The sequence below is a fragment of the Phoenix dactylifera genome, chromosome 3, assembly GCF_051530095.1.
Source record: "Phoenix dactylifera cultivar Ajwa chromosome 3, Ajwa_hap1_PhDact_Kaust_v1.1, whole genome shotgun sequence".
Taxonomy (NCBI): Eukaryota; Viridiplantae; Streptophyta; class Magnoliopsida; order Arecales; family Arecaceae; genus Phoenix; species Phoenix dactylifera.
The window spans coordinates 40,124,993-40,269,171 of NC_143192.1; the positions used below are offsets into that span (position 1 = coordinate 40,124,993).

Below are 144,179 nucleotides of genomic sequence, written 5' to 3' on the forward strand. Positions count from 1 at the left end.
ATAGAGAATTAGATGAAGAAATTTACATGGAACAACCAGAAGGTTATGTTGTTCCTGGTAATGAGCACAAAGTTTGTAAATTAATAAAATCCTTATATGGATTAAAACAAGCACCTAAACAATGGCATGAAAAATTTGATAAAGTACTGATATCTAATGGCTTTCTAATTAATGAGGCTGATAAGTACGTTTATAGTAAGGTTGTTAATAATGTTATTGTGATCATATGTTTGTATGTTGATGATATGCTTATAATGGAAACTGATGTGAATATAGTTATAGATACTAAGAAATTTTTGGCTTCTAATTTTGATATGAAAGATATGGGTGAAGCTGATGTAATTCTTGAAATTAAGATAACAAGAAGTTCTAATGGACTTATGTTATCACAAGAACACTATATTGAGAAAATTTTAAGAAAATTTGAACATTATGATAGTAAAGCCGTATCTACTCCATATGATGCTAGTATACATTTAAAGAAAAATAAAGAAAATGGTATCTTACAAATAGAATATGCTCGCATCATTGGTAGTTTAATGTTTTTAGTTAACTGCACTCGTCCTGATATTGCTTATGCAGCAGGAAGATTGAGTAGGTATACTCATAATTCTAGTAAGGATCATTGGAGTGCAGTTCATAGAGTACTAAGGTACTTAAAAGGAACTATTAATTATAGTTTGTTATATCGTTGATTTCTAACTGTACTAGAAGGGTATAGTGATGCAAATTGGATCTCTGATTCAGATGAGATGAAATCCACGAGTGGATATATCTTTACTCTTGGTGGGGGTACAGTATCTTGGAAATCATCCAAGCAAACATGCATTGCTCGGTCTACGATGGAGTCCGAGTTTATTGCGCAAGTTCTGAAGCTGAATGGCTTAGAAATCTTGTGGGGGATATTCCATTATGGAATAAACCAACACCTTCTGTGTCTATTCTTTGTGATAACCAAGCTGCTATATATCGAGCTAAGAATAAAGTTTATAATGGAAAGAGTAGACACATAAGGTTGAGACATAATATTGTAAGGCAGCTGCTTGATGATGGGATTATATCCCTTGATTTTGTAAAGTCGGAGTTGAATTTGGCCGATCCTCTGATAAAACCACTAGGTAGAAAACTAGTGAGTGAAACATCGAGGGGGATGGGACTAATGCCTATATCGAAGTCAATAACGACAGAAACCCAACATGTGTGATTGGAGATCCCATGAAGCATGTTCATATGGGTAATAACAAGTTACTAGTTGATTGTGAGTACACTATCATATTTAATTTTGAGAATCCCTCCCTATGGTGTAGATAGTGTAAACTGCAGTATATGAAGATGAGGTAAAACTCTTAATAGATACCATAGTCCTTTAGGATGGTGTGTCTACCTGCAGTACACACTTGATGGATCCACCTATATGGGTGTGGGAGTGGGGCCTCTTCCTATGAGAATTAGGCAGTTCTCTAAAGCACTCATGGATATCCAGGTAAGGTGTATAGCCTATTTGCACCAACCCGTTTAGAACAAGCCCAGAACTTGAGAGGTCAATGGGGTCTATGGGTCGCTGATTTACATGAAGGACTTTTGGTTTATAGAAATTTCATATTTCACCAAAGTTTTGTAAGTTATACTTACTAGTCATAAAAATGGTTCATAGTCTCAAAGTCACTATTTTGATGCATTGAACTCTCGCACTCGTTAACTTATTATTGAATTTTAAAATATGTGGGGGATTATTGGAATATTTAAAAATTCCAATTCTGCCCTTCTTGTCTTTTACCTTTTGTCTAGTGTACTTTCTTTAGTCCCACATTGGAAAGAGATAAAACTCTAAAGATCTTTATGTAGTATTAAACCTTTTAACTTGGTGAAGCAAAGAAAGTAAGTAGCCTATGCGCGCACGAGCCCAATGGAGGTCCAAGCCAAAATTGGCGAATCCGATCTGAAAACATTTAACCAGGCGCGTCGCGCTCGATCATCGCTCGCAGGGGGGACCCCTCCTTCTGGTTTCTTTTTGCTGTTTAATTTTTTGAATTTAAATTTTAAAACTGTTTTGTTTTGTCTTTTGGTAAAACGCCGTATCTTTTAAAAAACGCCTCTTCCTTTCTTTTTTAAGCTCTATCAGATCCGAAGATTAAGATGAGAAAAATCTTATCCTTTCTCTGATTTCCCGAGGCCTCTATTCTGTCTTCCCGAGAGCGCGGTTTTGGGCTGTTCGACAGAATCACTGCATCTGTGAAATTATTCTTTTTAAAGAAATTTCAGACATTACAAACTCTTGAATGTATTAGATCTGACTGTGATATATCTTAGCTAAAATTTAACGATCTCGATGTTAATCTCTCTAAGTTATATTATAATGGACATACTTCAGTAAGCAAAAGGTGTATAGAGTTGATCGGCACCGAATCATGAAGGTTTGCATGATGCCATGCACGTAACCTCCTACCTTTTTGAAGGAGGGTTGCATGATGGAGTGCAACTGCCAACCTCAAAATTATTAGTAAAGCTGTGAATCTCCATATTTTTCAAAGATCAGCTGCTAATAATCATTTTATAATCTAATTTTACCGGACAGGGCTTGAGGCCTTGAGCAGGTGCCTGCATCTTCTAAGCAAAAGTAACCAAGTATAGGGAATTCTGCCCTCAGTTAGGGCATCAAAGTTGCTGATTTAATGATTTCTAAATTCTGAGGTGCCACAGACGCTGTTACGTCTTGTTTTATAAGAAAAGCCATATGCTGTCGCTAAGATGCTGCAAATAACAATCCAACTAGCAAAGAAAATGACCACCGCAAAGGGCATTAAGATACGGTAGTCTATAGTCATGGACTCAAGGCAATTTAATTACAGAATATCTCACTAGATTGTACAGTGTAGAGTCATGTTAATATTCTATCGCAATGTGATGTTAACGTCCTGTGGTCGCATAGTTGCAATGCTTCTACTTATAGCAAACTTCAACATTAGAATTGATACTTCTATAGTCACATATGAATTTTTTATGCCATAATTTTCTCCCGTATCTTGTGATGAGTTAGAACCAAACTTTGCCAAGCTTATAAGTTTATTCAACATAGGCTTTTTAATGTCATTCATATGATAGAGCCTCTCTCTCTCTCTCTCTCTCTCTCTCTCTTTTGGATAAGGTAGAGACTCTCTTTCTAAATATAGCAACTGGCCAATTGCATGATGCTAACGTCACAGAGAGGAGATAGCAGATGCTACCTAATGAGTGTTTCAACCAGTTTTCGTCATCTCTTTTCTGCAGGGAAAAAAAAACTGGTCGTTAAATGAAATGAATCAGGAGGAGGAAAAGGAAAATAAGATATTTGAGGAGAAAACATATCTGACTGTAAAATCTTCATGAGCATGAGCTACCCTGCTCTCCTTCATTGCCTCAGCTGAGTTCATAGTTATTCATGCATTTATTAGAAGGGTTTCCAGCTCTATGGTCTCTATTAAGTCAGAATTCCTGCAACCATACCAATAAAAAGCAGAAGCCTAAATAATTCAAAACAATAAGCGACAACATTGATTGAATGAGTTAAAAGAAACTACCATATGAGCCTTCGGTCACGAATTTTGACATCATGAAAACTCTCCCATGCCTTGTCAATCAACTGACAACCTAAAACCAAATTCAAGGAACAGTAAGCAGCCCACCAAACTCACCACAAGAAAATGCCAGTCATTCCCTCTACTAACTGTTGTCATTTAAGTGATTATAAACACATTCTTTCTATAGTGACAGAGTGCATAAACAATTAGGTGGATGTTACACCAAAAACCAAAAGGAAAAGAAGAATTTTATTCCCCAACCTAACAAAGTAACCTTTTTCTAGTGTTCCTTGAGTTCAAAACACAGCAGCATTATTTTGCATCACCCGTTGCATGTCGAGACAAATTTTTGAAGTTGGCAGCGAACCATTTGAGTTTCTTGCTTTATCGAGCCAGGCAATGGTCCTCTCTCCGGCATCCTTTTCAAGAGGCTTCTGCTTCTCTCCTATAGTGTTCCATAAATGATATTGGCATTTACGATAGTCATTCCACATTGTCTTGCATATTATATAAAAAATAAGGCTTCTTTGAAAGAGAGAGAAAAAAAAAAAAAAGCCTGGCTTGCAAATTTCTGCAACCCTGTTTGCACAAGCTCGCCAAAAACTACTATGTCAAGAACAGATGCACAAGCCGCCTCCCCCAGGAGCCATCAGACCAGGAACTACTGCATCTGGATCATCACCCTGGAAATGAACTACCTGAAAATCAAAATATTTGGTGGAAAAGAGTAAATGCCATTATGTACTAAAAACATTTACAAGAAATTCTTCAGGTCAGTTCCATGAGAACTACCTGAAAAACAAAATATTTGGTGGAAAAGAGTAAATGCCCTTATGTACTAAAAGCATTTAGAAGAAATGCCCTTATGTACATAAAAGCATGTTCAATGCAATCACCCCCTGGCAAGCCCCTGAAACATAGCTCATGAAGGACAATCATTTTTATTAACAAAACAAGTATGCAAGATTTTTCTTGATAGTTCTGTCAAGCAGAAAGAAGAAGGTTGAGGCCATAAAACATCGGAAGCAGCCACACTAGTTGCAAGAATAGCAATCATGTATTGTGTGTGTGGATAATTTTACGGAAAGTAATAAACCATTTCACTGCAATCAAACAGCTCTGTGGTCGAACAGCCATATTAACCCTAACAGCAGTTTGTTCATCCCATAAGGGTTCAAGGTACCAAACCATCAGAAATGCAAATTAACAAGTCATATAGCAAGCTAAGATGCAGAGAATCAAGAGGCTACAGAGTGGTTGTAAGACCCCATTTCAGTGGGCTTGGGCCGGCCGTTTGGGCCATACGCCCAACACTTGAGTCAGGGGAGGAAGACTCCCGATGGGAGTCGTCTTCCTCCCTGAGTCCGGTGCGGAGGAGTCCTAGGGCTCACCGGACTCTGGTGAAAGCCCTAGGACTCGGTCTATAAAGGCATCTCCCCTCTTCCCTTGAAACGTTGCTCACAAATTTTGAACAAACCTCGTCGGATTTCCTTCCTTTTCGAGTTCCAATCCCGAACCACTTTTCTTGATTTCTCACCGAAAACCTCGCCAGATCATCGTCGAACTGAGGTAAGACCCAAGCTACTCTTCTCTTTTCTTCTTATCATCCACCCGCATTTTTCTTTGAATTAAGCCGGCAAGTCGCCGGGATCCACCCAAAACAGAGGTGCCCTGTTTCGGCGCCCTTTTCTTTCTTGTTCATTGCCGCCGGCCGCCAGAAAAAGGCTGAGTTACGCTGACCCTGGGATCCTGAGATCATGTTGTGGTGGGTTAGGGAGATAGCCATGTTTCAAACAAATTTTGCTTGGGTCTCTAATGATCTCCTTCTTTCTTTATTCGTGTCGGCCGACCATCGTCGCTGGTGGTGCCGCGGCCGAAGGACTGCCTAAGGCCGTCGTCGCCGGGGGTTGGGCCACCTTGGCTAGCCCCCCTTTTGATCTGAGAAGAGGAAGGGAGAGAACGACTCTCCCCTGTCTTGAGAAGAGCGCCCTCTCTTCTTTCTCTCCTCTCTCCTCTCCTTTTCTCTCCCTCTCTCTTGAGTTTCTCTCTTGTTTCTCAATTTCTCTCTAATGGAACTTTCTCTCTCCATGGATCTTTCTCTCTCTAAGCTTTCTCTCTACTTGGATTGTTTCTCTCTCTAGTTTCTCTCTCTAGTTGGAGTTTTCTCTCTCTAGCTTGATCTAGGGAGATCATGGTTTGAGGACTGTTGGATAGTTTTGGGGTGCTAGATGCTGGTGGACCCTTTAGATGATCAATAGAGGGTTCTGGGTTGTTGGAAACCTCGGATATATTTTTGATGTTGATTTGATTCTATAGGAGAATAATCTATTGGACAAAGAGAGGTTGAGCAGGGTTCTGCGCACCCCAATTCGTAGATCACGGTAGTCTGTCTGGGTTGTCAGTAGAGAGGTAAGAATCCTTATACACCGATTTGCATGATATAAATATTTTTCTACCTATAAATGTATGATATGCTAAGATAAGTAAGAAGCAAAAATAGTTTTATGATAGTTTTGGTATTAAATCATATTTTGATCATGTTTGCTTGCGTATGATGGGTACATATATGAGCATAACTTACACTTGCAAAATCGGACTAATGGATGTAGTGCTCTGGACTAACCATGTTATTATTGGTTGCCCCGTCATGGGCTGGAAACTTGATTGTGGTTAGTCTAAAGTCGGAAATGAATAAAAAGGAATTGATGTGTGGATATGAACTGGATTGAATAAACAATAACTTTTGGCTCATCTCGTTATTATGGCAGGCCCCGTCATAGGCTGGAAATGTGGTATTTTGGTAGGCCCCATCACAGGCTAGATATATGAAACTATAATTGGCAGGCCTTACCACAGGCTGAAAATATGATACTTTGGCAGGCCCCATCATAGGCTAGAAATGTGGAATTGTAATTGGCAGGCCCCACCACAGGCTGAAAATATGATACTTTGGCAGGCCTCATCATAGGCTAGAAATGTGAAACTATAATTGGTAGGCCCCGTCACAGACTGGAAATGTGATACTTTGGCAGCCCCACCACAGGCTGAGAAATGTGACCGAGATTTGGCCCAATATCGATAAGATAATTGATTCGGATCAAATTTAAAAAAATGAAAAGAAAAGCATTAAAAATACTAATGAAGATTTATGAGATATCATATGATATCACAACAAGAACAAAAATACAAACTTCTTTGCGAAGCACTTAATTCATCAAAAAACGAGGGAAAGGGTAAGATGACAGATCACAGAAGTAAAATACATGGACTCTCAAGATGGAGAAATCTTGACTAAATGACTTACTGACACGATATCCAAATTCCCTTATGAACCCAAAACTCTATTTTTGATGCGTTTTCAATCTTAAACTACATAACAAGAAAACTACCATACTCCAACTTATTCAGATTTCTCCTAAATGTTGGAGTTCAAACAACTTTGACTATAAACCAGTGAAAACTTCATTCATGAAACAAGCACAATTCCTAGGGATTAACAAACTAAGTAGATCATCAGTGCACAAAAGACGTATCTAGATAGTCAGACAAGATTTAAAAGATACTATTATCAACTTATGATTTTTGAATTTTATTTTGACTTCTCATTCTGAGTTTTGATAAGTTATATATATGAAAATAAGTATGGAGTCCTTCAAGTAGGATCATTCATAAGTCTTAACTTCATTTTATATGGACGGGTGAGCTCTAATTCAAATAGGATTATGCTAAAATGTTCCCATATCATATACACATAGTGGGCATGATGAATTTAACCAAGATTTGCAGAACAATTTTGAGGTTTTCCTCTCTTCCTTATGTGATTTCATGATGAAGCTACCGGCTCCTTCAACCCTCAGTCCTCTAGTTGTTGAAGACTCCATCATAGTCATACTTCTGCATTCCTAAACTATCAGTTTATTAATTTAAAACAACAATTACTAACATTATTTGAATAATTTCTCCTATTTCTCCCTAAAGCCCCATGTGGAACTAATATTTTGTTAGAATTCTAACACATACTATCATAAATCAAAATCTCTCAAGCAAAGATATTATTATATAATGGCCATAAACGGAATCTTAAGAAACTGAAAATCTTTCTGGAAAGAAGTAAGAAGCTGATTGTAATGGCCAAAAGGTTAAAACGCCGTGCGACTCGGAGGACATAAGACTAGTGATTCAGCTTTAGCTCCCTGAAGAAATCTAAAGTGTGTTACCCCTCCATCGTAGTTCAAAAAAATTGTTAAGCCTAAACAAAAAACAAATCCCTTTTTACAATACCACAAATACCTAGTTTTTGGTCCTTGCATCCAATTAATTTATATTTGTAGGACATCATCATACTATATCAATCTCCAGCCTGATTGGTACTAAGATTGATGCACTACCAAAAAAAACATCAAATCCAATGGACAAATTGTAGCCAAATTGAGACAGACAATCAAGTTACCAAATGAACCACTTCTAGGACAAGTCAACACTCAACTTACCATTGCTATCCATGAGAAGATCCAATGCAAAATATTCCACAAAAAACTGGGTATCATGCTTCATTTCTTGACCATAAAGTGTGTGCAACAATGCATGTGCAGTTCGATCAGCAGCACATGCGCAGCGATATAGGCCTGGCCACATGTAGATGCCAAGCATGTTGAAAAAAAAAAAAAAAAAACTGAAGTGAAAAATGGAGTCTTTCCAATAACATGTGAATGAGAAAAAAAGCAAAGAGCAATGCATGAACCTCAACCTTTTCCAAAGTTCAAACTTTGACCTCCAAAAGCGTGTTGATAAATGTTCCCATCTTCGGTTCATGAGAAATGGTGATGCAAAATTTTCTAGCTCAATAACTACTTTTGGTGCTCCTCTGCTCATATATTGAATGGCATCCTGATCACTTGAAGAATTTAGCAACACATAAGAGACACGAGATGTGTAATGAAACAAATGTTGTGAAAAAGATCAGATCAAGGTTCGCCGTCTCAGTACCGGACCCTGTATCGGTGGCATACTAGTATAGTGTCGGTTCAGTATCGTACGAAATTTTTTTTGCGCACCTAGTGTCGATACACCACCCATTCCGGTATCAAAACGGTATGGTACGGGACGCTTTGTATCATCCAGTTCGGGCTAGTACAACATACCCTGGATCAAATTATTAAAAGTTCAGAATATTTGCTAGAACGAAAAACAGATCATAAAGATAGTAAGTTAGAGTCCCAGCTATATTATGAAAGAGCAGTAGTGCTAATGCTTCAGGTTCCTACTTAAACCAAATATACCAGAAAGAGTCCTCCATTGTGTGCTAAAACATACAATAATCAGATCACAAAGAAAATTAGATTTCCAGCCATATTATGAAAGAGTAACTGTGCTAATGCTTCAGGTTCCTAAATAAATTAAACATACCAGGAAGAACTCCTTCACTCTGTGCCAAAACATTGAACTATGAAATGTAACATGCCCTGAGCAAGTTACCTAACCAATCACTTCCTTTGACCGTATCATACATATGCCACCTCCAGTCATCTTCAGTCATATTTCCAAGTGCTGCACTTATACCATGGTCTCTACAAGCATGGTTAATAGCATATACAAGTACATATAAAATAGTGATCAGACAGTCAATTGAATCATTGATACTGTTTTATGAACAATCTTAAAAAACATCCATAATGAATCTGCATGCCATGGAAAATAATAGTTAGCTATTACAACACATCTTTCGTTTGGACTTTCTTCTCAAAGCATGATATGGCAATTTTTAAACAAGACGCAAGTTCAAGCAGAACTTAATTTCTGCTGGTTAAAATTAACAATCCTATGGATTTTTGTCTGAAACATAATACTGTAATTTGTGAGCATATGATGCATTAATGCATCACCCTAAGCGACAGAAAAACTCCTTTGAAAACAGATCATCCCACTCATCAATCTTTGTCCTTTGCCAAGATTAAAAAGGATCACTCAAGATATCAGCAAATGCAAATATTAGCCAACATGTGAGACATGACACAGCAGATCCACTGCAGGTAAACATGCCCTCTAAGACAGCAGGGAGAGCATGAAGTTCGACTCATCAGTCTGGCATAGTATAATCACGTGCTTACCATAATCATGGACAGTTATTAATGCACAAGTGTATAGCTCTCAGCAGTCAAAAATGGAGATATATAATATCAAGAAGTGTTACGGGCATTTCAAATAATCCTGCTAGATCCCAAGGAATGGAAACAGGATTTCCAATATTACAGAATATAGTCTGGCTCGGCCCACGTCAATTGGACCTCTCCCAGCCCATTCAAGCAGGGAGAAAAAAGACCTGCTGAGGTCTTTTTCCTCCCTGCGATATCCAAACCTCTCCCCCTGCCAACCCCTCACCCTCTCCCTCTCCATCTCTCCCTTCTCCTCCACCCTCTCGTTCTCTTTTGTCTAAATTTAGGTTGCCAATCTCATGAATCCTGCTGGATTGCACAGGATTACCCAAACAGACCCTAAGAGCGACATGAAATTGGTCACATCTTTGATTCCATTATATATCCTTTGCAATATTTATTTGGTACAAATTGTTACTTTCGCCATAGCTATGACACAATCAACAAGGTATGCATGGTGACAAAGAGCAAGTATCGGAAAAAGCAAAAAATTCCAACTTTAGGTCATGGGCACATATGGCCTTCATATCAACACTCAAAAGTTAAGAGACTTACTATTCATAGATCACCCTATTTCAAGACAAAAGGCCATAAAAAGTTGTTCAGTCACACTTAGTATGGCATTTCTCATAGAGAAACAAGTACAATTATTGGTTGGTTAATTGAATTCAGCTTGTGATGTATTTTATCTATTCTACTCTAAATTTCTTAAACAAGTAGGTGTCAACCGGATATTCTCAAGTCATGCAAGTGAAGCCATATTTTATAAAATATGGTATTTAGTTATCTATCTTTTTCCTATATTTGTCTTTTGGCTGTTTGATAAAGGTCCCACATGTTCTTTTGCTTGTAAAAAGTCAAGAAACCACAATTGCAGAAAGAAAGGGCATCCCATACTCTGAACTTCATGGAACAACAGATATCTCATAAATTTCACTTATCACTTGTTGACACTAATACTTATCATTGCATTTAAGAATGTAAAATGCAAACAATTTCATACCATATTAAAAATAAGAGCAGTAATTGTCAAAATTGGAAGGTTCTTTTCACATGCAACAAAAGCCTAGAAGAGAACATGTTATAAAAATTCTTGGTCCTAGCATTACTGCATCAGATCATTCCATGATAGGCCAATTTCAAAGCATTATAAGCTTTCCTTTGTCCAAGAGTTCTGCCTTTCCCAGCTACCCAAATCAAAAATCTATTGTTTGACATTTGTGAATTGCATGCCTTCCTTTACTTTGTCTGAATAGCACCTTGCTCCCATAATCCATAGGTAAATGTAAGTATAACCTTAACTCCAACAAAATACAGGCCCCACAGACAAATCCATTACACCATCACAGCTACTTGATAAAAACCTTTATTAACAAGAGAAAGATAGTACATATGTAATGAACATTTAGTTATCTAAGGTTGAACCACATCTTTAAAAACTAGTCAAATTTTTTAAAAAAAATCAGTACCTGTACAGCAACTGTATGGGAGCGAGTAGGAAAGAGCTTGGTAATGCACGCTGTGTTAAAGCCATGCTCTGCAAGTCTGATGGCCGCTCTGAGCCCAGCACCTATTGCATTGTAGGTGTGATCCACAACAGTGTACTGCCCAACCTTCATCACAAACCCAAAAGGCAAAAACTCAATTTCTTTCTTTCCATAGAGAAAATCAATGAAATTACCATAATTTACGGACTCAAGAAAGGTAAATTAAACAAGAGTTACCGAAAATAAATATTCAAGATAATCTTTGATCTTATCTAAAATATTATAACAAAAGATAAAGGACAGAGAAAACAAGCAGAGTGACCAAAAGCATGCATGCTAAAATGAAAAACCCTAGCTATAAAATCCTATATCATCAGTCTTCAACTCTTCATTCGCAGATATGCAATATTCTACAAACATAAAACCTGATTAGGGATAAAGAGCAGGAAACGAAAAGACAAAAACAATCCTTATATCATGAACAAATTTGAAATATCTAAAGTAAAATATGCTAAAAAGGAAAATTCTAGCTTTTCCGACGGCATTAACAACCACATCCTCGGAAGAACTGAAAAGCATGAATAAATAAGAAATAAAATAGACCAGCATTATCAGGAATTAAACAGATGTTTATCGCGCCCATAGCATGCTGAACCGTTAAAATATTCCCAGAACTGCATCCAAGACTAGAGCTTCAGTTCAGCACACGGACAAAGGGAACCAGAATGAAAGAAAGAAACGCTAGCTATCAGGAAAACTTTAATCATTAAAATTCTAATCAACATTAAAACCACTCGACAACAAAGAAACGTCAACTCCTCACAGAAAACAGTTCAAGAATCATGCAAACAAAGAATCCGGAACATCCTAAAAAAGGAAAAAGAGGAGACTGGACTAATGTGGTGGATTTGTGTTCTCTGATCCATCGGAAGTGAAACAAGAACGGAAAGATCGGTTTCAAGAAGATCGAAGAAAATCAAGTAGATTGAAGGGTTGAACTAATACCGAGTTGGTGGATGGAGGTAGAAGGCGAGGAGCGGATTCATTGGCTTCCGACCGACGCCGACGCCGCCTTCTTGGAGCAGAGGCGAAGGCCTTGGGATGCGCAGCTCCGCCACATCTCTCTCGCTCTCAGTATCGCCGCGTCCGGGGAGAGAGCGTCGGGGGAGCTGTTGGGGCTGGGGGGTAGGCGGTGAGAGGGGCAGAGGGCGGCGAGTGGGGCCGGAGATGGGGAGGTCGTTGTCGACGATGACAGCAGCCCCTAAAGTCGGCATCAAAAAGGCCGACTTAGCTTTCCTTTACGTCTAGGGAAACTTAGCTCGAACTTCTATCTTGAATCTTACCAAAGTCGGCAGGGTTCACCGACTTTATTTTATACAAAATATGTGGAAAAAAAATTATAAACAGACTACTGATTTAAGAATAAATTACATATAATTTCCTAATTTACCAACGAAATGTGTTTAGTCATATAAAATGTAGAATATAATCCTGTTCTGATCATGATAAATATACCCATCTATGTCAGCTCTCTTTATTAATCAACAACAAAATGTTGCTTAATCCAAAGAATGAAACCCATGAAGAGGAAATCCAATGAACATTTGTGACCTTCTTAAGTAATTATATAGAAAGAGATGCATGTGTTGACTGAGAGAATGATAGGACTGTGCTATTTGATCCGATTACACGTCATTGATGAGTTGTGTGGATAAAAGTTTTAGGGGAAAAGATCTGAAAGACCATGCACTGGATAAGGTTGCAGCTCTTACTGCTAAGCTGAAGTTACCATACTATCGCTACAGTGAAAGATCTCCTAAGCTTATATAAATATTGATAGAATTTTAGTATATCCATCAAGTTAGGCAAGTTGAACATGGATGAACGAGAATAGTAGCAAGATGTCCAGAGTTGTTTCGATGCAAGTGATTACGCAAGCAGCTGAGGTGTGGAAACAGATAACTATCGGAGGGCGGAAAAATTTGGGGCTCCTATAATGCAGATTGTGCGACTTCTCAGAAAGTATTTTATCACCGGAGAACCACCACCCTCTAGTTACCTTAAGATTAATTTTGATGATAATGTAAATGATGGAGGAGCAAGAGGAGGAGCTACCTGTGTCATCAGAGGCTCGAACTCTGACTTTGTTGTTGCATGAGACTGTCATGATTCTAGATGCAAAGTTGAGAAGATCCCTGCTCCGAGCAAATTGCATCATTCTTGAAGGAGATTTGGTTATAGTCATTGGGTGGGTGCCAAGGCTAGCAGTCCCCCGAGTCCATCCACTTCTTAAGGACATTTGGAGTATGATTAGAAGACTTGATGACTTCCAAGCGGTCCATGTCTACTATGAGGTGAATAGTATGGCCGACTAAGTTGCTTTCTATGTAGCTGAGCATATTAGAGATATTAGATGGGAGAATCATGGTGCCCTCCGTCTCAGTTTTGAATTATTTTAGTTTCTAATTGTATTGGATGTATTCGTACTAGAATTGTATGATCCATCCAATAAAAAAAAAGGAAGAAGAAGAAGGATAAGAAGAAGAAGAGGAGGAGGATGAACATCAGGTTCAACACATCATTACTATAGTACGACAACACGAAAGAACTGGTTAATCATTTAAGGCCTGGGACAGGCCTTTGACCCACCCCCAAGTGATACTAACATCATAACAGAATTAATGGTTGATACCTTATTATAAAAATCTGATGGTTCAAATTTCATCAAAAAAAAAAAACTAATGGCTCAAACAATCAAACATGCTAGAATGAAGTGCCAAGTCACACAACCATTGCATATGAATCTGGCCAGATCACTGAAGAACCAGTGCTGTCTTGACACCGATCCCATTGTTTAGTGAACACTACTAGATAATACCTTCAAAAAGAAGATTATTCTTTACAAATATTGCAGTCGTAGTTCCTTCACCTGAGCATGGCCACGAATACTCTTATGGATTCACCACCAGCCTGCAAACTAGGTACTCGAACTCATGCGTTGGTTGGAAGAAAATAAAAAGGAAAATAACTATGACTTTGAATTTTTAATGTGGTACTTGATGCATTACACAAGTGCTTGTGCCTCAGAAGCCTATGACAATTTGCAGCTGATTTCTGGAACATATATATATTTGCCCACATGCTTCCCATGACGTGTAAACTATATTCACCTGGCCGAGGAGTCCAAAGCTGAACCCTGTTTAGGGATCAAGAGAGGCTGTAACTACTTGACTTCCTAACAGAGCTGCAAGTATAGCTATTACCAGAGTAGTCCACCTGATTTGCACTAACAAGAGAAAGTTCTTTGATTCAAAATATGCCGTACTGGTCCGAACCGGATAGTATGAAGTGTACCATAACAGTTTGTTATCAGTATTCAATAGAGATCAAAAAAATTTTATACTATACCGTACTAATATTGTGCTAGTATGGCATTGGTATGGGGTTCGGTACCGAGACGATGAATCTTACTCTGATTAGTATTCTGGAAAGTAGTATCATTATGCTTATATATTGTCCAATGCAAAACAAGAGTCGAAATACGCATTAGTTACCTAGTATCTGCCACAATCCAACCTGCTAGTGGGTTTTAGTGATTTGATGCTAGAGAGATCAGCCATTTTCTCTGGGCCCAATTTTTGATCCACCAGTCACGAGCTGACACATGGGATTTAGAGGAAAAAGTATATTTTCTTTAGTTGAACAAGTCTTCTATGGATGGGAAATTAAGAATCTGATTTTCACTTGGATTAGGATCGAGTCCAAAGTCTACCAAAACTTTCGCATCTATAACGCAAAACATACAATACCATATACAATACTTTATACTCTCTTTCTAGATCATCTTCTCCTATGCTATATTCTTCTTTTTTTTTTCTTGACTTAAGCATCGGAAGGCTCCCGATCGAATCAGCTCTAGTAACCTCTTTTCTATCTTCTTCATGCAGGTAGATCGACGCTTCTTTCTCCCACATGCATAGATAGGTGCTCTTTAGATCATTGGATCAGGTTTTAGTGGCAACATCTCCATATATATATATATATATATATATATGCATAATGATCACAAACTTCTTGTTAATCAATTTTACTTTAATAGCTCAGGGCTTACGAAGCTCACAAACTTCTTGTTAATCAATTTTACTTTAATAGCTCAGCACATTGATATATATATATATATATATATATATATATATATATATATATATATATATATATATATATATATATATATATATATATATATATATATATATATATATATATATATATATATATATATATATATAAGTTTTTATTTTTAGTACAGTTAGAAGTTTTAGGAAATAGTTCTGCTTCTAAAATCTCATTAACCAATAAGTTGACAGGCGCAGTGTCCATGATCGAGGCAGACAATCTTTAGCAAATTGTGTGCCTATCTCGATTTTTTTTTTTAAAAAAAAATCATGTTTTCAAGTGAGAAAAAGAACGAGGAAAATAACATGAAACTCAAAAAAGCACAGGTGAGTTAACTATTGCCCCATGCTGCCGCTTGCTGGACTTCCAAGAAGTCCAGTAATTTAAAATATTTAAATACCAACGATTTAGAATCTTCGAAGACAATACCTCTTCTAAGTCCAGGGCTGGACTTCCAAGGAGTCCAGAAATTTAAAATATTTAAATACCAACGATTTAGAATCTTCGAAGGCAATACCTCTTCTAAGTCCAGGGAATACATCTTCCCCCATCGACTAATGTCCAGTGATGTGAAGGAGCTCTCATGAATGTGGCACTGGAAGCTGTATCAATGCTCTAACATAGATGTAGGTAAATAATAACAATAAATAGTATGAGAGTTGGAAGCATATCAGAAGTGCTACAAATTTCATAACTTTATAAAGATTTCAAAATTTTCGGCTATTGTGTGTGGACCGGATTGAGTCAAGTTTGGACTTATCCGGGTTTTGGGTTATGGGTGGCCTTATTGTATCATTAACAGGAACAGCTTTGCTTTCAGGTGGGGCGTTGCAACGCTTGCATGATTGAACAGTAGCACAAGGATCCATCCATTGTAGGAGTACAAGCTGCACGGAGAAGTCTTATTGGAAATCGTTCTTGGAAAACATTAATCCTGCTACCTCGTTTGACGATTCCCATACAACTAATTTTTTTCTTTTAATTTTTAAATTAGTGGTCTGCAGAATCATAAGAAACACTATTTACTGACCAAAGGCTTGGCTCCTTGAATCCATGGAGAGCTCGATATGTTTAATATAGAAGTACCAGAACGACTAAGATTGTGTCCGGTTCTCAAATCATGGTTCACTACGGCATCACATGGATCACGATTTCTGACCCCATGCGGTTTCCCATGCACCCAGCCTGCCAACCAACACCCGAAACTCATTAAAAATTGAAACAGAAGAGCTCGAAAGGATAACCATCGAACACCCAGTTAAAACGACTAGATGGGAAGTGGCCGTACTAGGCCAGATCTATATTTTCTTATTTGAGATGTATATCATTTTCTAGAGAATTTTGATTCATTTAGAGTGGCACATATATTTTGAAAGACGAACGGTGCGGCTGACTGGATTGTCTTCTTTACAGATCATCATATTGGAACTTTTTTATGGAAGAGCACTGTTCCCATTTCACAGGTCATAACTCATGCTTTATACTGTGACTGTTGAGATGCAATATCCCCCCCCTCCCCCCCCCCCCCCCCAAGCAACCCAACACCTCTCTCACCCACCACGCAGAGAGATTCCTGACAAAAGCTAATTACATGCTCACAACACCAGCTTCTCAGCAGAAACCACATATACAAAGTAGGAAAGAGAGAAAAGATAGAAGCCCAAGACTGAAAAGAGGGAGAGAATAAAGGGGATGCACACTTTTTATACAAAGAAGATAAGTGGAGAATAACGTGCAAATATATATTCATACAGGGTGACGCATCATGACCATTTGAGTAGCCATTCAGGCACCCCTTTGTTTTGTAAGTACGCAAGCATCTTTTTTCATGTATCGTGATGATGGGAAGAGGAGAAAAAGGAGTTAAGGTTGATGAGGGTGAGCATGCAGAGACGTCGTAGAACCCAATGATTTGAGCTCCCGGCGTTTCCGTTAGGAATAAGGTGACGTCAGGTCCTTCGGGAGGCGAGGGCGAGAGATGCCGCGACCTCCACGAGGACGCCGTCAAAGATCTCCCGCTCGACCTCCAACGCGATGTCCTCAGCCTCTTCCACCACCGAGGGGTGCACCAGCAGCCGCCGTATCTTGGCCTCCGGCAGGTCCCCCGCCACGAGTGCGTCGATGTCGCCGACCACCTGACAGTCGGCCGCCGGGAAGCTCTGGATCTGCCTCCAGAGCTCCCGTAGCAACAATTCGCTGCCGTCGGCTTTGTCCCCGCGGTCCATATCATGATGCTTGATTAGATGACTCTGATGGGTGGTGGGGGTGGTGAGGTGTGGCCGCCGGAGGAGATCTCCCAAGATTTCCTCCACCAGATGGAACAGGAGCTTCCTGTTCCATCGGTGACGCAGAGGGCCGAGGAGGATCATTTCCCCCTCGACTTTGCTCTGTGGCCGGCCTTCTTCTGCCGGGAAGAAGGGGAGCTCGAGCTCGAGCTGGTGGAAGATGGTGGGGTCTATGGGGAGGGAAGAGGAGTACCATCTTAATGAAGGGATGGCTACTCCCGTGATCCCTGCTACTTCTAGTATGGACCTCATATATCTGTACTCGGGATCCTGCTCCATTGGTACTCGGCGTTGGGGACTACTTTGGCTCTTCAATGGCATTAAAGCACCTTCAACTCCAATATTCACCTGTGGCAAGATAGAAAACAGCATTAATGGAAAACATATGCACACATTGACCAGGAGAAATGGCATCTTGTGAAAATTGAACTATACATACATGCAATATGATAGTAAATGCAAGTTCTTGTAACTATTGGCTCCAGAAAGGAGGATGTCAGTATAGTCATATACCAATTTTTGCTCTTGGACCGAGCAGGAAGGATATTGCTGGATTCGATCGGGTACCGGCCTTGACAGTGGACGAGATGCTTCCTTCCTTTTGATTCTAACAAATGGAGGGATAGAGCTGCACTTCTTTTCTGAGAGGTGCTTCTGGAGCATGGAAGCCGGCTGCGAAGGGGATGATAAGGCATCCGGTCCGGCTGTTTCGGAAGCTGGATGTTGCTTCTTGATCCTCTCGGTGAAGCGCTCGCAGCTTGCTTTCTTGGACTTGCTTGGACCTATCTTAACTGCCTTTCCATCCACATTATCTTTACTTCCAAAGGAATTAGATGATGGCAAAGTAGGCGATGGTGATCTCTGGCGAGTAAATTTTGGCTGTTGCTGGGATTTGGGAATGCGATCGTCCCCCAGTCTGCTCTTCGAGGGCCCCAAGAACCTGATCCGAGGAGGTGAACATGATGCTGGCGGATTCATTGTCGGGGACTTGCGCTGGCTCCATGCATCAACATAGCATGTTCCTTTCTTCTCGGCTGGTTTAGTTCTACTTGATCTGACTGCAAAATCATCAATGCTGTCTCCTCTCCTGCTACTGATGCTTTCCTTGACTTGCTTCACAATCTCCCGACCATAGTAGTGGCTTCTCGGGCTCTTGTTCTCATATTGGTAATCTCTCTTCCTAGACTTTGCCATAGAAGGTGATGATGGCGAAGGTGGGAGCGAGTAGTCCCCAGACACCTCGCACAAGTAGCTGAACTCCTGCATGGCCTTGTTTGTGCTCTCCTTGTGAAGTTGCAAAGATAGCCTTGGGTATGAATCCCATGACCTGGCTGATGACGCTCTCGGAGTGTCCGGCAACGAACGGGACCCCATTTCATATCTTCCTGCAACATTGCAGTTTATACTTTGGAGGGGTTGCCGAGGGGATACCAATTCTCTTCTGCATTCACGTTTGAGTTTCTTCTTCTTGCTCTTCTTTCCATATTGCTTCCGAGATTCCACCAGCGGAGGAGATTTCCGGCATGGTGTAGTTGGACAAGAGAGCTGGTCGGGCAGCACCTCTAAGCCCATGAGACGGGCGACGACGCCGGGTGTCCTTGGCGTCTCAGCCTGCGAGCTCCTTCTCTCCTCCTCAAACAACGTTATCAATGCAGCTGGTTTCAGGACTACTTGTACCCCAACCTGAATAAGTTGCAAAGAATAAAAAGGATAAAAGTTGAGAAATCATGAATAGAAAGCAAACTTGTGAAGATATATACCCTCATAATTACTTACAGGGACATCATCATATTCCTCTGGAATGGCCGAAGCAGATGGTGGTTTCTCCTCGTCCAGCTCCAGGCTATTCCTTGGCGCCTCGACACCTAAAGTACATCATCAAAAAATCATAGCGAGTGAGTCATGAGCGTGTGTGCGAGAGAGAGAGAGAGAGAGAGAGAGAGGGTTGGTTTTCTTTTCTTTATTTTCTTACCTTTGAGCTGAGAAGTGGGGTTGTGGACTTCGGGCGACGAGCCAGGCGGCACGGATCGGCTGCTGCCGGTGAAGAGAAGGTGGTGGAAGTCGAAGTACTGGAACATGCCGCTCATGCATCCAGGGCTCTCCTTATCCCCTTTACCCAAAGAGCGGCTCCAATGCCATTCCCTCCCCATCTCTCTCTCCTCCCTCTCCCCACTCCACTCCTCTGCAGCCACCTGCCTTTCTTCCCAAAGTGAAAGAACCAGAGGAGACGAGGGTGGACGGAGTGCAGGCTAACTAAGAGCAGAGCGAGAAAAACGGATCGGCTGATGGAAGCCGCTGGGGGAACGGATTCGTTTGAAACAAAATATTTTGTTCGTATTTGAAAAGGAATTCCTCATTACAGAAGAAAGTTGTTATCATCCCTCATCCTTTTACTACACCCCAAACAAAAACCGACAACCCCGCCCCACTCAGCGGGTTCTGCCTGGGGAATCGAGAATACTACGGAAGGTGACGATATAACCACGAGGCCCCCAGTTCCTCTTAAAAATGTTACAAGTTGTTGAAACGTCAAGCTACGTTAGTGGAGACCACTGAATCAAGTATCCAGCGGTGAGAGTAATTAATTTTAAATTGCTGTCATTACTAAACTTTTTTAAGAAGTTGTACTTGCACCATAAGCTTTTTTTAATACCAGTGACTCAAACGAAACGTGGAAAGGAACGGGGGGTGATGGGCTCGGCGCAGTGCGCCAGCTCTCTAGTTACTACTGTTTGAAATTTCAAAGAGTGGCCCCCTCTTTTATTCTCTCACTCTCTCTCTTCGCTCCAAAAATTGATGAGACTAGTACTGAGGCCAACGTCACCATAACGCCCGTGACGGGTTGGAGTTTAGGAGTGGACAGTTCGTAAGGCCGACATTGGCCCCAACGCGATGACGAGATAGAAGAGAGGAGTTTTAGGTTTGGAGAGAGAGAGAGAGAGAGAGATAGCGATAGCGCTTCCACTCAAACTTGAGTTCAGATCGGACCACTGGTTGTATAACTGATCCGGCAACTAGGTAGAAGCTTTTGTTTTGCTCTGAGCTTTTCTAATACATTTTGAGTCAAGATTATAAGCTTTTTCACTACCCCGGAGAGAGAGAGAGAGAGAGAGAGGAGCGGTCTGATGGGATTGGGATTTGGTCCGTGCGAACCGTAGTGGTAGGGGCTTCGAGGAGGGCGAGGAGAAGGGGGAGGGAGCTTTCTGTCTTCACGTGGCCAGGAGGAGGAAAGATGGCAAGGAGGGAGGGGCCACGCGCGTGTTTATGTGATGTACAAAATTAGGGATCTCAAACTCGCCGGCTACCGGCCGTCCGCTTATTTTCTCTTATTTTTGTGAAAGAATTTCATCTCTATTTATATCACAATTTAGTACCTCCTCCAAAAAAATTAGTCATAAAATATTATTTAGATTTTTAGTTTTATATAAATATCTAAAATCTTTTCAAAAAATAATAATACAGGACTAAATAATAATGCAGAGGCTCTTGCATATTTTTTTAATTTAAGTCTTGACATTTTCGCCAAGTTAAGAGTTCAAATCTATTCAAATTCAATTATGAATACTATGGTTAGCAAGTAATTGACCTAAATGGGCCCGCACTGTAGTGTTCTCCGGTCCACATAAATCATAGGACGGATTCGTTTTGACATTTTTTATCACAATCCAAAACCTTACCTAAAAAGGCTAGACCAAAAATATTGTTTGAGTTTTTTAGTCCTATAAAAGTATCCAAATCTCTCCGAAAAATAAACATGCGCTCGCGCAAGTTCCTATAATTTAATTTTTATCCAATGTTGAGTTTTGCTTTACTTAGCTTTGCATTGGGAACTTCTGTTATCCTGCAGATTTTGTGATAAACAAGGGACTTTGTAATTAACATGGGTGTGTGATCATTTTTAACAAACAGGAGGTATGATAGAAAGAAAGGAAAATGCTGAAATATGCAAAGATCTCGTGCAAGAGAGTTAAACAGCTGCTATAGTGTTACGCTCCTATTGGCCCAATGATTAGTTGCCTCATAATGTCTTAGCCTTTTTCTTTTGCTTTTTTTTTTGCTAAAATGGATGATTCATATAGTTCTAGTATGGATACATACAAGAAGATCAGAAAACAAGTCTCGGAGTGCTATAGCCAACTTCTTCTTCCTAACCCACAGGGCACCTCCGAAGTGACTAGCCACGTACGAAACCACCCAGTTTGCAACCCCGTTAGCCTCTCTGAACACGTGCTTGGCCTGGAAGGCCATGCAGCTACTGATCATAACCCACATATCTCAAAGCCAGGGGTGGCACCCTCCCACGCTGCCGGTGGCACCCTGGATCCAGCCAATCACCGTAGTTAAATTGCCCTCAAACATAACTGCTCTAGATTGCAATACGTGCCGGGCATGGCCCAGGCCAGTCTGTGCCGCGCTTAGCTCGGCCTCCGAAACTGAGGTGTCGAAGATCTCGCAACCTCCAGCCACCACCATCCTAGAATTTGGGCCTTTGATGACGAAGCCAGCACCTCCCCTCCTACCACCATCTAGCATGCATCTATCAAAATTTACCTTGAGAAAACTTGGGTGGAGGCTCCCAAGTGAAAAACATCGTCCGAGGTGCTACACGAGCAAAGAAATAGCTCTATGTGCCTCAAGCTGTCAAAGATCCATACAACGGGTATGCATGCGTAATCTCTGCCGCCTGTACCTGGGCATGCTCCACAACGAACCTCGGTGAAGGGTTGCTTCCACCAAATGTCCATGCATTCTTAGCCAGCCAGATCTGATAAGTGGTGTAAGTCGTCCCAATGGCCACCTGCCGCATCTCGGAGGCATCGGCCCACCGACAAATCGCGCTATAAGAAGGAACCCAATTTTCTCCATGTATTCGGCAGGATCTCGGCAAGCCTCCAGACCCTCCTAGCTCGCTCACACTGAAGCAAAGCATGGTCCACGATCTCATCTACCTGGCAGTCAGGGCACTCGAGTTGGATGCCTAGTCTCCTCCCACACAGCACCAATCCTGTCAGCAGTCGACCCCAGACCACCTTCCAAAAAAATAATGCCATCCTCGGGTGAAGACCAAACCTCCAGATCCATACACAGTCCAACCCCGACCAGTGCTTACTCTGGAGGATGCGATAGATGTCTCCCACTCTAACACTGGGTCTGCAAAATATACTTCATACCCTCACGTCTGGACCAGCATACCTCGAAACCAAAAGCGACCGAACTCACTCTGCGAGATGCTCTTCAAATAACTGACCGATGCTGATGGTATCCCACTCTGCTCCCTCCGACCGGAGTAGATCACAACCCCGAAGCCCGTCTACAGCTTTGACGTTGATCATGGTCCGCTAGAGTCTCATTAGGAGAGAGTGCACCCAGGGGTCCTCCACCACATCCACACTCCGCCCATTACCGATCAGCCATCTAGAGTTTGCCAAGGTAGTGGTCACATACCTGTAAATCTCCCAGCACAGATAGGAACACCTCTAGCTACTCAAAGCGCTCCACCAGTCTGCACTCGGCCGTCATCACTTGACTCTAGAAGCACTATAGCTCAAGGACAAGTCTCACCGCATGCCGAGCAATCAGTACAAGGGACTGCACCCTTCATCCTCACTCATGGATCGACTTTTAAATCATCTCTCAGGCCAATAGATTCACACCATAGCCGCCACCATGCAAGCCCCAGAGGAAATTCCGAAGGAGTCGAAGATGCCGTCCAACTCTCTAGCCGGTTCTGGACATGCTGCACCAAACTTGAGCACTCCGACAACCACAACCTCCTCCTCGTAATAGGAATGTTCAGGTAGCTCCACGGCCCATCCTGCTCTCTCATCCCAAGGAGCCCCCTAATCTCCTGCCTCACCTGTAACTCCATCTTCGGGCTAAAATAAATGGTAGACTCCCTCATCACAAGTAAGATTTCTGTACAGTTTGGTGCTCCATTTTCGAAAACAATTTTGACTCGGAAAATGCCGTAGAGTCCAACTATCAGACCCGAAAATAACTCCATTCTTCTGCATGCCTGTCGAGACTCACGTGCAAGTCCTGATTGACTCCATGTTACCCCTTCAAAGTTCAGACACGTACCGTTTTGCTCCCATAGCCTCCCGTAATTGTGCGTGCATGTCACGAGCATCATAGATAGAAAGCAATTAATATGGGCCACAAATACTTTCTCCAGATGTATAGCCATTACTGTGTCAAATCAAATTTGTGCCACCAGACGGGCAGATGGACAGTCCTGATCCTTTAAACAATTCTCAAATTTTTTGATATGGCCATTGTTTCCTAGTAACAGAGCAGCATTCATTGAACCTTTTATATATCATTAAAACAGAGACAATGGCCATTTATCTAGCCAGTCGAAACTTTGACTACTCTTTGGACAATGATATGTCTCGGCTGTGATAACAGCCACTGTTATTAGCCTTTATAATTAGAAGCTTAGTAAGATAACAACATTATTCAACTCAGTCACAATTCATTTAATAAGAAACTGTTTCTTCCAAGCAGACTTACATATCTTTAATAGAATCTTTATCTTTGTCATATAAAACTCGTTATGACAAAACAACAGCTAAACAATGGCCATTATCTCTATACGCTTGCTACAATCTACAAAATTACAACAAGATAAGTGCCATTAAACGATGACTCCCTGTTAGCAATAGAGAATAGTAAACAAAACCTGCACTGTTCTTCATGACCCTGTTTCTCCACAGTGCAGCAGAGGACAAGTGGAATAGGAGGATTAAAAACAAGCGAGGGACCACAAAGTCGGCTACCTCCCAGCTCCTGTCTAGGCACAGTAAAGAGGTACCTGAGGGGATTCTGAAGGTTTTATTCGGGGTCGCAATTAAAAACCTGTACTCTTTTATGCAGAAGAGAATGGGGATCATGTGACTCCCCAACTAAAATTCCCTCCCCCTATGATTAATGGCTCTGGAGGAGGGTTGGGAGAGCTATGTTTTTGGACTATTGGATGCGAGTCTAGTTTACCCCAAGCTTCCCTAGATTTTTTTCCAAGTGGCTGGTTTGAAGTTGTGCGCCGTGGCCATGCCATTGTACCACTTTCTTGTGCAACTTGGGGGTTAAATAAGGTCGTATCTATTTGCTCATCATGCTCTAAGGAAGGATGGCATTCTGTTACTTGATATTAATAGGTTGTTTGGTGATTGAATGAAGACTTTAGTTGTTCGTCAAGTCATTAATTTCAATGAGGCCCCTCAACGAATTCATTAGGAACACCTAAATTAGTTAAACACTTTAACAAGCTACAAGAATATTAGCCACCAGATTAATATCAGCTTGTATTTTTTCTTTTTTGTTTTGATAGGATGAGCAAATCATACATATCTAGTATGAATACATCTAATAAAACTAGAAGCGGAATGGATGGCACGTCAATCCACAAAATCTAGTTTGAGTGCCGAGCCACATTAGAAGCAGCCCATTCTCCCACCTTATTAGCTTCTTTCTAAAGATATGCCTGCCTACTAGGGACCCGTACTTCCTAATGCTCCTTCAGATGTCATGTAAAAGTCGGTGGACAACCGTCATCCTTGCCTACCCTTGAATCCACCCAACAATCATCGCCGAGTCATCTTGGACACTAATGCAATCTGCTTTCAGAATCTGCCTTATATAGATGATGCCAACTCAAGCCGCCCATAAAGGTATTAAAGATTGGAATCCACCAAACAAGATATTAATTGGCTGCTTTCTTGCAACAAGAGGTGCACGGGTGTAAATATGGTCTGAACTTTAGGAACTTAGAATGGGCCGTGGGCCATGTTTTGATTAGACACGTTGCCTAGGTTCGAATCAGCCACCAACGGGAGCACATGGATTCGGCAACGACATAATCCCTGGGAAGTAGCGATGTCGCCGATTTTATATTTGAATTTTTTTGGCAGTTTGAGGTGACAGGCCAGAGTGGGCTCTGGAGTGGATCTTCACACGCGTGGGACGGACACAAATTCTGAAGCACGCGCGCCTCTCCTTAGTCCCATCGTTGTCTGATCGTAGCAGGCAAGCGACCTTGCGCGAAACTAACGTACTCGAACCCTGCTCGAGACGCGTGGCTTTGGACGTTTCTTTGGCTGTGAAAGCCTGCGGCTCGACTGCCAGCCCAGCTTCTCGCCTCATCCATTTTGGAAATCCAACAGCTTTTTATACAGGTTTCTGATTGGACTCGGTAATGATGTGACCATGAACATCTTGGCCTCTATAAAATAAATAAATATTGTAAAAAATATTTCAGTGCATCAAAATCTCGTCATTGTAAGGTTTGGAAATTTTTTTTTTGTGGTCATGCGGAGAGAAAAACTATGCTTATAATGTGAAGATATAAACTCCGAAAAAGAAAGAGAATGAATCCGCACTACTTGAAAAATATTTCAAGATTTTTTTAGTGCACAAAATGACGTACATTGAATATATTAGTCTATGCTTTTAAAAATTAAAATTTATAAATAAATAAATGTTAAAAAGGAGGTGAATATTTGATTACGTAATTAACAATTATATGGTAGAAGAAAATTGCTCATACTTGGACGCAATATAAAGGTTAACATTATGTAGTATGGCGTGTAGATGTATGAAACTCTACCTTCGAATTCACTCCATATCTCATACTCTATTATATATATGATAAGTGGCCTAAAATAAAAATTTGGTTTAAACTATCTATGTTATTATTTATGTGCTCGATGCTTTTTTTTTTTTTTGGCTAAAAACGGTGGTATCGTACATAATGTGTACATATACAACTAAGAAAATAAAAAAGCAAAACATCACCAAGGGCACTAAGCAACTCTACCTCACTCACTCATATGTAGACCTCCGAGGGATTAGCAATAAAGAAGATCACCCAATCTGCAGCTCCATTTATCTCATGAAATACATTGCTTGAATGGCCATATCATTACGAACTAAAGACCCGAATGTCCCTCGGTAGGCGGTAGCCACCGACCCTCTCTGGAACTTATAAAATATATCCAATAACCGTAGCGGAGACGCCCCAAAAAAGAGGACCTCCTCTTCTACAGAACACGCCTCGCATAACTCGCTCGGTGCTCCTTTATTTTACGAGTGTTATTATTGCAAAAAAGGGAAGAAAAAAGCGGTTTGAATTCCTTCCAGGCCTTTTGAATCCCACCCTCGGTTCCCTCTCGGCTCCCTTCCTTCCAAAAACTCTCTCTCCCCTCGCCCTCCGGAACTCTGTGGAGAACGATGCCCAACCTCCGACGAGGAAGCTAGGACCCGAATCGCTCTCCAGAGATGCAACGGGCCCTGCCCTCTCATAGCCATATCTGAGCATTCTTCCTCTCAGATCGCCCTCTTTTCCACGGATTATTTCCCTTTCCTCTCGTTCTATCTCGATTGCAGTGGAATGAACCTTTTCATTATGTGGCTCGCGATCTTTGTTCTTCTTTCTTAGGTTTTATGTGGGATTCTTGGATGGAATGTTGTAATTAGAGTTAGAATATGGTCATATGGTGATTATCGGGCTTTCTTGAAATCTGACATCATAAAGGCAACGTTTTGCTGCTTTCTCTTGATGATTTTCTTGGGCTTTTTATTAGGATTCTGGCAGTAATGATTCGTGTAGTGGTAGAATATGATCATCTGTTGATGCCATAAAAGGCAATTCTTTTCCAAGGATTTATTTTTTAATCTCTTGTTCGAAAATGTAGTTCACGTTCTGTTTTCTTGCTTCTTGAAGTTTTGTTGGAACTTTGGCTGGAATCATCTGCTCAGGGCCCCAATATGATCATGTGATGCTTACTTGATTTTCTTGAACCCTAATAATGATGCTTATTCGGTTTCTTGAACCCTAATAATGATGGTTATTTGGCTTTCTGGAATTCTGATAATGATGGTTATTTGGCTTTCCTGAATTCGAGTAATGATGCTTATTTGATCTTCTTGAATTCTGATATTGATGCTAAGATGCTTATTTGGTTTTTTTGGATTCTGATAATTATGTTTATTCTTGTTTTCTTGGATTCTGATGATGTTAAATGGATTCTTGAATTCTGATAATGAAACAGCCATCAGCAAAAAGATAATGAAACAGGCAGCTGCTCTGCTGCTCCAAAATAAGATCAGTTTGGATAGAGCTGAATCAGATGTCTCAGTGGAACAACTGCTTTCTCTTGTTGCTGGAGCATTGATTGATAAGAACAGCAACCATCAGGTCCATTTAAGAATGCAATGATAATTCGATACTTTGAATTTGCTGTGAATGGCAATGTAGCTATGCTGAAATCATATTTTCATAAGGAGACAATCATTTAGACTATTTTAAGAGTGGTTAAATTGTATGACTGATATCTATTTTCCTTATAAGATGGACAAATAAATAGATGACCGAAAAATTTTAAGGTTACATTGGACAAGGGGTAATCATACAATACCATATACTAGTTATTGAAGTTACATGAGGAGCAAAATGCAAACATGAAAGTGTAGAATGCTTGAGAATAATAAGGTGGTGGAACTTGAGTTGAGTGCAGACTATATTTCAAAATATGATTCTTCGAGAGAGAATGATTTGGGTTCCAGCTTGCTTGCTTCCTTGCAAAATTTTTATGAAACTTGATACCTCTTCTCTAGGCCAAATATTTTATGTGGTAAAGAATGCCATGATTTATACCTGTCATGATTCAGGATATGTTTATGCATCATTGAATCATGGAATCATGAACAACAAGACCAGCTAATGGAAGTATTGAAGCATCTAAATCTCTAGGATATCTGAAAACAGCCAAGAAGCTAAATAAGACAGATATTTGATCATGCTTTGCTTAAACAAGACAAATCTGTTATTTCAAAAAAGAAAGAAATAAAAAAAAAGAAGACCAGTCTGTTTTCTGGAAATTGGAGACGAGAAATCTCGCATAGACGTCGTAAATCTTTTATTTCATCTGACTAAACCAGGATAATTGACTCTAGAATCCTTTGTTATCTCTTGCATCAAGATGAAAATGCAGAGGGGTGGAATCCGGCCTAAAATCTCCACCCATGTTCAAAACACTAGGAGGTGTTTTCACTTAAAAAAAAATAAATCCGGAGATACTTTTTTCCTTTTTTTAAGTTGTTTCTCTGGTAAACCATATTCTTAAATCACTCCATGGAGCCATAGTCAAAATGTTCATCGTATGTATGAAAATTCAATTCAAGAAGCAAGCCTAAACTTATCTATCATATTGGAAACCGATTCATTCCTGAGAAGTATTGAGAGAGTGGTAAAAATCCTAGATCAGATAGGGAAAAGACCTTAATGGTGCATATATACTAATAGGCCTATCCACCTACTGGTGTAAGCTTTCGGGCTGAATTTTAATATGGTCCCTCTTGCTCACCAATCTTCCATCACAAAGGATAGGTAAAACATCTTTGTGGTGTTTATACAGTCATGGGTTCATAGGCCTATTCATCAACTAGCTTAAGCTTTTTGGTTGAATTTTAATAGAAAGAAATTAATTACCTATTATGTAGGGGCAATTTGGCATTTTAGAAGACATGCTCTAGCTAACTCTTTCATTTCCCCTTTTTCTGGTTCGGATTGAGACCCTTAACCTGAAGAGATGATCTTGTAGTGACCTTGTATCAATCTTGGTAAAATCTTTAGCCTAAAGGCAAAAACTTCAAAGATGATCTTGCAGGAACCTTGACTATGTCTATGATTCTTGATAGTCTAATTAAATCTTATTCATAACCCATCCATAATAAAAATTTTAAGGAACTGTTTGGATAACAAGAATAGGATTCACAACTAACAATATTCATAGAATTTTTTTTTCAAAGTGGGCTGGCTCGAATCTCATAAAGAGAAAAAGAATGGCATCATCGATGGATGGAAGAGGTCCAATTTATATGGGCTGGACAGGCCTCATATTTTTATAAAACTAGGCACAATCTGTACACATTGTTTAGAAGATATATGCTGAACGGGCTAGACCTGATTTCTGTAGGATTTTCAGCCTAATTCTGTGGAAATATCCAAACAGGTTTTAAATATTTTCTCAAATGCCATAATATTTATCTCCCAAGAAAATTGACAAAGAAAATAGACACCAATTGGTGTTCAATCTGATGGGCTTTTCCAGGTATCCTATGGCATCTTTAACTTAATAGGCATCCTTTTATTGGAACTGTTCATTCCCTACTAATCCTATATGTCATCATCAATGGTAAGTTGAAGACCCTAGTTCTGATTCTGGCAGCCCCTAAAAATTTCTTGATGAAATTCGCTGAAGCCTAACGACTTAAAAGGATGCTCATGATTCCTCGAGCAGGGAAGTGGAACTGTTGCACCTGACAAAGAAGCCTGCTTCAAAGCCATTAAACTGATGTGCGCAATTTTTCAGGCCGCTGCTCAACTCCGCTAGGCTTGGATATAAATTAATCCAATGCGATTAGGCCACAGCATATTCGGTTCTCTATGAACACAAATTGCAATCTTTTAAAATAAAGATCTATTAACTTGCTATATTTCCTTTTTGAGAAATATGGTTTCACCACACCATATAGGCTGAACCTAGAACCTTGGGGTGCCAACAAACTGAGCTAAGGTCTAGTTTTAAAGTTATTGAGGCGACGTTTGGGAGAGATGTTAGAAGTAGAGTTTTTGAAAGTAGAGTTTTCTGAATTAGAATTTTTATAAAAAGCTGTTTATTGTTTGGTAACTAAATTTATAAAGTATTGTGCCACTTTAACATATATTTGATAAACAAATTAAAAAAGTAGTCTTGGTATGATAAGATGATCATAAAAAATATTGAATAATATTATATATTCTTCATCACTGCCAGCATCTGTTATCAGCCATTCCTAATTCACTCACGTTCCAAAATAAGGGTGCCAGTAATTCTGCCATATAAACTTGAACTTGGTATCAAAACCAAGAAATGATAAAATCGTCGCTATTCAGCTGCCAACTTAAAAGAGTTACTTACTAGCTAAGGCAGCCTTCATCAAGAATCATGATCTCTCTTTATTGGATCCCAATCCATGATCATTTGGCAGCACTCCGTTGTTTTTCTCACATGATTCTTTGCTCTGTACTTTCTTCCAAGTACAACTTTAGGGGCCCGGCTCCAGGCACTTCCATTTGGCCTCGAACGCCCCAGTCCCCTTTCACACAAAGATCACCCTGAAGTCAGAAAACTAAGATCCCACCATTGGCGTACTTTTCTTCTTGCTAGTTTCAATTCAAAATGATATAAGATCTCGGATTAGGTATTAATGATACAGAATGCTGCATTACTTATTAGAAGCCAAGAAGTTTTTAATCGGATACAGGCCTCTTAGCAACTTAAAAGATGGGTGCCTGCAACTGTCCAATAGAAAAGTTTCGAGAGCAACAGCAACTTCCTGAAAAAAGCTATTCCGTATCTTGGTATATGAAATTAAATAAAAGCCTGACCTTGTCTCCCATTCCATACACCTTTTTTAGTCCTTTTGGCAGCATGACCGCGCATCACTATTTCCATCTCAATCTCTTCGTGTCGCTTTCGCTTGTCTGGCCTCACCACTTAAAGGTCCTGCAACAATAACGGCGTTAATTAGGCCTAAGTCGTTTTCCTAGACTGATGAGAGCACAAAGTGATTTATGTTTAGTTAAACATTTGCTTTTCTAAAAAAAAAATATATAAAATACTTTTTATGCTTTTAATAAATTTTTTTTATTATATTCTATCTAAAAGTTTAAAGATATTTTTAGAAAAAAATTGTCTCAATTTTTAGTTGGTGAAAATTAAACCTTTTCATGCGGCATATGATAGAAATTTTATTCCAATAAAAAAACTTTTTTTAAAAAAATTCTAACTAAATACAAGATATATTTTTTATTTTTTTTGACTTTTTTTTTTGGAACCAAATGAGCTCTTAATATTTTGCTACAGGATGATGGAATTTGGATTTCATGTCAAAGCAGTCCACATTTATGTGGCATACTTTCAGAAGTTGGGGTGCAATGGAAGGAAGTGGTGGTATTATGATTGCGATGGATCGCTTTTGGGATGCTAGAGATCAGTTACCTGGTCCGTTGCCCGATCGGGTGTCCAAAGAAAAGAAACATCACATGCCTCTCAAGCGGGCTGGAAACCATTTGGAATTCGTGGAAGAGCATAACCGTTGTCCTACGTTCACTTTCAGGCAAGTTCATCTACATGAATTGCCTTCCCCGAGTTATAGTGTGCGGATCTTGCATGAATTAGATGCATGGCTACACTGCAAGTCGGCAGATTGCAATGCTTCTTAGTTTGGTCGGATCGGAAGATATTGGATGTGGATCAAACCCCACCCTAATCTTCTAACCAAAAGTTAGGGCGGCCTTGCTTAAATATTTAACTCGTTTAATTTCATTCAACCAATATTATAAGTTGGATTAGCTTATCTGTCTAATAAAATAGTTAAGTCTGAATTAAGTTGACTGATTTTTGATCTATCCATGTATCCGATCTGATCCAACCTGATTGCTGCCTCTATCAAAAAGAGTGCTTTACTAACGCTTATATTATTACAAACACAATAACACAAGCCAGGAAACAAACATGGATGATAGAATCAAAAAGCAGATTCGCGGGCCAAAACAAGTAGGATGAGAAGATCAATTAATAACCAGAACCCTGATAGGACATGATTTACGGTTCTTAAACAAAGCATGCACAGGAACGTTGACATAAAAAAAATAAATAACAAAAAGGCTCCACTAAGATTTAGTATGATTAAGCAATCACCTAAAGGAACTAAACAAAGTTAAAAAGACAGAAGCCGATGATATTAGAGCCAAAGCCAAAGAATATTCAGGAGAGATACTATAGAATAGTCTACTCATGAGCCTGTTCTGGAATTCTATCTTCACTCTCCTCCTTCCCGTGTCCCATGGCGGCCCCACGCACCTGAAGGTTATGGTTAATACGAAGCTCCCTCTATCATCAAAGTTAGATTAATTACCTCTTAACAAGTCATGAATTTCTGTAATGATACAAGTCAGCTCTAAGTAACCAGGTCCAGGTACTTGGGATGCACCATCTAATAAATAGATTGAATGACTTTCCCTTGAGGAGAGGAGGATGAGGACCTCAACAATTGAGAAAATCACAGCACCACGATCTCCATACAACCTAAAATCTTAAACCATTAAGTATGGGCCTCAGTCATCCATATATATATATATATGGAGAAGAACGGGAGGCAAAGGTATTCTATTCTTTTGCAAAGGTATTCTATTGCTTCTTTCTCTCTAGATGGACCAGCAAATTACAAGAACCTTTTGTCCCATGCAAGTTTTTAAGCTTTGTGATTTTTTTTTTTTAATGTGAACTGTCCAAAGAGAAGATAAAGAAGCGAGTAACCTCAGAATTTATTAATCATTACAAGAGAAATAACAAACGCCAATAAAAAAGACACCATTATTTGATAAAGCACTATGTATTTAACAAAATTTACTTTTAGATGTCACTGAATTCAAATTCAAAAATTATTTTATTTAAATGGACTGTGCAAATCTTAAATAAAAAGCGTTACATATATATATATATATATATATAATTGGTAATTAGTATATATAATGTTAGACGATGCCTTCAAAACCTTTTTCGAATTGACGAGGCGATTGAGTGCAAGTTTTAGTTTACCTGAATAAAAGTACGAAAAATATACGAGTATCCTAAAAGTGCCCAAGATCCCAAAGTACTCTTTGTCCCATAGCTTGCACATTCATACGCATAAATATGCCGGTGTGATGCAGATCGAGTTATATTCGGATCCACTACAATGTCACGAAGTCAATTGCCCACCAAATAAAAAAAAGTAGAATTCAATCACCCACTATTTGTTCATCCATCAATCAAACGAGTGCGATTGATTCATTGGACTACAACATATACCGAAGATGGGCGCCACCATTTATAATTGCCTCGATCAATCACCCATCAACTCTGTCAATTGATTCAGGAATTGCGTGGGGTAATTGAACTCCCCCTACAGTTTGTGACACGATCAAATTGGAGGATTTCAAACCAATCAAAGTCTTAACACACCTATGCCATTTGGTTAATATAAGTGACTCATATGTACCGAAATTAGATCAAGCAGCCTTCCATCAATGAAATAATGCAGGAAGGGAAAAGAAAGACTATCACCTGAAGACATGCATCATTCGCTTAGGAGAGGGAAAGGAAAAATGGGACGGAACTCAAAAATATGAGTACCAAGTGGTGGAACCATGCGACATTATTAGTCCAATAGTTAAAGGTCAAGGGAGCTCAGAAGATTCCTTAGGCCAAAGGGCAGCCCCATCTCCCTCCACAATCTTTTCCTTCCACCCAATCTACTAAGAATCTCATCATCACCTCCTATCTCCTTACACACCACCATACGCCAAAAGCAAAGCAAAGATCCGAGCCTCCTCATCACTTCCCACTCCCAAAACCCAATAAAAAGAAATGCACCCAGTAATCCACCACCCATCTTCACCAACTAATCATAAGGTTATAACACATACGAAGTATGCAAAAGGTGTCCAAAAGGATCACCTCTAGATTCAACTGCAAGTTTGCAACAAACAAAAACTAAAACATATACTGTACTAATCATAAGGTAATTATAATACATACAAAGTTTAATGCAAAAGGTGTACAAAAGGATCAGTCTACATTCAAACACATGCATTTAGCTACACAACAGGTTGAAGAAAGTGCAACTTTGCTGCAAACAAAAACTAAAACAAATACTGTAGACCAGCCATGCACTACTACTACTACTACTCTACTCTCACCATCATCAGACGGTGGTGGAACACTGACTGCCTTGAACCGAGCTGAGCAGCCCGGAGGTGTCCCCAGGCGTAATTGCTACGACGGCGATGCAGTTGACATCGAAGCGGTACCTCCCAGAGACCCATGTCCCGACCTTCCACCGGAGCTGCCCATCGAGCTTGAGGCCGAGGTATAACCTCCCGGCGGTCTGGTCCCGGCCAACTTCATAACCGAAGGAGGGCGCGACCGGCATGCCGGCCCCATGCAAGGAGGCCGACAAGAGGTTGGTGTCCTGGTGGCCTTGGTAGAAGGGCGGGAGCGCGGCGTCGGCGGTGATCTGCTGGCCCTTGTAGGCTGCATAAACTCGGAGCTGGTCGTAGTAGACGCCGACCCGGTCGTTGGGATTCTTGGATACTATGGTCGTTTGGATGGTGGAGTTGAGGAGGTGGGGAGAGGAGAGGCTGAGCTCGTAGACCGAGGTGTCCTTGAGGGAGAATTCTGGCTTGGAGGGGTGGAGGATGAGCCAGATGAGGAAGCCTGCGGAGAGGATGGAGAGGACGAGGGTGGAGAGGGTGTAGAGGAGCTTCTTGTTGAGCTTCTTGATGTGGAAGCCTTTCTGCGAGCAGTCCTTGGGAGAGCTTGTGAGGTAGAGAGACATTTGCCGGGGAAGGCTGGGATAGTGTGGGTGCAGTAGTGTGGGGAGGACGGATTGTGGAGGGAGTTGGAGGTGAAGGCTTTTAATATCAAAAAGGTTGGGTTTCGTAATCATGCACAAAGCTAGCAATTATTTTTGAGACGCCCACAGCTTTTTGACTAGTAGCTATGGCTAGTTGGATCGGTTGGAGACTTGGAGTTGTGGTGATTAGAAGGTTGGTAGATGCTATAATGGTGACCAGCCACATTGGCTAGAACCATGGTATGTATCCTTTCCCATGCATGCATGGTGCCTCTTGCCAACTCCATTGGGAACTATTGCAATCTGGGGCCCATCACTAGATCATGGGATCAAGCTGGCTATTGGGGTGGTTATAAAGTTGAGAGACCAAATTGGATATTGAATATCATTAGTATGAGCTAGGATCCTGCTCTCATCTTGATCTCAGTTGGGCTTCCATCCATCATAGTTCTCAGAAAAAGAGAGTTATCAATCCAAATGTATGCAATTAGATATAGAAATTGTCTAATTCCTTGTTGGTGAAGTTTTTTTCGTTAGAAACGTAGGATCAAATCCTACTTTTGTTACAATCATAGGGGTTTGAGAGCATGGGTAATGGATTTCTCTGGTTTGGACATCATCAACAAAATGGAAAATCAGATGTTTCAATAGGATCTAAAAATGTTTAAATAATTGTAGATGATGAAGAGGTCATTGGATCAATGAATCAAATCACTTGGGGATTCATATGAAGGTTCTTGCTGGGGATATGTTAGATCCATCGAATCTACGGTATCACCTGCTCTTGCTAGGGATACGATTGGACCCATGGAATTTATGGTATCATAATTACAGAGTTACATATGGTCATGCTTACATAGGACGAGATTCGAGCATATCTTGATAGGGCCTCTATAGAATCATTATAATAGAAAGCAAAGCGCAAAAGAACGGCAAGTGGCTTTAGGCTTTTCAATGTCCTTTGATTGGAGGGGATTTAGGGAAAGCGAGAAAGTTAAGCTTGGTGCATAGATGGTGCCTAGTGGGGTATATACATTTTGATTCCATCAGCTATGAGGAACGACAAATTTTTATAGAATCATATAATACATGCATGACTAAAAAATATCCTGAGTGCAAATATTTTATTTTTTAGATACTATTGTTACTTTATTATAAGTTGTAATTGCTCGGGAATCTATATCATATGCAACATGATATTTTTGGATAAGGAAATGACAGGAAAATGACTCGACCTAACTTCTGCAAAATGAGAAAACAAGAGACACATGCTCCAGAAAGTAGGAGAATTCTTTCAGAAATGCGATTAAAATGATTAGAACATAGAAAAAATTACCCTAAGTCACTTTCTTAGTGGTTACCTTGTAACCACTTTCGATTAACATCTAACATACGTATTATTTCCTAATCTGTTTCCTAGGGTGGCAACTATGATCCAAAAAGTGAACAAGTTCTACAATCTATTCGATAATTGAATCAATATATTAGAAGAACTCGGCAACCGGCATGCATGCATGCATGCATGAGCCATTTGGCAACCATATATACTACATATAACACGCAATTGGTACAATAAAAAGTTCTAAGGCATGACCTGTTCTTCTGTACTTACAGTGAAAGGCTAGAGAATCTATAAAAACGCCTTTTTGGAGTGTTCTGGAATCCTTCAAAACCTATGCTTAGGGAGCTCAATGGAGACTCAAAAGCCAATTGCTTTTCCTAAAGAGCTTCCCGGTGGTGCAAAGTAGGAGGCTCGGATGAAGAAACTGGAGGCGCGTGCTCCTTGCCCAAGGGGCACGGGCTCTTGCCGCGGGCCCCACCTTTGGTGGGGGGCAGTCATGAAAATCTTACAGCCATATATGAAACCAAGTAAAAAGCTTGAAGCCCAAGGGTGGGTGTTTTCTTTCAAGGCTCTCTGAATTCACCCAACTTGGTCCATCTATTGTTTTTTGGTAAAAAAATAGGAGGGGATAGGGGAGGGGGAGGGGCAGAACCCCACCCGAATAATAGCCCTCACTGGCCCCTATTCTACCATAGAATGTTCGATGCGAGTCGCAAATTTCTGCATGCCCTCCTCAACCTGTGGGAAACTCTACTAGACCACCACGTGTGAGTACGTCACCCTAGTGCCACCTCAGTACAGATGGAACGAAAGCATATCCACACAGAGCCATACGGACATGGGACATGCGGTCCCTTGATTTAATCGACACCCGTATGTTTTGAATTCGGACAACTCAGGTAGAGTCGAAGCCCCGTTACCACTAAGCTACCACCTTGGTAGCCGGTCCATCTATTGTTCCCCATTCTGAAGATTGCCTTATTTTCCCTTTATTTCCTTTTCTTTGGGTCTCTGTCTACTCGATCTAAGAATGAAAAGATCCACATCTCTTTTCTTTTTTTTAGATCCTTTATTTGATTGATTCTATGGTACTCCATGAAAGAGCCAAAAGATGTGGTCTAAGCTCCATACTTTATGGTGATACGATGATAGTATTGTTATGTGCATTACATGCTACTGGAACTCAAATATGAATAATCCCTAGTGAGTTACTTTGTGGAGGATATTCCCTGTAGTCAATTTATGGATCATAGAAACTGATAAAAAAAAAATGATAGTTTCCAAAGGTCAAGCATGCTCATAGAAATTATGCATGCAGAAACTGCCGTTCACTACATAGGAGAAGACTGGTCGTTGCTGGGGCAGCTTTATCTTTTCCAAAAATCAAATCATCTAGAAGGAATATCAAATATGATATAATATACTTCTTTTCTATCAAAGTTCAATTATTAAAAAAAAAAAATCAAAGAAAGAAGTTATTGGCATAATTCTATTCTTTCATAGTGATAATCTCAACAATTTTTTTACCAGCATAAAACACAGTGCAAGCAAAAAATAAGTGAAATTATGATATAATAGATTACATCTTGGCAGCCACCTTCGTACTAAATCACATGACTCTCTCAGATTAGTCCACAATCAGAAAGGAGCCTCCTCACTCCTCAGAAATTTCATGGATTGTTGGTCTAATAATATGGTCTTGTGACATAGATTTCTGTTATATATATTTCATTCACCATCATTAGTGTGTGAATTTTTCATAGTTAAGTTTGCAATGAAGCAACATCTTGCACATAGTGCAGACTTGCACATGATATCCTTATTTCCCGAAGTGATTCATTTTTCTTTTTTATTTTTTTCTTCTGTGAAAATTGATTCCTACATGTCATCATCACTAACTGCTATCATGTCATGGAACAGCAAATAGAAGATCAAATAAAAAAAAAATCCTTGGTTGACACACTGAAGCTAATCCAAATAAATATGGAGTTCCTAAATGGCAGATTGTAATGAAGACGCATTTTTCACTTGCACAAGTACTACATTTTGAGCTTGATACTCAGCTTCTATAATTGAATGGTTTATCAAACTTTTCTAAGTCATGAGTTTTTGCTGTGCAGCGAAGCATAGTTCAAATGTGAGGAGATTTTCTCGTTCAGAAAATCAAATCTTGGTTTCAAGTGTCTTGAAGCCTGAGGCAGCAAGAACCCATATCACCGTAGGAGTATCAAACAAGCATGGTGACTTGGGTAAACAGTTGGGGAGAATTGAACAAACTATTAAGGGTTTTCACATCAAACAGCTAGTTTCCTTCAACAAAGTGCATTTTTTGGAGAAAAAAAAGGATAAAGTAACAAAAATCCTCTTTAAAGGCTCATTGCATGTAAATAAAATCCACTTTCAGTGGTCCAAGGATTGTAAGAATCCAATACGTAATCAGTCCCCACACTTGCAATCTATCAAAAAATAGCTCCAGCTCCATTGCTGTGAACAAGAATAGAGAAGGAACCGAGGAAAACGGCAAGCGACTGGAAGAAAGGAAAGAAAATTTTATTCATCCTTTTCCCCTGTTACATCAATGTATTTATATTTTTGAAAAGAAGAACTGACTATGCTTTATATATAAAAAAAATAATATGAGGTAAGTGAAAATGTGCATCCTATTACAACTGTACAGAAAACCAACTTAACCAGCCATGTGTCCTTCAACTGTGTGACAATGTTGATTCTTCTAAAATTCCCCCTCAAGATGAATATATCTTGAGGTAAATAAAATCCACTTTCAGTGGTCAAAGGATTGTAAGAATCCAATACGTAATCAGTCCCCACACTTGCAATCCATATCAACAAAGATTGAATCATATGCCATTGACTCAAAAAAGCTATACTTCATGTCACAAACAAGGTAAATGGGTGGTCCATGAAGCTCTTACAACAAATCTTTATGGGCTGTACCCACATCCGACGTGTGTAAGTTGCTGGTGTACCAAAAAAAAAAAAAAACTCCTACAACAAATGAGAAAATTAAAACATATCCATTGTTTTCAACTCCCTACTATTGTCATCTTAAAATCGAATATAACTAGAAAAAAATTTCCATAGGTCAGTACGACACTTAATACTCCCTTCAGGATAAGGCTCATATATTGATCAAATATGAGACAGTAATGGCAGGAGGTTTACCTAGCACAACCGGTGCTCTGGTTACCAACCACCTCAGCTGAGAAGCTTTTGAACTTGTAATTGGTAATGGACAGAAGGAAAATAGAATTGCTTCTCTGCAATTTAGTGCTTGATTTCGGAGTTTCTCAAGAGGTAAGCCTTGTCACCGTTTTACAGAGTTTCTCAAATAGACCCCTCAATGGTGAGAGTCTCATGCACTGGGCTACCTTCTTGTAGGGTTTGTCAAAGAGAGTTGCTTCAGCTTAGTTATCCACTTGCAGTAGCATCATATATTATATATACATTAACTGCTTCAGGTTATTTCAGTTCCTACTATAGACTGCAATGATAGATGCATAAAAATCATGAAAAATAGCTAGTATTGATATTGAGTTGGATGGGGCAAAGTTATTCTTTAAAAGTCATTGAATTATTGTTTACTAGCATAGGACTTATTCAACAATGACTAGTTTTGTTTGATGAGATGGAGAAACAAAGAGTTGATATAACATGACCTGCTCCTATTCCTTCATTGGCAAACAGAACCTCAAAGAAGCTCAGCCAGCACCGATGATGCAAACCTCTCTATCGACTCAGATGCTTTCACATGCTCAGAATCGGAATGACCCTCTGAAACAAACAAGCGGATGCCAACTGGAAGGCACATTTATCCAGAGTAGACCTTTCATGGTTACAATGAAAACTGGATCCTCTTTCAAGACCTGTAACGGAAAAGGATTATCAGGACTAATGCTTTACGATACTGCACAATCCAATATCTTCTTGGCAATAGTGTCATCCATTGGCTTACCCTATTGGCAATAGTGTCAAGAAGCTGCAAGTCACTCCTTGCTGAAACTCCTGATTTTTTTTTTACATTTTAGAAACACAATAAGTGATAAAGGATGGCCAGTGATTGTCAGTCCTGGTACATCTGCCAAGCCTGCACTTCCCCAAGATGAAACAAAAAGGACAGAAGGTTAGATTTAGACTTTGAAGTCCAGCAAGATTTTGTTCAGCATACATCACATATAAAATAGAAGGTGATTCTTCATATTATAATTATTTAGTTTACTATTCTTAGATCCAAATAACTATCAGAATCTTGTATTTTGATCAGACTGGAAAGTCCAGTAGCATTTCCATGAGTGATCAAGCAACAATAAGAAACAGCAATAATTCTCCATAGTAAAGCATGCATTTAGCAGGATATTACTTCACGGATGATAAAGTAAATTTGTAAATAGATTTATTTCTATTGCAACATTCTGCCCTCAATTTACTTTGTTTGCATCAATCAGGGAATCAGGTTGCAAGTTTGTCAGCCATATGATAATGAGAAGGTATATGTTGAAGCCTAATTTCATTCAACTAATTAGTTCACGGTGAAAGTTAAGCAATCTCTTGAGCACCTTCTTTAAAGAAACTACTTAGCTGATTGCTTAAGGGTTGGTGGCATGGGGAATGCGGTGCCAAAAGAGGTGAAAAAACAAGAAAAAGACAAAAAAGGAGGTCAAGATGGCCCTTTTTTTAATTAAAACTAGACTTGATGGATCTTCCGCTGACTTGTGCTAGGTGCTGGCACAAGCGTGGAAAGGGCTGGTACTTGAAACCTTGGTGCTAAATCAGTAGAGTCCAAGCATATAGGGCAATATCCAAATCTATGCTGAATTCTCTGTACACTATATATCCAAATCCATGAAAAGAAGGAATTATGGTGGAAGAGTTGGTTAAAGAAGAGAATGCCGCGATTGCTTTGCTACCTTACATTTTTGTATTACAAACTTTTAGCTCTTAGTAAGCTTCGAACGAGTTTGGTATCCAACAAATTAATAGTTGGTCCATCTTTAAATAGGGCATTGGATTACATCCAAGAAATCAACTTCTACATTGAACACTTGATTGAGTGTTGAATGGATCAAGAACATAGATTTTTTGATGCTTGAGCATGTTCTACAAATATCTTTTTGTAAGCTTATAATGTAGTTTCATCAATGAGCGCAGTGTACATTTCTTACCTTGTAAGATGAAAATACTAAAACCGGTTCTGGTCAATATCAGACTGTATTAAAGAAAGTACATTCTAGTTCAAGAAGAACCAGTCACCAGACAATTTGGGACAGTTGCAGTAGTATGTTCATATGATTCTCCAAAAAATAAACCAGAGGTAGCACTTATATAACTTAGTATCTTGTCTAACAGCTTTTTACACAAGAACACACCTTTCTGTAATAAAGAGATATTGTTTCTGAGTGTTTCAAGGACAGATGGATTCTCCTCCCAGTAATCAACTGTAGTAATTTCTGCACTTGCAAGATAGAGAGGCAAAGATGCAGAAAATACATAACCAGAGCTACTGAGATGCTGCAAGAACAAAACTCTGGATTAGAGCTACGCCTACATGATAGTGTATAACAGAAGTTCAATGCTCCAAAATCACTACAGATTAGCTTCCGGTAACTGATCAAACCATCAATTTAACTTGTTCACACCTCATGATCAACAACTCTGACACTTTCAGTACAAAAGCCTCCATTAGTTGCCCAGGCATTCCCAGAGCAGCAGTTATTTTATCAATTTTCTCAATTTGCATTGATGAACCAGATTCAGAATGCAAAGAAATGGATATGAAGGAAGCAAGACAGATAGGACTGAATCCTAAGACCTACTGGAACCCCACAAAGATTCAGCAAGACCTCTCCCTTATCTTCCAAGCACATCAAAGAAATGGCTTTCATCCACCACAAGCCAGAAGTGGTATTCTCTTTCACCTTCACAATCTCATCCAAGGGTGCAATTTGATCAGAATTCTGCTGTAATTCAAAAGCCCAACATTATCCTTGAAGCAAGAAAAGGGACTCTAACTGGCAAAAATTTTATTATCAATGAATAAATTGTCAAGACTTGCAACTTATGACAGGGAAATGGACAGAATGCCAAACTAAAAATTCTTTACACCCTCTTTATCAAGTTCCGTGCCAAACAGATTTCAGAATTATAAGATAGAAGGGGTAAATATACAGCCTTTGACTGCAACAACTCAGTCTAGTCAGGCACTAGAATTTGCACTTGTAAGGTGAATTGGGGTGGACATTAGTGAATCAAATTCCACAAACCATAAATTCCTTATGTTACAGTACAAATTGTGATCAGTATACATCAATGAACGTTTTAATTTAAAAGAGAAGTCCATATTAACATTTTAGGAAGAGAATGAGTAAAGAAAACAATGATACGCCAGTTAAGCCCAAAAAAAACCTCGAGATGGCATGAAAGAACTATGTCTTTCACTTTGTTACTCAAATTTGTGATGAATAACTATTAATTCTGAGTTGTGGTGGATGTTGAGAGAATCAGGAAACATGGACAAGTTCGAGGACTATTATATTCTGATACATAAATAACAAACAACTTTATTTCTTACATAATTGCCATTAAAAAAAGAGGTGAAGAATATATACTATGAAGCATGGTACGCCGTACTAGCCCGAACTAGGCGGTACAGGACGTGCTGTACCTGGTATAGGTGGCATACCGATACTCGGCACGCCAAAAAAATTTCGTACTATACCGTACCGACACTGTGCTAATGTGGCACCAGTATGGGATACGGTACAGAGACGACGAACCTTGCTATGAAGTATGAGTATATAATGGCATGTGAAGAAAATTTGATTGCCATTGACAAGGCAAAAAGGCTTTAGCCAGATACCAAAGTGGAGTGTCAACAATCTTGCCAGCCCATTACATCAGCCTTGATGGATGGCTGTGACATAGTGCCTACACAAAGACATTTACAGGGCATACAATCTACATAGACAGCTCTCACAACATTCATGTCACCTTCTGTATAAAATAAATGCAATATCTCAACATCGGATATGAAAATGATGGAGAGAATTTTTCTGGTAATACTGAACTAATTCAAACCTTTGTTTAACTGCACACTCTGTACTTCTTATTCATTACAAATATTTAATGCTGATTACAACTTTTTGAATTTTTTACACATAAAAACACCTTTTACTGATTTACTTGGCAACAAGGATGAACTTCATTAAACTATAATTTGCACTTTCTTCAGTTTACACAAATACTTAATATCCCAATATTTACCACAACTAAAGATGGTGAAATTTCAAGTAAACTAATTGAATTGTGCATGTTTAACAACTTTTTGGCCAAGAATGGAGCACAGTCTAAATAATAAGAAGGCTTGATTAATTCACCAGAAGAATAATGAAATCACCATATGCACCTGGTATAAAGAGTCAACAACAATATAGCATTGTATCTTTTCTTCTCACTTATTTCCACGAGTCATTTCATCCAAAGTGCTCTCCAGTGATGCGATATCATTGTGCTTAAAATAAACAAGAGTACTGCTTGATAAGAAAGTCCAATGTTCACTCCCCAGCGAACACCCTCATCACTGTAAAATCAACAATAACATTTTATATGTTGCTTAAGTAAAAATAAGCATTCTTTGAACATTAATATTGTATACATAATTTCTTGTGGCACTATATTGGCTAGCTAGGAAAAAAAGAACTGCTATTAGAACGAAATTCAGATTTTACAAAGCAGGCTAAAATAAGCAGTGCAGCATGCTTCAAAATAACAGAGTATATTCCTAGGAAAAGATTCATCATGTCAGAATTTGTGTAGTCCTAAACATCGGAAAAATAAAGAGGATCATATTTCGTCTGAATGAAAAATATTGTATTACTTTAAATTCTGTACCACTTCAAAATTTGAATCTTAAATTCTGAAAAATCACAAGATCATTTCTCCTAAAATTTTAGAAAGAACCAAAACAATAAATACATTGCAGCAAACCCAGGCATACCATACAAACAACAGAGCATTCACCCATATTGCTGTGCTGAACAACACTAGCAACTGTCAGGGCAATCTAACTCATGAGAAGGGGCAAAATTATGCATCTTTTTTAATTCTTCAACTTTTATTACAGCCTACTTGTCTCCTTCAGCACCATCACAAGAAGGAGGAAAATACAAAACATAGTTATTTCTAAGTCTAAAATAAAATATTATCCCTGCAAGAAAGCAACCTAAAGCTTGTAATCGCCAAGATAAAGGAAGCATGCCTCTCAGAATGCATGTTCTTCTCACTGTTATATCCACTGAATTTTTTGTTAACTAGGAGATGGACCTGAATCCATGAAACCCCTTGTACTAGCGTCTTGGTGTTCCCAGTTGGGTGAGTCCAAATTGTTAAGGTTTGGGTGTGAAATAGGAGCAGAGAATGTCAAATGAATGTTCAACGTAGAGAAGAGCGTAATAAATGGATATTCAGTGCAGCACCAACCAAGGACAACTGAGGGAAACAATATGAGATGGTTTTGATCGATAACATTTCATTATTTTCCACTAATATTAAGCTACAACTGTGACGATTGCAATACGATCCATGATATGGACTCAAGAAAGAAATCGACATCCAACAACGAATGTTCTAAAATTTGCAACCGTAAGCAAATTGATACAAAGGCATCTTGCAGTGGACATTTCAATGACTCAAAAGGAGCAGTTTAAGCATGGTATTAAATCTCAAAGGGGCAAATTTATTCACCTCTCCGAAGTAGGAGGTTGAGCTAGCATTTCCTCTGTGATAGGTGGGTGAAGAGATTGGGACCCATTCTCCTCACAAAGTTCATCCATTTCCTGCAGTTTGTGATATAAGGTTGCTCAAAATTTATTATAATATCAAATTCACAACCAAAGGGGTCAATCCAAAGCCACTTTTTAACAATAGATAGCGACATATTCAAGAGGGAAACTTAAAGGGGAACCAAGAACATACATCAATTTGATTAATTTACACTTACCAAAGTAATAACATATCTTCTCAGTCAGTGGTTTCTCGGGGGCCTTGTAGCTCTTTCTTGTAAGCTGGAACAATATCACTGCACACAGGAGCACTTCAACAACCAGGCGCCGGTGCCCTTCAATCACAAAAACGCCAACATAAACTCAGTTCAGAACGACTTCTTCCCCTCTTAGGATAATTATCAATCACAAGAAAGTCAAAATTCTTCATCATTTTAGAAACTATTGAACCCACCATACAATATGGACCCTGAAAACAACTACCCTGGCAAGCGGAGCATCAAATGCAACTCGAATATACCGAACTGTTCACAATTTTATGCCACCAGGTGGAAACCAAATTACTTGGCTACATCTATCAACACTAAATTAAGCAGCAAGTTCATTAGGAAAGGTATCAATAGACCAACCGTATCCATGATTCCCAAACAGAGTTCTACATTACGACGGAAAAAAAGGCAGCATCTTTATTCCCTAAGAATCACATAAATCTAGCTACCTTTCAAGACCAAATGATTCGAGAGCAAGGACAACGCGATAAGAAGAAACACAAAACCCAAAATTTCAGCAATGGCGAGAGAAAAAAAAAAAGGAATCCGGCTAAAACATAAATTGAAATTCCAAAACTAAAAGACAGGACAAAGACAGGCGGAGAGAGGGCGGAAATGCTCACCTACAAAACCCTGGCCCACACTGAATCGCCTGGGATTTGTCCTCTGAGATCTATACTAAACCAGAACAAGCATATACACGCACATATACACGGAGAGATTCTAACAGAATCCATGGGAAGGGGGTTCGTCGTTTAAGAGCCAGTCGATGCTCAATATTTTTTAATTCAAGGGGTCAATAATTTGGTTGGATATTGCTGATTTCAGGTAACTTACCAATAAAACAAAAGAAAATAAAGGAAAAATTAAGATTCGGAAGAACAATCGTCAGAACTGCACTTGTTGGCGGATACAAGAATGCAATGGGTTTAAGCCAGCCCATCGTACCAAACGAGACCACCCACTAAGGCATGTTTGGCCGAGCCGGTAGAGCTTTTTAGAGTTTTTATAAAAAAATATTTGCTCTTCAGTCACAATATTTATAAAATACTATAAAATTTTAATATATATTTAATAAATAAATTAAAAAATATTTTTGGTATGGCAATTGCATAATATTATACAACAGAAGCATAATAAAATATAATATATATTAAAATATATAATAAAATATAATATAATATTAATGTAATATAATATTGTATACTACAATATAATATAATTTGATATTATATAACATAAGATATCAATATATTATAATATAATATAATTATAATATAATATAATTTTTATAGTATAATATAATAATAAAGATATAAATTATTATAATTGTTCTCATTATATATTAATAAATATATAAAAAAATATTTTTTATAATTATACTATTTCATCGTAGATGTTTTGGTTTAAAAAGAAAAAAAATTTTATAAATCAAAACAGTTTCCAACGAATGCTAAATATGCTTTTCCGAAAGCTCCATTTTGAAGTTTTTCCCAAGAAGTTGTTTTAGCTTTCTGACAAAACTAAAATAATTTTTCGATTTTTTTACCAAATACCTCTATTCTGTCCAAAAGTACTTTTGGAGAGTAGAAAGTACTTTCTAACCCACCAAAAACTCTACCAAACGGATCTAAGTGGTCCGTAAGCTCAATTGAGGCTAGGCCAGGCCCAAACCTAATGTAGGGCCCGATCCGTTTCCTGCACTGATTTCACAGCATAGCCTCCTACCTACCCCTAAGCCTGATTCTTCCAGGCCCGGCCTTATGTCTTCTTGGGCTTACCAGGCCCACCGAAATCCCTACCTGCCACGACGTCCCCACCTCAAACATGCGCCGGGGGTGCATCTTTCTCGAGAAAAGAAGGATTCACGTTCCTTCCCGCGAATCCACCGTTGGATCACCAGCTGCTCGCTTTGAGATCTGTTCCGACGGATGACTGACCGGTTCGGAATGCTTTGAGAGCTGTGCGGCGGGTGATCCAACGGTGGTTTCGCGCAAAGAAAGGTACAACCCGGTCCCACTCAAACATTCAGCAAGTTCCACACGACTCCGTGTCTCCTTATAATCAAAAACCTCTGCGATCTTGCCCTGCTCTCGGAACCACCAGACTTCCACCAGTACAAACGAAGAAGCATTATTCTATGTTGCACCCTTTAGAAGCCATTGAAGCCCTGCTTTCCTTCCTGATCTCACTTTATCTGCGGCATCTGGAACCTATTTTCTCTTGCCTGAAGAAAGAAGCACTATGGCAGCTCTCCTTTCTCTTGAACTAACTTCCCACTTCACTTGCTTTAATGAAAAGTTCTTTTTGTGACCACCACCATAAGCTTATCAAGCTGAAGCCACTGCCAGGCTCATGCAATGACTAGTTATCCAGAATGGCAATGCCTTTAATATGATCACCAGAAATTGCAGTTGTTTTTTTGGGAGAAAGGCTTTCCTCGGAGCTTCACATCAAAGTTTCTTGTTCAAGTAAACCCTCAGAGAAATGGTTTTGCTTAATAGGTTGGCAAAGCAAGTAGTTACTGTGGGGGACAGCATGGTCTCTAGTCAAAGCTATATTCCTCCTTGCTAAGCTTTGAAAAGAGGAGCACGTGATCCTAAGCTAGAGAAGCCGAACTCTTAAAGTAAGAGCCGCATTAATCTAAAGCTGAACTATTTCGAATTTGTTTATACCAAAAGAACATAAGGATTAGAAAGTGTTTTACTTCATACACTTTAATCATTAATACATATGAATCTGATGCCTCTAATCAGGCTTTATGAACCTCCAAATACTTCTCAGCATTGGATTCGATGGCAGCCCTGCACTGAGTGAGCTAAAAGATTCTTTTGGGACCAGTAGTTGCTTAATCACTCTAAAATATAGCAAGCATTTGTTCTCTCCAGTGCATTGGCTGACCAAAGAACAGCAAGGGAAAAAAGGAAAGTTCCTGAGACAACGAGAGATGCTTTCAAATGATAAGCAACGTATGTTTTTTTATGAAATAGAGAAATTTGCCATCAATTGTGCTCTTTATTTTGTTGGCAGATATGCAAAGAGGTGCACCCTAGTTAGATCTATGAAGACCTATGCGAACGTGTGTTTAGTCCCACATCAATTATTCGTTGGGTAGATCTTGGATACTTATACAAAATTAAGAAACCCAAATAATACCTTGTGACTAACTATTTTGGATAAGCTCCTTGGTTGTTACAAATAGTATCAGAGCGAACCCGGCTCATAATCATGTAGACTAGGGAACACTGCAGCACATATCCATTGGGACCGACCACGAGCCGATCGTGGTGTTTGTGATTAGATTTGAATAGATTTAAATCCTTAGCCTAGGACGCCAGAACTTAAATGGGAGGAATATGTGAGGACCCATGCAGACATGTATTTAGTCCCACATCGGTTATTCATTGGGTAGATCTTGCATACTTATATAGGATCAAGAAACCCAAATAATATCTTCCGGCTAGCCATTTTCGGTAAGGTTCTGGGTTGTTACAGGAGCTGGTTAAAATCTTGCCGTTTTATTCAAAATGGTCATTTTGGCCTGGCCCGATTATGATAAGATTGAATTTATAGCATAAACATCCTGCAAGGATACGTTGTCCATGAAATGTGGACCGACTGCTCCACCATTTTTGATTAAAAAAAAAAAAAAACTTTTAAATTGAACCCTTTCTTGTTGCATACAACACCTTTTACTTTATATGTTTTGAAGAATATGCTTTCTTATTTACATTTCCTAAACAACACCAGAAAATCCTGATAGTTTGAACAAAATTCGTTTCTAAATTGGGGAAGAATTTAATTGTAAACAATGGTTAAAACACTTATTATGGATGCAAAATGATAGTTTCATAACTTATGTTAGATTGTACTTTTATAATTTTAATCCATCTATGCAATCATATTAAAGTTTATTCTCATTTCTTCCATATAAAACTAGTAAATAGTTAAAGTGGCAATGCTTCACCATTCAACCCATTTAGCTTGATTCAACCATTATAAATGAGCTTAGTTTACCTTTTTTAATACAATAGTCAGATTTGGTCAAGATTTTTAACCGATCTAATCAGTAGATTGGATTTGGATAGACAATTTTTTTTTTATCCATCTTGTGTCCGATCCAACCCATATCTTATATGATCCGACTCCAATTGCCGCCTCACCAAGGACAGGACTAAAACTATCCTTTTTACACTCGATATAAGTTCAATCTTACCTTATGATTTAGATCCAACATTAAAGAAAGATTTTATTTGAATTATCAATTATTTATGTTGTTTTGTAAATATTAGTAAAGGAAGGTGTTCCTTAGGTATGTGATACTCGTATGCCAAAAAAAAGCAGGCGGCCTGAAGTGCAAACGAAAGTTTTCATTTTATGGGCTGTCTTCATCCTTGCCAATATGGTAGCCACGACCCATGAATTGGCGCAGTACATGGAGATAAAGGTGATGGCAGTCGGGGGACTCGGATATCATTCCCTCGATCATATTCATACGCTTTCACATGGAATTTTTTCCGGTTCGCATGTTATCACGCACACACGTGCCAAGTTGGGTCCGTAACAAAGAGACGAGGTGGTAACCCAGTGAGAAAATTGAAGGGCTCATTTGCTTCGTGAGAAGTATTTTTCCTTCAAAAAATATGATTCATGGAAAGAAAATTCGTAGAAAAAGAATGTTTGGGAGTGTACTTTTGGCATGTTTGGTTAAACATGAGAAAGTGATAGATTTTCAGAGTGCTTATATTTGGTTGACCATCCACTTTCTTTGAAAACTTATATATAATTCCTATTATACTATTAATAAAAATTAAACTTTTAATGCCTCTTTAATGCTGAAGAGCTTTTTTGAAAAAAAGATAAAAATGGAGTAATTTCCGTCTTATAGGAAAATAACTTTTCCATGAAAAAAAAAGACTTTTCATAAAATGTGGAAATAAATCATATTCTCATGTAAATACAACTTTTTCATCTATCTCTTTTAAAAACTTCAATCAAACAAGAGGCATCTGACCATATTTTTTTTCTTCTTTTCTTGCGAACCAAACAAGCCCAAAAGCACAAGAAGGGCGAATGGATTGTCTGCGAAAAGAAGACACCGTTTTTAAGCAAAAAAAAAAAAAAAAAAAAAAAAGAAAAGAAGAAGAAGAAGAAGACACCGCCTCCCCAGCCGCGACGCAGGCCGTTCTTATCCAAAGCCGCGCCTGCGTCCCGGATTCTTCTGGAAGCGGCGGCACAGTCTCCAAGTCTTGGCCACTTGATCTAAATATATTATCCTCAGCCACGTAGGGCTCGTTTGGTTCGCGGGAAGCATTTTCCTTTCTAGGAATATGATTCCTGGGAAACAAATTCCTAGGAAGAGAATGCCTAGGAAAGTATTTTTGGCATGTTTGGTTGACCATGGGAAAGTGACAAATTTCCAAGGTGCTTATGTTTGGTTGGCCATCCACTTTTCTAGGAAAGTTATATATAATTCCTATTATGCCCTTAATAAAAATTAGGTTTTTAATGCCTCTTTAATGCTTCTTTAATGCTGAAGGGACTTTTTGGGAAAAAGTAAAAATGGAGTGATTCCCGCCTCATGGGAAAGTAACTTTCCCATGTTTCTCATGGGAAAGACTTTCCCATAAAATGTGGGAATCACATTCCCATGGGAACATAACTTTTCCTTCTCTCTCCTTTGAAAACTCCAACCAAACAAGAGGCATCTCATTACTTTCCCGTTGACCATACTTTCCCCCCTTCTTTTCCCGCGAACCAAACGAACCAAACGAGCCCGTAGAGTTCATAGGGAGCATCTGTCTTTTGTGAGGAGGGAAGAAAACCTCTATCTGATGGGATACAGGAGAATTAATCCCCCATAATTTAATGCGCCGGAACCATGAAAGAGGAGGCAAGGTTCTCTTGGAAAGAAAAGCAAAAGCTTTAATATAAAGAAATTATATATAGATAGTAGTGGAAACAAGAGAAAGAAATCCACTAATCCACCACCGCCTTCTTCTTCTTCTTCTTTTTCTTTTGTGTGTGTGTGTGTCCTCAAGCGTATTGGTGAAGAATATGATTTGTGAATTCTCTTGAATGAAGACTAAATATTCTTGGCTACACGAGAGACCAAACTCCTCCTATCTTTTTGTCCTGAGGGGCCAGAGAGAAGAAAAGAATACCTGAGAAAATAATACTAGATAAAGTCGAGAGAAGCAAGCAAGAAACTGTAATAAGGCTTCATTTCCATCAAGCCAATGGACAAAGACTACCGAAACCAGCTTGTGTATAAATAAAAAAAAATCTGCATTCAAGTAAATGCAACTTGGGAATTTTCATTGCAGAAAGAGATGATAACGATCTATATTCCCTTTTTCCAGAAAATTACAGGCTGCTCCTGCTGCTTATAGCCCTGTTCTTTTTAAATTCGCAGCTTATTCAAAGTTACAGAACACCTCCATACTATCATGACCAGCTTTTCCTCATCTCCCACCTTCACATTTAGCATGGCTCGACAACCACGTACCAGGACATCATCTACAACGACATGAAATATTAGCACCAAAACGGAGAAAAGAAAATCGAAAACAAGAGAAGAGACCGGCCAAATCCATGCATAAAGGTAACCCTTATTCCCGTCCGGCGATCAGATGTCGACGTCGCAGTCCGGCGTGCCGAGCAGCGGGACCTGCCCGCTGACTCCCTTCTTGGCGCCAAGCAGCATGTCGCACCTTACATACATCCCATACCATGCGCTGTGGAACGGCCCGGACTTGTATCTGAGCCGGCCGAGCATCACCAGCCGCAAGGCCACCACCCCATAGGCCTCATCAGTCATCAGCCCTGCCGCGATGTCCCCCGACACCGGCACGGGCCCCCCACCGAGCACCGGCGACACAGCCACCGCGCTGTCCCTCTCCTGGTACAGCGGCGGCAGCGGGGCCGGCGCGGTGATGGCCTGATCGTGGTAGGTGACGTAGGCCGAGAGGCGGTCGTAGCGAATCGAGGCACGCTCATTTGTGTTGCGGATGAGGACGGTGAACTGCATGGTGGTGGTGATGGCAGTGGCGGGAACGGCGGCGGAGGCTGTGCCGTTGCCAAGCTGGTAGATGGCAGTGCTGAGAACAGAGAAGTGGGGGCGAGAGGGGCGGTAGACGAGGTAGAGGATGAGGGCCGTGATGCCAGCGAGGAGGATGAAGACGAGGATGGCGGAGCAAAGGAGGCGGGCGGGGTTGGCAGCCGAAGGAGACATGGCCGTACTCCGCTTCGTGGTGCCTTGAGGCATACTCACTGGCGGAGTGGTGGAGGCTCCCTAAGCCAGACGGAGCTGCTAAGAACTTTATAGGTAGAAGCTAAAGAGAGAGGATGGAAAGATTTCTGATGGTGGAGGGGCTGAGAGGTGACGGGGAATGGAGTGGTAGTGGGATTCCGATGTGTAAATAGGGCAGGTTCCTTTCCCACTGAAGCTTCCGCTTAGGTTTATGCGGTAGCTTCTTTATTTTTCCTGCTGCCTTTTCTTTTGAGAAAAGGGAGGCGAGGGCGATGATATGAGGAGAAACAAAGGAGTGTAGTAGACTCTTTTCTGCATCACTTTGATAGTTTTCTTATTTTTGATATTTGTCAACAAGTCTACCATCTGCTTGAAGACAAGAGTTATAGATGAAGCAGGTTATTGGGGACTCCTTTGACATGAGAGAGCAGAAGGAGCTATAGAGTTACCTGGGCATCCCCAGGAGACTATAGGTGTCGGAGTGCTTTAGCATGGTGCAACGCATCTAGGAGCGGCTAGAGGGTTGGCGAGCAGCTTCGTTATCCATAATGGATAGGCTGACGCTGGTAAGATTGGTCCTGAACTCTATGCTAGTCTATCTCATGTCCAACACAATCATTCTGAAGACTTTACTAATGAGAATTAAGCATCTTCTCCGGAGCTTTCTGTGGAGCTCACATGGCAGCAAACACAGAGTGCACTTACTGGCGTGGGAGACGGTTTGCTAGCCGACTCATGAGGGAGGGCTAAGTGTCTAGTCTCTTCTCATGAGGAGAGAGGCCATGATTGTTCGACATGCGATGAGACTGGTTCTTAAGTCACAGTGTTTCTGGAGTCAGGTGATGACTATCCGTTATGGACCAATTATAGCAAGCAAGGTAGCTCAGAGTGGCCGATCGTGCTCCTTCCTATGGTGGGAGATCTGTAGGCACGTGCCCACTACCGTGGCTAACACCAGGTGGATGATTGGTGATAGGTGCAATGTGGATGTTGTATAGAACTATTGGGTGAATACTCTTCTGGTGAGGCTTTGATTGACCATGGCCCATGTTGAGGCCATGGACGGTCTACGGATTTGCAATCTCCTCTGCCCTGACGGGATAGGGTGGGATACTAGCCGGATCAGCCATCTGTTTGGTGAGCACCTCACGGAGAGAGTCCAATTGCTGGAGATTCTGAAGAGTACTGGTCCGGATGTGAAGATTTGATGTAGGTCGTGCAGTCTTAGGGTCAAAATGAGAGACATATACACCCTTCTTCAATATAAGCAGCACTCGAGGCAAAATTACGCCTAAATTGGAGGTTCGGTTTTCACCCGAGGGTTGGCCTGTTCCTCTAGAACGTGTTTGGGATCGGCTACCGATGAGATTTGTGCTGAGCAGGCGTGGACTGGACATCCAACCGCACTACCTTGGATGCCAGGTGGGGAGACCGTGGACCACGTTCTATTTTAGTGCGAGCGAGCTATGAGAGTTTGGAGGCTCGTCGATATCCTGTCGGATGCTCGGTGCTAGTCAGCCCTTTCACCCAAGCGCTCAGACAGTGGGCTACCACTCCTCAGACCTGGAATGCGGCCATTGGGGCGACTTACATCGCTTATCATATTTGGCTGGCCAAGACGCCTGAACCTTTGAAGAAAGCAGTCCTATACCTAGGTTTGTTATAAAGCAGGCCCATGTATAGACTGCAGAGATTACCCATGCAGGTCCATCGGACATGCTTTTGACAGCTTGGGGCATTTGAGGCCCTACATCTGCTCTTGTAGCACCACGAACAGTGTTTTTCACCTAAGAGCCCTCACCTCTAAATTTCCTTAAGGTCAACTTTGACGGATCCCTGTTGGATGGTGACAGAAAGGGTGATACGGGCTTCGTGATTATAGGCCCGAATTCTAGAATAGTTGTAGCTGGTGGGTGTCAGATTTTTGACATTTATGTTCCTAGGGCAGAGCTGAGGACAACTTGGGTTGGTCTGTGTCAAGCCCGACGTGTTCTACGAGTCAGCATAGTCCTACTTGAGGGTGACTTAGCTACGGTGATCGGCTAGATCCAGATGTGCACTAGTGGTATGGATGGCTACCACCCATTGCTCCGAGATATTTGAGCCATGATAGATGGAGACATTGCCTCCAGACCAAGTATGTCTACAGAGAGGCCAATAGAGTTGTGGATTGGGTCGCCTTATACGTGACCGATCACTTTGGGGAAGCTCTGTGGATTGTGAAAAGGAGCTACCTAAAGTGCTTCAAGATTTATTACTCTTTGACTTTTTTAAGATGTATTTCCAGTAAAAATGTATGAGCCATCCTGTCACGACCCCCGCCCCGTTCCCGGCGGGCCGCCGCGACGGTCCTAGGGTGCGGGTAGGCATAAGGCCACCAGCCACCGCGTAGAACCCTACTACCTATCAATCATCAATAGATCTTGAAAAATTTGGCATGATACATGCACAAAATGATCACTTTTCCTATAGTGACCTGTCAGGATTATCTCAATACATACAACACACTACCTGTCAGAGCAGCAATCACATAATCCGTCACATAATGAACCTGGACAATATATATTAATACATTATCTCAGGCATATAACTCATCTGCACACATATATATATATACCTGCTTCCTAATCCAGCCATGGTCAAACCCATATCCACAACAGGATCTATGACTGTAACTATGCACTATATACAATAGAAGGTTTATAATACACCAAAAGGTATAAACCTCTATCTACATTATATTATACTATACTATACTATCGAGCGGCACAGCTAGCAGGCAACCACTAATCTTGCTCTTCTCTATACAATACCTGCCCTGCAATCAAAAACACCAAACTGGGGAGTGAGTATATAAATACTCAGTGAGTGGAGTAGAGAGTACTATGCACATGAGACAAGATATAATCATGGCTCGAGGTAAAATCTCAAGATCAATAACAAGATGAACATGAACTCAACATAAAGAATATGGAGTAAATCATCAATATCACCACAATCAATATCAACTCATCTGAAGCATATATGGAATAATCAAGTCAACATATATGCTACTCATGAATATGTTCAACAGGTCATAGTACTGAATCATATAAATCAGGTGTCAATAGGCTGAATCATCAACAAGACAGCTATCGGGAGGTGGGTTTTACGCCCCAGGCGAACCAGCAACAACTCCCTACTGCCATATGCATACATCGAATATGACACCACACCAATATGTAAATCATCACTAGACAGCTGTCGGAAGGTGGGTTTTACGCCCCAGGCGAACCAGCAACAACTTCCTACTGTCACATGCATATGCAGGATAAGACACCATACCGATAACATAAATGCTAGACAGCTATCGGGAGGTGGGTTTTACGCCCCAGGCGAACCAGCAACAACTCCCTACTGTCACATGCATATGCAGGATAAGACACCACACTGATCATATAAATGCCGGCCAGTATCCAGAACAGAAATCCATCTCACATCTACATACTAAACGGCACCTCGCGGGAATTCTACATCCGCGGAAAGCCATACTGCACCTCGCGGGGTCTTACTATGCCCGGCGGCAAGCAGAATATAAGTCGTAGGACCGGCCGATCCTACGCCTAGGGCCGTGTCCCCCCCTAGGAAGGGACTGGGCTCCGCCCACCCAGAAGGCAAATATGTGCACAAAGGCCGATGTTCAACCCCATCGACTATAGGTGTCCTGCAGATACTGTCAAGCCATGCATGAATGCCATAATGCACCTTCCCAATACTCTACTAAAAGGAGCATAATTAAGACTACCACTCACTCGACTCCGACCCAATCATAAACTAACATCAGGTTTGGGAGTGAGGGGTCAAGGGTGTGCAATGCAACTCAATATACCACTGAAATGGGCTCTACAAATCTTTGAAATAGAGGAAATAAAATCAATTTACAAAAGAAGTCATTTCACAATTCAGATCCAATTTAATTACTCATAAAGAGTATAATCAAGGTTACCACTTACAAGTTTTTGAAATAGAGGAAATGAAATCAATTTACAAAAGAAGTCATTTCACAATTCCGATCCAATTTAATTACTCATAAAAGAGTATAATCAAGGCTATCACTTACAAGTCTTTGAAATAGAGGAAATGAAATCAATTTACAAAAGAAGTCATTTCACAATTCAGATCCAATTTGATTACTCATCAACCCCTCGTAATTCCTCTCAATGTTTCCTCAAATGCATGTACAGAATAATCAAGCATGGAGAATCAAGATTATAGAGGAATCTACTACAATATCAATCAATATGCTCAAGTGGAATCAATTCACACTTGGCGACATTCATGAAAATGAATTAAGAAAGCTCATGGTGCAAAGTACATGACTCCCACTCACCTGTCAATCCGGCACAGCCCTGATACGCCTCCAAAAATCTACAGCAGGCAGTGGAAAACTTCTTCCTCTTGTTTCCTAGCTTCTTGCCCAACTGTGACATGCATTTACAATACATTTAGTTTTGTATCAAGGGCTATAATCTACGTGCCAATTATAATATAGGGGACTTTAATTAATTCAACTCCCCCGTTCCCTAAATCTTTTCTTTTCTTTCTTCTTTTTCTTTTTAATTAATTAACTTACCATTTATGTGTATTAGGGACTCCTTTGTATGAGTACAAGGTCCCTTTTAGCTTGATCTAGGCTTAATACTCTATTATAGCATGAAATCCCCTATTTTCCACCCGGATGAACAGTAACCCGAACTGACAGTAGGTTACTTCATCCCGGTTTTGATCCACTTTTAGGACTCCAAATTTGATGAAATTTTTACCTAACATTCTACACTCACAGAGGATTCCAAAGAGATAACATGTATCATCATCGGAGGCCGTTTGACCCCCTAAATAATTTGCCGAAGTTAGGACTTCGACACAGTTTTTCCGTAGTGCCGGAAAAATTTGTCAAAATCCGATTCTTCTTCTTTTAACCACCTCTACAACCCTTATCCGACCCCTCTAGACTATATCCACCCTTTGTATAGCCTAATGTCATCAAAAGACTAGATAGGGATGGATATTTACCTTTTTCTTTTTGAAAATCGAGGTCCTTGCGTAGAGGGGAAGGAGATCTACGTTTTTTCCTTCAGCTGGAAGTGCAACCGGGATCCCTTTCCTCCTTGAATCCCCTTCCTCTTCTTCTTTCTTCTTCTTCTTCTTCTCTTTTTCTTTCTTTCTTTCCTCTGTTTCACGCCTGAGAACCCCCTCCCTCTTTCTCTCGGTTTCACCAGCTCAAACCCTCCAATTAAATCACATCAAAACACTATTCACCCTTTGTTTAATATTATTAAATTCCCATTTTGCCCCTAACACTTCAACATATCTACCGTTATGCCATTAACTTTTGATTCCTTCCAATTTTACCCTTACCACTTCAATGCATCTACAACTATGCCATTATCTTTTGATTCCTTCCAATTTTACCCCTTATATCAATTTTAAAGGACTATTCTATCCCTTTTTATATATAAAAAAAAAAATTTGGGGTTATTACATCCTCCCCCCCTTATATAAAATTCGTCCTCGAATTTAAAAGAGTAAATTACCTGTCATAGCTGCATTCGATGTCTGTGCCTCCTGTGGATTTACCGTGAACACCCTTCCTTGCCCTCTGCCTACTGGAGCTGACAGTTGAGATGGTCCAGCACTCTGCTGTGATGTTTGTGCTTGACCTCTACCTCTGCCTACAGGCTCCCTACTACTAGGCTTGTCCATCTGCACAGAAGGATAGGATGCCAAAGGCACAAACTGCTGGGTGGCACCCTGCGGGCATTTTCTGACAAAATGACCCGGCTGTCCACATCTGTAGCACACTCCCTGACCCATTCTGCATCTGCCAGGGTGCTGCTTCCCACATATGCCACATACTGGCCATGATTGGAACCTAGATTCAGTTCTGGCCATAGTGACTGGAGGACGAGGTACTGATGGTAGAAAAGTATCTTGTGATTGACCTCTTTCCCTCCATTTCCTCTTACGTGGGGCAGGTGGAGCTGAGCGTACAGACTGCTCTGTCGGGCCCTCCGAGAGATCTACTCCCTCAGATCTATCTTTACTGCTTTGCTCCTTCCCCACACTCATTTTTCTCTGTTCTCTTTCAGCTCTTTCTTCTTTGTTTCTGGTCTCCCACTGTTTTGCTTTATCAATCAGCCTAGACAAGGTGGGGACCTCTACTGCCAATACTGCATTATAAAGCGGAAAAATCAGACCCCGCCTGAATCTTTCTATCCTGGCAGCTTCAGTGGGGATGATGTAAGGAGCATACTTCCCCCTTAAACTCTGGGGTTCTGAGCCTCAGAAATTCCTGTACAGTAATCCCCTCATCATCTAGAGCTCGCCTGGCCAAACTTCTTGGCACAGGTACAGGAGGTGGGATGGATACTACTGACGGGGCAGGAGATTTCCCCCGAGCAATCTGCTCCCTCAGAGCCTGATTCTCCGCCAGTAACTGTTCCATCAATGCATCTCTACTTCCTACCTCTCCTTGATCATCAACCCTCCGTCTATCAGCAGGAGGAGATTTTTCTCTTTGGGGCTCGACATGTGCAGAACCCGCATCCAATGCTATATCTGGCTCCATCCTCCTTCCAGGACGAGCAGATCCTCTCCTTGGAGGTATTCTTTATATGTCTCTAAAAGAGTTAAAAAGAGAGGGCGGTCGTTACACACTGAGTCATAATATATTTTACTGAACTGTAAATGACTCATAAATTAACATACAGAAAAACCCTATGCTCCATAGTATAATCCTATACTTAATCCTGACTCACCCTATTGCTCTGACAGGACTCTTCTTAACCTTTGCTCTGATACCAAGCTTTGTCACGACCCCCGCCCCGTTCCCGGCGGGCCGCCGCGACGGTCCTAGGGTGCGGGTAGGCATAAGGCCACCAGCCACCGCGTAGAACCCTACTACCTATCAATCATCAATAGATCTTGAAAAATTTGGCATGATACATGCACAAAATGATCACTTTTCCTATAGTGACCTGTCAGGATTATCTCAATACATACAACACACTACCTGTCAGAGCAGCAATCACATAATCCGTCACATAATGAACCTGGACAATATATATTAATACATTATCTCAGGCATATAACTCATCTGCACACATATATATATATACCTGCTTCCTAATCCAGCCATGGTCAAACCCATATCCACAACAGGATCTATGACTGTAACTATGCACTATATACAATAGAAGGTTTATAATACACCAAAAGGTATAAACCTCTATCTACATTATATTATACTATACTATACTATGGAGCGGCACAGCTAGCAGGCAACTACTAATCTTGCTCTTCTCTATACAATACCTGCCCTGCAATCAAAAACACCAAACTGGGGAGTGAGTATATAAATACTCAGTGAGTGGAGTAGAGAGTACTATGCACATGAGACAAGATATAATCATGGCTCGAGGTAAAATCTCAAGATCAATAACAAGATGAACATGAACTCAACATAAAGAATATGGAGTAAATCATCAATATCACCACAATCAATATCAACTCATCTGAAGCATATATGGAATAATCAAGTCAACATATATGCTACTCATGAATATGTTCAACAGGTCATAGTACTGAATCATATAAATCAAGTGTCAATAGGCTGAATCATCAACAAGACAGCTATCGGGAGGTGGGTTTTACGCCCCAGGCGAACCAGCAACAACTCCCTACTGCCATATGCATACATCGAATATGACACCACACCAATATGTAAATCATCACTAGACAGCTGTCGGAAGGTGGGTTTTACGCCCCAGGCGAACCAGCAACAACTTCCTACTGTCACATGCATATGCAGGATAAGACACCATACCGATAACATAAATGCTAGACAGCTATCGGGAGGTGGGTTTTACGCCCCAGGCGAACCAGCAACAACTCCCTACTGTCACATGCATATGCAGGATAAGACACCACACTGATCATATAAATGCCGGCCAGTATCCAGAACAGAAATCCATCTCACATCTACATACTAAACGGCACCTCGCGGGAATTCTACATCCGCGGAAAGCCATACTGCACCTCGCGGGGTCTTACTATGCCCGGCGGCAAGCAGAATATAAGTCGTAGGACCGGCCGATCCTACGCCTAGGGCCGTGTCCCCCCTAGGAAGGGACTGGGCTCCGCCCACCCAGAAGGCAAATATGTGCACAAAGGCCGATGTTCAACCCCATCGACTATAGGTGTCCTGCAGATACTGTCAAGCCATGCATGAATGCCATAATGCACCTTCCCAATACTCTACTAAAAGGAGCATAATTAAGACTACCACTCACTCGACTCCGACCCAATCATAAACTAACATCAGGTTTGGGAGTGAGGGGTCAAGGGTGTGCAATGCAACTCAATATACCACTGAAATGGGCTCTACAAATCTTTGAAATAGAGGAAATAAAATCAATTTACAAAAGAAGTCATTTCACAATTCAGATCCAATTTAATTACTCATAAAGAGTATAATCAAGGTTACCACTTACAAGTTTTTGAAATAGAGGAAATGAAATCAATTTACAAAAGAAGTCATTTCATAATTCCGATCCAATTTAATTACTCATAAAAGAGTATAATCAAGGCTATCACTTACAAGTCTTTGAAATAGAGGAAATGAAATCAATTTACAAAAGAAGTCATTTCACAATTCAGATCCAATTTGATTACTCATCAACCCCTCGTAATTCCTCTCAATGTTTCCTCAAATGCATGTACAGAATAATCAAGCATGGAGAATCAAGATTATAGAGGAATCTACTACAATATCAATCAATATGCTCAAGTGGAATCAATTCACACTTGGCGACATTCATGAAAATGAATTAAGAAAGCTCATGGTGCAAAGTACATGACTCCCACTCACCTGTCAATCCGGCACAGCCCTGATACGCCTCCAAAAATCTACAGCAGGCAGTGGAAAACTTCTTCCTCTTGTTTCCTAGCTTCTTGCCCAACTGTGACATGCATTTACAATACATTTAGTTTTGTATCAAGGGCTATAATCTACGTGCCAATTATAATATAGGGGACTTTAATTAATTCAACTCCCCCGTTCCCTAAATCTTTTCTTTTCTTTCTTCTTTTTCTTTTTAATTAATTAACTTACCATTTATGTGTATTAGGGACTCCTTTGTATGAGTACAAGGTCCCTTTTAGCTTGATCTAGGCTTAATACTCTATTATAGCATGAAATCCCCTATTTTCCACCCGGATGAACAGTAACCCGAACTGACAGTAGGTTACTTCATCCCGGTTTTGATCCACTTTTAGGACTCCAAATTTGATGAAATTTTTACCTAACATTCTACACTCACAGAGGATTCCAAAGAGATAACATGTATCATCATCGGAGGCCGTTTGACCCCCTAAATAATTTGCCGAAGTTAGGACTTCGACACAGTTTTTCCGTAGTGCCGGAAAAATTTGTCAAAATCCGATTCTTCTTCTTTTAACCACCTCTACAACCCTTATCCGACCCCTCTAGACTATATCCACCCTTTGTATAGCCTAATGTCATCAAAAGACTAGATAGGGATGGATATTTACCTTTTTCTTTTTGGAAATCGAGGTCCTTGCGTAGAGGGGAAGGAGATCTACGTTTTTTCCTTCAGCTGGAAGTGCAACCGGGATCCCTTTCCTCCTTGAATCCCCTTCCTCTTCTTCTTTCTTCTTCTTCTTCTTCTCTTTTTCTTTCTTTCTTTCCTCTGTTTCACGCCTGAGAACCCCCTCCCTCTTTCTCTCGGTTTCACCAGCTCAAACCCTCCAATTAAATCACATCAAAACACTATTCACCCTTTGTTTAATATTATTAAATTCCCATTTTGCCCCTAACACTTCAACATATCTACCGTTATGCCATTAACTTTTGATTCCTTCCAATTTTACCCTTACCACTTCAATGCATCTACAACTATGCCATTATCTTTTGATTCCTTCCAATTTTACCCCTTATATCAATTTTAAAGGACTATTCTATCCCTTTTTATATATAAAAAAAAAATTTGGGGTTATTACACATCCATTGTAGCAAACAAATATATATATATATATATATATATATATATATATATATATATATATATATATATATATATATATATATATATATATATATATATATATATATTACAAAACCAAGTAAATTTGAAGAAATGGTTACAGTTATTCTACCATAAATAGTATCTGATTTTACAATTTATTTTTTTATACACATTTCCAGGTTTCATTACAGGTCATCCCTATCATATTATTATTGAAGATGCCAAGGAAAGAGAATAAAGAGCTACTTAACCCCAAAGGGATTGAAAAGGACTGTCACATTGACTCCAGTTTATGCAAGCACACCTTTTCCCCGGCGCAGCATTCGAAAAGGAAAAGGCTGACTAAGTAAGGAATATAAAAGGTAATATTAATGCGATAAATGCTCTTTTGGCGTAACGAAATTAATTAGCAATCCCATATGCCCAACATAGTGTTAAGGAACAGGTTCTTTTGTCAAATATTCACAATTGTTTCATGTCTACTGATCGATAATTTTAATAAATTAATGTAAAATTAATGTAAAATATTCACGAAAAGTGTCAGTTTTTACAAATATAGCACAAGTCTTTGTTTTTATTTTATTCATTTTTTTTAGCACATGCATGCTTGGGGAAAGAAAAAGAAGCAAGAGTAGATGAACAGATTAGTGCGAGAAATTTCTGCAGTAAATCAAATACTTATAAGTGATGTTGTAAGTGGTTATATAATGAATGGAAGGATGTATACATATGAGAGGGTACATCTTGGCCATCATCTGGTGATGGAAATGCAATGAGAGCATGGAACACATACTTTAGCAAGAGTATCTAGTTATCTTCAAGGAGGGATTCCATGTCAGATAAGGCTAGTAACCTCATGATGGGAGCCTGAGGGGCAGAAGTAGGTTTCAAAAAGTTGGTAAGCACAGGAAGGAAGGATGACTTGGGAAATTGATCAAACTGTGAGGACAGAAAATGTGAATTTCTGGTTCAGCACCTAGCTTCAAAAGTCAATAAGCAAAACACATGGACTCGAAATAAAAAACATAGAAGCAAGTTCATTGTGTAAATGCAACGAATGGTAGTATCACAAGGGCGATACCTCAATATAGACCAAATGTCATACCACAATCCCTACTCCAAGTTTATATTATAATAAGTGAAACTATTCTATCTGCAGAATCATATGCTACGAAACCAAGTGATGATAAAAACATTATCAACAAGCAACATTGCAATGGAAAAACAACTTGCCTTCTTGCCAGAAGACACAAGAAACATAGACAACACATCGACACAGAAACGGGTACTAACAGAGTTGTTAAGATTTATATATCAATGGAAGATAGGATAAAAAAACTTTCTAGTAAACTCTTGTATGCTCTAGTATATTCTCTTAGAGATTTATATACCAACAAAAAAAAGATAGCAAGCTCTCTAGTATAGTCCAGTATGTTCTATGATAGTTATACCGTGCCCTAGCACGGTTGTGTGCTAAGCACTTGGACATAACTGGTATAGTGCATACCATTGCCAGTCATACGGCACTTCAGTCCAAGCATTGACAATGCAGATGAACATGGATGTGAAGCTAAAAGAAAGACATATACAACAGACCTTGAGAGCAAAAGGATGAACATTAAGATAGGAAATTGATATCTTAGCTTTTTTTTTTTTTTTTTGGAGAGAGAAGAGCCAAGAAGTATGGGCAAGACAATACAACATTCAGATACAATTTACAGCAAATAAAAGAAACTGGCTGTTAAAAATTAAATGGTGAAGAAAATAATTAACACCACTTGCCTTGAGTCACAGAATGGATTGCACTTGATGAACAAATTGTGGCTTCACCCAGGGATGCAGTTCTGCAAGTCTCTTCCTGCGCTGATATTTAACTATTGAGGAGATCTAATTCTATGACAAGTACATATGCCTTAATAGAAAGTTAATATCTTGATATTTAACAATCATGGCTAATCCTGCTGCTTCCTTTACAGTCAAGTTCACCTCGTATTCTTCCTGATATAAGTGTTTTTCTCTGTCCGTGCCTCATCCTAGTTTTCCTGTAGGAGCTCTGTTGAGCATCAGGACCGACATAAACTAATTTTATAAATTAGTATGGAATAGTTGTAGACATTCTTTACCTAGAATCTGTCCTTTGTCTTCAACAGGAATTTGATCAAGGCCACTTCTCTTTGGCTGCAAAAAATTTGGCTTGATTTCTTCATGAGCTAACCGTCCCCCATTATTTCCACCATCTGCAACTTCAATGGCCTTCAGCATGTCATCTGACATGATATTCTGTTTTCTTTCATTGCAAATGCGCCCACATCTAAGAAGGTTCCCACTGACTGTGTGTATAATATTACTTCCACTGTCCCACATGGCAAGTAAAATAGGTCTCTGATTATTCACCAGCTCCATTTTTTCATTTGTGTGTTTAATCAGTAAAGTAGGCTGGCTTTTTGACACTTCAATCATTGCAATGGTGAGTTTCCTTGGTTTTGTGATTTTCAGTCTTGGATAGTGATTTGCTTCCTGCCACATGGTTTGTTCTGGACTCCACAATGGATGAGTTGACTGTGGTGCATACCCAGCACATAAATTTCAATAGTATTGCCCTCAATAACATGGCATAGAACCCAGAGGAAAGTGTTGAACTGCATGCCATCTAGACTGACAAAAGCAACATGTAGGGACTTGGTATCTTCATAATTCACGTTTGGTCCTGCTACATTATGTAGTGAGACGCTGATAGCATTTCCTGACACTTGGTCTGAGTTGAGGTTTGCAGGAAGGGCACAGATAAAGACATTTTGTCCAGTTACAAAATCACATGGTGATAGCAAATTTGGCTCTGCTGCTGTTCTATTACCTGCAGAAGGAGAAAAAAGGTTATCCAGCAACAGATGAAAAATATGGAAGTGTTCATGTAAATCAAAGATCAAAAATGATTGAAATCACTTGGTGATTTTTACTTTCTTGCGGGAGGTATTGGAACTCATCTGGAGAAAATAAACATTATAACATAATTGCATCATTATATGCAGTAACTAACATCTTCTACACCCCCTTTCCTATTATTACAGTTATACAAATCCACCATTTACGGAATATATCCCATTACGGCTCCGTATATCTCAGCCACCATGGATAAATCTACCATTACTATATATCCCATATCTCAACCACTATTTAAGGGATATATTACAGCTATACAAATCTCACAACTCATCAAATTGTTGACCTCTCCTAATTCTCTCTCCATATAAATTTATCATTACTGTATATTCCATATCTTAGCCACCATTCAAGGGATCCTTATTCCCTAGAGTTGTGTATATATATGTTGTACGCTTCGATTTATAAAAATAAAGAAAACATTTCTCCTCAATTTTCTGTCTATGTCATAGTTTCTCTAACATGGTATCAGAGCATTAAACGATCCAGTTTTTTTGCCCTTCATCTCTTCATGTCGACATCCAACCATGAAGCCTCCTTCCACTCATATGAAACCTCTCTCCCCAATTCTTTCGGTGATATTGCTTCACCTTTCTTCTTGCACTCATCTGACCATCCAGGCACAATCCTTGTTTCCACGCCGCGCTCACAGGTGACAATTATTCGACGTGGAAGCGCGCCATGCGGATGGCCCTCAATGCCAAGAATAAACTTGATTTTATCGATGGATCTCTTTCCAAACCAACTTCTAATACTGCAGAAATTCAAGTCTGGGAGCGTTGCAAGGATATGGTGCTTTCATGGTTGCTAAACTCGATTGATAAATCTCTCATCAACACCATCATCTACTGCAACAGTCCAAGAGAAGTCTGGCTTGATTTGGAAGAACGACTCTTTCACAGCAATAACCCACGGGTTTTCAAGCTTAAACGTGATATCTGTACTCTCAATCAAGGTAACCTCTCACTTATGGCTTATTATAATGCCATTAAAGGATACTGGGATGAACTGGCAGCACTTCAAACAAATTCGATCTGTTCTTGTGGTGGTCTGAAAGAGCTCCATTCGATCCAAAAAAATCGAGAAGGTGTTCCAGTTTTTGATGGGGCTCAACGAGTCTTACACTTCTATCTGCAGCCAGATTCTTGCCATGGAACCTTTACCCATTGTTGGCAAGGTGTACTCCATCCTTCATCAGGAAGAGAAACAGCGGCTATTACACTTACCTTCAATCTCTACAGATTCTATTGCTATGTCTGCAGGTCGCCAGAATTTCGGTTCACGCCAATCTAATTCTAAAGGTAGAGGAAGAGGACGACCACAATGTGACCATTGTGGAAAAGCTGGTCATTGGAAGGATTCATGTTACAAAATCATAGGGTATTCAGCAAATTGGGACCACTCAAGAGAGAATTTACGTTCTAATGGTAGCAAACAGAACACACAATATGCTGCCCATCATGCAACCAGGGGACAAAATCCATCCACAACAACTGAAAGTGCAATACCAGACCTCACGACAGAGCAATATAGGCAATTGATGGACCTTCTCTCACCTTCTTGAAACCCAACAACAATTTTTTCTGGTATTGCTTCTTTGTCTAGTTGTCATATGGTTTCTTCTTCACATAAATCAGACTGGGTCTTAGACAGTGGTGCATCTGACCACATGTCTCCTAATAAGTCCTTATTTAAAACTTGTCATCCTATTACACATGAAAATCCTATTGTTCTTCCCACAGGTGAGACTGTTCCCATTGCTAGCTTTGGCACCATTCGATTATCCTCCACTCTCTCTTTATCTAATGTCCTCCATGTTCCTACTTTTAAATTCAATCTTTTGTCCATAAATAAAATCACCAAAGCTCTTAATTGTGTAGCCCTTTTATTTCCTACCTTTTGTGTTTTTCAGGACCTGCGCACGAGGAAGCTGATTGGAATGGGTGAAGTTCGTGATGGCATCTATTATCTAAAATCCTCTGGCAATTTTTCTTCCCACTTAGCATCTACCATTTCCCGCACCATTGCTCCATCTTTATGGCACCAGCGTCTTGGACATCCTGCTTCTAGTTTATGTAAAAATCTTTCTTTTGCTAATATATCTTCACATTATGATGTTTGTATTCGGGCTAAACATACTCGAATATCCTTTTCTTTGAATCACAATAAAAGTACAACCATTTTTAATAGAATATATTGTGATATTTGGGGAGGATATCCCACTCCATCTTTTACCGACGCTCATTATTTTCTAACAATTGTTGATGATTTTTCACGCCATACATGGGTTTACCTTATGCGTTTCAAATCTGAAGCATTCACATGTCTCAAACATTTTTTTCTCTTATAAAAATCAACTTCAGTCCACCATTCACCATATCCGCACCGATAATGGTCAAGAGTTTTTATCTCATTCTATTCAAAATTTATTCCATGACCATGGCATTCTTTATGAACGCACCTGTGTTGAGACCCCCCAACAAAATGGTGTTGCAGAACGTAAACATTGACACCTTCTTAATGTTGCTCGAGCTTTACGTTTTCAAGCCAACCTCCCTCTCATTTTTTGGGGTGAATGCATTTTAACTGCCACTCATCTTATAAATCGCATTCCATCTCCCAATCTTGAGAACAAATCCCCTCATGAGTTGCTTTTTAATATCCTCCCTCAATATGATCACTTGCGTGTTTTTGGATGTCTTTGCTATGCGCACACACTTCATTCTTCTCGTGATAAATTTTCACCTAGAGCCTTACGATGTATTTTCCTTGGTTACCCTCGTGCTCACAAAGCTTATAGAGTTTATGATCTAGAGTCCAAGAAAGTTTTCATTTCCCGTGATGTTACATTCATTGAAGACCAATTTCCATTTCAATCTACTCAACCCAATCCCTTCACCACAATCATTCCCAACCTTGTGTCTCCGATTGACCACCCATCTTCGATGTCCCCTCTCCCTAACTCTTCCCCATCCCTTTTTCCTGATCCTCCTCTTAACCTGTCTCTACCACCTCCTCGCCCAAAACGCTCCATCACTCGTCCTTCTTATCTTCGTGATTATGTATGCCCCACCTTGCCCCATAGATCCATCACACCTTCCTCATCCAATCAGTCCTCGGCAGGTAATCCCCATTCTCTTCATTGTTTTCTCTCTTACTCTTGCTTTACCACCAAACACCTTGTTTTTCTCTCCTCCTTGTCTGCACAGGATGAACCCAGGTCATATTCTGAAGCTGCTTGCTACTCCCATTGGCGTGATGCCATGGCATCCGAGATTCAAGCATTAGACAACAACCACACTTGATCCCTCCAATCTCTTCCTCCTGGAAAGAAACCCATTGGCTGCAAATGGGTCTTCAAGACCAAACTTAAAGCGGATGGTTCTATTGAACGCTATAAAGCTCGCCTTGTTGCCAAAGGTTACACTCAAGTTGAAGGGTTGGACTATCATGACACTTTTGCTCCCGTTGCAAAGTTGGTTACTGTCCGTTGTGTCCTTGCTGTTGCCACTGCCAAAAATTGGTCCTTACATCAACTTGATGTTCATAATGCATTCCTCCATGGAGATCTTGATGAGGAAATTTACATGACTCCGCCACCGGGTTATTGTCGTAAGGGGGAAACTTGAGTCTGTCGACTCCATAAATCTCTATATGGTCTCAAGCAAGCTTCCTGCAATTGGTTCTCCAAGCTTTCTTCTGCCCTTCTTATTGCTGGTTTTCACCAGTCGCAAGCTGATCACTCTCTTTTTACTCTTTCTGATCATCATTCTATTACTGTTATTCTTGTCTATGTGGATGATATTCTTGTAGCAGGTAATGACCTTCAGGTTATCACCAAGACTAAGGACTTTCTTACCACACATTTCAAAATCAAAGATCTTGGCACTCTCAAATATTTTCTTGGCCTTGAAATTGCTCGCTCTCCCACCGGCATTTTCCTCAACCAGCGAAAATATGCCTTGGATATTCTTGCTGACAGTGGCCACCTTGGTGCTTGCCCAGCCACCTTCCCCATGGAGCAGAATCTGAAGCTTACTGATCATGATGGTGACCCTCTCGCTGATCCAAGCTCTTACCGTCGTCTCATCGGCCGTCTCATCTATCTCACTATTACCAGACCAGATATCGTCTTCTCTGTCAACCTTTTGAGCCAGTTTATGCATCAACCTCGCCAACCTCATTATGAAGCCGCTCTTCGCATTCTCAGATATATCAAGTCTTCACCAGGCAAAGGCTTATTTTTTCCTTCACGATCCGATCTTCAGATTTATGGCTACACCGACTCTGATTGGGCCAGTTGTCCTATTACTAGCCGCTCCACTACTGGCTATTTTATTCTACTCGGTTCTAGTCCCATTTCATGGCGCACGAAGAAACAAGCTACTGTCTCTCGCTCCTCTGCCGAAGCTGAATATCGTGCCATGGCCACCACAACTTGTGAACTTGTTTGGTTAAAGCAATTGTTCCACGATCTTGCCATTCCTCATCCGCAACCCATGCGGCTTTACTGTGACAACCAAGCTGCCCTCCACATTGCTGCCAATCCTGTTCTTCACGAACGAACGAAACACATTGAAATTGATTGCCACCTTGTTCGTGAAAAACTTCGTGCAAAGTTGATCTCCACTACCCATGTGTCTGTTGATTCACAGCTGGCAGATATCTTTGCAAAGGCCTTAGGTCTAGACTTGGGCATCGGGCCGTGCCGGGCCGGCCCGGCCCAGGCCCACCGGGCCCGAGGTCTAAACGGGCCGTGCCGGGCACGGCCCGTTCAGCACAGAACGGAAGCCCGGCCCGGCCCCAGGCCCGTCTATTGGCGGGCCGGGCCGGGCACGGCACGAGACGGGCCGTGCCCGGCACGGTCCGTCTCGGGCGCAAACGGCCCAGCGCCAAAGTTAAAATTCTCTCCCCTCCTCACCCCACTGCCGGAGAAACGAGAGGGAAATCACCAGCTTCCGGCGATGGCACACCGAACGGACGGACTACCGGTGGACCCTCGGAGCGGCTTCTGCCCCTCCAACTCCATCTTCTACAGCAAGCGCAAGCCCGTCCCCCTCCCCTCCGACCCCCACCTCGACGTCACCACCTTCCTCTCCTCCCTCCGCCACTCCGGCACCACCGCCTTCATCGAAGCCGCCTCCGGCCGCCGCGTCTCCTACCCCGCCCTCTGGCGCTCCGTCGCCGCCCTCGCCTCCCGCCTCTCCGTCCGCAACGGCCACGTCGTCCTCCTCCTCTCCCCCAACTCCATCCACTTCCCCGTCGTCTCCCTCGCCGTCATGTCCCTCGGCGCCGTCCTCACCACCACCAACCCCCTAAACACCCCGCAAGAAATCGCCAAGCAAATCTCCGACTGCGACCCGATCCTGGCTTTCGCCACCCGCCCCCTCGTCGGAAAACTCCCCCGCGACCGCGATTTCCCCATCGTCCTCCTCGAGGACCGCCGGATCGCCGGCGACGATGGCCGCATCCGCTACACGATCGAGGAACTGAAGGCGATCGAGCCCGATCTCCGGCACCGGCGGGAGCTGGTGAGCCAGGACGACACGGCGACGCTCCTGTACTCCTCCGGGACCACCGAGACCAGCAAAGGCGTGGTAGCGACCCACCGGGACCAGGCCCTTATGGGCCGTGCCGGGCTGGCCCGCGGGCCAAGAGCGGGCCGTGCCGGCCCAGGCCCGAAGCGGGCCGTGCCGGGCTCGGCCCGCGGGCCAGAAACCCGTGACCCAGCACGGCCCCCTTAAATGGGCCGTGCCAGGCACGGCCCGGTACTGTAGCTAGCGGGCCGTGCCGGGCCGTGGGCGGCCCGGCCCAGTGCCCAACTCTACTTAGGTCGTGACTATTTCCACCACATTCTATGCAAGTTGGGCATTACGGACCTCCATGCTCCAACTTGAGGGGGAGTATTACAACTATACAAATCCACCATTTACGGAATATATCCCATTACGGCTCGGTATATCTCAGCCACCATGGATAAATCTACCATTACTATATATCCCATATCTCAACCACTATTTAAGGGATATATTACAGCTATACAAATCTCACAACTCATCAAATTGTTGACCTCTCCTAATTCTCTCTCCATTTAAATTTATCATTATTGTATATTCCATATCTTAGCCACCATTCAAGGGATCCTTATTCCCTAGAGTTGTGTATATATAGGTTGTACGCTTCTGTTTATAAAAATAAAGAAAACATTTCTCCTCAATTTTCTGTCTATGTCATAGTTTCTCTAACACCTATCTTCTAAAACCCAAGGTAGATAATCAACCAAGCGCTTGACACAAAACTGATGAACTGACCATGAAGTAAACCTGTCAATGGGACAGGAAGAAGACCAAGTAGATAATTTAGTTGTTAGGTCAGAGCATATCAGCATAAGATGGAGGAATTTGCTGGGCAAGCTGTGGAGATGCTCAAAGAAGCATGATCACAAAGGAAGATAAGCATAAGAAAAGGCATCATGGCAGTTGATAAGTAAAAATGGTGCAATATTGGTGATGAAAGAGTTTCATAGGCACATTGAGATGCATATTTAGAGAAGGAATAAAAAGTCAAAATGGTAAATATGAAGCAGCTTACAATGAGGTTCAACAATGTCAAATGGTAACTATGAAGCACATTGCAATGAGGTTCAACCAAGGAAAAATGTTTCAATTGCACGACTGGAGGCCAGGAAAGTCTCACTGTTGATGCTTTTAGCTAGTGATAGCAGAATTGTCTTGAACCACGCAATTCAGGCATACTGAATTGAACAAGAGCAGGATGGTTTAGATTTTCGAAATGACATAAGGTGAACCAAGCTATACAGGTCCAAAATGGGCCGAACCGATCAGTTCTGCCCAGTTTTGGGTGGCATTGTCCCAGTTTGCCCTGGCCAGACAGCCCCACTTCTCTAAATCTCTCTCTCTCTCTCTCTCTCTCTCTCTCTCTCTCTCTCTCTCTCTCTCATTTCTCTCCTTGCCTCTCTCACTCTTCAATTTCCCATGATGGTTACCGCTGGTCACCCTTGACCACCACCATGCTCCCCATACCACTCTCCCTCCCTCCTCAACTCCACAAGGCCCTCGAACCCTTTGTCACTTCGAGTGCCTCATGCTCCCCGTACCACTCTCCCTCCCTCCTCAACCCCACAAGGCCCTCAAACCCTCTGTCAGTTCGCTTGCTGCCATCCACGACCTCGGCACCTTTGCCACTGCCGCCTCCTCTAGTATTGCCTCCCCAGCATCCCCTGCCAGGTCACTACCTACAAGTACCCCATGCCTTCTTCCCTCCTTTCCCATCTCTATCCCACTATTTATACAGCTTGAGTTATGGTACCATACTACCAATCTTGCTTTTATCAGTTGAAATAGATAATGCTAGCTCTTAGTAAGTTGGTACCAAAATCATTGATGCCAAAGGGTTACATAATGCACTGCTAAGGAAAGAACACATAAAGATAGTATGCACATAACAAATGATCCAGGCAAGTCTGAATGCAGGGAAAAGTTGTGGATAAAAAGATAGAGAGGATGGAAACAATTGATGCTATGGAAAGAGAAAATGCTAAGCCATGATGTCATAGGTTGATATTAAAACTAGATGGCTGGGTAGAGCGACAATATCAAGGAATGAAAAGAAGAAAAGAAGTTAGAAGTAGTTCATGATACTAAAAAGTCGAATTAGATCAAGGCAATGTAGATCAGAGCTTGAGGGCTAAGGGACTGAAACCCTAAAAAAGAAGTGTTCAAAACAAGAAATCAAGCTACACATGCTCTGTAGGCAATGATCATAAAATGGCCAACCTAAGACATGTGAGTGCTGAAACTTGAAGAAACCCAACAAAATTCTTAAATACATAGCTCAGAGTTAGTATTCAAAAGTTCTTGAATTCAAAAATACATGGCTCGCAGTTAGGATTGGACCGATAATGCTTAAAAAAGATGTTCCACGCTCACAAGCAAATCACGAGGGAAATTGTGAAGCTAGTGGTAAAAATGGCACACCATGGATAAAAGGGAAGATCAAGAAAACTAGAAGGTGGATGAAGCAAGTCGGACAAAGTGACAAGTATCTACAAACTATTGGAGACATATGGATAATAGATTACCTGAGACAAATGTTGGCAGATTAATTCCAAAAGCTTGTCAAGGTATAGATGCCATAAAATGAATTTAACTTGGCTTAAAATTTTAAAGTGATTGAATAGGCTATATAAGTCCAAGAAGTTACGGATAACATCTAGCTTCTGACAACCTGTAATCACACTATAAGTGAGCTCTGTCTATCCCATGAAAAATGAGGCACGATGCAGTCTGCTATGTTATAGCAAACACTGAACTCTAGGATTATATGCTTCAGTAGAAAGTATTAATCATGCTAGTAGAAAACTTAAACCAAATAACACTTATAAAAGGATTATGTCGAACAGATGAGCAAGTAAACTGAGCTGTACCTAATTATTACCTTAGGACCTGTATAATTTAAAATATGGTAGAAAGCATTAAGATATCTATCTATTCCTTTTAATTATGTAAAAATAAAAATGATAACGAAACCATACAAAGAGGTAGTCATAGTCAAGCACCTGAAGAAGTTGAATAGTTTGATATATTTAATTCAATAGGTTCTTACTTGTGCGAGCTCGTAGAAGTATTTGTCAAAGGAAATTCCAGTAAAAGCATATAATTTGACTTGCATCTCCCATCCTTCCAATAAGCAAGAATTTCCGAAGCATTAGAAAGACCATCATAGGAAGAAGAATCTTCTCATTGCAAAATTACATTGTTGCCAATCAGATCAATAACTTCTACATAGGGTTTCACCTGTTTATAATCACATACACACTTCCTTACAAGGAGTAACTTCTGGACCAATCATAATTAACTTAACTTCAAGAAGTATTCGTCCTATCATATATAAATGCACGAACACATAAACATACATAGGCATATAAATTGTTGCATATGGACCCATGCATCAAACATGCACATTCATATATCCATCTGTGTGTATTATATATATATATATATATATATAGCAGAAAACAAAATTATATATATACTTCGAAAAAAGATAGGTTTGCTGTTTACATAATGGATGGTTAATTAAGATCTTGCAAATAAGTTAAAAATAATTTTTGAAAAGATAGGTTTATCGGTTACATAATGGATGGATGGTTAAGATCATATAAATATAAATACAAATATGTATTTGGCTCTCAGCTTAAATTCATGCATATGTTGCACATATAAGCTCTCAGCTTCCATGTCTGGCGTTGTACAAGAGCTCTGCAGAAGAGGTGGAAAAATTTTCTCTAATAGCCCGCATGACAACGATATTTGGTACATCTAGAAGTAAAAGTTGAAACAATTTAATCTAACGAGGGAGGAACGTTGATCACTCTTCTAAGGTGCACCAGCTACTATCACTATCGCAGCATTTAACCAAGGGCGCATAAACAAGACCTTCGTGCACAGGCCACTAGAATGAAACCAACAATCCTATTTACATCTGGGTGATCTTAGTATCACATAAGCTAACTCAGAACATGAAACGGATCGAAGGTGTGGATATTTGAAAATTGATCAATAATATGAAGAAAGCTGCAGTCTGCAAACTAATTCACGAAACCAGCACAAACTACAGCGACGAACCCTCGAATCTCATATGCTAGTACTGAAATAACCAAATCTGATACTATTCGGGCTCCAACCTCATTATTACGTAAGGAGATCGAAGATAATCAAATATAAAATAGGTAAAGAAATTTTCACCTCGCTTATAACTGCATTTCCGGAGGAGAGGAGTGATGAACCTCTTCGGTCTCACAAGTGCCATACCTCCCCCCCCCCCCCCCCCCCCCCTCTCTCTCTCTCCCTCCCTCCCTCCCCTCTTTGTTCTTCCCCAGTCTCCACCGCCTTCCATTGCCTCTCAAAACCCTGGCCTTTCTCTTTCTGCTTTGGTCGACGGCGGGCGCCATGGGGAAGACCGACGCGTGCGTCCCGCTCGGCTCCGGCCACCACTACAGGCTTCGTGCGGCCCGGATCTAATGATCCGCAAGCGGGCCGGCAGTGGCCTGGCGGGGACGTATGATATCTGACGCGGGCTAATAAGCTGGGGCGGCTCCACTTGGGATCGGATACGGCCCGGATCCACCTCATTTGGGGCCCAAGAACTAGTGGACCTGCGTGCCATCTGGATCCTCTTGCTTCCACCATTTGCAATATTTGGGCCTTAATTGGTCCCATAGCTGATTGACCACAGAGCAAACTGCAGCAAATGAAGCCCTCGCTTTTTTTTTTTTTTTTTTTTTTTATGTACAACGGCGCCTCACACATGACGGGTATGAGTGCAGTCAACAAAATCAAAAAAAAGAAGTTGGTAAAAAGGAGGAACAGACACACAGTTCTCCCAGAGGAAGCCTCTGGAGTGATGAACCGCATAGGAGGTAGCCCAATCAGCAGCATTATTCGCCTTCCGGTAGACATGAGTAGCCCGAAAGGAGTCACACTCTTTCAAGAGTTTGTACATGTCGTGGAACAGCGTCATCCCGCCCGCCAGCAGCACTGCGCCAACCTCAAATCCACTTGATCACCATAGCCAAGTCCTCCTCGAGGAGGATGTTGTCCGTACCTAGAATAAGCCTCGCATAGGTGATGCCCTCCCATGCAGCTCTAAGTTTGACACCATAAGGCCTCCGTATGACCTCCATCCACTACATTAGTTCCGTATTATTATTACTGCAATTATAGTTTCTGATCGCAGATATACTACAATTATACAAATAATAGGAAGTAGGTTGCTGCATTTTGGAGTTCCTGCAAACCAAATACCGGAATCAAATCCATTAATTTCACTATTTCAGCACCATGTAAGCCTAGCTACATATTAATGAGAGTTTTAGGTATCTGGATAGTACTATAATTGCAATCGCTATTGCAGGGGATCCTCTTGCATCAAAGTGCATGTCTAATTAATTATCAAAAATTTTATTGCATATATTTATTTTGAAAACATTTACTAATTATGTGCCGAAGTCATGACACACCCGCTCCCTTTCCATTGCATGGTAAAACGAACATGCGTAACACTGGCATCATGGCTAACTGCATTGCTTATTTCCTTTCCATTAACAAGTGAATGATGGGTTAAAAGTATCACAAGTTACTTACGTTTTGTACATAGATTGGTGATACATGAACAAGCGTGCATTGCTTCTCGCTAACCAACTCTATAATTCATCCGTTACCACTTATAGTTTCGTACATTAAATGACTCCATGTACATTAAATTTATAAGTTCATTGGAATTAATATAAAGTCTTGAGACATAGCATAGCATTTGGGTTGCTTGCACCTCGGATTCTTTAGCCAGACAACAAATTCATAAGATTGATGATATGCTACGATATGTTCGATGGCAATTTATGCCATCTATTTGTTAATTCACATTCTTGGACGTTTTTACATGTCTGAATATGAATCAAATAAGATAGCACGAACAGCTACAGGGCTTCTGACAACATGCACACCATCAGTCCACGTCAGGCTTCCAAATCGGTAATCCGAGTGCACCTTTCGGCTAGGAGAAGCGAAAGTTACTGTGAATGAGATGCTGGTGGTGGTAGAATTGAACTCAAGAATCAGAGGCATCACCTGCATTTTAATGCCACGAGGGGGATGGACTAGAGCTTCATACACTGAATTAGCTGGACCGACATTTGTCATGGTTCGTGAGATCGTTGCGGTCCCTTTAAGATTCGGGATGACGATCGATGGCAGGTTGAGATCCAATTCTGAGGTAGTAATTGGGCAGGTGATTTGCTGATCCATTAGATTACTAATGGCAGGATCATTGTAACTCAATGAGCACAGAAATGGAACGTAGTCGACCGTGCTCATATTGTAAACTAGCCCTGGATCTGCTGCTCTATTTGGATCAACATGGCCACCTCCATAGTCAAAAGGGTCAGCTGGCTTTCGGCTACCATCTTGTGCTACTATCAGCCCTCCATCCGTGCCAGTTTGAGTGGCTGCAAGTTCGACACTTCCGGTGAAAAAATCTTAATGATGTGCATTATTTGATAAAGAGTAGCAGTGCATGCAAAGGGAAAGCTTGTGACCTGTGGTTACGAGAGCAGATCTTATGGCCGCAGGGGACCAGTCCCGGTGGATGGATTTGATGAGTGCAACTATTCCAGTTACGTGAGGACAGGCCATTGAGGTTCCCGACATAAAGGCAAAGGCGTCATCAGCATTTGCTGGATTCCTGTGGGCTGCTAAAATGCTGACTCCAGGTGCTGCGATGTCAGGCTGCATCAATTGAATAATTGGATGCTCATCGAAGTTTTAGGCAAACGGATATATAAACCAAAATTCTTACACATCTGTGCTCCGTTTAGGAAGATTAAGCTACGAGAAAACAAAATTCTAGTAGCACCATTGCAGCTAGATGGATAAATAGGTATTCCATTTTATGGAAGCAATAGCATTGCATATGTGGCAATAAATCTCATCAATGCACGACATAGTAACAGTGGTATAATGGATGAATGATAAGTTTTTGGAGAAAGGAAACACAGACAGCAGAAAGCGCTGCTGAAATTTTCACTAAAAGTGACTTCTGAATAACCTGTAGAGAACAATAAATATGCTTCCTCAGCAACTGGAAGTCTTGTAATGTGCAGGCAAAATTATCAAAGAACTTAAAGTCAGTGTAATCTTGGCATGTACCTTCAAGAAAGCAGGAGACAGGGAGCTGGGCCCTCTAGATGAGAAATGAGCTATTCTTGGGGATGCTAACCTCCCAGTGAGAGTCTTCGGATGGCTCAACTTCACAACTGGAAACCTTTTCGGAAGAAAGACTCGCACAAATTAGTCTCCACACTTGTTCAGGCTTCTCTTTTCTTACACAAACTTGCTATGTACTTACTTCGCTTGCCTGATGTAGGAAAGTATTTGGGTGCCCACCTCGTAATTTACTTTAATGCAAGGGACCCCATCGCAGGGGTCAAGCTCACTATCTTGTGTTTGTGCAAAGATGAGACCGATGCCTCCTGCTCTTGAGACAGACTGAGCTGCTTCAGATATATATGCATCTTCTGCCAATGATGAGAAGCAGAGAATGACCTTGCCTTTTGCTAGTGTTGCATTGAGAGTTCCGATATAACAGCTCCGGCTATCAAAAAAGATGCCTCAGATTATATATATATATATATTGGGAAGAAATATATCTAAACTAATTAATTATAACAAGAAGGTATGAGGAGAAAGGGAGTAAAAAAGAAGGAACACCATACCTATATTCGGCATCCGCTTTTTCCTTCTTGACAAATTCTGAGTACCGCAGCTCATGGAACCCTCCTTTATACCCTCGGGTATTTAAGGTTTGGCCCTGCACAGATTTATGGAACAAAATGTGTGCTATCACTTACGTTTTACAGATAAACTAATGTCATCTGATGCTGGCTTCGGCGAACAGCCATCGTTATGATATAGCTGCGCTAATACGCGCGCTTGGCAATTCATGTTAAGCTAAAACTTCTCATGCCTAATGTTCCATCAAGCTTAAGATTTTTCTTCATCATTGAGTGGTCTTAATTTGATGCCTCGTTGAGGGTCTTATGTGAATGTTTGTGCAGATCAAAGGCTTCTTAGTTTTCCAATTCTTCCAGGTCTTCTGTATTTGATAAGCGGAAGATCGATTCCTGGTGGCTCGTTGGAAAGTAGAAACCCTTTGATTGGCCAATCTTTTAGCTAGCAAATGTTGCAGTTCGGACCGACGGTGGCCTGATACTTTTAATTGTCTAATTAAAATATTATATGCAGAGTTCATTTTAAGTACCAAGACTGTGTGATTGTTTCCAAGTATAATGGCGGTCGGGAAAGCCCTGTCAATAGAGGCGGCTGCAACTGTTGTAACCCAAGGTGCGGTGTTTGTGACGGTCTGAGAGAATGGGCCATCATTTCCCGCAGAGCACACGACACTGATCCCCCTCGCTGCTGCATGGAAGGAGCCTATGGAAATCGAGTCATCTTCAACATACGATAAGAGGGGGACATGGTTGCCGAGAGACACAGATATGACATCAACCCCATCATGTATTGCCTCATCGAACGCCTTCAGTATATCAGCATCACTGCACTCTCCCGGATGTGTATCCCAGCATGCCTTATAAACTGCTAATCGAGCGAAAGGTGCTCCACCTCGAGCAGTTCCTGCGGCCAAGCCTCTATAACTTGCGTTCTTTATTAATCGACCAGCTGCTGTGGAAGCGGTATGCGTTCCATGACCCGTTGCGTCTCTCGGAGACAGGTACTCCGAAGGTGCAGCGGTTTTAATCGGCCTTTCCTTCTCAGCAATTAATCCTTTCCCGAACCAGCGGGCTCCGATCAGTTTCTTGTTGCAGTTTGTGAAGTTGAAGAGCTCTCCATGCTCGCAAGCTCCCTTCCAACGAGATGGGACTGGACCCATGCCTCTGTCGTTGAAGCTTTCCGACTCCGGCCAGATCCCTGTGCAGTTCGTAGGTTGGTGAGAGTGCTTTCCAAGAGCTCAAGGGAAGAAACATGGTTATCGAACTAAGCTATATTTACCTGAATCTATAACACCGATAATCATCTCTCGACCCATTCTGCTTTCAGATAGAAGGCTACGACCGGAACTACGATGGAGCCCAATAAAATCCCAGCTTCGGGTTGTATGGAGTTTGCGTACTCGATTGGGGATCACTTGTATAATGCCAGGGAACTCTGCAGTCTCATATACGTTATGACAAAAAGTTGGGGCAGCGTTGATCGTTGTCAAAGAAACAGTAGGGAGCCAAAGCTTTCATACAATTTACCTGCAACTCTATCTGCCTGAGACTTGGTCAGCTTAGCTGCAAAGCCTGAGAAGCCATGCTTGTAGCTGTATAAGATGGAATCCTGAGCTGCTTCCTTGCTGCAATATGGATTTAAGCAATCCAGTTTGTGTAAAAAATGTAGAGAAACCATAATGAACATTCTATTGTTTAATATCAAGGTTATGGCATGATCTAACCTTCCAAGCAGGGTGGTCAACACTTCATGGTGGGAACTTTCGACAGTGGTTGAATCTTCATGATGTCTCGCTCCCATATAGACGATATGTACCTGGGGTTAACCGTGCACCTTCTAAGCAACTGATATATATTGATTAGAAGGAAAAAAAAGAGAAATCTTAGTGAGTACTCACATTGCTAGCTTCTGCAAGAAATATGAAACTGGTCAGGTAGAAGTTCAGGAAAAGAAAGGCAACGCACACAAGCAGCACACATAGAATTCTGTCTGTCCAGTAGGATAGAGCAGAAGCCATCGAATTCTGTCTGCTTAGTCTTGAAGAAGGCATGGCAAGGTTGAATACTATGCTGAAGTTATTACAAACTTTCCAAGGGTTAAATAGTTTTTTTAACTGGCAGGATTGTCATGGTCTAGGGTAGTTATATTGAGCCTTGGACTCAATAGACTTATGTTAGTGGTTGTGTCCAGTGATGGCTGAGTAGCTTTAGAGTGGGACTTTGTCTAACGCTTGGAAACCGGTCGTTGATATCCTTTTCTTAGTGGTTTTCAAATTTTGGTGGGAACCAAAACACTTGGTCGGCTCTTTTCTTTAGCGATCCTTATAGTGTGACGTATGTGAGAGAGTGTGTGCTTGCATATGAGAGAGTGAGTTTGAATCTCGGCTTACAATTTTTATTTTTTTAATAAAATATTTTTCTCATCTCTCCTTTTTTTTATTTTTTATTTATTTTCGATTTACATTAAGTAACGGGTTGCTCTACAGAGCCGTAAGCTTTGAGATTGGTGGTTCGTGCATTCGTAACTCGGCGTAGTTGAAGAGCTTTAAGTAATTTGCTGTGTGGAGATGCAAGTATGTGGACTCTTATTTTGATTTTTTAAAAGTAAATTATCATGGTTAATGCTACCATCTCTCTCATTGGATCAAAAAGTTGAACAACACCAATTATGCGTATTGAAAGTCCTATATCAAGTTTTATTTGATTGGGCAAAATTTATGGAAGATTGTATATGGAATAGATACAGTGATGCCACTAGAAACACTTGACAATGTACAAATAAGAAAAGAGTGGAAGACCAAAGCTGAAAGATTATGCATATTCTCAAAACTAATGTGGATGAAGATAGTCATCAGTATATTCAAAATATAGAGAAGCCGAAGAAAGTATGAGATATTCTTGTTGCTCTCCACTCAAATTCTAATGAGGCTTGGCTTCAATTTTTGGAGAATGAGATTGATGCTTTCAAACAAGGTAATCTTACAATCTCTAATATTTTCTTAAAGAAAAAAAATGTTTGATGAGCTAGGCATAGTTGAGCCAAATCTCATTGTGATGAAAATTAATAAATTGCATAGATTGCTTATGAAAATACTTCGAACGGATTTGATCCTCTTTGAATATAGGGTATAGTGTTTATATGCTTGTTATTTTTCAGATGGCCCAAACAACATATATTAGCATAATTAGAAAATATACTTGTTAATCAAGAAGCACTTAATTCTCAAATGTTTTAATTTGACTAGATCCTTTTAAAAAGAAAAGATCTTATTTTTAGATAGTAAAATTAAAATAAGAAGTGGAATAATAAATTTAAAAATTAAAAAAAGGACCAATTAGAGAATTTGAGGACAAAAATTCTAATCCGAGAAAAATTATAAATTTTAAAAAATTATTATTGATTTAGAAAATTTGGCCATAAAATTCAAGACTGCAAGGTAAAGCTCAAATAGTCTAATGTTGCACCCTCTATTTCAGAGCATGGGAAAAAGAAGAAAACTGATAATTGAACTCTCACTTCTTCAATTGTTGATGTCAGCTATCTTAATAACCAACATGCACGTGTTTCCACTTCTTCTCATATATCAGACATTGGTTTTATTCATGATTGGGATTGTTGATCCCGTATGTTCTAATCATCTTATTGGTCATAAAGAGTTATTTGATTCGATACATGATTATATTAGTTTTGATGCTATTGCTACTCCCAACGATTCATATTACCTTATCAAAAGTATTGATGTTTTATCTCTCACATCATCTACCATTTTTTTTATTTCTATAAATAATATTTATTATATGCCTGCATAAAGAAAATTTTGATTTCTATCTCACAAATCACGGATAAAAGTGTTTTGTTTTATTTGGGCCCGATACCGTGCAAATTTATACTAATGTTAAAGCTTATGAAAAGTTTATTTCTCCAAGCAGAAAAGTGCATAAGTTTTATGCTATTTCTGCTGGTAATTCTTATATGAATCAGACTCCTAAGCGTAATACAACTGATTTATGGCATACTAGATTGGCTCATGTGAATTATGGCAGACTTCAAGATAAGCAGAGCGGAGGATTAGTTAATGGACTTATGTGTCAACCATCTAGCCGATCATATGGTGTTTCTAATCCAGCATCATGAATTTTTACATTCTGCAATAAGGAAAGATGAAAGGAAAGCATTAACTAGTTCTTGGATGAGATACATACACTGCTGCAAAAGTTTCTCGTAGCTCTCTTCGTAGACAGAAAGTCTGACCGACACTTTCACTTTTCTGAAGAACAGTTGTCCTGCTAGATTAAAAGCCAAGGACCACAGCCACAGGTTCTTGTATTGTGCAACTCATGGGATGCTCAAAGCCTCCTGCATTATATGAACTCTCACACATTGATGGATGCATGTGAGTCTTACAATTTCTGAAGGTCAAGCAACTTCTTAAAAGGATGATTAAACTTATTATCTTTGTAGCTTTGGTTTTAGTAGGTAAACCAAACATGGTGAGAGGGTGGAACTTGGGTGATCAGCTAGGGGAAAGAACCATTATGGAAAATCTTCATGGGAGAACCATTGTGGGGAAACTAGATACGTATTGGATCGGCTGTCATGATGGTGCCTAAGTGGGACATCTGTCACAGGCTTTACCGTTGGCATTTTTGAAAGTGCTGCATCATGGTGGAAGGCCCCTCGATTTTAATTGGATATCTGTTTCTTTCTGCCTTTTTCCGATCCCTCCATTAATTCGAAAGCATCAGCTAAGCAAGACTTGAAATCAACGGCAACTTTTGCACTCACAAGAAGGCTTTCACTAAAGCCTGCGTTTATCAAGAGGTTGAACCCCACCAAAGCGAAAGGCTGGTAAAAAGAGAGAGCCAAGTCAAAGGGAAGGGACCACTTAACATTGAAAGATTGAAGCCAAGTTTTTTTTTTCTCTAATATGATGACAAGGGAGACCAGCAAAAGTGCCACCCAGATTTTATTTAGGAAAGGAAAGATCTAAGCTGAGAATTGGCATCATTAGTGGAGCATATGATGACGTTGCGTGCACGGTGTGTGATGGAGACTAGGATTTCCTCTACAGCGTAAAGAGGGGTTGCTCCAGTCTGATGTTCTCACCTCTGAAAGCAGTGACCTCCACCATACAAGGTGAAATGGGGGGCACGCTGATAATATGGACATTGAGTTGAGCTGCCACTTTGGCCACTGACTTTATCCATCATCTTTTCTCTTTATATTGGCTTTGTGGTCTCGACATTGTTGACTTCCAGGCCTACTCTCCTGCATCAGGAATCTTGTATGTTCACCGAAAGACAACATCTTTAACCTTATGAGATGATTCCTCTTTTTAAACCCTGTTGGGTGGTTGCAGTGGGCTCTTCTCTCTTTGCTGTTTCTCGTTTAAAATCAGTTCCATGACTGTATTTGATAGGTAACCACTGGCTCAATGCCCTTCAAACAAAGTGGAAGCATGGATAAAGAAGATAGCCTTTCATTTTCCTCTGAGAGAATACAGGGATCTTAATGTAGTAAATCAAGATCTCACCAAAAAAAAAAAGCTAATCGGAAGTTATTATTTAGATCATTCGGCTTTGTATAAACATCCAAGATCTATCCAATGTATAGCCGATGTAAAACTAAATGCACGTCTCACGAGTCCTCACATACTCCCTCTGTTTAAGCCCTGGTATTCTTATCAAGATAAGGATCCAAATCCATTCAAATCTAACCACAGGCACCATGAGCTGTCCGTGGTAAATCCTAATGGACTCATGCTAGAGTATCCCCTAGTCCATATAGGCCATGAGCCCGATCTAATTTGATACTATTTGTAACAATCTATGACCTCACCTAAAAAGACTAAGCTAATATGGGACTAACACAAACCCGCATGGGTCCTCGCACTTAAGGATTCGAATAAAATTTGATAATTGATTAGTTTCCTCTCGTGCATCTATAGTCATGTAGCATATCTATAATGATAATCCACCTTTTAGTCCAGAGAACAAATGTTCTAGCTAGCTTTCCTTTTCCAAGTGGTTGATGGTTTTGGAACTTACCAAAATTGTTAGTTATCTTAGATAAATAGAAGGAAAGTTTATTAAAACAGCATTTCCTCAGCCGAAACTTGGAGGTCGCATTAATCTCGAACAGCCAAGGTAAGACAACTTGCAATGAAGTCAAATTCTATATCACAAGAGAACCAAAATCAGACCATGATTTATGGCAGTTGGTATTTGCTTTTTCGGAGAAAAGGCAGTTTGCATTTACTTGATTCTACGACGATCCTTTTGAAGCTCCGAGAGCGGCAGACCATGTCTCATGGTGCTTCCCTGAACCTTGTGTCTTCCCTTCTCAGAGAATCATCAAGAAAATGAAGAGAAAAGGCTCATCAACAGAAAACAAAGGGGGAAACAAGAAGCTTTCCCAAGGTAATGACAAGGACGTAAATAAATATTCAAATGAAAACATGATAAATAGGGAGGTTTTTTCCCATAACATTTGCAGAGTATATTGTTGCTGCCAAATTTTGGTATGGTGATCTCGAGACGAGGAGGGTGCTGATCTGCCGGACGAAATACCGATATGCCATGGAGAGATATTGATCTACACCAAAAAAAAAAAAAAAAGCTGGCTAAATTAAGCTTTGGCTGAGCTTTCCGGTATCTAAGTCAGGTAGAATATTAGGAACAACGACGACATGCTGTAGAATAATATATATCTTTTGCATACCTAGTGTTTTGAGCATTTTTTATAGAGGAAGAGTTCCTATTCCATCCGAGTTGAGACTTTTTAGAATTCTAGTTAAGTGGAAGACTACTTCTTAACTTTTCTTACCTAGATCAGCTCGGGAATAAAAGACTCATAGAAATTAGCCCTCATAGTGGGCTATGTATCAGCCCATGATAGCTAGGAAGGTTAGTTTTAGGCCACATCGCATATGATCTTTAATTTCTTACTATCAGCATATCTGCACCCTGTCTCTCACAACATCAGCAGGGATTCTATACAATACTAGCAACCCCTTCGAGGTTCGCTGTAAATAATCACAAACTGATCTTGCTTCATTAAGAAAAGACCGAATCTTCTGAAGCCTGCGCTACGTTCAAATGTTTGGTCCTCATTTACTCGTACATGCCTTCTGATGTTGCTCAGCTTTTTGAATCTTTCCTCGTAACTTGAGGGGCGAAAAGTCAAAAAAAAACAACTTGCTTACGTGGTTTCAGAAGCAACCCAATTATACTGCAGATTTTTCTGATCACCAGAGGTTCTCCTTACTTTTTTGCTTTTAGTTTGATATAGTGGATAGGTCAGAGTTCTGACCCTTTCACCTGCCTCGGCAATATCCAAGCGAGTTTTTAATGTTTATACAAACCTTTCACCTGCCTCGGCAATATCCAAGCGAGTTTTTAATGTTTATACAATATTTTGTATGGAATATCAGGCCCAATAGCCCCACATCGAAAAGATTCGTTTCAGAGTCTGAACATATGATGCGGGTATCTCCAAATTTTATAGACCACAAAAGAGTCTGAATGGCGCGTGTGCGCGCGTGCGGGCTCCGGAACTGGACAATATCTGACAGGAGAGTCTCGTATTTTTCTCTTATGTAGCCCCCACGTGGGCACTAGATGCCTCACATGCCCCACGGAGGCGGAGGCGTGACATTTGGTATCAGAGCCGAGGACGGTTTTTATCCGATGGTGAGAAGGGTATGAGGCTCAATAGTTCCACATCGGAAAGGCTCGTTCCAGAGTCTGGGCATATGAGGCGAGTATCTCCAAATCTTGCAGATGTACGAGAGCCCCATGTTCCTCCCTCATGTGGCCCTCACATAGTCCGTAGGTGCCTCACGTGCCCCGCAGAGGCAGGGGCGTGACATGGAGCGCCTTCAAATATTTGGTTTATATTAGTCCTATAGTATAGGGCACCATAGTAACAGTAATCTCTTTAATATTCAGAACTCTTTGTATATTGTTTCCTAGTTGGCAAATGATTATTAACATAACCATGCTAATGAACAATTATTAGTACTCAATTTAGTTGTGCTATCTATGCAGTAGTAATATTTTTTTTTTCTGTGGTCTATCGTTATTGCCTCATCATGGGAAGCAGCCAATTTAAATCAACTTAAGACACTCAACAAGAAGACTCAAACCAAGTTTCATCCGGTGCGGCTGGTCTCGACCATGCCCAACTATATAAAACGACAGATTGGACTTGGTCTGGCTTATATGTAGCTTGAAACCAGACCTGCATCTTCGCTCGATTCAATTAATGGTTAATCTAAATCCTATCCTGATCTCCATTTGAAGGCAACTACCGCAAATCAGCTAAGAGCACACTCAATCTTAATGAAAAATTAACTACTGCTAATTAATAAAGTTTTTTTTTATGACAACATCTCTTAATATTTCTAAGTGATGTCTCATCTTGTAGAGTTCTAGATGAGTTAATAGTTGTAAAATTTGGATTGCTTGATGTATTTTATGAAGAGTCCTCATGTAACCATATAAAGGCGGTGGCAAGAAAAAATTAGTATACTAATTATCATCAAATCAGTCCTCTTGCAAGCTCGTCTTGTTTAATTAAAAATTGAGTAATTGTGGGCTTCTTCAAACTTTGTTTGTAGTCTTAAATGCCTAGGTATACTTTGAGAATATTTTAACTCTTTGCTTCAGCTCTCTCAGGCCTCTATTTTACCAGCTAATTTCTACCCTTTCAGTGGACGTTTGAGCCACGACCGTTGATGTCCATTAGAGTTTCCAGCTGAAAAATTCTTCAGGATAGCAATAGGAAGATGACGCGATTCTTGTAGGATATTTTCGGTCAAATCTATCGTAGAACTTGTTCGGATAATCTAGTAAAATTGGATTGGATTTTCCACTGGATTCGTGGATTGGGAAGCCCATTTGAATGTGGCCTATGTCAACCCCATACTCTCCCCAGCCCGAATCTTGTAAGGGGAATAAAACGATTTTTATGAGTCTTTTTCTTCTTTCTGCAGGCTACCAAGCATGGAGGCTGGATATTAGGTTGTAATCTGGGCAGGCCCGTAGAAGATTATGGGATGAATAGACTAATACTTCCCAATCCTGTAGGAATATTCAAACAAGCTCTTAGGAATGCAAAGAGACACTAAGGATAAAACTAGAATCTAGATTATCAGAATATTGCTCAAGGATTTTAACATTCTCGCCTAGGTTCACTAAACATACAAGTCAAAATACGTGGCATGGCCAATTTTGGTGATTTGACAGCCCTAGGCTCATTAAACCAACCTCACCGTTCAATTGATGAACGGGAAAGCTCATATGTTCCTTAGGTCACTTAATTAACCTAAAAATTTTGTCAAATTATGATAAAGACAGCTTGAAAACTTGGCAAAACCATTTCTAGTTATGAATTATACTACTAGTTCCAATAAATTGTGGTTTGTGATAAGTAGAAACACAGCCAAGATTTATAATAGAGGAGAGTAGTGCACCCCCGGCTTTGTTTTACCTAACAGGCTCAGTCAATTATTTTTGGATCAAACATATGATATATAGGTTTGGCCCACGCACATGTAGATAGCCCACTAAAGCCATAAAGGGACTTCATTGAATGCTCCCTATTTGATGGCTTTAATTCCTAGAGCTCTTTACATATCTCATCCAAGATTCTATCGAGATTACACATAACATCTCTCTTTATAGCTATTCACAAAGCAACCAAGATAATGTCAATCTAATTTGCAAACAATCCCTTCTATTATGTCATCATCTCAATGAGCAATGGTTCGTCATTAAGTTAATCAGCAATGGTAAATAAACATTCTACCAGGTTACTCTCAACCAGAAGTCCACGAATTATGAAACAAATTCTCTTCTCAAATGAGAGGAAATGCCTTGTCCATCTAAAATTTGACATTAGCCTTCTTTCTCACTACCCTCGCCATTATTATTGGGGTTTGCCATCGGCCTTATTTCTTGCCACCTAAAATTAAAAGTAGTATTGTTGTAAAAATGGAATAATTAAATGGGTAATATGTAAAAAGTCATTTTCTAGGGTAATTATGCAAGGGCCTATATTTGCAAGGTACGTATACAAGAATTTCTAAGGTGGTGTTTAGTTACAGAATCAGTGGTATGAAGGATATTCGATGAATTGTTAAACGAATAGGTCTAATCTGCAAAATAGATGTGTCTTTGTGCAAAAAATACATAGAGAGAATAAGCTATAGTTTTTGAATTTATCGCAAAGATCAAATTGACCTTTCACTTTTTGAGTATTTATAGTGTAGATAAAGGCGAAACGATAATCGAAGGAATAGGGACAAGCCTATTCCATGGTACAAATCTGTTCCATCATTTGTAGAGCCATGGGAGGGGATATATCCTACCGCGACATGAGCCACAGTTCCCTAGTGTTAAGCAAGAATTTTGGGGGATATTCCTCACTTATTTCGCAACTAAGCACCACCTAAAAGTAAATAGCTTGGTCAACTTATCCTCTATAAGCAATCTAGGTACATTGTATCAACTACTAATTATGGAGCATTATCATGCATGCATCAACAGATCCTAGTTATACTATGTTGCCCAGATAGACAACCCAAGAGGGGGGGTGAATTGGGTTTTAAAATAATTTGGCTATTAAAACTTTTGTGGATAACTAATTAATGCTTTTGCGAGATGATTAATTAGTTTCTATGTGCGGTGAATAAAATGCGAGAGATAGAGAGAGACAAACAATCACAAACACAATGTTTTATAGTGGTTCGGAGCTAACCCTTGCTCCTACGTCCACTCCCCAAGTCTCACTTGGGAATTCACTATAACCCCTAGGATTACAGCCGGTTGTTTTACAAGCTCACAACCAAACTTGTTGTTTTACGAGCTCACAACGAACTCGGTCGGTTTTCCCTGGCTCACCGACTAGAACCGCCCCGATTGTTTTTCCGGGATCACAATCGAACCCTTACACGTTGGTTTTACACTCGGCTCACCAACCAACCTCAATACCCTTGATTCAATCCCCCGATTGAACCAAGCAAAAACAAGATGGAAGTAAAAAGGAGTAACAGAAAAACAGAGCTTCTCAAAAGCAGATAAATAACAATATAAACAAAAGAGAAGTTAGAAGCCCTCAAACACGTTTGAGTTGGAGTTGAGTAGGGCTTCTCGAACTTCGGGTCTCCTCTTGAATGTGTGGTCGACTTGAATGCAGGAGGAGGCTCTTTCAATGTTGGGAAGAAGTAGTTGGATGCAGTTAATGCCGCTCTTCCCTCTTTTCCGTTGAAGAACAGGTTGCAGAGATTGAAAGCTTGATTTCTTTGAGTGAAATAGTTGTTCTCTCTGTCTTGCTACAGTCCTCTGTGGCTATTTAAACCATCCCCCACGGAAACTAGCCGTTAGAGACCTTTTTCTGCCCGTTCTGCACACTCTGCACAGCCTGACAATATGTCCGTTGGTGGGTTGGAGTCGACTCGCGCGATCGGGAGTCGACTCGGCTGTAGCGGGAGTCGACTCATGCTTTTCTGGAGTAGACTCGGCAACTGTTCCGGATTTGAATTAAAGTCGTCTCTTCGACTGGGAGTCGACTCGACTTGACCCGGAGTCGACTCGCCAACTTCTGGAGCTGACTTGGCATTTTCGGAGTCGGCTCATCCCATGGAGTCCGTGGATCTATTTTTGAACTTGGTCCACTCGAGTTGACTCGTTAATCCTGGGAGTCGACTCGGCGCTCAGAGCCCGAACTCCCGATCTTCTGTCTTTTGGCTCGTCCAGTCTTGGAGTCGACTCGAAATTCTCTGGAGTCGACTCGGCTCTCAGTTTCCGAAACTTGGCCTTCTGTCTTTTTGATGGAGCGCTGCCTCGGAGTCGACTCGTGTATTTCGGGAGTCGACTCGAATCTCAGAGTCCGAAAACTCCTCTCTGACTTTTTCTTTGTGTGCCACTGAGAGTCGACTCTCGCTTTCTTTGGAATCGACCTGCCAACCATCGGAGTCGACTCGCGTTCAACAGGAGTCGACTCGAATCTCAGGGTCGAAATAACGCTCTCTGACTTTTCTGACTGTAACTCCTTGGAGTCGACTCATACTACCCCGGAGTCGACTCGGTGAACATCGGAGTCGACTCGCGCATTTCAGGAGTCGACTCGTTGACAGGTTTTGAGTTGATGCTTTCTGTTTATCTGTCTGTTCTCAGTTGGAGTCGACTCGTAATGGTCAGGAGTCGACTCGAGCCCGTGCCAGTGATCCTGAAACGCTTGGAGTCGACTCGTAATACTCTGGAGTCGACTCGAGTCTCAGACTTTGGTTCAAACTGACTTCTTAACTTATCCAAAATATTATGATCCAAGTCTAGAACCACTTAAACAAGATTTTCACTGAAACACTCAATTCAATTCATTAGTAAACAATAGATATACTCAATTGCTTTGATCTCATCAAAATCAAATAGGGTTATGATCAATCACTCCACAATCTCCCCCTTTTTGATGATGACAAAACATTGAGTATATGTATAGTAAATTGCTCAATAACCAAGTAAATAAAATCTATAAATGAATTCAAATGTCTGGTAATTTAATTTATCCAAGTTTGAAAGGTGTGAAACAATAAATTTTGGAGTTAAAGCTCCCCCTTTCAATTGGAATTATATAAGCCTTCATATCATGCAATCAATTGTTTGGCTTATATATATATATTTAATGATTTAGTTTTCTTAAAAAAAATTCAGATTCTCCCCCTCAACATATGCATTCTACTATGTTTTGATTCTCTGAATTTTCTTTTAAGGTATTGAATTTTTTGACTTTAAAGTTTTGGTTTTTAGAGGGAAAATCTGTCAATTTGTTCTTGAGTTGGATTCAGCTAATCTCCGAATATCCCTTGAATAGATTCTGGAGATTACTCCATTAGGAGCCCCAACAGAGAGATAATGAGCCTCGAGGTACCAAATCCTCTAAGAACAAATTATATTTTAATTTTCTTTAATTTTCATTTGATTCCTTTTATGTTGATTCCATTTACATATCTATTCAATATTTCTCCCCCTTTTTGTCATCGTATCAAAAAGGAGGTAAGCAGAACACACAATCAATCATAGATCAAATGGCACATAATTGACGAAAATATGGCTACTCATTGTATTGATTTGTATGTAAATACATTTGAGAATACAATAAGTAGAGCAAAACAATACATGTCAAAATAAAAACAGCTAAGGTCTCCTCGAGGATGTAGCTCCTCCTCTCGAGGATGTATCTCCTCCTCTCGAGGATGTGGCTCCTCCTCTCAATCTGTTCTGCTCCATGAGGAGGGTGACCGCATCTGTAACATGCCCGAGCTGAGTGATAATGGATGAGGTGGCCCTGCTATGTGTAGTGGAGAGGTCAGTCACCGACTTCTGAAGTGCGTCCAGCTTGTCGATGAGCACATTCGACAAGCGCTCGGCCCCCTGAGTAGTGGTGCTCATGTCCTTCCGGATGTCATCGCGCATCTTCCGAGTGATGCCCGTGACCTCACTCATACTGGAGGACTGAGCCTGGACCAAACTCCGGACATTGTAGATCTCTTTCCGTACATGGGCCGTCATGTCAGTCACGGCTGTCAAGGAAGGGACCAACTCAGAAGATGTGGGTGCAGGAGTGGGAGCAGGCACTGAACCTCGGAGCTCCCGAAGTAGATCCTCCCGCAGGTCTCTGACAATCTCCTGTCGCAACTCCAGGAGCTGCTCAGGAGCGATCCGGACCTCCATGGGCTGAGTAGGTGGTGCTGAGGAGGAGGGTCCGGCTGAGGTGGTAGGAGCAGAGGTGGAGGGAAAGTCAGGATAGTCAGAATCTGGCTCAGGACTAGGAGAGTGTCTGGTGGTACGTGTGGAGGTAGAAGACTTCCTAACCCATGTCCCCTCTACCTTTCGAAACCCCATCCTGTGTAGGGTCCCCGGACGCATGCGATCAGTCCATCGCAATGCGCGAGAGGGTTCCCCCTCAGGAATAGAAATCTCGTACTCCCTAAACAACAAAGTGAACTGAAAGAGTAGATGCCCTATAAGCCAATCATTTGATGGGTTTCTCTTTGTAATCCTCCAAATCATGTACTTTGACACTCGATATATATCAATAAAGGCATTGTGTTTCATCATTTGCTGCTTATCTATTTTATTATTGGATGATGAACCCCATAAATTAGGACATTGGTTTTAGGGTTATGATGAGATCATACCAGTGAGACCTAAAATCCTAAAATCCTAATTTAGAATATTCCCAGTCAAATTGGTATATTGAGTCGGGGATCAATATTACCGGAAAGACTGGCACATCTTATGTATGCTCAATGTAGAGGGTGATTGATCTCACAATCACTTGTGTGAGACACTAATACAAAGATGTGGGTGCTCATTAGAGGAATGAGTTCACTGAAATGACCAGCCATGAGAACATCTTATGGATTCTTACTTAATTATCAAAAGATGGTTCTCATAGTGGGAGTTGTGCAAGTGATCCTTAGACCTGAGATCACCATGGTACCTTGTGCACTTGAAGCTATGTTTTGGTTTACCCTCATTCACGACATTGCGTTGTGTACGGGGTATTCTGGATATGGTGGATTTTGTACGAAGGTTGTGAGTAGGTCAACAAGGAATCAGTCACTTCTAGTAAGAGAAGGTAACATCCTACTTACTCTAATCTTATGATGATTCAAGAAGCCTTTGATCAAAGCAAAATGAATATTAGAAAGAGTTTCTAATGTTTCATTGTTTGAATTATCATATAAAAGATTGAGAGAGACATGAATAAGTGATTGAGTTTGATATTGATCCATACTCGAGCACTTATTCAGGATGTAGTATGACTGAGGGATTGAATTGCACAGTAACTTTCCACTGAAGGGTATGTTTGGATTTGTCCAATACATTCCTCATCTTCCGGGTAGACATGATACGTTGCTAGACGTCAATCATGTCTTGTGGGTTGATCGGATCAAAGAGTTTGATTAGATCAAAGCATCAGAAAGGTTCTGATTGCTAAGTCAGGTTTAGCACTAAATTGAACCTAAATTGGATTAGAGGTATTCTAATCAGGTTAGGTCAACTTGCACCTGCACCTACTGCTGGCTAAGATAAGGAACCCAATGGGTCACACACAAGGGAATTGATCAAGGGTCTAATTGGATTAGATCATGTTTGCAAGATGAACATGCTAGCACGTGTTGCAAACCCTAGCTCCTGATTCGAATTAAATTCGAATATGATTCTTAGATTAGGTTGATCTAATATGATTAGATCATGACCTAATATGGGTTAGCCAAGAGTTGAAACCCATTTGGCTTTAATTAGACCTGATTTGATTAGGTTTAATGTTTTCTTTAAGTTGGTTAAACCCAATTGGATTGGGTTTGATAGGGCCTTCACTTCTGGACCATTGGATCGCTTCCTGGATGAAGGATCTGGTCCACTGGTTGGCGCCTTCATCTGGACCATTGGATGGCTTCCTGGATGAAGGATCTGGTCCACTGGTTAGCGCCTGAAACTGGACCACTGGATGGCTCTCTGGATGAAAGATCTGGACCGTTGCTCAGCGCCTGAATCTGGACCACTGGATGGCTCTCTGGATGAAAGATCTGGACCGTTGCTCAGCGCCTGAATCTGGACCACTGGATGGCACCCTGGATGATGATGCCCTGATCTGGACCATTAGATGGCGCCTAGATCTGGACCATTGGCTTTGGTTCACTGCATTTGGGCCCTTGGATCATCAGGATTTAAGAGGAAGATGTGAGAAAGAAGTTGATACACCCTTCTTCTTAGCACCCCATCATGATGGGATGCATCTCTTGGCACATGCCTCATCATGATGAGGTGTGTGGATGGGATGCATCCCTTTATGATGCATCCCTCCATCTCTTATAAATAAGGAGGTGCCTTGGGGTTCTAAAGATTATCCAAGAAAAAGCCTCTCCTTCTCTCTCCCTTATCCCTTCTTTCTTACAAGCCTCTCTCTTTTGTCCTAACCCAAGACAAGAGGGTCTTCTTTAGGACAAAAAGGCTAGTGAATGTTTTAGAGGTAGAAAGGAAGAAGGAAGTGAAGGAAAATCAGCCAATTAAATCCTTTGGAAGGATTGAACAATTAGAATCAAGTTTTGGTGGAGCTAGAGTCTTGAACCCATTCCTGTGTGGATCAACATCGGAGGGTGAACATTTGGGCACCTTAGGACATCTTCAGATATATTGGATATAGCGTGATAGGTATTCTTCTATACCAAGATTATATTTTCTATATTATTTGGTTATACTATTAAGGCGATCTTGGCTTATTAGGGTTTCATATAATGGGTTTTATAAGAAAATTTTATAATCCCGTATCTTCCGCTGCGCCCTAGGGCACTGGAAAACCCTAACAGTGGTATCAGAGCCACCCTTAATCAGTTTAACCAAATGATAATACATGCTATTATCTTGATGCTATGAGATAGCTAGGTTGTTTGTATGCATGATTAGTTTATGCTATGAGATAGTGTTATATTCATGTTGTAGCACAGTATAATTGCTAGTACTAAATTATAGAATGTGCAATGAGACCAATATAGTAGTATGAAAATTTTGGGCTGACCCATTCTGGAACAATCGACTCAGTTGGTGTCTAGGAAGGAAGCCACAGGTGGTTACTTAATTAGGACCTCACTCTCTGAGTGAGGGGTGCCTCCCACCTGCTTTCCTGGCCAATTATTTGATTGTCTTTTATGGTTGAGCTTAATGTTAGTAAGATACTACTATTTGAAAGCCCTCACTAAATTCATAATTAAGTCGTAGTGTTAATTGCTTTAAGCTGAGCCATTCTGAATCAATTGACTAAGTTGGTGTCTAGGAAAGAGGCTACAGGTGGTTATTTAATTAGGACCTTACTAAGTAAGGAGAGCCTCCCATCTGCTTACCTGGCCAACTATTTGATTGACCTCCATGGAAAAGCTAATTGCTGATATAACACTATAAAGGTCCTTCCTTCATGCTTAGATATTATTATGTCAATATCTACGCTAGCTTGTTGTGATTCCCACAAGGCTAGTATTAGGGATTGATATTGTAATATCTTGGTGCATATGATGCATATGGCATATTTTAATATGTTGCCTTGTTGTGATTCCCACAAGGGCAGCATTATTCAAATATGACTGTATAAAAATAAAGGGTTTGACTTAACTAGACACAATAGTTTGTTGTGATTCCCACAAGACTATATGTGTGCTAGAGGACAGAATAAAGTTGGGAATTGCATGGGATGCAATTGGAAAGAGTTTCCTACCTTTGAACTTATAAGGGCTTGTTGTGATTCCCACAAGGTCTTTTATAAGAAATTTGGATCTCAACCCCACTAAGAAAATTAGTATTTTCTCGTTCATCATACTTGAGGGTTATGATATTCGATAAAAATAGTGGGAGTAACAATTAGATAAAAGTCCTTGTCTGATTGAATACATGTCATCATGATTGGTCTGCTTATATTAGTGTTCTTTGTAATTATAGATTAATTCTGCAAAAATGGCATCTTCACTCTCACTTAGAGGTATCTTAGATACAAACAAATTGACTGGTCCCAACTATGTGGATTGGTTGAGGAATTTAAAGATTGTTCTCACACAAGAAAAACTTTCCTACATTCTTGAAACCCCTGACCTAGGGTCAGCAGGGAAAGATGCAACTGAGGAGGAATTGGCCACATATCGTATGTGGAAAAATGACAGTTTGACTGTCAAATGTATCATGCTTGCTTCTATGAATAATGAATTGCAGAGGCAGCATGATAGCATGGATACTCACTCCATACTCCTTAACTTAAAGGAGCTATATGGTGAGCAGAGCAGAACTGCTAGATATGAGATATCTAAACAGTTGTTCCGTGCTAGAATGATCGAGGGATCGTCTGTGCAAGACCACTGTTTAAAGGTTATAGACTTAATCACTCGATTAAGTCAACTTGGTTTTGCTATGGACAGTGAGCTCAGTCAGAATTTGATCCTGCAATCACTACCCGACTCATTCTCGCAGTTTGTCGTGAATTATCACATGAACAAACTGAATTCCTCCCTGCCTGAGCTTCTAAATATGCTGAAAACAGCAGAGTCTCACATCAAGAAGGACAAGGGTCCGATCCTTCTTGTTGGTGAGAGCTCAAAGAAGAAGTCGGGCAACAAGGGTTCAAAGAAAAAACTAAACCCTAAGAGTCGCATCAAAAAGAAGAAGGGAAAGAAAATCTCTGGACCCGGTACCTGTTTCCACTGTGGCAAGACGGGGCATTGGAAAAGGAACTGCAAGAGCTTTCTTGCAAGTGTGAAGCCTGATGCAAGTGTTGCATCAAAAGGTATGTTTTTATTACATGCCAATATGACATTAAGTTCTTCTGATTCTAATTCATGGGTATTGGATACCGGTTGTGGTTCTCACATATGCAAATCTTTGCATGGACTGCAGAAAATTAGAAGACTGAAGAAAGGTGACTTCGAGCTATATGGCGCTGGAGGAGAATCCATCCAGGCTGAAGCTGTTGGCACCTACATACTGGAGCTACCCTCCGGAAAGTTTTTGAAGCTAGAAGACTGTTATTTTATGCCAAAAATCATTAGAAATGTAATTTCAATTCCTTTGTTGCTTAAGAAAGAATTCGAAATAAATGGAAAGAGCAATGGTTGCTCTATTTCTTTATCTAATGAGTATTATTGTCATGGCATTATGGAAAATGGTCTTTTAGTATTATGTCTTAATAATGTTATGTTTCATATTGGCAAAGATAATAAAAGAAAAAGAGAAAATATTAATAATACCCTCCTCTGGCATTACCGATTAGGTCATATTAGTGAGACAAGGTTACATAAGTTGTATAAAGATAAATTCTTTGACCCTTATGATTTTGAATCATTAGGAACTTGTGAATCTTGTCTTATGGGTAAAATGACCAAGTCTCCATTCTCGGGACATGGAGAAAGGGCAAGTGAGTTGTTAGAACTCGTACACACTGATGTGTGCGGTCCTATGTCAACTCAAGCTAGAGATGGATACTCTTACTTCATCACATTTACTGATGACTTATCAAGGTTCGGTTTTGTGTATCTAATGAAACATAAATCCGAAGCCTTTGATAAATTTAAAGAGTATCAAAGTATGGTCGAAAAACAAACTGGAAAGTGTATTAAAATCCTTCGATCTGATCGAGGAGGAGAATACCTTTCTAGTGAATTTTTAGACTATCTTAAATTAAAGGGTATACTCTCTGAATGGACACCTCCATATACGCCACAATTAAATGGTGTAGCTGAAAGAAGGAATCGTACCTTATTAGATATGGTACGGTCCATGATGTGCTTCACAAATCTTCCAATTTCCTTCTGGGGACATGCCCTAGAAACTGCTGCATTAGTATTAAATAGAGTACCATCTAAGTCTGTATCTAGCACTCCATATGAGATATGGAAAGGAAAAAAACCTAATCTTAAGTATCTTAAGATATGGGGTTGTCATGCTTATGTCAAAAGAAATTTTGGACATAAGCTAAGTGCTAGATCGGACAAATGTATATTTGTAGGTTATCCTAAAGACAGTTTAGGATATATCTTCTATAATCCTACCGAACAAAAGGTATTTGTTGCTAGGCATGCCACTTTCTTGGAAAAAGAGTTTTTTTTAGAAAAGGGCAAGGATAGAAGAATTGAACTTGATGAAGTTCAAGACCTACAAGGTGAGACACATAATAATCCTCAACCAGATGTACCCATGGAAGAGGTACAGCCACTACACACTACTCCTTTTCGAAGGTCAGAAAGAGTGCGAAATGCACCTGAGAGGTATGGATTTATCATTGAGAATGATGAAGCCCACATCGTTGATAACGATGACCCTCTGACCTATTCGGAAGCTGTCAAGAGTAGGGACTCTGACAGATGGTTGGACGCCATGAAATCCGAGATAGATTCTATGTATACAAACCAAGTGTGGACTTTGGTTGATGCACCTGAGGGAGTGATTCCAATAGGGTGCAAATGGGTATACAAGAAGAAGATAGGAGCTGATGGCCAAGTAGAAACCTACAAGGCCAGGCTAGTGGCAAAAGGTTTCAGGCAAAAACAAGGCATTGATTATGATGAAACTTTTTCGCCAGTAGCTATGCTCAAATCTATTCGGATTATGCTTGCTATAGCTGCATACTATGATTATGAGATCTGGCAGATGGATGTCAAAACCGCCTTCCTTAATGGTCACCTTGAGGAAGAGGTCTATATGACACAGCCAGAGGGATTTGTCTCAAGAGGGAGAGCAAATCAAGTATGTAGGCTTAAGAAATCCATTTATGGATTAAAGCAGGCATCTAGCAGTTGGAACATCCATTTTGACATGATAGTCAAAGAGTTTGGCTTCATTAAAAATATAGATGAACCTTGTGTGTACAAGAAGACTAGTGGGAGTGCTATTGTCTTCTTGATATTATATGTGGACGATATATTGGTCATTGGAAATGATGTTCCAATGATGCAATCGGTCAAGACTTGGCTATCAAAGAAATTTTCCATGAAAGACTTGGGTGAAGCATCCTATATACTTGGTATAAGGATCTATAGAGATAGATCTAAAAGGATGCTAGGTTTGTCCCAGTCTAGGTACATTGATAATGTGCTGAAGAGGTTCAACATGGATGGAAGTAAGAAAGGTTTCTTACCCATAGGACATGGCATACAACTCTCTAGGAAGATGTCTCCTAAGACATCTGAAGAGAGGAATAGAATGAGTTCTATTCCCTATGCTTCGGCAGTAGGGTCGATCATGTATGCTATGTTATGTACCAGGCCTGATGTAGCTTATGCCTTGGGTATGGTAAGTAGATTTCAGGCAGATCCCGGGGAGGATCATTGGAAAATTGTGAAAAGCATTCTCAAATACTTGAGAAGGACTAGAGATGTTTTTCTGATTTATGGAGGATCAGAATTGAAACTAGAAGGCTATTCAGATTCTAGCTTTCAATCTGATCCAGATGATAGCAAGTCAATCTCTGGATATATCTTCACTTTGAATGGTGGAGCTGTGAGTTGGAAAAGTTCCAAACAGCAAACTGTAGCTGACTCAACTACTGAGGCAGAATACATAGCTGTTAGTGAAGCTGCTAAGGAAGCAGTCTGGATGAAGAAGTTCATCACAGAGCTGGGTGTAGTTCCTGAGATTGCCGGACCAGTCCCAGTTTATTGCGATAACACTGGAGCAGTTGCACAAGCTAAGGAACCAAGGTCTCATCATAGATCCAAGCACATTTTGAGACGCTTCCACCTTGTTCGAGAGATAATCGAAAGACAAGACGTCAAGATTGAACGAGTAGACACAAAGAACAATATAGCAGACCCATTTACTAAAGCTCTACCACAGCAGCAATTCAATCGTCACCTCGATTGTATGGGGTTAAAATATAAGGGCGATTGGCTTTAGTGCAAGTGGGAGATTGAAAGAGTAGATGCCCTATAAGCCAATCATTTGATGGGTTTCTCTTTGTAATCCTCCAAATCATGTACTTTGACACTCGATATATATCAATAAAGGCATTGTGTTTCATCATTTGCTGCTTATCTATTTTATTATTGGATGATGAACCCCATAAATTAGGACATTGGTTTTAGGGTTATGATGAGATCATACCAGTGAGACCTAAAATCCTAAAATCCTAATTTAGAATATTCCCAGTCAAATTGGTATATTGAGTCGGGGATCAATATTACCGAAAAGACTGGCACATCTTATGTATGCTCAATGTAGAGGGTGATTGATCTCACAATCACTTGTGTGAGACACTAATACAAAGATGTGGGTGCTCATTAGAGGAATGAGTTCACTGAAATGACCAGCCATGAGAACATCTTATGGATTCTTACTTAATTATCAAAAGATGGTTCTCATAGTGGGAGTTGTGCAAGTGATCCTTAGACCTGAGATCACCATGGTACCTTGTGCACTTGAAGCTATGTTTTGGTTTACCCTCATTCACGACATTGCGTTGTGTACGGGGTATTCTGGATATGGTGGATTTTGTACGAAGGTTGTGAGTAGGTCAACAAGGAATCAGTCACTTCTAGTAAGAGAAGGTAACATCCTACTTACTCTAATCTTATGATGATTCAAGAAGCCTTTGATCAAAGCAAAATGAATATTAGAAAGAGTTTCTAATGTTTCATTGTTTGAATTATCATATAAAAGATTGAGAGAGACATGAATAAGTGATTGAGTTTGATATTGATCCATACTCGAGCACTTATTCAGGATGTAGTATGACTGAGGGATTGAATTGCACAGTAACTTTCCACTGAAGGGTATGTTTGGATTTGTCCAATACATTCCTCATCTTCCGGGTAGACATGATACGTTGCTAGACGTCAATCATGTCTTGTGGGTTGATCGGATCAAAGAGTTTGATTAGATCAAAGCATCAGAAAGGTTCTGATTGCTAAGTCAGGTTTAGCACTAAATTGAACCTAAATTGGATTAGAGGTATTCTAATCAGGTTAGGTCAACTTGCACCTGCACCTACTGCTGGCTAAGATAAGGAACCCAATGGGTCACACACAAGGGAATTGATCAAGGGTCTAATTGGATTAGATCATGTTTGCAAGATGAACATGCTAGCACGTGTTGCAAACCCTAGCTCCTGATTCGAATTAAATTCGAATATGATTCTTAGATTAGGTTGATCTAATATGATTAGATCATGACCTAATATGGGTTAGCCAAGAGTTGAAACCCATTTGGCTTTAATTAGACCTGATTTGATTAGGTTTAATGTTTTCTTTAAGTTGGTTAAACCCAATTGGATTGGGTTTGATAGGGCCTTCACTTCTGGACCATTGGATCGCTTCCTGGATGAAGGATCTGGTCCACTGGTTGGCGCCTTCATCTGGACCATTGGATGGTTTCCTGGATGAAGGATCTAGTCCACTGGTTAGCGCCTGAAACTGGACCACTGGATGGCTCTCTGGATGAAAGATCTGGACCGTTGCTCAGCGCCTGAATCTGGACCACTGGATGGCTCTCTGGATGAAAGATCTGGACCGTTGCTCAGCGCCTGAATCTGGACCACTGGATGGCACCCTGGATGATGATGCCCTGATCTGGACCATTAGATGGCGCCTAGATCTGGACCATTGGCTTTGGTTCACTGCATTTGGGCCCTTGGATCATCAGGATTTAAGAGGGAGATGTGAGAAAGAAGTTGATACACCCTTCTCCTTAGCACCCCATCATGATGGGATGCATCTCTTGGCACATGCCTCATCATGATGAGGTGTGTGGATGGGATGCATCCCTTTATGATGCATCCCTCCATCTCTTATAAATAAGGAGGTGCCTTGGGGTTCTAAAGATCATCCAAGAAAAAGCCTCTCCTTCTCTCTCCCTTATCCCTTCTTTCTTACAAGCCTCTCTCTTTTGTCCTAACCCAAGACAAGAGGGTCTTCTTTAGGACAAAAAGGCTAGTGAATGTTTTAGAGGTAGAAAGGAAGAAGGAAGTGAAGGAAAATCAGCCAATTAAATCCTTTGGAAGGATTGAACAATTAGAATCAAGTTTTGGTGGAGCTAGAGTCTTGAACCCATTCCTGTGTGGATCAACATCGGAGGGTGAACATTTGGGCACCTTAGGACATCTTCAGATATATTGGATATAGCGTGATAGGTATTCTTCTATACCAAGATTATATTTTCTATATTATTTGGTTATACTATTAAGGCGATCTTGGCTTATTAGGGTTTCATATAATGGGTTTTATAAGAAAATTTTATAATCCCGTATCTTCCGCTGCGCCCTAGGGCACTGGAAAACCCTAACATGAACATCATACCGTAGGGTAGGGTGAGCCTAGGTCTATCTAGTGGCTCACACAGGTATCGATAAATGAGTTTGGGAAAGTTGATTGGGGTGTCCTGGAGCATGTAGAACATGAGAGCTAGGTCTCTCTCAGATACAAAATCAAATCTTCCGGTCTTAGGGAAGATGGACCTAGACAAGATACTCAGGAGGATCCGCACCTCAACTGGAAGTGAGCTAGCGGATACCTCGTCTAAGGGGGACTGAGGAGGATAACCTAGTATGGCCGTAAGGGCCTCAGTCCTATCCTCGGGGTGTGTGGGAGCCACCCCTACTAGTGGTAGATGGAGGATGTGGGCAATGATATCCTCCGAAATGAACAAAGGGACACCGGCTACCGTGCCCTCGATACCCCCATCTCCCCGATGGACGGTACCGTAAAACTCTCTAATAAGGCCTGGATATGTGGGGAGATCTAAGGTGAGGAAATACTCTAAGCCCTGGGCCTTAAGTCTATCTCCTATAGTGAACCCTTCCCGGGAGAGATAGTCGAAATCGACATATCTTCCGGTGGTGACCGCCTTCCCGGCACACGACCTTGCGGGAACCGCCCTTGGCGGGGAACGAGCCGGAGGTTGTGACCTCGCGGGATCGTGCCGAGCCTTGGAACGCCTCTCGGGACCGGCCTCGGGTCGGGACCTCTTCCGGACAACGGCTTTACGAGGCATAGTGACCTAGAATGGGGAAAAGCCCTAATGGACGGTGAAAGATCGATGGAAAAGGCTTGGGGACGACCGGGGACGACCTAGGAGTCGGCTCTAGGGCCTGTGAACAGTGGCGGCGGAGAATAGAAATGTTTTCGAAACGACGAAGTTAGGGTTAAAAAGTCGGATCCCGACTGCGAGTCGACTCCTCTGAATTGCGAGTCGACTCGACCTCGAGTCGACTCTAAGGTATGCGCGAGTCGACTCTTCTTATGCGCCTATTGACCGCGAGTCGACTCCCCCTCTGCTGCCATCGTTCTCGAGTCGACTCCCGTGAATGCGCGAGTCGACTCCCCCTTAGGAGCCGACTCTGAAACTTACTAGAGTCGTCTCTAACTTTGGCACGCACCTATAAATCATGCTATGTTCGTGCCGAATGCGGGAAAATCACTAAATTATGATCTGATTTGATGATTATTGAAAAGAAACTCTATTTTAACCACAATCTAATCATCAAAATCAATGAATCTAGTGGAAACTACCACTAGGATGGATCAATCACTCCTAATCCCCTCCTAAGCACACTAAACCTCTCTTCACTTAGGGGTTTTGTAAAAATATCAGCTAATTGATCATCAGTGCAAACAAATTGTAATATCACATCACCATTCAGTACATGATCTCTTATGAAGTGATGTCTTATCTCAATGTGTTTAGTTCTTGAATGCTGAATTGGATTTTTAGTTAGATTTATGGCACTTGTATTGTCATAATTAATGGGTATTTTATCTTGTTTAATGTCATAATCTTCTAATTATTGTTTGATCCATAAGATTTGAGCACAACAACTTCCGGCTGCAACATATTCAGCTTCAGTAGTAGATAATGCAACCGAGTTTTGTTTCTTGCTAAACCATGAGATCAAGTTTTCTCCTAGGAATTGACATGACCCGCTGGTGCTTTTTCTATCAAGTTTACATCCAGCAAAGTCTGAATCTGTGTATCCTATTAAGTTTAAACTAGATTCTTTAGAATACCATAACCCTATATTCTTTGTTCCTATTAGGTATTTAAAGATTCTCTTTACTGCAATTAGATGTGATTCCTTAGGATTAGCCTGATATCTAGCACACACGCAAACACTAAACATGATATCAGGTCTACTTGCAGTAAGATACAATAAAGATCCTATCATACCTCTATATAGTTTCTGATCTACAGATTTACCTGATTCATCTTGGTCTAATTTGCATGATGAGCTCATGGGGGTGCTGATTGACTTGTTTCCCTCCATATCAAACTTCTTGAGCATCTCCTTGATATATTTGGCTTGATTGATGAAGATGCCTCCTTCAGACTGTTTGATTTGAAGCCCGAGGAAGTAGTTTAGCTCTCCCATCATGCTCATCTCAAATTCACTCTGCATCAAATCAGCAAATTCTTCGCAGAGGCGATTGTTAGTAGCACCGAAAATGATATCATCAACATAAATCTGTACTAATAGCATATCTTGGTTTTTCTTCTTTAGAAACAGTGTTGTATCTACATTTCCCCTAGAAAACTCATGTTCTAATAGGAATTTGCTAAGCCTCTCATACCATGCTCTAGGTGCTTGTTTCAAACCGTAAAGTGCTTTGTTCAATTTATAAACATGATTAGGGTATTGATGATTTTCAAAACCAGGAGGTTGTTCTACATATACCTCCTCATTAATATACCCATTTAAAAATACACTTTTTACATCCATTTGAAATAATTTGAAGTCCTTAGAGCATGCAAATGCTAGCAAAAGTCTAATTGCTTCAAGTCTAGCTACAGGAGCAAAGGTTTCATCAAAGTCTATACCTTCTTCTTGATTATAACCCTTTGCTACTAGTCTAGCCTTATTCCTTACTACAATTCCATTTTCATCAAGTTTATTTTTATAAATCCATTTGGTACCTATAATTAGATATTCAGAAGGTCTTTCAACTAGATTCCAAACTTTGTTTCTAGTAAATTGGTTTAATTCTTCTTGCATTGCATTTATCCAATTTACATCATTTTCGGCTTCCTCTATGTGTTTGGGTTCAAAGTGTGAAACAAAAGCTAGATGGTTATTTAAATTTCTAAGGGATGCTCTAGTCCTAACCGGTTGAGATGGATCATCTTGAATTAGTTCCTTAGGATGCCCGTGAGCAAACCTCCAAGCTTTAGTTAGCCCATGATCCACAATAGCCTCTTGACTTGATGATGCACCTTCAATTGATTTCTGATTATCATCTTGTAATGTCATCTCATCTATCTTTTCTTCAAGAATTTCAGCATCATCATCAAGATTAACTCTCTTGCTAGAAGAGATGTCACTAGAATCATCAAAGACAACATGTATGGATTCTTCTATAACTAGGGTTCTTTTATTAAAGACTCTATAGGCTTTACTAGTTGTAGAATATCCTAAGAATATGCCCTCATCAGATTTAGAATCAAATTTACCTAGATTATCTTTCCTATTATTATGGACAAAATACCTACATCCAAAAACATGAAAGTAATTTACCTTTGGTTTTCTGTTTTTCCAAAGTTCATAAGGTGTTTTCTTTATAATGGGTCTCAATAAAACTCTATTTAATATATGACAAGAAGTATTAATGGCTTCTCCCCAAAAGTACTTAGGGAGGTTACTTTTACATAACATAGTTCTAGCCATTTCTTCTAGAGTTCTATTTTTCCTCTCCACAACTCCATTTTGTTGTGGTGTCCTAGGTGCAGAAAAATTGTGTGTTATTCCCTTCTTACTACAAAACTCATCAAATAAATAATTTTCAAATTCGGTACCATGGTCACTTCTAATAGCTATTACTGAGGTATCTCTAGCATTGGTTACTTCTTTATGGAATTTTTTTAAAAACAGAAAATGCTTGATCCTTATGAGCTAAGAACATGACCCATGTGTACCTAGAATATTCATCTACAATAACTAGACCATATTTATTTTCACCTAGGCTTGTTGTTCTAGTTGGTCCGAATAGGTCCATGTGTAATAATTCTAGAGGTCTAGAGGTAGAGACACATTTTATGGATTTAAAGGAGTTCCTAGATTGTTTGCCGTATTGACATGCTTCACATATTTTATTCTTTTCAAATCTTAGTTTTGGCAAACCTATCACAGAATCTCTTTTAACTAGTTTAGATATTGTGTCCATGCTTGCATGACCTAACTTACGGTGCCATAGCCAACTAGCATCATTGTCCTTAGTTTCATTGACAACTAAGCATGGGTTGTGTTTGGCAAGATCCTCAAGATCTACAACATACACATTCCCACGTCTTATTCCTTTAAAAACTAAACTATTGTCGTTTGGGTTTGTTATGATGCATAGTGATGGTTTAAACATAACATTATAGCCTCTATCACATAATTGACTAATGCTTAATAAATTATGCTTAAGACCATCAACATATCTAACATTATCAATAAAAGTAGAAGGGATAATTTGAACTTTACCAATACCAATGATGTGACCTTGGTTGTTGTCTCCAAAAGTCACAGCACCTCCCTTCTTAGCTTCAAGGGTGAAGAATTGATCCTTGTCACCCGTCATGTGTCTTGAGCAGCCACTATCCAAGTACCAGCAGTTTTTGTTGACCTTGGCTGCAAGACACTCCTCATTTTCATTGGCCATGAAGCAGAAATTGGCCTTTTCTTCTTGTTCATCATCCGATGATGATGATGATGAATCGGAGTCGGATAGTGTCGTGACAAGAGCCTTCTTCTTCTTGTACTTGCTCCCTTTCTTCAGTAAAGGGCACTCAGCTCTTATGTGACCCGGCTTTTTGCACTCATAACACCCAATCCCCTCATTTTTCCTTTCCTTACCTTTATCCTTGCGATAGGAATTTGAGGGGCCTCTCCTTTGATGAAAGGACTTTTTGTTGTTGATGAATTTTCTGAACTTGCGCACTAGTAGAGCCTCATCATCATCATCCTCATGATCCTCTTCTTCACTGCTGCTACTGCAAGACAGGTCCTTGTTAGATGAAGTGGATTTAAGAGCTATTACCTTTTTCTTATGGGAGGACTCTTCTTCGCTGTGCTGCTTCATTGTGAGCTCGTGAGTCATTAGGGATCCAAGGAGCTCTTCAAGTGGAAGCTTGTTCAAGTCCTTAGCTTCTTGGATTGCCGTCACCTTGGCTTCCCATGACCTTGGTAGACAGCGAAGAATTTTCCTGACAAGCTCACTGTTAGTATAGTTTTTGCCAAGGCTTTTTAGGCCATTGACAATGTCAGTGAATCTAGTGAACATGCAAGTGATTGTTTCATTAGAATCCATTTTAAATAATTCATACTTATGAACCAATATATTTATTTTGGATTCTTTAACTTGATTCGTGCCCTCATGGGTCACTTCAAGTCTATCCCAAATCTCTTTTGTAGAGTTGCAAGTAGAGACCCTATTGAATTCATTCCTATCTAAGGCACAGTAAAGCACATTCATAGCTTTAGAATTTAGTTGTGCCTTTCTCATGTCATGTTCATCCCAATCCTTTTCTAGTTTGGGTACCGTGACACCCTCTACATATATGGATGGGATATATGGCCCATTTACTACAATGGTCCACATCTCATAGTCTTGGGCTTGGATGAATATTCTCATCCTAGCCTTCCAATATGAGTAGTCGGATCCATTAAAGAATGGGGGTCTTTGGGTGGACTGACCCTCAATGTGGGAGGATCCAAATGGGGTTGTCATTTTGATCTTTTACTCTTAGGGTAGAAGAGTTTTGGCTCTGATACCACTTGTTGCCCAGATAGACAACCCAAGAGGGGGGGTGAATTGGGTTTTAAAATAATTTGGCTATTAAAACTTTTGTGGATAACTAATTAATGCTTTTGCGAGATGATTAATTAGTTTCTATGTGCGGTGAATAAAATGCGAGAGATAGAGAGAGACAAACAATCACAAACACAATGTTTTATAGTGGTTCGGAGCTAACCCTTGCTCCTACGTCCACTCCCCAAGTCTCACTTGGGAATTCACTATAACCCCTAGGATTACAGCCGGTTGTTTTACAAGCTCACAACCAAACTTGTTGTTTTACGAGCTCACAACGAACTCGGTCGGTTTTTCCTGGCTCACCGACTAGAACCGCCCCGATTGTTTTCTCGGGATCACAATCGAACCCTTACATGTTGGTTTTACACTCGGCTCACCAACCAACCTCAATACCCTTGATTCAATCCCCCGATTGAACCAAGCAAAAACAAGATGGAAGTAAAAAGGAGTAACAGAAAAACAGAGCTTCTCAAAAGCAGATAAATAACAATATAAACAAAAGAGAAGTTAGAAGCCCTCAAACACGTTTGAGTTGGAGTTGAGTAGGGCTTCTCGAACTTCGGGTCTCCTCTTGAATGTGTGGTCGACTTGAATGCAGGAGGAGGCTCTTTCAATGTTGGGAAGAAGTAGTTGGATGCAGTTAATGCCGCTCTTCCCTCTTTTCCGTTGAAGAACAGGTTGCAGAGATTGAAAGCTTGATTTCTTTGAGTGGAATAGTTGTTCTCTCTGTCTTGCTACAGTCCTCTGTGGCTATTTAAACCATCCCCCACGGAAACTAGCCGTTAGAGACCTTTTTCTGCCCGTTCTGCACACTCTGCACAGCCTGACAATATGTCCGTTGGTGGGTTGGAGTCGACTCGCGCGATCAGGAGTCGACTCGGTTGTAGCGGGAGTCGACTCATGCTTTTCTGGAGTCGACTCGGCAACTGTTCCGGATTTGAATTAAAGTCGCCTCTTCGACTGGGAGTCGACTCGCCAACTTCTGGAGCTGACTTGGCATTTTCGGAGTCGGCTCATCCCATGGAGTCCGTGGATCTATTTTTGAACTTGGTCCACTCGAGTCGACTCGTTAATCCTGGGAGTCGACTCGGCGCTCAGAGCCCGAACTTCCGATCTTCTGTCTTTTGGCTCGTCCAGTCTTGGAGTCGACTCGAAATTCTCTGGAGTCGACTCGGCTCTCAGTTTCCGAAACTTGGCCTTCTGTCTTTTTGGTGGAGCGCTGCCTCGGAGTCGACTCGTGTATTTCGGGAGTCGACTCGAATCTCAGAGTCCGAAAACTCCTCTCTGACTTTTTCTTTGTGTGCCACTGAGAGTCGACTCTCACTTTCTTTGGAGTCGACCTGCCAACCATCGGAGTCGACTCGCGTTCAACAGGAGTCGACTCGAATCTCAGGGTCGAAATAACGCTCTCTGACTTTTCTAACTGTAACTCCTTGGAGTCGACTCATACTACCCCGGAGTCGACTCGGTGAACATCGGAGTCGACTCGCGCATTTCAGGAGTCGACTCGTTGACAGATTTTGAGTTGATGCTTTCTGTTTGTCTGTCTGTTCTCAGTTGGAGTCGACTCGTAATGGTCAGGAGTCGACTCGAGCCCGTGCCAGTGATCCTGAAACGCTTGGAGTCGACTCGTAATACTCTGGAGTCGACTCGAGTCTCAGACTTTGGTTCAAACTGACTTCTTAACTTATCCAAAATATTATTGTTGCTGGTGGTCCAAACCGAGAACGATTGACACGACGGTGTGAACGGGGTTCCGCCTGAGTTGTCTTGGTTGGTGCTGGTTGCGCTCCACCTTCCGCCAAGGAACCTGCAAACAAGCCTTGCACCACCACCAGGGTGGTGATGGCCCTCCGACGGTCAAGTCAGAGGAGATTGGAGGAGGAGAGATGATAATCACAAGTGGGAGAGAGTGCTCTGGGAGGTATTGCTTACCCCCCCCCTTCTCCCCCCAGCCGCATATATACCTGGCTGGGAGGTCTCTCAGGGGGGTTTGTCGTCGTGGGGCACGATAGAATGGCCACTGACATGGCCGTTACGGGGCGTCGTGGAGCAGCGCTGGGTACGGTCATGGCAGGGCGTAGTGGAGCTCCGCTTTGTACGGTTGATACAGGAGATCGTGGGCAGCATCGGGTACAGCCGTTGCAGGGAGTAGTGGAGCAGGAGGCCGCGGCGTGCCTCTGGAGAATAGCCTGTCGTTATCAAAAGATCTCCGACTCGGGGTCGGAATGCTGGATCATAGGGCAGCCGACCCGGGGTCGGGCTGCGAAGCCGAGGAGGTCCGACTCGGGGTCGGAGTGCTGGATCATAGGGCAGCCGACCCGGGGTCGGGCTGCGGAGCCGAGGAGGTCCGACTCGGGGTCGGAGTGCTGGATCATAGGGCAGCCGACCCGGGGTCGGGCTGCGGAGCCGAGGAGGTCCGACTCGGGGTCGGAGTGCTGGATCATAGGGCAGCCGACCCGGGGTCGGGCTGCGGAGCCGAGGAGGTCCGACTCGGGGTCGGAGTGCTGGATCATAGGGCAGCTGTAGCTTTCCTGGATACGCGTGCCGATCACGTGGGGCATGGCGGCTCAATTCCCCCATAACAGTAGCCCCCCGCTTCCGAGCCTGGAACCAGAAGGGGAACAGGTGAAGGGAGTGATGTTTCGAGATTGCCGCCATCCTTCGGAGAGGCGCGCGCGCTTCAAGCTTCCCGCCTTCTTTATGGCGTATGGCGGTTGCTGCTGACCTGGCAACCTGAGGATTTCGGTGGACATCCTTCCTTAATGGTGTCGATTCGCCTTTGGGGTGCGAGCGACCCTTCGGCGGCCAGGCGTCTTCTGGCGTCATCGAGGTGTCACTTGCCCTTTCGCCTATTTAATCGGGGGCCCTCCCCCGTCCGTCTTCTTCTTTACGGACATTTTCGAGTTTCTCCTTTGCGCTACCATTGTTGCCGCCGAAACGTTCGCTTGCTTTTCCTTTGACGCTCTCGGAGCCGTTCTTCCTCCTCTTCAAGTGAGTTTCCCACTCTTCTACTTTGAGCTCTTCATACTTTTTCTTTTTGTACTAGTGCACCCCAGTCGTTCCGGCCTTTCCCTCCTTCTTGACCCCGTCCTGACCGTAAATTGGCCATTAGGGATGGGCGAAGTGGGAGCAGATAGCATCAAGTCAAAACTGGTCGCCGAGGACTTAGACGGATTTGTGGCTCGGTACCACCTTCCCGAGGCCTGCAATGTCACGCTCCCAGGGCCTGAGGAGAGGATGTCTCATCCTCCTCGAGGGAAGATCGCCATCAATGAGGGCATCCTCCAGGCCGGGTTCCGCTTTCCCCCTTCAGACCTAGTCTTACAGGTGCTCCGGGGTTTAGGAATGGCACCGACGCAACTGGTGCCGAACTCGTGGCGTGCTCTGACGGTCTTCCAGGTTCTCTGTCGCTTGCATGCGATTCCCGCCACCTTGAACGTTTTCTGGGAGCTCTACGGCCTGAGCGGCCACCCCCAGGACAAAGGGTGGTGGTGCTTCGCAGCGCGGCGAGGGTGCGGCCTTGTCAAGGAGGGTCCTACCTCCATTCACCACTGGAAGGAGCGCTTCTTTTTCGTTGATGCAGACCCCTCCTGGGAAATCAGGGCAATCTGGGGGACGCCGGTGAAGTCCCCAATTGGCCTGTCGAAGTTGTCGAGGGAGGAATCCGAGGGCGTCGCCGCCTTGAAGGGGTTGGTCGCCGAGGGCCAGCTTCCCCCGGTGGGCCGCCTTATTTCTGAGGATACCTTGGTGAACGTCGGTTTGAGCTCGGTCCCCACCGACCGTGAGTCCGCCATCGTTTCTTTAGCTCTTTTCTTCTCTTTCGTTCCTTCTTCCTTTCGGTTTCTCAGTCCCTGACCATCCCGTCCTTCTTGCAGAGGTCGACGACGTCATGCGGTCGGTGAAGTCGAAGGCTGTTGGTAGGGCGTCCCTGCTGGAAGCAGTCCGGAGGAGGAAACGAGCTCTTCCGAGCGGGGCCCCACCGGCGAAGAAGTCCCGTAAGGAGATACCTCCGATGCCGACCGACGAGTCCGGGCCCACCGGTCAGGGAGATGTCGTGGGCACCGACCGGCAGCTGACGCTGTATCAGCCCTCCGGTGGTAAGGTTGCCGCTACTCCGGAGGTGCCACCTGAGCCTGCTCAAGACGGACGGGTCGGACGTGATCGGTCCCCGACCCGGCCTTCGACTCGGTCGGCTCCTGATGACTCGAGGAGGGACGCGCCGAGGCCCCGGCCGAGCGGGACCCTATCAATTCCTGGGGCGACCCCCGCCCCGAGCGCGATCAGCCGGACTCTTCCCCAGGCGATGGATAAGGGTAAGGCTGCAGAACCACCATCCGGCTTCGGGGAGAAATCGGGGTCTGCCTTCACTACCGATGGCGCCCGAAATCTCATCGAAACAGTGTTGCTGGAGAAGGACCGTCGGCGGGTCCGGGAGTTGGATGTCTCTGACGTTGGGGCCGCCAGCTGCGTCTGTCTCATGTCGGTGAGTGTTCTTCTGGCCGTCTTTCACCATTTATTGGCTCTGTTGTTCTCCGCCTGACTCCCTTATTTTTTCTATTTCTTAGCTCGCCCAGTACATGATCCGTCTGGAGGAGTGCTACAAGGAACAGGCGGGGCTTTTGGCGAAGGCCGAGGACCGGCTGAAAGCAATGGAAGAGAGAGGCCGGGCTGCGGCAGGCAGGACGACCGGGGACCTCGAGGCGAGGCTCCGGGAGGCCGAAGAGCGGGCACTCGGCTTCGCCGCCCTGGAGGAGCAACTGTCAGAGGCTCGGGAGCAACTCAAAGCTGCCTCGGGCCTCGAAAGCAGGGTCAAGAAGGCGGAGGAACGGGCTGAAAAGCAGTCCCGGAAGATCGCGGACTATCGAGAGCGGTGGGAGAAGGCCCAGCGGTCTGCCGACAACGCCTGCGACCGAATCCGCTCTTTTGAAGCCAAACTAGGCGAACTGGAGTCGGCCCTGGAGAAGTCATGCACGGACGTCCAAGAGCTCCGTTCGCGCCTGAAGGAAGCCGAGGCCGCTCGGGTTGCTACCGAGGCGAAGCATAAAGAGGCTCAGGCTGATCTGCTGAGGGTCTCCTCTGAGGCCGAAGGCCGGATTGTGGCGAAGGTCTTGGAGGCCAAGGCTCAGATTATGGAGCGAGCTGAGGCGGAGCTGGCCGAGAAGAGGGCAGAAATCGGGCGTCAGGCGGTAGAGGCTTATCGCCAGTCCGCCGAGTTCGCCCATGATATGTCGGAGGCAGTGCGGACCTATCGCCAGTCTGACGAGTTTGTCCATGACGCGTCGGACGCGGGGGCCGAAGCCTTCACCTTGGGCTTCGAGGAGGGCCTGGCAAGGGTGTCGGCTAAGTATCCCGAAGTTGACCTGAGCGAGATCTCCCTCCTGGACTCCTCTCCGGCGCCATCGCCTGCTGGTTCTCCTGCTGCTTCCCTACCTCCCGCGGACGAGCCCGGCGTTCCCGACCCGGGAGTTCCTCCAAGCTGACCTCTTGTACCTTTCATTGTCTTTTTTATTTTTGTATGTCGGCGTTTTGCCCAATTGTATGGGCCTCGGCCCTGAAAATTAATGCACGTTGAATATTTCTTCATCTCGCCCTCGTCCTCTTTTTTTTTTTTTTTTTTTTTTTTTTTAGCTCTTGGTTGCTTCTTGCTGACTTTTGATTCCCGAAGTTCTTCCGGCGCTAGGCCAGGCATCCGAGGGTTAAACCTCAGGAAACTCTTCCGGCGCTAAGCCAGGCATCCGAGGGTTAGGCCTCAGGAAATTCTTCCGGCGCTAAGCCAGGCATCCGAGGGTTAGGCCTCAGGAAATTCTTCCGGCGCTAAGCCAGGCATCCGAGGGTTAGGCCTCAGGAAACTCTTCCGGCGCTGAGCCAGGCATCCGAGGGTTAGGCCTCAGGAAACTCTTCCGGCGCTAGGCCAGGCATCCGAGGGTTAGTCCTCAGGAAATTCTTCCGGCGCTAAGCCAGGCATCCGAGGGTTAGGCCTCAGGAAATTCTTCCGGCGCTAAGCCAGGCATCCGAGGGTTAGGCCTCAGGAAATTCTTCCGGCGCTAAGCCAGGCATCCGAGGGTTAGGCCTCAGGAAATTCTTCCGCTCGCTGGTCGGCCAAGGCTGGCGCAAGCCGAAGCGACCGGTCGGGGCTTCCGGCTAGTCTGCTCCCGGGATGATCATCGGGTTAGCCAGGCATCCGAGGGCCGAGCCTCGGGAGATTCCACTCGTTGGTCGGCCTAGGCTGGCGCAAGCCGAGGCGACCGGTCGGGGCTTCCGGCTAGTCTGCTCCCGGGATGATCATCGGGTTAGCCAGGCATCCGAGGGCCGAGCCTCGGGAGATTCCACTCGTTGGTCGGCCTAGGCTGGCGCAAGCCGAGGCGACCGGTCGGGGCTTCCGGCTAGTCTGCTCCCGGGATGATCATCGGGTTAGCCAGGCATCTGAGGGTTGTCAAGCCTCAGGGAAATTCCGCTCGTTGGTCGGCCAAGGCTGGCGCAAGCCGAGGCGACCGGTCGGGGCTTCCGGCTAGTCTGCTCCCGGGATGATCATCGGGTTAGCCAGGCATCTGAGGGTTGTCAAGCCTCAGGGAAATTCCGCTCGTTGGTCGGCCAAGGCTGGCGCAAGCCGAGGCGACCGGTCGGGGCTTCCGGCTAGTCTGCTCCCGGGATGATCATCGGGTTAGCCAGGCATCCGAGGGCCGAGCCTCAGGGAAATTCCGCTCGTTGGTCGGCCAAGGCTGGCGCAAGCCGAGGCGACCGGTCGGGGCTTCCGGCTAGTCTGCTCCCGGGATGATCATCGGGTTAGCCAGGCATCTGAGGGTTGTCAAGCCTCAGGGAAATTCCGCTCGTTGGTCGGCCAAGGCTGGCGCAAGCCGAGGCGACCGGTCGGGGCTTCCAGCTAGTCTGCTCCCGGGATGATCATCGGGTTAGCCAGGCATCCGAGGGCCGAGCCTCGGGAGATTCCACTCGTTGGTCGGCCTAGGCTGGCGCAAGCCGAGGCGACCGGTCGGGGCTTCCGGCTAGTCTGCTCCCGGGATGATCATCGGGTTAGCCAGGCATCTGAGGGTTGTCAAGCCTCAGGGAAATTCCGCTCGTTGGTCGGCCAAGGCTGGCGCAAGCCGAGGCGACCGGTCGGGGCTTCCGGCTAGTCTGCTCCCGGGATGATCATCGGGTTAGCCAGGCATCTGAGGGTTGTCAAGCCTCAGGGAAATTCCGCTCGTTGGTCGGCCACTTGTCGCTCGCCGCCCATCGGGGTTTCTCTGTGCCCAGCCGCGACCGTGTTTCTCCTCTCCTCCAAGCGTTGCCTGGGGGGAACACGAGAAGGGTATTAAACGCTAATTAATGCGTTACCTGGGAAATCGGATCGCCAGTTGCTGCTGGTGAGGAGTGTTAGTTGAGCGGCCGCGATACGCGGGTTCTTCGAGGAGGATGCGGCCTGGGCGCGAGCGGAGACACGTGGACCTAGGGGTATACGTCACCCGGATCGTCCTGCACAAAGAATGCGATTTAAGGAGAATGACGCTTAGGAAATCACGGGGAGATACGCCTCGGGAGCCGGAACGGCTCCGGATTCAGTGCGCCTGCATTTATTGGAGCCACCCGTATCGGAACTACCAGGGGGCCGCAGCTTGGCTATAAATACAGGTGCAGGTACGATGGAATTTGCCAAGCCGGAGCTGCAGGTTGCCATGGATCGCGGACCTCCTCCTTGGCATATGACTGAGAGACTCCTGTCGAAGGAAAGGGGAGGCGCTCCCCTTACAACTTCAGCCAACTAGCCGTTTCATCTGGGATCAACAAGGAGGGTCTCCCCGGCGGAACTCCGCTCTAGGCGTTTCATCCGGGATCACATCTCCCCTCCTTGAAGTTCAGCCTCCCGGTTGAGCTCTGCGCCGGACGCTCAATCCGGGACCGCGCCTCCATATACTCTTCCCCCTTGAATCCCTTCTCTTCCCTACCACTGGGGAAGATGGGAATATCCTTTGGAGGCGGCGTTCCCCTCGGGGCAGCGGGAGCTTCTTCTGCGGCGGCTCCTCCTCTTTTTGGTGAGGTGCTGGATGGCGCCTCCGGTTAGAAGCACCCACTTCTGGTGGGACTGCAGCCGCCCTGGGTTGAGGGTTTGGGTCCCCACCTCTTCTTTACTTTCTTTACTCCCTAATTCCCCTCTGGGAATTCCTTGTAATCACACGAGCACGCCACTGTAACCAGAAATTATTGAAATGAAAAGTATTGCACCTTTTTAAATTGTCTTTCTGGCCTTGTTGTTCTACTGGTAATACATCCGCAGGTTAGCGGAATTCCAGCCCCTTGGAATTTCTCGGCCATCTAGGGCTTCCAACTGGTAGGAGCCAGGTCGGTTTACCCAACGAACTTTATACGGGCCTTCCCAATTTGGCACTAGCTTCCCACCTTCCGTAGGTTGAGATGCCTTAGCTCGCCTCAGCACCAGATCTCCAATTCTGAAAAGCTTCGGTCGGACTTTGGAGTTGTAATATCGGGCCACCCTCTGCTGATACATTGCCATCCGTACCTGAGCCATTTTCCTTGCCTCTTCCAAGAGATCCAAGTTCCCTCCGAGTTGCTCTGAATTGGCCTCGGGTCGGTGCGCGGCCACCCGAGGCGAGGGGAGTCCGAGCTCCACGGGGGCAACGGCTTCCGTGCCATAGGTTAGGCTGAAAGGCGTCTCTCCAGTAGGAGTCCGTTGTGTGGTCCGATACGCCCAAAGGACATTCTCGAGTTCCTCGACCCAAGCTTGCCCCGTCCGGCCGATCCGCGCTTTGATACCTTGGAGGATTGTCCGATTTGTGACCTCGGCCTCGCCGTTGGTTTGGGGATGCGACACGGATGTGAACCGATGCTCGATCCCGAATTCCTTGCAGAAGTCCCGGAAGTGCTTGTTATCAAACTGTCGACCGTTATCCGAGATGAGGACCCGAGGTACTCCAAATCGGACAATGATGTTCTTCTTCACGAACTTCCGGACTTGTGCCTCCGTGATGGTGGCCAGTGGCTCTGCCTCCACCCACTTGGTGAAGTAGTCGATGGCGACAATCAAAAATTTCCGCTGGGCCGAAGCGACGGGGAATGGTCCGAGGATATCCATTCCCCACTGTGCGAAGGGCCAGGGCGCGGTGATTGGCGCCAAGGGGACAGAGGGGACTCTCTGGACGTTGGCGTGGCGCTGGCAGGCGTCGCATTTCCGCACGTGGTCCTTCGAGTCCTCCAACAAGGTCGGCCAATAGTAGCCTTGCCTCATGATCTTATGCGCCAAGGACCTAGCCCCCAAGTGCGATCCGCAGATGCCTTCGTGGACTTCGCCGAGGGCGTAGGCCGCTTCCGCGGGGCGGAGGCACCTTAAGAGGGGGGCGGTAAACGAGGTCCGATACAGCCTCCCTTCATAAAGTACGTAGTGGGCGGACTTCTTTACAAGCCGCCGGGCCTGATCTTCGTCTTCAGGGAGGATTCCTTCGGCGAGGTAGGCGACGAGCGGGTCCATCCAAGATGGCTCCGGATCAATTGCCATCACCGCTCCAGCCCCGTCAATGCTCGGGGCATCCAGGGTCTCCAGGTAGATTGCCCTCGACAAGTTGTGCGCGTCTGCGTCCACTAGGCGGGACAACCTGTCGGCCCTGGCATTTTCGCTCCTCGGGACCTGCTGAATGTCAACACTGCCGAGGTCGGGAATGAGTGTTTGCACCTTCCGGACGTAGCTCTGCATGGTCGGGCTCCGCGCCTCGAACTCCCCTCGAACCTGCCCGACCACCAGCTGGGAGTCGGTGAAGACTTTCAGACGCCGGATGCCGAGCTCCTTGGCGAGTTTGAGTCCCGCGACTAGGGCCTCGTACTCCGCCTCATTGTTGGTCACTGGAAATCCGAACCTCAAGGCATACTCGGCTATCACTCCATCGGGATTGGTGAGGACCAGCCCAGCCCCTCCACCTTCAGGGTTCGACGACCCGTCAATGTGGAGCGTCCAGATCGGGAGATCGAGGCTGGGTGTCTCCGGCGGCTTAGGTTCCGCCTCCTGCACAGTGCACTCAGCGAGAAAGTCCGCGAGCACCTGGGCCTTGATGGCTGGTCGGGGCTGGTAGCGGATGTCGAACTCACCAAGTTCTACTGCCCACTTCACCAGCCGTCCCGCATTCTCTGGATTGCTGAGAATCTGCCGCAGTGGTTGATCGGTCAAAAGGGTGACAGAATGAGCCTGGAAATAGGGGCGAAGCCTCCTGGTCGCAGTCAGCAGCGCGAAGGCGATCTTCTCAGCCTTCGTGTACCGCGTCTCGGCATCCCGGAGGACTCGGCTGATGTAGTATACAGGCTTCTGAAGTCTTGCCTCTTTCCGAACCAGTACTGCGCTGACTGCGGTTGGGGAGACCGCCAGGTAAAGGTAGAGCATCTCCCCCTCTTGCGGCTTGGACAGCAGGGGAGGAGACGCCATGTACTCCTTGAGCTGGTCGAACGCCGCATGACATTCGGCCGTCCAGAGGAAGTCTTTTGGGCGCTTCAACACCTTGAAGAATGGTTGGCAGCGTTCGGCCGACTTTGCCACAAATCGTCCGAGCGCGGCGACCCTTCCAGCGAGCTCCTGAACCTCCTTCACTTTGGTCGGAGGGGACATATCTTGGATGGCTTTGATCTTGTCCGGGTTGGCCTCGATCCCGCGCTGGTTGACAATGAAACCGAGGAACCTCCCGGCCGAAGCACCAAAAGCGCACTTCGCTGGGTTTAGCTTCATGCGAAACTTTCGCAAGGTGGTGAAAGTCTCCTCCAGATCTGCAATGTGCTGGTCTGCATGGCGGCTTTTTACCAGCATATCGTCCACGTACACCTCCATATTCCGGCCGATCTGCTCCTTGAAGATTTTATTGACGAGGCGCTGGTAAGTGGCGCCAGCGTTCTTCAGACCGAAGGGCATTACCTTGTAACAGTACAGCCCCCGGTCTGTTATGAAGGCAGTTTTCTCCTCGTCCTGTGGAGCCATCATTATTTGGTTGTAGCCGGAGAAGGCGTCCATAAAAGACAGTAGCTGATATCCGGAAGTCGCGTCGACCAGTTGGTCTATCCGTGGAAGCGGAAAGCTATCCTTGGGGCACGCCTTGTTCAGGTCGGTGTAGTCGACGCACATCCTCCACTTCCCGCTCGCCTTCCGGACAAGTACGACGTTTGCCAGCCACTCGGGGTAGCTCACCTCTCTTATGAAACCTGCCTCCAAGAGTTTGTCTACCTCCTGGTCGACCACCCGGATCCGATCCGGGGCACAGTGTCTCTTCTTTTGCTTTACTGGTCGGTGGGTCGGGTCGACGTTGAGGGCGTGAGAAACGACCTCCGGGTCGATCCCAGGTACATCGGCCGCCGACCAGGCAAACACATCTGCATTGGCTCGGAGGAATTCCACTAACCGGAGCCGAGCTTCCAAGTCGAGGTTGGCACCGACCCGGACCGTGCGGTCCGGGCGGCCTTCTTCGAGGGGAACTTCGATTACGCCCTCGGCCGGCTCCCCGTGCCGCAAGGCCACTTCGTCTCTGGCGTCAAGTGACTCGACGCTTAGGGCCTCCATGGGCTTCTTCCCTTTGAGAGTTGCTAGGAAACACTGCCGTGCGGTCGGCTGGTCACCTCGGACCTCTCCAATCCCGGCCGCTGTGGGGAACCGCATGAGCAAATGGTAGGTAGAAACCACCGCGCGAAGGGCGTTCAGTCCGGGTCGTCCGAGGATAGCGTTGTAGGCCGAGGGGACACGGACGACCAAGAACCCGAGCCGCACCGTGGCTTCTGCGGGTGCAATGCCCGCAGTCACAGGCAGCTCGATGACACCTTCGGCCGAGATAGCGTCTCCAGTGAATCCTATGAGGGGGGTGGATGTTTTGTGCAACAATTGTCGGGAAAAGCCCATCTTTTGGAAGGCCTCGTAATACAAAATATCAGCTGAGCTTCCACTATCCACAAGAACACGCCTTACATCATAGTCCGCCATAGTGAGAGAGATCACCATGGCGTCATCGTGGGGAGTCTGAACCCCCTTTACATCTTCATCACAAAAAGTGATTACATTTCCGACCCGCTGCCTCTTCGCGACGGCCACTCCTGATACTTCCGCCGAGCCCCCTGCGTTCCTCACGGGCCGAGAGCAGCCCCCAGTGATGGTGTGGATCACTCCCGCAACGGGTCGATTCTGCTCCCGAGGCTCCTGAGGGGCCGGGTCGGCTGGACGCGGGTCTGCGGGGGGACGTCGGTCGTTTACATATCGACCGAGACGCCCTCGGCGAATGAGAGCCTCGATCTCGTCCCGAAGCTGGAAGCAGTCTTCGGTATCGTGGCCGTGGTCTCGGTGGTACTCACAGTACGCCCGAGAAGGCTTCCTCCCAGGGATCTTCTTCATCTGCCTCGGGACCGGGAGGTCCTCCCGCCCCTTGACCTCCATGAGGATCTGGGCCCGGGGGGCCAGGAGTGGGGTGTACCGGTTGAAGCGTCGGTGCGGAGAACGAGGGCGTGTGGCGCCGTGGTTCCTTGCTGGTGACGGGCTTCTGCGCCGGCGTTGAGGCGTCGGGCTCCTCCTCTGGGGTGCCTCTTTTCGCCTTTTCTTCCCGGGCTTTAGAGGGGCCTCGGCGGCCTCCTTGTTCCGGTGGGAGGCTGCCTCCTCGGCGTCTGCATACTGGTTTGCCCGAGACAACAGCTCCGGGAAGCTCCGCGGCAGGCGTTTGTCCAGGGAGAAGGTGAGTCTGCCCTTCCGGAAGCCTCGCTTCAGGGCTGAGAGAGCCACCTCCTGGCTCAAATTCCGGACCTCCAGTGTTGCCTTGTTGAAGCGGGTGAGATAATCCCGCAGGCTCTCTCCCTCGTTCTGCCGGACATCGAAGAGGGAGTCGGAGACCAGTCTTCGCCGGCTACTGACGGCGAAATGGCTGATGAAGAGACGGGTGAACTGGTGGAAGGACTGGATGGAATTAGCCTCCAGGCCGGCGAACCACGCCCTTGCCGGGCCGCGGAGGGTCGCCGGGAAGGCCTTGCAGAGGAGAGGATCCGATGCTCCATGGAGGAGCATAAGAGTCCTGAAACTCTCCACGTGGTCCCGTGGGTCCGCCGCCCCGTCGTAGGGTTCGATCGCCGGCATTTTGAACCCCGGCGGGTTTAGGGTTCGCAGGATCCTTGAGGCAAGCGCCGGCTGGGAGGAGATTTCCAAGTCGGCGAAGGGATCTTTGGAGTGGCCCTTCAGGACCTGGAGCTGTCTGTGGAGATCGTCCACCCGCCGGTCCAGGGAGCGCGACCGGTGGGTGGGAGACAAGGAGCGGCGCGAGGGGGACCGACTGGAGTGCGGGCCCCTCGAGGACTGGGGTGTCTGAGAACGCGCCCGGGTCCGCCTCTCGTACCCCGCGCAGCTCCGATGAGAAGGTCCTGGCAGAATGGACCGCACTCGAGAATCCTCTCCGCGCCGGCGCTCCTCTCCATGGGAGAGGAAGGAGCGCGGGTTGTGAGGAAGAGGCGAGTGCTCGGGGAGCAGCGGCTCCTGAGCCCGCTGCGGCACCCGAGAGATCACACCCTGCAGATTCTGCACTGCCTCCGCGAGGGTGCGAACCTGCTGGGCTAGCTGGTCGAACTGAGCAGGTTCGACCGTCTGAATGGGAGGAGAAGCGGTGGAATGCTGCTGAGAGTGTGTTGGGGACGCAGCAGCCTCCCGGCCAGAGGCGCGAGAGGCTCCGCGACCGGAAGCATTGGAAGCTCCGCGACCACCTCGCCGTGCCATTACGATCGTTCTGAGATTCGTGCCCTTCCTCTAGCGCCAACTGTTGCTGGTGGTCCAAACCGAGAACGATTGACACGACGGTGTGAACGGGGTTCCGCCTGAGTTGTCTTGGTTGGTGCTGGTTGCGCTCCACCTTCCGCCAAGGAACCTGCAAACAAGCCTTGCACCACCACCAGGGTGGTGATGGCCCTCCGACGGTCAAGTCAGAGGAGATTGGAGGAGGAGAGATGATAATCACAAGTGGGAGAGAGTGCTCTGGGAGGTATTGCTTACCCCCCCTTCTCCCCCCAGCCGCATATATACCTGGCTGGGAGGTCTCTCAGGGGGGTTTGTCGTCGTGGGGCACGATAGAATGGCCACTGACATGGCCGTTACGGGGCGTCGTGGAGCAGCGCTGGGTACGGTCATGGCAGGGCGTAGTGGAGCTCCGCTTTGTACGGTTGATACAGGAGATCGTGGGCAGCATCGGGTACAGCCGTTGCAGGGAGTAGTGGAGCAGGAGGCCGCGGCGTGCCTCTGGAGAATAGCCTGTCGTTATCAAAAGATCTCCGACTCGGGGTCGGAATGCTGGATCATAGGGCAGCCGACCCGGGGTCGGGCTGCGAAGCCGAGGAGGTCCGACTCGGGGTCGGAGTGCTGGATCATAGGGCAGCCGACCCGGGGTCGGGCTGCGGAGCCGAGGAGGTCCGACTCGGGGTCGGAGTGCTGGATCATAGGGCAGCCGACCCGGGGTCGGGCTGCGGAGCCGAGGAGGTCCGACTCGGGGTCGGAGTGCTGGATCATAGGGCAGCCGACCCGGGGTCGGGCTGCGGAGCCGAGGAGGTCCGACTCGGGGTCGGAGTGCTGGATCATAGGGCAGCTGTAGCTTTCCTGGATACGCGTGCCGATCACGTGGGGCATGGCGGCTCAATTCCCCCATAACAATTATGAACCAAGTCTAGAACCACTTAAACAAGATTTTCACTGAAACACTCAATTGAATTCATTAGTAAACAATAGATATACTCAATTGCTTTAATCTCATCAAAATCAAATAGGATTATGATCAATCACTCCACATACTATATCGACCATGCAATTAAAAATGAGATAGATAAGTACTTACAAGATTGGACCCAACACTTGTGGTACATAATCTAATATTCCTTGGAATTACCATATAGACCAAGTGCAAAGATTTGGGAAATATATACATGGAAAGATTAACTTTCTTGTGCTGCCAAACTGAATAACTTCACCAGATATCATTCCATTGGTACAAGCTGACAACCACAGCAAATTAGATGCCAGAATACATCCCAATTATTAGATGGAATCAGTACTCTAACTTCCAGATAATAGTCTTTTTATTAACATATATCCTACAAGCACTTAGAATATTCTAGCGGCAAATGAATGAACTGAAATTTGGTAGGCAATCAACCTCAGAGAGGACATATATAAACATCAAAGAAGCACTTTCTCATTTTGTAATTACTCGGATTTCTATGAAACAAGGCATGAAGCCAACCAAGATATATTTTTTTCGATTTGGCAGTCTCAATTTAGACTTATTCTATAGCATCCAAAAAAGAGAGGAAAAAACTAGCCGCAAGTTGGCGGACACCCATGAGGAATGATTAGAAGGTTTCAGTTGGAGGAATCTTTCCATGTCAAATAATTCACGTACCTGGGCCTTGTTCCATGTGATTGTTCCTTTTGGTTGCAAGGATAATCTCTTCTCAGATCTATATGTCTTCTTCGCAGATCTTATATTTTAAATATTTTCTTCTTCTTCTTCTTCTTTTAGCCCATGGTAATGGCATGAGGTTGCTACAAGCAGTGTCCATGGCAAGTAAAAAATGTGAGCCAATGGGAATGGCATGCATGGTTTCATTTTGGAAGTAGGTTATTTATGAGTCCCCCGACATGGACACGTTATGGCTCCTCCACCCACCGATCTCTTGCTCTTTTTCTAGACTCAATTCAGAGGCTCTCTTGGTGGGTTAGCAGACAAGCTGCACCCCATTTGCATCATGCCTGCACCCAAACCCAAACGGTAGGAAGGCCTTTGGTGAGAAATTATTAATATGTTGGGCTTGCAATGAAGATCTATAAATCCTCTCTCTCTCTCTCTCTCTACACACACACCACGGGGATATAATAGGCAAGCTCATATGATTGGAAGGTCACCTTTGGATGATTGAGTGTCGTGAATTAATTACTAGAGATATGAATGTGAGACAATGTGGGAATGTTTCATTTCTTTTCTGTTGAGTAATCTAGTGGGGCATAAAAAGACTCAACGGAGAGGTAGTTCACGGTCCCCATTAGCGCTCGAGAGCAAGAGCAGGAGCAATGAATGGCGAGCAAAGAGAAGAAAGAACAAGTGATGGATTCGTTGCATTTATGTAACTCCGCAAAGGTGAAAAGTTGAAGTTTTTTTTCCTTCCCACGTTTAAACAATCAGGGATCACATTCGATTCAGTCGGCTGGTCCAAACTTTTCAGGTTTTCATTGCCCAGCTACTCATATTAATTAAGAAGGTCTCAAAATCAGTCCAAACCATTTTTTAGCCAGCAGCCACTTAAATGCTCCTATTCTCGAGCTGGTCTGATCTCACACACGATCGGATGTGGGTGCAGCCAATAAAATTTTTAAAAAAAGTACAAAGAAAAAAAGAACAGACACGTGTCCTCTAAAAAAAATGTCAAAATAATGAATTACATAGGAGGCAACCCAACCAGTTGTACTATTCATCTTGGTGTAGACATGAGTAGCTCGAAAGAAGTCATACTCTTTCAAAAATTTGCATATATTATGCAGACATCTTACTGGCAATGCAGCCCGATCCTAAATTTACTCTCGCTATAGTCGAGTTCCTATCGAGGAGGATGCAGTCCGCACCCAAAATAAGTCTTGCATTGATAATGTCCTTCCATGTGGCTCTAATCTACGCATTTGATTTGTTTACTAGCTGAACATAAACATAGATCCTAACTTGTTTGCTGGTCAAAGGAGCTTGTTATAAAAGCCGATTAGCAAGTCAAGCCCTACCAACTCATGAATGGTCTTATTTGTTTGCCTTGGTTAATGACCATGGGAGAAAAATCTTGGGAAAGCACTTGATGGACAGTTAAATAAAAAGTCCAGGTTATTGCGTGAAATGGTTTTGCTTTCTTGCCCCAGTGGAGTAGTTGGTCCGGCGAGCGGGTTGGAAGGCTGGAAGATTATAATTGCAGACATGATTGATGGAGACGGATTGGTTCAGCGTGAGGACGGCATCCATCGCCACAGACTTAGGATTTGATGCTTCCACACCATCGTTTTACGGTCCAAATCCTCGTGACCACTTGCCAATTGCCATCCGGGTCTGAAGACCCAAGACGGGTGATGAAGATGTTAAATAAAGGAAGATGGGAATATATCTGGTGCGATTAAATTTCGCTGGACCCCACCATGCTGCCCACGTGGCAGACAGCATCGTGCTTTGGTCCGCATGGGTCCCGCCTTTGGCGTTCAGCTTTCATGTTCTCCGTTTGACTCGCCTCTCGTTGGTTATCGGCTCCCACCATTAGCGACGGCCCGAAGAAACGGTACTGGAAAATAATGAAATGGAAAATATTAGTTTCTTTAGGTAGCCGCTCCTTCCCACCTAGCTTTGCAAGTCAAAATTCAGGTACGTATTCTCTTTTTTTTTTTTTTTTTTTTTGATCTTATGGCTGCACCCATACTTGTTATGTGTGAGCACTATTATAATAATAAAAAAAAAAAATTCAGGTACATAGATGATCTCGTTTCATTAGCCAATAAGATTTTTTTTCACTTGTCCCTGATGTAACCTAGAAGGTGATTCTTGTGATTCATGCATTTTGGGGTTATGAAAGCATACTTCTCAAGTCATGCCTACAACTAGACACATTGAAAATAGCATCCAAAAGCAATGGAAACTATTTGTTTATTCCCCAGCGGAGCTAACTTATGTAATAAAGCTACTTGCATGATCTGGTCAACCATTATTAAAGAAATACAACAATTAAAACTTTTACTAGTTTCATACACTTAATTCATTAATCATAATATTATTATTATGATTCTTCTTAAAATTGTTTTGGGCTAGTAAGTTATAGTGATGATTCATCTACAGCCAGGTCAAGTTGAAAATCAAAATGTTTAACCTATCTCAATCTCGAAGCACCCCTAAAATTACTCCACTTTGCAATTTTTGGATGCGAAGGAAATAGGTTAGGCGTGCCTAGTCACATTGTTTTTACTCTTCTTTAGCTACAACTGTTTATTATGTCCATTCTATTAACACAAAACAAAACATGCCTATTAGCGTAGGGGAGCCGTCGCTCGTCTTAAACTAAAGTCCTATTACAAATGCACAATATAACTTCACAAAGTCGGCATCAAGTGAAAAAGTTGGCATGCATGCAATAACTCTAAGCCCCATGCCATTAATTATGCAACCATCAAAAAGTTACGTTGGGCATAAGTTTAAGTCTCCGCGTGTTACCATCAGAAGGCTAGTCCCATGCTCATCACGACCGTTGCCCAGAATGAAGATCAATGCACCGGATATAAATGTGTTCCATCTTTCCATGGACCCCACATCAAGTGGCTCCAACGATGAAGGACCTCAACGATGTGTCAGTGTCCCAAAGATACGTAACTCTCCGCTGTCATTAGAATGCGAGGAAATTTAGTGGGAATCAGTGCACCACCTGGTAATTTTGCCATTATACTCTGCACCGTGATTGGACCCTGGTAAACAGTAACAAAATAATAAAAGATCGCATACTTTTTAACCCAGCACTGGCTTAATTGTTTATAATAAATGGTTTGAAATAAATAGCCGAGGTCGGCGTCTTGTCCCTGTCGGCTATGTCGGCTCTAGGCAACTTTTGCTCAGGTCAGCGTAGGGTGTAGGAAAACGCACACCATGATCTGGCGGGACTCCAGTTCCGAGATGTATCCTCGTAGTAGGAGCCGCAGCTTAGCCGTTGGATTAGGATCGGTCGTCAAGCATAGGCCGCTGTTGTGGACCGTCCGATGGGATGGAAGGTTCGTTGCATTGGGATTATAACGGACGGCCACGCTCCCCACGCGGGATTTTCCACTGGGGGAGGGGGTTTCCCGCCAACGTCAGAACGGCCGGAGTCTCAAGAAGGAAAGAACCGGTCGTCGCGTGGCTGCGTGACAATGACAACAGAAATAGCTTGCTGATCTTTATTTTTACCTTTAAGAAAACAAAGCCTCTATTTTTTCCCCCTTTTAGAAAATTTGTCTCCAGTGCCATGAGTGAAATTTGTGAAAAGCAGAGCTACCGATGACTCATCCGTTCATCTCTCATTTCACGGATGAGAGATTAGTGCGGCATAAAAAGAATAGGTGGTACCTATCAGCCCGTTTGTACCAATTAGTCGCAACCTTTTATAATGCCCCAAATTCAAAATCGTAAATTAAAAATATACCAGCATGCACATCGTAAATTAAATTTATCAAAAAATATAAAAATATCTAAAAATATTACATTAAATTTTAGAAAATTCTAATCTGTTATAAAAAATCGAAACTATGCTTTTAATCACTCTACCAAAATATATCCTCATGCTAGTTTAGTTCTTAGAATCTTTAAAAATGATAAAATATCAAATAATATGCTAGTTTAGTTTAGTTTAGCCTCACTTGTCGGCGAAATCTCAGATTGCTCGCTCTTTGATCAGTGATTCACCGGCGAAAAGCTTCATGAGGCAGAGGGAGAATGGCATAAGGCATTTTAACTAGATAAATAGTAATTTTACTGAAAATAAGTGTATAAAAGTATATCAGTTCAAAAAACAAAACTAGATATGTAGCATTATTAAAATATTATATATATGAATTTGATCTTTCTTAAAATTCAATTTCATTGATAAATCTAATTTTATCTTGTTAGCTATGAACTATAACTGCACTTGTACGTTATGATTGGCCCAAATAATAAGTTAAGAAATAATCAAAATACCATTGCATAACTCTCACTAGTAAGGTATCGAAATGTTAACGTATAACTCCTACTAGTAGAGTATCGAAGTGCCAATATATAAGTCCCACTGGCAATGTATCAAAGTGCCAATGTATAACCCTCTCTGACAAAATATCAAAGTACCAATATATAACTCTCACTGATAGAGTATCGAAATACCAATATATAACTTCCGCTAGTAGGGTATAAAAATGCCAACATATAACCTTCATTGACAAGGTCTCAAAATGGCAATGTATAATTCAATTTGCCACGATATCGAAGTTGGACTGCGAATCCAAATCTATCTCAAATCAAAAAAAGAAAATTCAAAAATATAATTCATATTCCACAATAAAACATACATATAACCATACAATGTAGAAATTAATCGAGCAAAATTTATATCAAAATCAATAAGTTCGATCATGAGTCATAACAATATTCTAGAAAAAGGTATATTCGCTAATAAAATACTATGCATCAAGTTTATAAATCATGAATCTTTTGATTCAAAAAATATTTTATAATTTATCGATAAATATAAAAAAAGAGTTTTTTTTTACTTACCCTACCAACAGAATCACTGACAAATTCGATTAACCCCAAAAACTTTCTCAAGTCTTAATATTTGAAAATTATATTTTTCAAAAAATAGCTATAATTAATTTGAGAATAAAAATTCTTAGTCTCAACTCTCTTACAAGGTTCGCCAAGTAGTAGTTCCTGACATTCCGGTAGGTCTGATCAAAGTAATTTTATTTGATCAAAGTCAGACTAAAATACATATAGCTCAATAGAGATTGAAAATAATCAAATCTAATAGTGTCTAGCAAGAACAAAAGTGGAGGCCGATACGTCGTCCCTTGGTCAGAGGTCAGGATCCCTCCATCAAGATTGATCAAGGTTATTGAGAAGAGGCCCTCTTCTAGGATCCAACAAATTCTAGGGATAGTAGAGAGATATAGTGGAAAGAGAGAAAAGGTGGGAAGAGAGAGAAAGAAAGAAAAATAAAGCCTCTCTCTATCTAATAGAGGAAGGAAAGAGTTGTGTGTTGAGACTGCCAACTAGATGACCAATGGTCGGGCCACCATGAATGGCGGTCAACAATAGCAAGTGGTCAATGGTAAGAACTACTCTAGAACCATCATCCATACTAGGGTTTTGGCAAGATATCTATGACATCTGGTGCTTAGGACTCCGACCATGGCCACATAACGACTTGAGAGACCAGACAAAGCCTCATGACAGGCGCGAGTGGCAAAGAAGCCTGGAAAAGGAAGAAGTAAGGCTAGAGCTTCAAAAATAGAGGAAACATGCATGGTAGCCCTTTTTAAATAAAAATCCAGCGAGTTGCCGGCCAAAAATTGTGATCGTAGGGCCAAATAAAATGAAAAGAAAGATTAATTAGAAGATTAGAGGTACATTACCTTGTTTCGGTGATGATCTAATGGCTTTCTCCAATGAACACAATAATTACCGACCACGGCGAATTCCGAACAGAATGGTGGACGGCTCAACCACAAGAGAGAGAGAGATGGGATAGGTTGCCCCTCACAAGGGTGGTGGGGTGCTTAATAGGCATTAGGGCTTGCTGGTGTTTAAGGTCAAGAAGGAGACATCTTCCACTCCCTCTCGATTTCGAATAGGGGCTCTACCCCGTTTTCTCTTTCAAATAGGCCTTCTGGTCTCCTTCTTCGCACCATGCTTGGCCTTATATCTTTCACATAAGGCTGATGAATTCAGAAGCAAAATCAACGGTGATCTCTAGCATTTTGCATTCGTAAACAAGCATGATTGATGTCTTGATGGAGCTACTAAATCCATCTTAGAGAGATTATATTTAACCTAAAATTTTCTCAAAATTGTTTTTCTTTTTGGAATGAACAGCTAAAACTCTTGCAATGAGACATCAAGATGCTAGTTTTTAAAATGGGAGAATTTTACACTAAAATTTCTCATCATAGGTTTTTTTTTTTTATTTCAACAACTTTCTTGAAACGAAGAACTAATTATATGCCTAACAAGTGCGGCATGCGGTTCCCATTAGCGAACAAGGTGCTCAGCTTCCTAGATTTAATTGAATTCATGCAACTTCATTATATTATTGCTTTAAAGACATTGAGTGATTATATGTGAAATATATAATCAAATTTAAATAAGGTTTTCGTAGCCTCCAACAAAAAAGTGCGATGATTATCAGCTAATAGATTTTGTACTGGGCAAGATCGTCAAGAATCCGTATTGAAGAATTCGTGGCTTGTAAAGTCACATCTGCTATCAGATGCAATGTATTTTTATTTGTAAAGGCAAAATAAAACCAAACTTGTCAAGTCAAGGCCCCATTATCCTTATGATGTAGTCGATACGATCGTCTCAAAATCTAGAATGTGCATGGCATTACTCATATGTTAATATTACAAAATTGAGGTACAGCTCGCTAACATAATTAACTTCATTATAGGTCAGTAATTGAGTTTTCACTTCTCGTGAAAAAAAAAAGATATTTTATTTATTGAAGTCAATTTCAAATTCAAATCACATCTATATGCATAAAGTTAACATAGTTTATAAAACTCCTGCTCATTATTGAAATAATGGACAACAGGTAGAATGGTGTTTGTAGTTATCAAAATTTTGGATATGATAGTAAGGAGATGATATACGTTTGTGTTGATTAGTTGCGTTTGTTAATTCATTGAAGTACTCATTGATCCCTTAGGTGGGCTTTTTACTTGAATATCCTACAAAGTCCACATTGCATATGAACCAGCAAATAAAAAGAAAAAAAAATGAGCAGGCAATATTTATATAATTTGGTCTATTGACCTATATCCACTAGTTGGGTTAATGCAAAAGTTTCACAATAAAAAATTAGAAATTACATAGTACAATTTTTTTTGCAAATCTTAGGTCTCAATATATCCGATCTCTAGAATACTAAATTGCCATATTCTTTTAAAATTACAAAAGATATATATAATAGAATAAGTTTATTTGAATTCGAACTAGTGTTCTACAATAATTAAGTTAGTTCGGCCCATCAAACTTCCACCCTTACACCCCCAGCCAACTATTCATGCTGTCCAAATAAAACAATTATGCCAGTCGGAGGATCTTTTTCCTCCACTCCGGAAAAAAGTTTTTTTTTAGCTCTCTAGGGTTTGTAAGATCAAGATATACTCAACACTAATGGATGTGATCATATGGCTCATAGGGTCAAAAAACCAGAAACTAACATTTTGTTAAAGTTAATCATTTATCTAAAAGAACATGTTTTTAAAATCTCAATCCACTCGTTCCTTTTGCCATACTGACTCTTGAAGTTTGATATCATGGGGCTAGAGCATTGATGGGCAACAACACGATTGTGATGTACTACATGACCAAAATCATTTTCAGTTATATGGTGCCCATTTGCTCATGGCTTCATCAAGCACTAATTCTATAGATGACATGATCTGAGGAGTAGGATTTAGCAAGGGTGATACGGCCTCATGAAACCGTAACCGCACCCTACTGCATGTGACAATAATGTAGTTTCTAGAATATTGATATCCTGGGGGTAAAAGCCCAGTAGCTAACCATGGGAGCTCCTCTAATAACTTCAATACAAACATTTACACTCCCTTGTCATCTTGCAAACAGTAATAAGCTTCATATATATGTAAAAATGTTCATGAACAACGGCTGCCTAACAGTAAGTTCACACATGCATCATTCACGCATGGACTACGTGATCGTAGTCAAATTAATATTAAAGAATTTCAGCTTTAACAATTATATTTTTTTACCTTTAAAGTAAAAGAAGGTAAAGGAGTGAGAGAAACAAGAAGATATCATTGGTCATTCAATAGCTTTGCCCAGAAATGCAGCACCCTGATGGAGACCTGAAATTAGATCACCCTCCCGAGGCATGTTATATGAATATCTTTATGATAGCCTTCACAAAGAGTAATGGTTCAAAAAAAAAAAAAGGAAAAAGAAAAGAAAAGGGTAAAAGAATAGGAAAAGAGAGAGAAAGTGCAAAACAAAGTCTCGGCATCTAGCGTCCTCGTCGGGGATCTTTCAACACTGAGCTGGTGACAGAAATGTCGGGATTTCATAAGGAATTTACGGAAATACCACGTACGTAATCCGGAGTTAGATAAACCACCGCCACCTAGCCCTTGCCTCGTGCGACCACCTTCTCTTCACCCTTCCCTCGCATCTCCCGACACTAATTTAACTCCCCACCCTCCCTCGTTCCTCACTCTTTCTCCCTCTCTTATTTTTAATGCATTTAAACGTACCCCCCATGAGATAAGGCGAGGTGGGTGAACCCGAAGCAAACCCTCCCCCTCCCCACCCTTCTTTTAAAGCTCATAGCCATCTCCACATCTCTCTGTAGTCCAGTGAGTCTTGGATAGCTAAAAATGGCATCTGTGGAAGAAGATAGTCCAACTTTCTTCCCTTCGGATGCGTCCGACATAGACCACAGCTTTACGAGCTCCGCCTCCTCTACCTCCTTCGCCACTACCGTCAGTGGCCGGAGCAGCCTCAGCCTACCCTCCTTCTCCTCCTCCTCCGCCCTCCGCGCCCTCCCCCACCGCAGCTCCGACCCCCACTGGTCCGCCGTCCGCGCCGCCTCCAACCTCTCCCCCGACGGCGCCCTCCACCTCCGCCACCTCCGCCTCCTCCGCCACCTCGGCTCCGGCAACCTCGCCCGCGTCTTCCACTGCCGCCTCCGCGGCTTCGACGCCTCCTCCTCCTCAGCCGCGGACTTCGCCCTCAAGGTTGTCGACCTGGACGCGGTCGCCCGCGCCGGCGGCGAGCCCACCAAGGACGCCGTTGACGGCGGGAGGCTCTCGCACGTGCGGACGGAGGCCCGCGTGCTGGCGGAGCTGGACCACCCGTTCCTCCCCACCCTCTATGCCCGCCTCGACGCCTCCCACTACGCGTGCTTCCTTATTGACTATTGCCCCGGCGGCGACCTCCATTCCGTCCTCCGCCGCTCCCCCGGCCACCGCCTGCCTCCTAACGCTGTCCGCTTCTACGCTGCCGAGGTCCTCCTTGCCCTCGAGTACCTCCACGCCCTCGGCTTCGTCTACCGCGATCTCAAGCCCGAGAACGTCCTCCTCCGCGCTGACGGCCATGTCATGCTCTCCGACTTCGACCTCTGCTTCCAGTCCAACGTCACCCCCGCCCTCCTCCGGCAACGTAGCCTCCGCCGCCGCCAGAAGCGGCCCAGCACACCCTCCCGCCGCACCTGCTGTTTCGGCGGGGCCCAAACTTCAGGCGACAGCGACGAGGAGGAAGACGAGGAGGTGGAGTTCGTGGCGGAGCCGGAGGCGGCATACTCGCGGGCGTGCGTTGGGACCCACGAGTACCTAGCTCCAGAGGTGGTCAACGGTAACGGCCACGGCAACGGCGTCGACTGGTGGGCCTTCGGGGTCTTCGTCTACGAGCTGCTCTACGGGCGGACGCCGTTTAAGGGCGGGAGCAAGGAGGCGACTTTAAGGAACATCTTGACCCAGGAGCTGAGGTTCCCTAACGTCGTGCCCGCTGCCGGCGACGACGTGGCGGCGGCGAAGGACCTGATCTCGAGGCTATTAGTGCGGGACCCGCAGCGGAGGATGGGTTGCGCGCGGGGCGCGGCGGAGATCAAACGGCACCCGTTCTTCGAGGGGATTCAGTGGCCGCTGATCCGGTGCGCCCGGCCGCCCGTGGTGTTCAGCCCGGCGGGCGGGGCCCAGGGGAGAGCGGCCATGGAGGGACGTGGAAAGCGGCAGCGGTGGTGGGGCAAGTGGAAGTGGAGCAGTTGGAGTCGTACTACCAAAAGTATCGCTGCTAATAGTAATAGGGGAATTAAGTTGGTTTTGGGATTGAAGAAGAAGACAAAGGAGAAGGATGGGAAGTGATCATTACAGGAAGAGATTGTCTTGTGTGATGAGAGAGAGAGAGTCGTGTGGACTCGTGTACAAAAAAAAAGCCCATATAGTTTGTGTTCTGTATTTTTGATTTAAGTGACAGTAAGTACATAGTTTTCTGAGGAATCTTATGCTTGCAAGATTTATTTACAAAGTCTTCAGGAGATATATAGGTTCATTTTACCTCGCTAATCTCTCTAGACTTCCAAAATCCAAGTAAACTTTGATATTGTTTGGAAGCTACTACTTCAATTCATTTGCGAAGTAGTCACTTATGTGCACGAAAAGCTTGGAAATTGTGATATGGTCTCCCCAATGACTATATGATTTGTGGGGATTTCAATCTATTCCTTATCTGGCATCTTTGTGTTTGCAACCAGTTAAGGTTTAAATCTGTTATCTTTTTTTTCGATCTTGTTATTTTCGAGAAACATTCCATATGCTCGCACTTGCTTCTCATAGTCTAGCTTGCATCCTGCCATTAACCATGAGGGACACCTCATGTGCTCCTTCACATTGCAACTGGTGGTCATAAATTTTGGTGTCGCATAAGCTGTTTCCTTCCGTTTGTATTAGAAGGGAAAAGGATTGAAAGATTAAATTTAGCCTGTAGACCCCACTTTTCTCATTTATAGCGACATCATTCCAAACTAACAAGATGTGATATCTTGTTTCTAGATGGTGAAAGTTCCGGGAGATAGTAGCTAGAACCGGGCATTGTCTAGATAGTGAAAGCTTTGATCGTTGTGCCCAAAGCTTGCAAGTGAATCAAGCGAACAAAGAAGTGGTATAATGTGTAAATAGTAGTTCGATATTGCTTTCTTAATGTGATTGTCACAACCTATGATCTCATCCAAAAAGATTAATTGAAAGATATTATTTAGATAATTTCTTAGTCTAATATAAGTGCCTAAAGTCTACTCAATGCTAGTTGATGTAGAACTAAACACATGCCTGTACGGATATTTACATACTCCTCCATTTAAGCCCAATATTCTTGATAGGCTAAAGATTCAAATCTATCCAAATTTAATCACAAACACTACAACTAATTTATGATCAGCCTCCTTGAATCTATGCTACAGTGTCCCTGGTCCACATAGGCAATTGGCCGGCTTCGCTTTGATATCATTTGATGCAATCCAGAGCCTCACCTATAAAAACTAACTGAAAGGTATTATTTAGATTTTTTAGCCCTATATGCGTTCCCAAGATCTATCTAGTGCATTGCCAATATTGGACTAAACACACGTCCGTGCAGATCTTTATAGTAATATAGGGTAGTTCCCGTTAAGGAACTTAATCTCTTGTGTACCAAGCAAGATGCGTTTTTGTTAGCCCTTTCTTTCTCCCTCTTTAAGGAGTAACAATTTTGGCGTATGATCGACTGTAACATATATGAAACCATTAGTTTCTTCATCATCTAGGGATAATTTTTCACAATAGTAAACTCTTACCAGCTTAACAAGGAGTTAAATGTATATGGTTCTTTTAGCTTTTAGATCAACATGATGTGCGAGAAACAGGAAAATAGCCGAGCAGAAGAACAAACAAGTTGGGGGAAGAACCCACCATGGAACTATAAAAGATCCAAGGAGATGCAGTGTACATTAGAGAGGGACCGGAAAGAGATCCGATACCTAGCCAGAAGGGTGTCTCTTAACGTGGTCTGCACACTTTCTCCTTGTCCCTGGGGCCAAATCTCTAGATCTAAAAAAAATCTCTCCGTGTAAAGCATTGTAAGGTTCAGTGTATTCCAGACTTGCCAATAGACGTTGGGCACCTTAGCTTTCCTCAAGCTGGACTGAAAGACAGTCGAATTTTTGGCACCATTTTTTGATGCCAAAATCCTTCTCTTCCAAAGAGGGTGAATCCAATTACATTGCGAAGGAGGAGTTCTGATTCACTTTGCACCCCGCTTAGAGCACACATGAGGTAGAAGCCTGATAACTTTAAGAGAATTTTTGTTTAATTTAGTGTCCAATCTCCTTGGTTCACATCAGGATGAATGACTTTGCCCTTCATTCCACATTTCTGAGAAATCAAGTAAATTCTTGGTGAGCTTAAATATGGCGATCTCATTCCAAGCCTTGAGTTGTGCTAGTGAATTTTTTGGGGGTACTTCGAGAGGTATGGATTTTAAGTGAAAACCATCCATATAAGAATCAGATTGGATTTGGTCAGGTAGTAGCAGATGAGGATCGGGTTGGGTATAGTATTGACTCAAATATTGTTCGGATTGGATTAGGTTCATAAAATTAAAAACCTCATAGCTTGTGCATCATATAATCAGGTAGGCTATTGGTCCCAATCCGAAGAGTTATATGGATATCTTTGAGCCCATGTTTAACCCAAAGGCCTATGAGTCTGAATCAGATCAAGGCATCGCCTAGATTGGATATATGAATCTGCGCACGTGTAAGTGACAGACTATTTTCTTTGTTCAGTCATAATGATTTGCCCACACCACATAGCTATATAACCTGTGAAGCCAATTCTCACTCATCAACAATCAAATCAAATCCCAAGATTGTTCTCACATCATCATGTCTGATTGAGTTTGTCGATTGGAATTTGGGGTCGGGTCGGGTTAGATTAGATTCTAGTCCAATATTGAATGGCCTCTCTTTGCCCTTTCAGCTTGCTTAGGTGCCTCTGTTATCCCTACTCCTGCAGACATCAACATATAAGTTTACTGTTGTAAATCGTCATTCTTTTCCATACAAAATCATAATATTCACATCTTAAATCACCCTACTCCTGCCTATTCCTGTCCATCATTACCCCCTCATGTCACCTTACATTTTTTTTCTCCTTTGTTTGTTGTTTTGGAGAAACATGGTTGAGCCAATTGTAGCTTATAAAGAACTGTGTTATAAGAGTGTGGAAATAATTAACTCCAAGCACGACAAGATTAAAAGAAACAAACCCTGAAATGAGGATAAAACGAGCAACTTTGCTCACGTCAGCCTACTCTATTTTGTCTGAGAAGGCATTTATTCACATAGCTAACTATTTCTGTGCATTAATTATTATTATTATTATTATTATTATTATTATTATTATTATTATTATTATTGGCATTTATTCACATTGCTCGCTATTTTTGTGCATTAGTAGTAGTAGTAGTAGTTGTTGTTGTTGTTGAATATTCATCTCACTATGAAGAGTAATATAATCATATTCTTTTGAAAAAAAGGATGATTTTAACATTTTTGTCAAATTTTAATGAAAATATAGCTTTGACAATTAATTATTTTGTTTGGCTCTTTATGTAACAACTCATAATCTCATCCGAAAAGACTAGTAGGAAGATATTATTTGAATTTTTTGGTCGTGTATAAGTAACCAAGATCTGCTCAATGCATAGCCAATATAGGACTAAACAAACACATCTACACAAGTTCTCACACTACAGCTCATCCCTCATTTGACAATATAAACATGAAAACAATCACTTTTCATCTTGATATTTGTCCATGCATTGGGGAAGTTTTGCGGACAGCAGTTGCATATTGACCTTAAAGTTATGAAAAATGAAGGCATAAACCTTTATGTTGCTATGCGAGATTGAATGGATAGAGGTTTGGACTTTCAGAGCTTTCCACTTAGCATGAGGAGACAAGATGGAGACAAGAGACGTGTTGCAATTACTATGATGTTTAGATGAAGCTTTCATCTATTACCTTTTAATAAATGCACCACTTATTAATCGATTTTTATACTTCTAGCCCTTGTTCTAATCTCAACTAGTGACCATTAAACCAGAACTTCCAAAGGGATGATAAGTAAAGCACAATTTTTGTTTGCTGGGGCAAGTTATCAACTGTCATTAGGCATCATATAGAATAAAAAAAGAGTCAGATGATTGTCCCATCAAAGGATAAAAAAAAAGCCAATGTGCCTCAGTATGCAACAAAAGAGAACAAAGGCATCAAAGACGGAGTATGTTAGCTCCATATAGGTTCAATCAAAAGAAGCAGGAGCTTGAAAGACGAAATACGCTCGCCCATTCACCCCATCATGGATAGAATCCTAATGTTGAAACCTTTTTTTGCAGAATTCTTCCCCTCACAGATGCACGGTGTAGGCTAAGACCATAGCATGTCACTGAGAAAGAGCATAAGTGGGATTGCTCAACATATAGGTTTCCATATCTACTGATTGAGGTTCCATGTTAGTTATTATAAAGAAAGCACAGGATCAAGTAACGGTCTGTATCTCACCATGCTACTAGGATGTTGGGTATATACCGCAGAAAATTGGCCTAGGACCATACCATAGTATTTAGATACATATGAGCCAAAATTTAGATACATTGGTATGAATGGGACTAGTACAAGAATGTCAGACCAAAAGATACAAGCATATGCAGAGTGATTCCCTTCAGGAATCCAAAAGGAATTCTGCCACCTTATCTTCTTCGAGAAAATGTGTACATGAGTTATTGCTCCACTAAGGATGGTGATCTGAAATGTTAATTTATAATATATTCTCCATGATGAAATCTGATCACATAAAGAAGAGATGATATTTTTTTTTCCTGTGAAGTAAGTGAGTGAGTATTACATAAAATCATCAAGAGATGAAGTTGCAAGTTATATATTATATCTGCTGCACAATTTACTTGCAGAATACTTTTCTAAGCCTGTTTGTTTAGCCAGTTTAATTTTTGCTGTACCATAAGCATAAATTTTCATCTGACAGGCTTTGTGCTCATGATACAATGAACATTTTCATTGTCATCTCTATTAATTATTGGCTTCACATGATGTTTTTTTATTTCCATAAATCTTTTTGATTTTACAAACTACTAGTCATGCCATGGTGAAAAAAGGGGAGGTTCTATAGGCTCAAGGATGGATGAATCATGTCCATATCCTTGTTCATCTGGACGGCACTCCATCAGCCCTAATGCGAGAGTAGAAGGAGACTGGGAACAGTGTGTTCTTGGTTCGGAAAGCCACTCTATGAAATCTCATGCATCATTTAACGATGTCCCTGATATGAAGGTTGGAGAGGTGATTTCCTGTCGCTCAAAGACGCATCTCTGCAGAGATAAGCAGTGACCGGAAAAGTCAAAAGAGAAGAGAAGACAAGTGATCCAGGGATCATCACAAGAGCAGAGCAATTAGGAGAGTTGTTGGATGAAATGCTGCTTGAATTGTTGTTTTTCAAGTGCTAATTCTGCAACCAGATTAACCCTTCACTACAAGCAAAGAACCACTTTTCTCATGCTATAAGCAGTGCATGATCATTTGTTCATGCATGAGCACCAAACCTGTATTTTTGTTATTTTTTTTTAAATTTTTGATGAATGAATAAAAAGGTTGCACCACAATCTGGAATTGCCACTGTTGAAATGTCACTAAATCCAAAAAAGAAGACAAGCTTCAGTTCATAGATTCTTTTCGGCAAAGCTCTAGTTCTTACATGGGTCGCTGGAATTAGTCCTCGGAAAACAATGATCTGTGACGTTTGCGCTAACTTCGCATGTCATTAGTCGAAAGACTTTGGTTGACTCATTATTTTTTATTAATATAATCTTGCGTCTCATTTTTACCACCAGAAAAGCTATTAGCAAGTACTTATTGGCAATATTGGTATTGGCAGTAAACATATGCTAACGGACGGCTGATGGAAGCCCCCCAAAACCACACAGTCATGGCACTCAGCCAAGCGAGGTCCAAGCACCACTCAAGGACCGAATCGGGCAACTGATGAGCCTGAGGCTGACCATGCCTTAGACGACCGAAAGGGGCAAAAAAAAATCAGGCATATGCGTCAGGCAAGACTAGTGTATGTGCGCAACAACACCGACAGCAGCGCGCAGGACCAGCCCGCACACCAGAATTCCCCCATCAATACTATGGGCGCCAACTGAACAACACAAAGGCCAAGCGCGCCACGCAGCAGTGCCTGCGCGCCCAGCCAACCGAGCGCGCCAGCCAAACAATGCAACTGCTGCGCGTGCTGCGCACAAGTGCTTGCGCGCCCAGCCAGCCACGCGCGTCAACCAACCGGGCGCGCCCTTGCGCGCGAGGCAACGGCCGAGCACGCAACTCATGAGCTTCTGCACGCTAATTGTTGCATTTGTACTTTGTATTCTTTATTTTAGTTCAAATGAATAGCCACTGTGCAATCACTTTCCAACCATCCGAGTTGTCTTTCAATTAACTTAGGCTGCCAATTCCAATTCCGACGGGCAAATCTTTGGCGCTACCTTCCAATCGGTCTACGGTAGCATTGCAACGCGGCTAGAAGTCAAGCAGCAAAAAAAGGCTTGGTGTGGGCCTTGGGACCGAGGGCACCCCTCCATCAACGGCCCCTGGAGAAAAGTTCATTGCCCATCCGTGGTTAAATTTCCAATGTCTGCATTGATGAAGATGCTTATTCTCAAACAACTAGCTCTGGCTGCTGCTAAAAATTTCTGAATGGGTCCATCATGCGGAACGTACTTCATGTAGCAGCAATGTAAAGGCACACAGCCGGCACTGCATCCATCAATACTTTTTGATGATTGCTTAAGATTATAGATACGTGTATTAACATGGGATCAACTGAGTTTAGCCGTATATTGAAATTTATGGAGCATGATTTGTTGTATCAGTCCGAACCGGGCGCTACGAGCATACTGTATCATACTAATCAGTACTGGTATATGGTATGGAAGGTATACCGATATTCGGTACGTCGAAAAAATTTTATACCATACTGTACTGATATAGTGCTAGTATGGCACTGGTATGAAATCCGGTAATGACGAATCTTACTGTAGAGAGAGGGTGACAATAGCATTTTCCTTCATAAGACAAGAATTCCAGGAGCTGACCTTGCTGGTTTGCATATAAAATTCCTCTCTTTTTCAGCTAATAGAAGGATGTATAAGATGATTTTTTTCTGGTTCTTCAAAAGAAAATTCTCTTTTATTTTATATGCAAATTGATTGTGTATATAGTAGCATTGTAAAAAGCATCAGTTACACAATTAGAAAAAATTGTTAACGAGGTCAAAGGAGAATTGGCTAATGACATTAAGAGACTCCAAAAACATCTAAAGGTCCCTTTCCTATAGCATCATAAGCGTATCAGTTTATCATGAACCAACTTGAAAAGGATACAGGAATTTGTGAGAATTTTTAACTCAAAGAAAATTGTGTCCATATTTTTAAAAAAATGAGATTGAAAAGTTTCAGGTTGCATATTAGATCAATTATGAAATTATTTGTTTCTGTAAATACGAGACATGAATGAAAGATTGAACTACCTTCATTTCTTTAATTTACTAGCTTGAAATTTTCATGGCACCCATCTTCATCATCATGCAGCTCATTGAAAGTTAAGAAATGGACTTTGGAGAAGGTTTAAGGAGACAACTACTGATCTGGAACAAGTTATAAGTCCACAAAAAAGATAGAGAATTTTTGCGGCAGAGCAAAGAAGTTTTAATGTAGCCTCCAAGATCAAATTGACAAATTTAGTTTCCTTGTGCGCTGCAACCTATATTTATTATATCCTAAAAGAAAAAAAAATCAACACTAGCAAAAATTATGGAAATTAAGAGCTTAGGTTATATTTGGTAATTGAAAAGCCAGAGAAATCATAGTTTTTCCAGGGCAGGTGAAGGATTGTCACCCCAATTTCCATAATTTTTTTGCTAAGTTCCATAATGTTGAAAATTTATTTGGATTTTCAGTTCTCATGGACAATGAAATTGTAAAATAGCCACATGCAAGACATTACAAATCGGCTTCAGAGGTATATGCAGATCTTCTTGAGAGAATCTTGGGATCGTGAGCTAGCAGTCCTCAATCTTCATCCTACCAAACAGCATTATAGTTCACTATTATCTTGATTACTTCTGTACTTTAGCACATGAAAGAAGAGAGCAAGCAACTAAAGGAGGACACCTTATACTACACCATAATAGTGTATATGAAGATCCAAAGCCTAATTTCTTGTTATTGCAAATAAACCAGGGGAAAAAGTGGCTTAAAAAAATTACTGGATATTTGATTTTGCAGAAATAGGCCAGTGTTTTATTTATGTATTATTTATTTATTTATGTATATATGCATGCATGTATACATCTACTCATTCATTCCTTCGTTCATTTAACACCGACAATTTTCGCATTTTTGTGAACCATTTATGCCTAGAGGTACAAATGGGTCTGGTCGACTAGGATCATGAGTGATTCCAACTTGACCTGGTTCCTTATTCGGGTCCTAATGTTGGACCCAGACCCAACCCAATAGAAGATCGGGTCAGGTCGAGTTGGATCTACAGTTAAACCTTTAGACCCAACAAGTCATTCAAATTGGATCGGTTTCACATATAACTCATTCCCAACATGAAAAATTCAAATTCAGATCAGGTTTAGGTCGGGTTGGATCAAATTCGGATTACACATATAGAGTTCTAAAATGAAAGAGTAAAATTTGGACAAAAGAAAATCCTAGTATTATAGTAAGATATGATTATTTCTTTGGAAGCATGATATGACACATTTAACATGATAATTTTTTCTAACAAGACTTATAAAACATTACCAAAAGTTGTGCATTCTCTATGGATCATACGAATTATTATGTTTAAAGATATCTAAAAGCCTGCAACAGAATATGAATGGAATACCAAGTCAGTCACAATATCAATCTACAATCTAAAAGTCAAACATCTTATCTATGGATATCATGTAGCTATCTAGTTTGCCACAATATCTCCTATGTCATGTGAATAAAATTAAGAAACTTGGATTGGTGGGATGATGATACCATTTATTTCGAACCAATTAATAAGTGATGGACGCTACCTTTATATGGGACTAATCTCTAATTGGGACTTTAGGAGAGTAGAATGTAGATGGTAGGCCAACTTAATACCACCCCCAACACCCCCATGAACAACCTCCCCCCACCTCTGGTTAACGATATTATCGATTTTAGGTTGGACAGATAGGATGGTAGGTTAGAAGATCAAAATTAGACCTATATAATAATTGGGGCGAGTTAGGTTGGTTCCGAAGTCAATAAACCCAAACCCAATTTGAAATGTGCAATGGATCTAAGTTTGAAACCCGACCAAGCCCCATGAATTCTTAAATCATGGTCCAAATCGGGTCTAAGCATGTCAGGTCGGATCATGGGTCCATCCCCCATTTGCAGCCTTTATTTATGCCTCTTATCTTCAACGAAAGCACATATTTAATGCACATCATAGTTACTGCTCACATGTTGACAACAAACGAACATGAAATACAGTAATCATCATATCTATGTCCTTTATCTATGCATGTATATGTAATCATTGGTTCATTCATTTAGGGTTAATGATTTTTGGTGCTTTAGTGAACCATTATGCTTCTTATGCTCCAATGAAAACACACATCTAATGCAAATTATAATCGTTGCCCACATGTTGACAACAAACAAATATAGAATACAGGTAAATGCACACAAATGTTGATGATGATATTTCACTTTGAGATAGTATCAAATTATTGGATTAATTGAGATGCAACAGAAGAGGTCTTTTCTTTGTTTTAATCAAAACTTGCTGAATAATCTTAATAAATTTACCTTCTCATGTTTTACAAGTTTTTTGAACCAATGAACTTTGATCCACCTGGTTCAAGGTGTGAATCATTATCATTAGCCTGAATTCTCAGACAAGAACTTTTGGTGTCACATACAATCTTAGAGCATTAATAGCGAGAATAATTAACACAAGAGGACTCCTTTTGGTAGATGGGAGCACTAAACACATCAATTCTGGCAACAGATCATGGAACTAAAGAATAATGAGGAGCATTGCCATGATTTCAGTAATACAAGGGGCAGTAAATGAACTCCCCAGTTGCCATCTTCCCCAAAAATTCATTGTCCCGTAAACTCACGAGGCTGTGAAGATTGTACATTATCTATTATATCTCTTGCTCTTTCTGACTCCACGACCACCTGACATCCATCCAACTCTCCAAGTCAAATCCATCTTGTGAAACTGGAGTGGCTTCACCACAAGCATTGCCTGAGTTCTGAAGCTAAAGCACCGAAACACCACAGAGCAGAAAGCCAACATCGAGGCTTCCATTTGCAACTTCATATGGTGCTTGAAATGGGCAGAACCTAAAGGCCAATTTCTTTAAGAAGGC

The 144,179-nt window shown here is 42.2% G+C and overlaps 6 protein-coding genes, 2 long non-coding RNA genes and 1 pseudogene across 26 annotated transcripts in view; 1 reads left to right on the plus strand and 8 right to left on the minus strand.

Annotated features, from left to right (window-relative positions):
* Positions 1-2,975: 2,975 nt before the first annotated feature.
* On the minus strand, positions 2,976-9,118 carry LOC103695961 (uncharacterized). 12 transcript variants are annotated; one of them, XR_015976341.2, is made up of 7 exons: positions 8,964-9,118; positions 8,544-8,699; positions 8,305-8,444; positions 8,048-8,182; positions 3,832-4,255; positions 3,558-3,627; positions 2,976-3,471 (listed from the first exon to the last, which is right to left on the minus strand). It is a non-coding gene; the product is annotated as an uncharacterized LOC103695961 (long non-coding RNA). The 12 variants fall into 12 exon arrangements; XR_015976340.2 differs by having other exon boundaries at positions 3,819-4,255; positions 4,350-8,182; XR_005510469.3 differs by adding an exon at positions 4,350-4,467 and having other exon boundaries at positions 3,819-4,255; positions 8,544-9,118.
* Positions 9,119-17,039: 7,921 nt separating this feature from the next.
* LOC103695962 (uncharacterized) lies at positions 17,040-20,003 on the minus strand. The gene is made up of 4 exons (XM_039123411.3): positions 19,630-20,003; positions 19,434-19,522; positions 18,171-19,340; positions 17,040-18,005 (listed from the first exon to the last, which is right to left on the minus strand). Exons 1-4 carry the CDS (start codon positions 19,805-19,807, stop codon positions 17,322-17,324), a joined length of 2,121 nt encoding a protein of 706 aa, XP_038979339.3. The 5' UTR covers positions 19,808-20,003; the 3' UTR covers positions 17,040-17,321.
* Positions 20,004-28,540: 8,537 nt separating this feature from the next.
* Positions 28,541-35,187, minus strand: LOC103695958 (Late embryogenesis abundant (LEA) hydroxyproline-rich glycoprotein family). The gene is made up of 2 exons (XM_088718379.2): positions 34,444-35,187; positions 28,541-31,204 (listed from the first exon to the last, which is right to left on the minus strand). The coding sequence occupies exon 1, from the start codon at positions 35,079-35,081 to the stop codon at positions 34,449-34,451; it is 633 nt and encodes a 210-aa protein (XP_088574505.2). The 5' UTR covers positions 35,082-35,187; the 3' UTR covers positions 28,541-31,204; positions 34,444-34,448.
* A 3,897-nt stretch (positions 35,188-39,084) lies between these two features.
* Positions 39,085-42,196, minus strand: LOC103695959 (long chain base biosynthesis protein 1b-like; annotated as a pseudogene). Its single transcript, XR_016400056.1, has 4 exons — positions 42,074-42,196; positions 41,826-41,967; positions 40,415-40,546; positions 39,085-40,325 (listed from the first exon to the last, which is right to left on the minus strand). The product of XR_016400056.1 is annotated as a long chain base biosynthesis protein 1b-like (transcript).
* A 9,600-nt stretch (positions 42,197-51,796) lies between these two features.
* Positions 51,797-53,020, minus strand: LOC103695960 (NDR1/HIN1-like protein 12). Its single transcript, XM_008777418.6, has one exon. The coding sequence runs from the start codon at positions 52,770-52,772 to the stop codon at positions 52,134-52,136; it is 639 nt and encodes a 212-aa protein (XP_008775640.3). The 5' UTR covers positions 52,773-53,020; the 3' UTR covers positions 51,797-52,133.
* An 11,419-nt stretch (positions 53,021-64,439) lies between these two features.
* Positions 64,440-76,204, minus strand: LOC148714385 (uncharacterized). The gene is made up of 4 exons (XR_015976347.2): positions 75,550-76,204; positions 74,408-74,598; positions 64,966-65,696; positions 64,440-64,884 (listed from the first exon to the last, which is right to left on the minus strand). It is a non-coding gene; the product is annotated as an uncharacterized LOC148714385 (long non-coding RNA).
* Positions 76,205-77,061: 857 nt separating this feature from the next.
* On the minus strand, positions 77,062-81,185 carry LOC103695963 (subtilisin-like protease SBT3.9). Of its 3 annotated transcripts, XM_088718381.2 has the most exons (11): positions 80,987-81,185; positions 80,813-80,904; positions 80,616-80,713; positions 80,368-80,523; positions 79,619-80,286; positions 79,074-79,168; positions 78,707-78,952; positions 78,508-78,622; positions 77,898-78,087; positions 77,431-77,807; positions 77,062-77,356 (listed from the first exon to the last, which is right to left on the minus strand). In XM_088718381.2, the coding sequence occupies exons 1-11, from the start codon at positions 81,137-81,139 to the stop codon at positions 77,309-77,311; spliced, it is 2,238 nt and encodes a 745-aa protein (XP_088574507.2). In that variant the 5' UTR covers positions 81,140-81,185; the 3' UTR covers positions 77,062-77,308. The 3 variants fall into 3 exon arrangements, with proteins under 3 accessions (XP_088574507.2, XP_088574506.2, XP_089785787.1); XM_088718380.2 differs by having other exon boundaries at positions 77,062-77,807; XM_089929661.1 differs by lacking the exons at positions 77,062-77,356; positions 77,431-77,807; positions 77,898-78,087 and adding an exon at positions 78,100-78,406 and having other exon boundaries at positions 80,987-81,183.
* Positions 81,186-132,310: 51,125 nt separating this feature from the next.
* LOC120109727 (serine/threonine-protein kinase WAG2-like) lies at positions 132,311-134,153 on the plus strand. Its single transcript, XM_039123441.3, has one exon. The coding sequence runs from the start codon at positions 132,534-132,536 to the stop codon at positions 134,016-134,018; it is 1,485 nt and encodes a 494-aa protein (XP_038979369.2). The 5' UTR covers positions 132,311-132,533; the 3' UTR covers positions 134,019-134,153.
* Positions 134,154-143,559: 9,406 nt separating this feature from the next.
* The window catches only part of LOC103698068 (Zincin-like metalloproteases family protein), a 21,668-nt gene continuing 21,048 nt past the window's right edge, over positions 143,560-144,179 (minus strand). For all 5 annotated transcript variants that reach the window (XM_008780032.6, XM_088718382.2, XM_088718383.2 and 2 more), the window contains one exon: positions 143,560-144,179. This exon is cut by the window's right edge and continues 213 nt beyond it. In XM_008780032.6, the coding sequence (XP_008778254.2) occupies positions 144,154-144,179 (26 nt within the window). In that variant the 3' untranslated portion in view covers positions 143,560-144,153.

What these genes read in the sequence shown, in the direction of transcription:
- LOC103695958 (XM_088718379.2), bottom strand. Translation starts at nt 35,081, where the DNA reads ATGTCTCTCTACCTCACAAGCTCTCCCAAGGACTGCTCGCAGAAAGGC.
- LOC103695960 (XM_008777418.6), bottom strand. Translation starts at nt 52,772, where the DNA reads ATGCCTCAAGGCACCACGAAGCGGAGTACGGCCATGTCTCCTTCGGCT.
- LOC103695963 (XM_088718380.2), bottom strand. Translation starts at nt 81,139, where the DNA reads ATGCCTTCTTCAAGACTAAGCAGACAGAATTCGATGGCTTCTGCTCTA. An exon ending in AAAGCGGATGCCGAATATAG is followed by an intron (nt 78,953 to 79,073) that starts GTATGGTGTTCC and finishes CTTTTTTGATAG; the next exon opens with CCGGAGCTGTTATATCGGAA. An exon ending in TGTCTCCTGCTTTCTTGAAG is followed by an intron (nt 78,088 to 78,507) that starts GTACATGCCAAG and finishes CAATTGATGCAG; the next exon opens with CCTGACATCGCAGCACCTGG.
- LOC120109727 (XM_039123441.3), top strand. Translation starts at nt 132,534, where the DNA reads ATGGCATCTGTGGAAGAAGATAGTCCAACTTTCTTCCCTTCGGATGCG.
- LOC103695962 (XM_039123411.3), bottom strand. Translation starts at nt 19,807, where the DNA reads ATGGGGAGGGAATGGCATTGGAGCCGCTCTTTGGGTAAAGGGGATAAG. An exon ending in AGGAATATGATGATGTCCCT is followed by an intron (nt 19,341 to 19,433) that starts GTAAGTAATTAT and finishes CAACTTATTCAG; the next exon opens with GTTGGGGTACAAGTAGTCCT. An exon ending in CGGTCCAAGAGCAAAAATTG is followed by an intron (nt 18,006 to 18,170) that starts GTATATGACTAT and finishes ATCTTGCCACAG; the next exon opens with GTGAATATTGGAGTTGAAGG.